The 109,875-nt window shown below is 44.6% G+C and overlaps 2 protein-coding genes across 4 annotated transcripts; both read left to right on the forward strand.

The window, feature by feature from the left end:
* The first annotated feature begins 637 nt into the window (after positions 1-637).
* MORC3 (MORC family CW-type zinc finger 3) lies at positions 638-57,166 on the forward strand. Of its 3 annotated transcripts, none has more exons than XM_055105278.2 (17): positions 638-783; positions 14,100-14,172; positions 17,317-17,449; positions 18,167-18,380; positions 19,208-19,356; positions 21,850-21,997; positions 25,035-25,163; positions 25,369-25,488; positions 29,815-29,912; positions 37,128-37,232; positions 40,529-40,651; positions 40,758-40,832; positions 42,739-42,784; positions 44,649-44,815; positions 49,532-50,420; positions 52,898-53,055; positions 55,660-57,166. In XM_055105278.2, exons 1-17 carry the CDS (start codon positions 745-747, stop codon positions 55,811-55,813), a joined length of 2,820 nt encoding a protein of 939 aa, XP_054961253.2. In that variant the 5' UTR covers positions 638-744; the 3' UTR covers positions 55,814-57,166. The 3 variants fall into 3 exon arrangements, with proteins under 3 accessions (XP_054961253.2, XP_054961255.2, XP_054961254.2); XM_055105279.2 differs by lacking the exon at positions 638-783 and adding an exon at positions 897-7,005; XM_055105280.2 differs by lacking the exon at positions 14,100-14,172 and having other exon boundaries at positions 657-783.
* Positions 57,167-65,807: 8,641 nt separating this feature from the next.
* On the forward strand, positions 65,808-97,046 carry CHAF1B (chromatin assembly factor 1 subunit B). The gene is made up of 14 exons (XM_003823957.5): positions 65,808-65,940; positions 66,549-66,751; positions 68,112-68,244; positions 72,034-72,151; positions 75,012-75,115; positions 77,886-77,982; positions 79,991-80,075; positions 82,940-83,033; positions 88,942-89,011; positions 89,553-89,644; positions 91,663-91,804; positions 93,082-93,513; positions 95,495-95,589; positions 96,476-97,046. Exons 2-14 carry the CDS (start codon positions 66,626-66,628, stop codon positions 96,565-96,567), a joined length of 1,680 nt encoding a protein of 559 aa, XP_003824005.3. The 5' UTR covers positions 65,808-65,940; positions 66,549-66,625; the 3' UTR covers positions 96,568-97,046.
* The last annotated feature ends 12,829 nt before the right edge of the window (positions 97,047-109,875 follow it).

Below are 109,875 nucleotides of genomic sequence, written 5' to 3' on the forward strand. Positions count from 1 at the left end.
TGGGTTCAAGCATTCTCCTGCTTCAGCCTTCCGAGTAGCTGGGATTACAGGCATGCACCACCACGCCCGGCTAATTTTGTATTTTTAGTAGAGATGGGGTTTCTCCATGTTGGTCAGGCTGGTCTCGAACTCCCGAAGTCAGGTGATCCGCCCGCCCGCCTCGGCCTCCCAAAGTGCTGGGATTACAAGCGTGAGCTACCGCACCCGGCCCTAGAACTCTTTTTTTTTTTTTTAATCATGAGTTAGATTGATAGTTTTCAGGGCAAATCCAAACAGTCTACATTAATTTCCGTCTTTATTTCGTTAAGGTTTCACATGGACACTGGTGGATATGGAATGGCTTTTTTCTGCGCAATTCACATCCGACCAGGTCAAGTGACTGGAGTTCACCGGTCTCGGGTATACCGCATCTCGCGCCAGGCTTCAAACTCTAGATCCCCGAGTCTCGAGGTCCAGCTGGGTGTCGAGACGGGTACGGGCCCGCCGCGCCTCGCGCATGCGCCCTAGGCCCGCAGGGCCCCGCGCTGGAAGCTCAGCTCCCACTGTACCCTGCTTTAACCAGTCAGGCAATTCATCTTCCCCAAGCTCCCAATTCGGCATTGCCTGGAGGCGGAAGTGGGTGGGAGGGGCCAGACGCGCGCCCCTCCCCGGAAGTGGGCGGTACCCACAGGGCTCCACAGTCGTTCCGCCACCTCCCAGTCGGGTTGCGGCGGAGGCCGTTCCTGGCTTTGTAGCTCGCTCAAGATGGCGGCGCAGCCACCCCGCGGGATACGCCTCAGCGCGGTGAGCAGCCGCGAGGGGTGGAGCGGGCCGTGTCCCAGGAGGGCGGGCGGGCAAGCGAAGGGGGGCCGGCAGTGGGCGGTGGCGGCTTGTGGGGCCGACGCGGCGGCGGGGGCTGCGGCGGGGCCCGGGGAGGGGGCGGCCATCTCGCTCCCGTCGGCGGAACAGCTCGGCTGCGGGCCGGGCTGCGTTCCGTCGCCTCTGCATTGTGTTTCTGTTTTGCTTCTGGGCGGGCCAGGGTCGCGGCTCCTCCTCCCAGCTCCCTCCTAGTCTCCCAGCAGCTGTCGTCCGTGGGCGAGGCCTCGGCGGGAGATCGGTCTGCTCTCGGGGCCGCGGGGCCCCTGACCCTCTTCTGTCCGCTGGGCGTCGTGGTGGGAGGGAGCGGGTTCCGCGTCCAGAAACGCCGGCGGCCTCGACGTCCCGGGGGCGGGGGGACGGGGCTGCGGGCCTGCCTGCGGGCGAGTGGAGTCGGGATGAGTGTGCCTAATGCCTGTCAGTGCCTGCAGCTTCCTTGGCAGTGGAAGCCTTGGGGCCCAGACCCTACATCGCTGAGCTCGAGCTCTCCTCTTTATCCCGCGTTGCGTCTGTTTTGGGGCGTTTCGAGTTCTTGGAAACCCTGTGAACATTTCTTGTATCATAAATCGTAGGGAGCGGTCACACCAGATAACTTGAAATCTCACGTCCAGGAAATGTGGGCGTGGCTTCCCCACCTGATTATCCTAAAAAACTTTTCTACCTTGTGAGCGCAGTTGATGTTATGCTGAAATGTTCCTCTTTTCTGGAGGTTGTTGACTTTTGCCAAAGAATGACTGCCCTAGTGCCACTAATTTTAACATTCGAATAGGTAGTGACTCCTTGGGGTACAAACACGTAGTGAATAATTGGTGCATTGCTCTGGGACTTCTTTCATTCGTTTAGGCAGATTCTAACACCTGGTTTTGACGGACTTTAAATTTTTTCTAGTCCGATATTTGTGAAATGATATTTGCTTTTACTTGCGTTTCCTTGACTATTTGTGTTGTTGAGCTCTTCGCATGTATTAGTCTTTGTGGTTTTTTGTTTTGTTTTTTTGAATTGCCTATTCATATCCTTTGACCATTTTCTGTTTTTCTTTTGGGAGGATCTTTATTGATTTGTAAGAGTTCTTTACGTATTCTGGATAAAGGTCCATCCTTTCGTTATGTAACTGGCTTATTGAGTGAACTAGGCTTTGGTAGTTTGAAAATAGAGGACAATTTTATTCTTTTATTCTTTTTTTTTTAACCACTGACTGTAAACATTAATTATTCCCCACTTGTGTGAATCTGGGTTGACTAACGCTTTCCCATTAGCTTAAGGTATTGTAAAGTCTGGCCTTACCTAGTTTAAAATCTCTATTCTCTCTCCCTCCCTTTTCCCCCTCTCTTTCCCCTATCTCCTTTCCCCGCTTCTCTCTCCTTCCCCTCTCGAGGTTGAGTCTTGTTCAGGCCCAGAAACCTGTAGTGGAGAAACGGAGTGAGTTGATTTCCTGTTTCTGTCCTTTGATTCTCTTCTCCCTTCCCGCCCCCAGGCCCTTGTAGACTCTGGCTCTTCAGGATTGAGGGGAGAAAGGAAGCAGAGATAATGGTCAGTGTTTAGAGGCCAGCGTTGTTAGCAGGCACTCTGGGTGTAGCTGCTGTCCATGTGCTGGGCCTTTGTTTTGTGGGTAATATGGGCTGTTGGGAACCTGACTGACAGAAATCTCCCATCTGCAGCCTCTTTGCTTTTGCTTTAGGTCAGGAGTTGGCAAACTACATACAGCTCATGGGCCAAATCCAGCCCAGCACCTGTTTTTGTGTGGCCTGAAGGCTAAGAGTGATTTATACATTTGTAAATGGTTGAGAAAAAAAGAATGTTTAGTGACATAAAAATTATGCGAAATACAAATTTCAGTTTCCATAAAATTTTATTGGAATATAGCCAGAAACATTATTTGCTTATAGTTTTCAAATGCATGCGTTAATAGAGATAAAAATTAATGAGCTTATGTATTTGTCAAAAGTCCTACATTTTAAGGCACAAAGGGTGAGCCCTTAGTGTATACACTTTTTTATTTTATTTTATTTTTTTGAAGTAGAGTTTCACTCAGTCTCCAGGCTGGAGTGCAGTGGCACGATCTCGGCTCACTGCAGCCTCCACCTCCCGGATTCAAGCACTTCTTCTGCCTCAGCCTCCTGAGTAGCTGGGTTTACACGCGTGGGCCACCACACCCGGCTAATTTTGGTATTTTTAGTATATATAGAGTTTCACCATGTTGGCCAGGCTGGTCTCAAATTCCTGACCTCAGGTGATCCTCCCGCCTTGGCCTCCTAAAGCACTGCGATTACAGGCCTGAGCCACTGTGCCCGGCCCAATGTATACACATTTTAAACAGTCATTTAGGAGGTCGGAGATCCCAGGATGAAATGCAGAGTGACAAAAAGTTTTTAAATTTTTTGCTTTTTACCCCTGTAATTCTAGTGAAATGAAATGCATATGCTTTGGTTTTTGTTGTTGATTTTTTTTTCAGAAATCCTGCTGTGGATTTAGCTGATGCACACTCTTCACCACCTCCCATACTTCAATGCTTTTTTCACTTTTTTTGGTTGAATTACTATATGGTTTGTTATTACTCTTACAAATGAGCTAGCCAGGGTGGTATGATGGCATTTTCTTTCCTATACAAACCTTTTGTTTTCCCTGAAGTTAATTGATTTATATTTTGTTTTCTTAGTTTTTCTCTGTACTGATCATCCAGACATCCAGAGAACTGGGAGCTCTTTTCCAGATGGAGTCAGACACACCCAGTGTTTTGTCATTTGGAAGTCAGTTGGGAGTCATCGGCTCAGTCGTAATTTGGGGACTTCCCTTTAACATCTGTCTGGAAATTTCCTTCCTCTTTTCATGTGTCTCCATCTCACATATCCTTCTGTCTGATATGTAGCTTAGTGACTGACATTCTGAAGCCTACTCTCTCGGGTTCAAATCCTGACTCATAACCAGATGTATGTCCTTGGCCAAGTCATTTAACCTCTTTGTGCCAGAGTTTCCAATCTGAATGATGGCAATAATAATCTTACACACCTCAAAGTGTTGTTTTAAAAATTACATGAGCAGATAGATAAATAAAAGGGCTGTGCGTGCCGTAGATGCACAATAATGTTTGTTTTTGTTATTGTTAGTGGTGGAGAATATCCATCACTAGCAATAACACCACTTCCAGCAACAGGTGTAGCTTCCTGAAAAAAGGGTTCATGGGAAGAAAAAAAATCTGTCATTTCTTGAAAATACATTCATGCTACCCTTGCTCTTTCTTTAATTATAATTTGGCTGGATTTGCATTCTGGATTGGAAATTCTTTCCGAATTTTAAAGACGTGCTTGATTGTTTAATAGAGCCTCTGCATTTTATTGGGCACTTAGCCTGGAAGCTCAAGTCCTTAACATCTGGAAAATGTTCTTACTTATTTTGACAATTTTCTTCGCACCATTTTTCTCTTTTTTTATTTACTGTCTTATTGTTTTTCCTCTTGGGAGATTTCCTCTACTTATCTCCTACCTTGCTCTTACCATAGTGTTTTTTTTTTTTTTTGGAGACGGAGTTTCGCTCTTGTTGCCCAGACTGGAGTGCAAGGGCGTGATCTCGGCTCACCGCAACCCCTGCCTCCTGGGTTCAAGCGATTCTCCTGCCTCAGCCCCCCGAGTAGCTGGGATTGCAGGCATGCGCCACCACGTCTGGCTGATTTTGTATTTTTAGTAGAGATGGGGTTTCTCCATGTTGGTCAGGCTGGTCTTGAACTTCCGACCTCAGGTAATCTGCCCGCCCCGGCCTCCCAAAGTGCTGGGATGACAGGCATGAGGCACCGAGCCCGGCCACCATGGTTTTAATTGTTACAAGCAATGTCTTAGCTTTTGAATGTCTTTTTGAATTCTCCCTGGACAAAATGTTCATTCTTATTGCTAGATACATTAACCGTAGTTTTTGTTTTTGTTTTTTTTTGAGATGGAGTCTTCTCGCTCTGTCGTCCAGGCTGGAGTGCAGTGGCGCGATCTCGGCTCACTGCAAGCTCCGCCTTCCAGGTTCACGCCATTCTCCTGCCTCAGCCTCCCGAGTAGCTGGGACTACAAGCACCTGCCACATCGCCTGGCTAATTTTTTGTATTTTTAGTAGAGACGGGGTTTCACTGTGTTAGCCAGGATGGTCTCGATCTCCTGACCTCGTGATCTGCCTGCCTCGGCCTCCCAAAGTGCTGGGATTACAGGCGTGAGCCACCATGCCCGGCCTAACCGTAGTATTTTTGAAGTTTTGTTTTGCTCACTGCATTATCTCTATTTTCTTCATGTTTCTTTTACTGTGTATTGTTTTTGGTTTCTAATTTTAAACACTCTCAAATGTCTGGAAACAGCCTTCTCATTTTTTTTTTTTTTTTTTGAGCCGGGAGTTTCACTCTTGTTGCCCAGGCTGGAGTGCAGTGGCGTGATCTCAGCTCACTGCAATCTCCACTTCCCAGGTTCAAGCAGTTCTCCTGCCTCAGCCTCCCAAGTAGCTGGGATTACAGGCAAGCGCCACCATGCCTGGCTAATTTTTTGTGTTTTTAATAGAGATGGTGTTTTACCATGTTGGCCTGGCTGATCTTGAACTCCTGACCTCAACTGATCCACCCGCCTCGGCCTCCCAAAGTGCTGGGATTACAGGCGTGAGCCACCGCGCCTGGCAGCCTTCTCACGTTTTTAAGTGAGACACTAAAAGCTGACTGCAAGATTTTCATACATGAATAGAGCTAGTCCTTTGGTGGGCTTCACTGTTGGGTGATCACATAGGAAGGAGTCATTTTGTTGGGGGTGCTCTATGTTGGTATTTGTAGACCATAAAAAATGGGAACTGTTGGACCATAAGTATATTTTTAAAAACTGAAAATTTTAAAAAGTAATTTTAAAAAACGAGAACAACAAAAACAAGATGCTATCCAGAAAAGCCAGGCGGAATTGTTAAAGAACCAAATAGAACTTTGAGAAATCAGCTTCCCAAGGAGGAATTCTACATCTGGTCTCCTGCCATGGCATAATTCTGGCTGCTGGCTCTTGGAAATTGGCATGAAAGGAAGAAAGGCGTATCACATGGTTCAGTTTGCTGACTTGCTGTTTGTTTGATTATTTGTTTATTATTGTAATAAAACACATGTAGCAAACAATTTATGCTAACCATTTTAAAGTTTCAATTCAGTAGTGCTAAGTACATTCACATTGTTGTGTAATAACCAGTCTCCAGAACTCTTCTTGTTGGGAAACTAAAACCCTGTACCCGTTAAATAGTAACTTCTCCAGCACCTGACAAACACTATTCTACTTTCTGTCTAGGAATTTGACTACAGTAGTCCCCCCTTATCTGCAGTTTTGCTTTCTTCGGTTTTAATTACCCAAAGTCAACCATGGTCTGAAAGTATTAAATGGAAAATTGTAGAAATAGTTCAAAACTGTGCCCCCATCTGAGTAGCACCTGGAATGTGAATCATCCCTTTGTCCAGCGTATCCACACTGTGGATATATGCTGCCAACCTATTAGTCACTTAGTAGCTGTGGGTTATCAGATTTGCTGTTGTTGTATCATTCTATTATTAAATTATTGTTAATTTGGGCGCAGTGGCTCACGTCTCAGCACTTTGGGAGGCCGAGGCAGGGGGATCACTTGAGGTCAGGAGTTCGAGACCAGCCTGGCCAACATGGTGAAACCCAGTCTCTACTAAAAATACAAAAATTATTTGGGCATGGTGGTGGGTGCCTGTAATCCCAGCTACTTGGGAGGCTGAGGCGGGAGAATTGCTTGAATCCGGGAGGTGGAGGTTGCAGTGAGCTGAGATCGCGCCATTGCACTCTAGCCTGGGCAACAAGAGTGAAACTTATTCTCAAACAAAAAAAAAATAGAATAAATTATTGTTAATTTGGCCAGGCTCGGTGGCTCATGCCTGTAATCCCAGCACTTTGGGAGGCTAAGGCGGGCAGATCACTTGAGATCAGGAGTTTGAGACCAGCCTGGCCAACATGGTGAAACCCCATCTTTACCAAAAATCAAAAAAAATTAGCCGGGCATGGTGACACACAACCGTGGTCCCAGCTACTCCAGAGGCTGAGGCAGGAGAATCGCTTGAACCTGAAGGTGAAGGTTGCAGTGAGCCACACCACCGCACTCCAGCCTGGACAACAGAGCAAGACTCCATCTCTATATAAATAAGTAATAAAATGTTTATTTCTTACTGTGCCTTATTTATAAGTTGAACTTTATCATACATATGTATACTGCAGTTTTAGGAATCCACTGAGGGTCTTGAGATGCATTCTCTGAGAATAAAGGGAGACTGCTGTACTCATATCAGTGGAATTATACAATATTTGACTTGTGACTGCCTTATTTCATTAATGTCTTCACGGTTCATCCATGTTGTAGTGTGCGTTAGGATTTCCTTGTTTGCTTAAGGTGAATATTTTATTGTATGTCAGAAGACAACATTATAAATTTAAAGATTTTTTTTTTTTTGAGACCGAGTCTCGCTCTGTCACCTAGGCTGGAGTGCATTGGTGCGATCTCGGCTCACTGCAACCTCTGCTTCCCGGGTTTAAGCGATTCTTGTGCCTCAGCCTCCCTAGTAGCTGGGTTTACAGGCACCTGCCACCACGCCCGGCTAATTTTTGTATTTTTAGTAGAGACGGGTTTTGCCATGTTGCCCAGGCTGGTCTTGAACTCTTGACCTCAGGTGATCTGCCCACCTCAGCCTCCCAAAGTGCGGGGGTTACAGCAGGCGTGAGCCAGTGCGCCTGGCCTCAAATTTAAATTTAAAGATCTTAATTGGCTTTATTTCTTTTTTTTTTTTTTTTTTTGAGACAGACACTCCCAGGCTGGAGTGTAGTGGTGAGATCTCTCAGCTCACTGCAACCTCTTCCTCCCATGTTCAAGCAATTCTCCTGCCACAGCCTCCTGAGTAGCTGGGATTACAGGCGCTCACCACCACACCTGGCTAATTTTTTTGGCTTTTGGTAGAGACGGGGTTTTGCCATGTTGGCCAGGCTCGTCTCCTAACCTCAAGTGTTCTGCCCGCCTCAGCCTCCCAAAGTGCTGGGATTACAGGAGTGAACCACCGTGCTCGGCCTTTATTTCCTATTCTGGAATTGGGCAACACTTCCATAAAATACAGTAAGTGTTCTAGTGAACTGAACAGAGGAGGCTGGCTTTGTAGACAGAAAAAGGCCGAAAGAAAGCAGAAACAAAGAACAAAAAGCAGATACGTCATTTCAAAGTTAAAAACAATAGATAAATAACTGACTGACATCAGGTTACTTTTTGTTGTAAAACAACAAAATGGAGGGAACTTACTATCTATCATACCAGTTGATGACTGAAACTGACCTGTTCGGTAAATTGGCTGTTATCTCCCTTGATTTCTCTGAAGGTCAGATAACAACTTAGTTTCAGTTTGGTGACTGAAATTTTAGCATGGGTGACTCCATTTTGATTTTTAGTCTGTTTTTGGAGGCCTAGAGCAGGAGCTTAGTCCAAAACAGTGGCCTTTTTTTTTTTTTTTTTTTTTTTCTGAGACAGAGTCTTGTTCTGTTGCCCAGTCTGGAGTGCAGTGGCATGATCTTGGCTCACTGCAACCTCTGCCTCCTGGGTTCAAGTGATTGCCATGCCTCAGCCACCCAAGTAGCTGGGATTACAGGTGTGTGCCACCAGGTCTAGCTAATTTTTGTATTTTTAGTAGAGACGGGGTTTCACCATGTTGGCCAGGCTGGTCTCAAACACCTGACGTCAAATGATCCACCTGCCTCGGCCTCCCAAAGTCCTGGGATTATAGGTGTGAGCCACCATGCCCAGCTGTCCTATATTTTTTATTTCACATTTACATACATTTGATATGATCAAAAATGTATATTTGTTCTTTGTCCTGGTTCTTGGCACTGGAGTTCCTGAAATCTTTCGTATTTCCTGATAACTATGAGTGGAACATCTTTTGTTATTTATAATAATAAGCTCCCCCCCGCCTTTTTTTTTTTTTTTTTTTAACCACACCTTAGTTTATGCTCCCTCTGTCGCCCAGGCTGGAGTGCAGTGGCGCCATCGCAGTCTCCACCTACTGGGTTCAAGTGATTCTCCCGCTTCAGCCTCCCCAGTAGCTGGGACACAGGCGCGCACCACCACGCCTGGATATTTTTTGTATTTTTAGTAGAGACAAAGTTTTGCCATGTTGGCCAGGCTGGTCTTGAACTCCTAACCTCAGTTGACCTACTCACCTCGGCCTCCCAAAGTAGTGGGATTACAGGCATGAGCCACCGCGCCTGGCCAATTTTTTGTATTTTTAATAGAGACAGGGTTTCACCATGTCAACGAGGCTGGTCTTGTACACCTGACCTCTGGTGATCCACTTGCCTCAGCCTCCCAAAGTGCTGGGATTACAGGTGTGAGCCACTGGGCCCAGTCTGTAATATCCTTTACATTGTATCTTTTAGCTTCCCTGGGCCACATTGGAAGAAGAATTGTCTTGGGCCACACACACATAAAATATACTAACGATAGCTGATGAGGTAAAAAAAAAAAAAAAAAAGAAAAAAAAATCGTAACGATAGCTGATGAACTACAACAACAACAAAAAAATCACGAAAGAAACTTCATAACGTTTTAAGAAAGTTTACAGGCCGGGCAGGGTGGCTCATGCCTGTAATCCCAGCACTTTGGGAGGCCGAGGTGGGCGGATCGCCTGAGGTCGGCAGTTCGAGACCAGCCTGGCCAGCATGGTGAAATCATGTCTCTACCAAAAATACAAAAAAATTAGCTTGGCGTGGTGGCAGTTGCCTGTAATCTCAGCTACTTGGGAAGCTGTGGCAGGAGAATCGCTTGAACCTGGGAGGCAGAGGTTGCAGTGAACCGAGATCATGCCATTGCACTCCAGCCTGGGCAACAGAGCGAGACTCCATCTCAAAAAAAAAAAAAAAAAAGAAAAGAAAAGAAAGTTTACAAATTTGTGTTGGGCTGCATTCAAAGCTGTCCTGGGCCACATGCATCCCATGGGGGCTGAGGGTTGGACAGGCTTGCTTTACAATGAATCAGTGTTTTTTTGGGTTTTGTGAGCATTATAGCACATTATCAAACATGAGGGGAATCATGTGAATGCCCAATTTATGGTTGGTCTGTCAGAAGTACAGGAGGCTCTAAGGGTTTATAGTAGTTGACTAATAATTTTCTCCTTGTTTGGTAGTATAAACCAAAAAAATTCTAAGGCTCTTCCAACCATCTTAATGGACTTCCTTCTCAGCCAGGGCACTCTTAACATTTAATCTGAAAGACTAGTTCAGGCCATGACAGGAAGTTGGGGTCAGATCTGCTTCATTATACCGCTCTGGCGTAACATCACATAACAAGGAAAGAAATAAAAATAATTCTAAATAGATTTCCTTGTCATATCTTGAAATTGCCTTGCAAAGTTTGTCTCTTGTGGAAAAAAATGTACATTGTGTAGAGAATCCTCTTTTCTCTTTTTTCTTTTCTTTTTTTGTTTTTTGTTTTTGTTTTTGTTTTTGAGACGGAGTTTCGCTCTTGTTGCCCAGACTGGAGTGCAATGACCCGATCTCAGCTCACTTTAACCTCCGCCTCCTGGGTTCAAGCAACTCTCCTGCCTCAACCTCCCAAGTAGGTGAGATTACAGGCATGAGCCACCAGGCCCAGCTAATTTTGCATTTTTAGTAAAGATGGGGTTTCATCATGTTGGTCAGGCTGGTCTCAAACTGCTGACCTTGGGTGATCCATCAGCCTTGGCCTCCCAAAGCGCTGGGATTACAGGTGTGAGCCACCAGACCTGTCCTGAGCCACCGCACCTGGCCATTCCCTTTTTTTTTTCTTTCTAGATCCAGGAGATAATCAATTAAGAGTCAGGCACCCTTTTCAGTCTCATAAGAAAACATTTTACAGCCTCTTCTGTCTTATGCCTGCTAGCTAAGAGCTTCCTCTGCGTAGTAAAACTTTGGTCTCCACAATCCTTGTCTTAACCCAAACATTTCCTGTCTGTTGATCCCAGGTCCTTAGACAAACTCAACCAATCTTAACCAGAAAATGTATAAATTTACCTATAGCCTGGAAGTCCCCACTTTGACTTGTCTCGCCTTTCTGAAACAAACCAATGTACATCTTAAATGTATTTCATTGATATCTCATACCACCCTAAAATATATAAAACCAGGCTGCACCCCGACCACCTCAGGCACATGTTCTCAGGACCACCTGAGGGCTGTGTCATGGGCCATGCTCACTCATATTTGGCTCAGAATAAACGTCTTCAAATATTTTACAAACTTTGACTCTTTTTAGTCGACAGTAGCCAGAGGTTTTACACCCCAAGGCCATGTCCCATGGTTAAGATGTAGAGAGGGGGAGGAGTGTATCATTCTTTTATCAGTGATAGAATGATATTTGTACAGGGGAGAAGGTGGGACAGGAAGGTTTTCCTGATGGCTCACTTTTGAGAAAAGACTTCTTGTGCAAGATGAAGAGCTGGAAATTTAGTTTCATTAAGAACTGTTTGTGATGTGTGCTTTAGAAAGTCTGAGTTACCTATACTCCATATTTCATGGATGTATGCTGTATTATATGATGTCTGCCAGAGAGAGTCTAAATTGCATATATACCAGTTTGAACAGTCTTCTTCAGGATACTGTTTCTCACTTGTGTGCTTCAACTTCATGGTAAATGAAGGTTTTGGAATTGTCCAGAAGCAAGTGTGGACAGAGGAGAAGTAGACCTTTCTGACACCTTGTGGCAGCACGTGAGCACTACAGATGTGGTTGGCTTGATCTACAGTCTAATCATATTTTTAGGGCTCTTCACACTGCAAAGTGCTTTCCACCTTTTTTTCCCCTTATTAGGAGAGAATCTGTTCAGAATGAACAAAAAAATTGCATGAAAATTCTCTGCATACTGAAATTTTTAAGGCTCTGCCTTTTAAAACTACTTGTGTGTTTTTGGCCAGGCACGGTGGCTCATGCCTGTAATCCCAGCACTTTGGGAGGCTGAGGCGGGCAGATCACGAGGTCAGGAGATTGAGACCATCCTGCCTAACACGGTGAAACCCCGTCTCTACTAAAAATACAAAAAATTAGCCGGGCATGGTGGTGGGCACCTGTAGTCCCAGCTACTCGGGAGGCTGAGGCAGGAGAATGGTGTAAGTAAACCCGGCAGGCGGAGCTTGCAGTGAGCTGAGATGGCGCCACTGCACTCCAGCCTGGGCAGCAGAGCGAGACTCCATCTCAAAAAAACAAAAAACAAACAAACAAAAAAACTACTTGTGTGTTTTTATACATTTGGTACGTACCACTACTCAGGAACTTAGAGAGTTCCCAATAGCATGAGGTTGACTGGCATATTCTTCCATAATGAATTGTGAGTAAAATCAGGCATAAAAGCCTTGGGAATTAAGATGCAATGCAAATTTGTTGCATTGCATTCAAACGAAAAACCTTAGACAAGTTAAAGTTTTATTGAGCAAAGAATGATTCAAGAATTGGGCACATTGGGCATAGTGGCCCACTCCTGCAATCCCAGCACTTTGGGAGGCCGATGTGGGAGGATCACTTGAGGCTGGGAGTTGGAGACCAGCCTGGGCAACATAGTGAGACTCCTGTCTCTACAAAAAAGTATAAGGTTAGCCAGGCATAGTGGTCCATGCCTGTGGTCCCAGCTACTCGGGAGGCTGAGGGAGGAGAATCACTTGAACTCAGGAGTTCAAGGCTGCAGTGAGCTATGATTGCACTACTGCACTGCAGCCTGGGCAGCAGAGAGAGACTATCTCTGAAAAAAATAAGAGGCTGGGTGTGGTGGCTTACACCTGTAATCCCAGCACTTTGGGAGGCTGAAGTGGGTGAATCACTTGAGGCCAGGAGTTTGAGACCAGCCTGGTCAACATGGCGAAACCCCTTATCTACTAAAAATACAAAAAATTAGCCATGTGTGGTGGTGCGCACCTGTAATCCCAGCTACTCGGGAGTCTGAGACAGGAGAATCGCTTGAACCCAGGAGGCGGAGGTTGCAGTCAGCCGAAATTGTGCCACTGCATTACAGCCTGGGTGACAGAGCATGATTCTGTCTCAGAAAAAAAATAGGACAGGCTTCAGAACCGGAACAGGTTCTGAGCACTCTGGCCTGCAACATGATCAGGCAATATTTATGGACAAAACAAAAGTGAGGTACAGAAATAGTTTAATTGGTTGCAGCTTGGCATTTTGCCTTATTAAATCAGCTGGTGACCTGTGATTGACTGAAGATGGGATTCTGTAATTGACTGAGACTCAGCTGTTTGTTACTGGAGTACAAATTGCCCTAAGGTAGAAGAATTTGTACAGTTAGTTTTCATACTATTAGGTTGTAGTTCCTTATGTACTGACTCGAGTATGGAGGCATCCTCAGGCCAAGTTTAGTTTAGTTTAACAATTGGAACTCTTTTTTTTTTTTGAGATGGAGTCTCGCTCTGTCGCCCAGGCTGGAGTGCAGTGGCACGATCTCGGCTCACTGCAAGCTCCATCTCCTGGGTTCACGCCATTCTCCTGCCTCAGCCTCCCAAGTAGCTGCGACTACAGGCGCCCACCACCACGCCCAGCTACTTTTTTTGTATTTTTAGTAGAGACGGGTTTCACCATGTTAGCCAGGATGGTCTCGATCTCCTGACCTCGTGATCTGCCCGCCTCGGCCTCCCAAAGTGGTGGGATTACAGGCGTGAGCCACCGCGCCCGGCCAACAATTGGAACTCTTATTTGAATTCTTTGAAGAGTTTGTAGATGTATACTACTCCACTGCTACAAGTTCAGCTATAATGAACTTGGAGTAAATAATGAAGTCACAGTGCCAGAAAAACTTAGTGACCAAGCACAGTTAAGTTTATTAGGCCTGATACACGTAGGAGAAAGTGCCTCCTTGACAAAGTCTTAGTTGTGTCTCAGAATAGAGAAATTAGGAAATGGTGTTTATAGGATTTTAGGGCCTTGGCTGGATCATTTTAAGGTAGGTCTTGGCAAGGTATGTCCCTATTTGGGATTGGACAGTTATGACATTGTAGAGATAAAGAGGGCAAGGGTTTTGAACCAAGTCTTGGTGAGTAAGCTGTTTAGTTGGTTCCCAGTGTTATCTTCCAAGAATCGTATATTCTAGATTGTATCTTCCAGATGTATCCTGGAGCAAGCAGCCAAGTCACTTTTGTTTGGTCTCAATGTTGTTTAACACAGGGATAAAAATACTGGTTTTTATTTTCAAAAGTAAGACCTGAATTAATTTACATGAACATTTGTTTGTTTCAGCTTTGCCCGAAGTTTTTACATACAAATTCTACTAGTCACACCTGGCCATTCAGTGCAGTTGCTGAATTAATAGGTATGTAGTTTGACATTTCATATACCATTTGTTGCTTACAATTGTAGTGTTTTTTTTTTTTTTTTTTTTTTTTTTTTTTTTATTAAACAGAGTCTCTCTCTGTCGCCCAGGCTGGAGTGCAGTGGCGCAGTCTTGGCTCACTGCAAGCTCTGCCTCCTGGGTTCACGCTATTCTCCTGCCTCAGCCTCCTGAGTAGCTGGGACTACAGGCACCTGCCACCACGACAAGCTAATTTTTTTGTATTTTTTTTAGTAGAGACGGGGTTTCACCGTGTTAGCCAGGATGGTCTCGATCTCCTGACCTTGTGATCCGCCCGCCTCAGCCTCCCAAAGTGCTGGGATTACAGGTGTGAGCCACCGCACCCGGCCTACAAAAATATTTTAAAAATCAGCTGGGTATGGTGGTGCAGGCCTGTGGTCCCAGCTACTCAGGAGGCTGAGGTGGGAGGATCACGTGAGACCGGGAAGTCGAGGCTGCAATGAGCCGTGATTGTGCCATTGCATTCCAGCCTGGGCAGGCGACAAAGCAAGAAAAAAAACAAATACCTTGAATGATAACATTAATGATAAAAATTGCATAGCATAACAGCTATTCACATGGATGTCAGATTAGTCACTGTTCAGCTTTCTCTTTAATACTACCCAAGTATTTCATAGTGTTTAGGATTTACTTTGCTAAGTTCCTGAAGTGTTTATATTGAAAATATTTTTATTTTTATTATAAAAGTAAACAGTGAGAATTATGGGGAGTTTGTTTGTTTATTTTGAGATGAGGTCTCACCATGTTGTCCAGGCTGGTCTCAAACTCCTGGGCTCAGGCGATCCTCCCACCTCAGCCTCAGGAGTATCTGGGATTACAAGTGTGCACCACAGTGACTGGCAGAATTATGTTTATTAGTAGTACAAAAGTATGTGTAACATACAGCATGGATTCATTTTTCTGGTATCAATAGGAGGATTGGTATTGTGTTAGATATGTAATAAGTTCTTGCTTCTTTCAATAAATGGGAAGTTTAAGGTTTAGGATTGTATTTTAACAGCATTTCAATGAACGTGAGAAAGCGGCAAGGTTGCGGTCTGATTTGCATTTATGGGTCATGATTTTTTTCTTGGGAAAAATTCATGCATAGGCTGGGCACAGTTGTTCACACCTGTAATCCCAATACTTTGGGAGGCTGAGGCAGGAGGATCACATGAGCCCAGGAGTTGGGGCCCACCCTGAGAAACATAGTGGGACCCCATCTCTACAAAAAATACAAAAATTCGCCAGGGTGGTGGTGCACACCTGTAGTCCTAGTTACTCGGGAGTCTGAGGTGGGAGGATCACTTGAGCCAGGGAAGTCAAGGCTGCAGCAGAGTGAGTCTTCCTCCAGCCTGGGCTACAGTGAGACCCTGTCTCCAGAAAAAAGGAAAAGAAAAAGAAAAGAAAAATTCATGCACACAAACATAAGCCTAATTGAAAAATTTAGGCATATGTTTAAGAAACAGATAATAAAGGGAAATTGTATTCTTAGGAATTCTTAGATATATTTTAGAATCTTTATCAAGGAAGGGTTCTATCATAGATGGAAGATAAAAGAAAAAGAAGGAATTTTTTTTTTTTTTTTTTGAGGCAGAGTCTCGCTTTGTCACCCAGGCTGGAGTGCAGTGGCACAGTCTCGGCTCACTGCAACCTCCTCTACCTCCTGGGTTCAAGCACTTGTCCCTCAGCCTCCCGAGTAGCTGGGACTACAGGCACATGCCACCGCTCCTGGCTAATTTTTGTATTTTTAGTAGAGACAGGGTTTCACCATATTGGTCAGACTTGTCTCGAACTCCTGATCTCAGGTGATCCACCCACCTCTGCCTCCCAAAGTGCTGGGATTACAGGCATGAGCCACTGCGCCCAGCCCTATTTTTCATTTTTAAACGTATTTCTTCATACACCTATTCTGAGAGAAATGAGTATGCTAAAGAAGGATGTTAAATGGAGAAGTATACAGAAATAAAAATGTAAAAGCCACCAGAAACTTGGTTTAACTTGGTTAAACTGAAAAGGGTCACAGTTTAAAGAAATAGTAGAAAGTAAATCTTCCATCCTTGTATATAACTTAGCAGAAAATGTTGCTGCCTTTCCATTTATTTATTGATTATTGTGTACCTTCCATTGACACTCAGATCTCTTTCCTCTACAACAGCCAGGTTAGTCTCTCTCTTTTTTTCTTTTTTTTCCTTTTTTGAGACGGAGTCTCGCTCTTGTTGCCCAGGCTTGAGTGCAATGGCGCTATCTCAGCTCATTGCAACCTCCGCCTCCTGGGTTCAAGCAATTCTCCTGCCTCAGCCTCCTGAGTAGCTGGGATTATAGGCGCCTGCCACCATGCCTGGCTAATTTTTTTTTTTTTTTTTTTTTAATACAGATGGGATTTCACCCTGTCGGCCAGGCTGGTCTCAAACTCCTGACCTCAGGTGATCCGCCCACCTCAGCCTCCCAGAGTGCTGGGATTACAGGCCTAAGTCACCATGGTCAGCTTTTTTGTTTTTGTTTTTGTTTTGGAGACAGAGTCTTGCTGTGTTGCCCAGGCTAGAGTGCAGTGGCACGATCTCCACTCACTGCAACCTCTGCCTCCCAGGCTCGAGCGATTCTCCTGTCTTAGCCTCTGGATTAGCTGGGACTATAGGCATGTGCCACCATGCCTGGCGGATTTTTGTATTTTTTAGTAGAGATGGGGTTTTACCATGTTGGCCAGGCTGATTTCAAACTCCTGACCTCAGGTGATCTGCCCGCCTCAGCCTCCCAAAGTGCTGGGATTACAGGCGTGAGCCACCACACGCAGACTTAGTCCATCTTTTAATCATCTCTGCAGTGTAGTGATTTTTCTTCCTTTGTACTTCTTTGGTGTGCTGGGTACCAGTCTTTGCTGTCTCTTTAACATGGAGGGTGTTAATTCTATAATAGTCAATTAATATATACCAGGATGCAGTTTATTTTCATGTTTTTAAATCTTATTTTCATGTTTAAAATCTTTAAATTTTAAAGCTGCTAAAAATTGCAGCTTTTAAAGTTGTCTTAAAACATAGTCTTCTATTGCTTCTTATAGGATTGTTCTGAACTAATTGCTCTTTTTAAAGTGTAAAATCAGAATTTCTTCAAACTTGTGTTTCCCAGATAATGCTTATGATCCTGATGTGAACGCTAAACAAATATGGATTGACAAAACAGTGATAAATGACCATATATGCTTGACATTCACCGACAATGGGAATGGTATGACTTCTGATAAATTACATAAAATGCTAAGGTAGGTAAAAATGTGCCGCACTTCTTAAAATTGTTGCTTTTAACTAAAGGGTTTTCCATGCCATACTTACTATTCTTGGTTTTTGTTTTTTGAAATGAAATGCTGTATGTACAGTGTGAGCTGTTCTCTAAGCATGATTTTCTACTACTGGTAGATGATGAGTCAGTCCTCACCACTCTCATCACCTACCCCACCCTACTTCCAACTCCCTAAAAGTCCACCATTCCTTTAGAGTTGTAGTATATTTATATCAATTACTGATAACTTTAGTTTAAATTAGGTTTAACCATTGTTTGTAATAAAACCTACCACTTTGTTGGGAGTAACTTTTAGAGGAAGAGATTCATGGGGTGAAATCTCACAGTCCCGGAAGCATGGGTTATACTCAGCTATTTAGTCAGGGTGTGCCAGCGATGAGTTTGCATGTTAGTACTTGCGATCCTTTTTCTCCCCTGTGATGTAGATTTAGTTTCCTTATTTCAGAGCTGGGAAAACACGTCAAGATAGATTAAAAGTAACCTGCCCGATACATAAAAAATCAACAACAACAAAAAAGTAATCTGCCTAAGATTATACAGCTAGGAAGGGTGAGGCCAGTATTTGAACCCAGGCTTTTTACTTGGTATTACAATTAATGAATTAAAAAAAAAGATTATAGGTATTTATTTATTTTTGATTATAGGTATTTATTTTTAAAAATCTTTATTTTCTTCTTAGCTTTGGCTTCAGTGACAAAGTCACCATGAATGGTCATGTCCCAGTTGGATTATATGGGAATGGCTTCAAGTCGGGTTCTATGCGTCTGGGTAAAGACGCAATCGTTTTTACCAAAAATGGAGAAAGCATGAGCGTGGGCCTTTTGTCTCAGACCTACTTGGAAGTCATAAAAGCGGAGCATGTTGTTGTTCCAATAGTGGCATTCAACAAGCACCATATCCTTTTGGTTGTGAAATAAAAGCTGTGGAGAAACTGAAGAAATAATTCAGAAACATTCTATGTTTTTGCCTTCTTCCAAATTATTCCTGTTGAATAACACCTATTCCATTTCTTACCTCTGTCCTCTGCATTTACCCTACACCTGAGGCTAAGGGTTTGTCCCTTTCTCTTCTCTGTTGGAATCCTGCTATGGAAATACTCAACATTTTATGTTAAACTTCCCATAGCTCTTCTGTTTACTTCAGGGTTATTGTAGACTAGTAAGACTTTATGTTTGGCTTGAAAATTTGACTAGTGACTGCAAAAGGCAGGATAACTTTAGGAAAATGCCTTTTGTATGAACACATTGGAATATTAGAAAGTATTAAGTTAGTTAGGAATAATAACCTGCTTATTTTTTCTTCTTCTTCTTGTTCGTTTGAAATCAAACTGCCACGTTAAGACTTAGAAAATAGGCTGAGCTCGGTGGCTGATGCCTGAAATTCCACCACTTTGGGAGGCCAAGACAGAAGGATTGCTTGAGCCCGGAATTTTGAGACCAGCCCAAGCAACGTAGGGAGACCCTATCTCTACAAAAAAAATTTAAAAATTAGCCGGTCGTGGTGGTGGGTGCCTGTGGTCGGTCCCAGCTAGGCTGCAGTTAGCCCTGATCATGTTACTGCACTCTAGCCTGAGCAATAGTGAGACCCTATCTCACACAAAAAAAAAACCTTAGAAAATTATTTATAAATAGTTTTTCTGTTATTTAAGTTTATAGAGTTGGTTTTCATATTGTAATTATGAAAACTATGCTGTCAATCTGAGTCTTTAACTTATGATATACGACAGATGATTAATTTAGCAGAATCAAAAGCCAGCCTTGCTGCAATTCTGGAACATTCTCTGTTTTCCACGGAACAGAAGTTACTGGCAGAACTTGATGCTATTATAGGCAAGAAGGGGACGAGGATCATCATTTGGAATCTTAGAAGGTAAATGTGGACGTAGATGTTGACCGTTTGGGAAGTAAAGTGCATGTGCAGGGTGGTGGTGTTATATTCATCTCTCGTTACACACGGTAGAAATACATGGAAAGGTACTCATTTTTTGGTGTAGTTACTGATTTGTCTTTGCCCAGGATATGTTATAGAGGCCATTTCAGCTTCAATTTGAGATATTTTCATCTTGTTAAAAAAAATTTTCCTTTTTTTTTTTTTTTTTGAGACAAAGTCTCACTCTTGTTCCCCAGGCTGGAGTGCGATGGCGCAATCTCAGCTGACTACAACCTCCGCCTCCTAGGTTTAAGCGATTCTCCTGCTTCAGTCCCCCGAGTAGCTGGGATTACAGGCACCTGCCACCACGCCCGGCTAATTTTTGTATTTTAGTTGAGACAGGGTTTCACCATGTTGGCCAGGCTGGTCTAGAACTCCTGACCTCAGGTGATCCACCCGCCATGGCCTCCCAAAGTGCTGGGATTACAGGCGTGAGCCACTACACCCGGCCAAAAAAAAACAATTTTTCTATCCCTGCCATTCAGTCTCCATTAGCACTCTATTCTCTCTCATTTATTCCACCCCCCTTCTCAAAAAAAAAAAAAAAAGAAAAAGAAAAAAAGCAATGAGAAGACAAATTTAGGAGGATAAATCTTTCTTCATTGTGTCCATTACTTAAAACTAAAAGTGATGTAGCACCTGATGAGAAAAGCAATATAGGTGAGATTTTTGTGTTGCTAAAATTTATAATCCTTTATCTTTGTGAGGATAAAATCCTTCGCAAATTTTAAAATGTAAGACTAATGTCTGATACTGAAAGATCTAAGACATACTGAATCACAGGAATAAAGCACAGGTAGTGATGAGCCTAAAGAACTGAAAAAACTTGTGCTATTCTGATACCTGAATTCGTTTTTCTTGCTTTCACTTCCCTACCCCTCCTTCTCCTGGAGGATTTTTTCAATTATACTTTCTGAGGTAATTGTAGATTCATGTGTAGTTGTAAGAAGTAATACAGAGATGTTAGGTACACTTCATTCAGTTTCCCCTGGTGGTAACATCTAACAAAACTATAGTACAGCCAGGCGCACTGGCTCACACCTGTAATCCCAGCACTTTGGGAGGCTGAGGTGGGTGGATCATGAGGTCAGAAGATCGAGACCATCCTGGCTAACATGGCGAAACCCTGTCTCTACTAAAAATACAAAAAATTAGCTGGGTGCGGTGGCGGGCGCCTGTAGTCCCGGCTACTAAGGAGGCTGAGGCAGGAGAATGGCGTGAACCAGGGAGGCGGAGCTTGCAGTGAGCCGAGATAGCACCACTGCACTCCAGCCTGGGCGAAAGAGCGAGACTCTGTCTCGAAAAATTAAAAAAAAAAACTATAGTACAGTAGTACTATTGATATTGACAGGATTTTGACGTTGATACAGTCAAGATGCAGGACACTTTAGTCATCACAGGAATCCCTCATGTTGCCCTTTTGTAGCCATACCCACTTCCCTCATAACCCCACTCCCTCCTTAATCCCTGGCAACCTCTAATCTGTTCTCTATTTCTATAATTTTGCCATTTTAAGAATATTACATAAACAACATGGAAAACTTTTGGATTTGACTTTTTTCACTTAGCATAACTCCTGGCGTTTTCCAGGTTCTTGTATGTATAGTTTGCACCTTTTCCTTTTTCTTTTTTTTTTCTTTCTTTTCTTCTCTTTCTTTCTTTCTTTCTTTTTTTTTTTTTTTTTTTTTTGAGATAGAGTTTTGCTCTTTCCCCCAGGGTGGAGTGAAGTAGCGCCATCTCGGCTCACTGCAACCTCTGCCCACCGGGTTCAAGCGATTCTGCTGCCTCATCCTCCCGTGTAGCTGGGATTATAGGCACCTGCCACCATGCCCGGCTGATTTTTGTGTTTTTAGTAGAGACAGGGTTTTGCCATATTGACCAGGCTGGTCTTGAACTTCTGACCTCAGGTGATCCACACGCCTCAGCCTCCCAAAGTGGTAGGATTACAGGCGTGAGCCACCGCACCCAGCCAGTTTGCACTTTTTTCTTGCTGAGTAGTATTTCATTGTATGTATGGAACCCAGTGTGTTTACCTATTCAAGACATCTAGGTTTGTAGTTTTGGGATATTACAAATAAAGCTGTAAACATTTGTGTACACGGTTTTGTGGGAGTATAGTCTTCATTTTTCTGAAACAAATACCTAGAAGTGTAATTGCTGTATCATATAGTACTTGCGTTTTGTTTTCTAAGAAATGCCAGACTGTTTTCCTGAGTGTTTTCCTACCAGCAGTGTATGAGTGTTACAGTTTCTCCACATCATCCAGGATCCATTTTCTTTCTTTTTCTCTTGCCTTTGCACCCCCAACCCCCCACTGACGTGCACCATGTGTAGGTTTATTAATTTGCTTACCTTTTTAATGACTTACAGTGTTTGCTTGCTTATCTTGCTGTGAAGTTAAATTTTGGTTCTTTCTAAAAATTATTTTTACAGCTACAAAAATGCAACAGAGTTCGATTTTGAAAAGGATAAATATGATATCAGAATTCCCGAGGATTTAGATGAGATAACAGGGAAGAAGGGGTACAAGAAGCAGGAAAGGATGGACCAGATTGCCCCTGAGAGTGACTATTCCCTGAGGGTATGTATTCAGCTCTCTTTGTGGAAGTGAGAAAATCATTGAATGTTGGTAGTATTAGGAGAGGTCATGTTACCTGCTTGTGATAGAAAGGCTGCCAGTGCTCTCTAAATGAAAGTATCTCAGACGTGATTTTCCCTGGCCCACTCAGCCTGGGCAACAGAGTGAGGCTGTATCACACACACACACAAATTTAGTTAAACTTTTCATTAGCACACTGGTTGATTTATTTGTTTGGAAACCCTTTTTAAATTATGAAGTCATCAGGCCTAACAATGCTTGTAGTTTTTACTATATGCTGACATTATTATCTTATTAGAATCAATATATTATATTAGTCAGTATATGGTGGCCAGACTAATTCAAAAAACAACAAATTCAAAGTCTTATTAAATGTTAATGTATTTGCCCGTGCACGGTGGTTCACACCTGTAATCCCAGCACTTTGGGAGGCCAAGGTGGGTGGATCACAAGGTCAGGAGTTCCAGACCAGCCTGGCCAAGATGGTCTTGACTCCGTCTCTACTAAAAATACAAAAATTGGGCATGGTGGCAGGCACCTGTAATCCCAGCTACTCGGGAGGCTGAGGCAGGAGAGTCGCTTGAACCTGGAGGTGGGGCAGTGGGGGGCACGGAGGTTGCAGTGAGCGGAGATTGTACCACTGCACTCCAGCCTAGGTGACAGAGTGAGACGCCATCACACACACACACAAATTTAACGTATTCTAGAATACATACCTTAATTGTCCTCCTAAAGCAATAAATTATAGACTATAGTTAGATAAGGTACATTAATATAATTTTGTGATAAATGCCTCTAGGATTTTCCCTTTAGAAATGAGGTTTTTGTTTTTTGTTTTTCTTTTTGGAGATTAGGTCTTTTTGGGTGTCACTGTCTCACCCAGGCTGGAGTGCAGTGGTGAGATCTCAGCTCACTGCAGCGTATGCCTCCTGGCCCCAAGCAATCCTTCCACCTCAGCCTCCTGAGTGGCTGGGACTGCAGGCGTGTGCCACCACACCCGGCTATTTTTTTGTATTTTTGGTAGAGACAACGTTTCACCATGTTGTCCAGGCTGATCTCAAACTCTTGGTCTCAAGTGATCCACCTGCCTCAGCCTCCCAAAGTGCTGGGATTACAGGTGTGAACCTCCGCACCTGGTCAAAATGAGTATCTGTTTAAGATTAAAGAAATGGGCTAGGCACAGTGGCTCACACATGTAATCCCAGCACTTTGTGAGGCAGAGACGGGTGGATCACCTGAGGTCAGGAGTTGGAGACCAGCTTGGCCAACATGGTGAAACCCTGTCTCTACTAAAAACAGAAAAATTAGCTGGGCACGGTTGCAGGAGCCTGTGATCCCAGCGGCTTGGGAGGCCGAGGCAGGAGAATCCCTTGAACCCGGGAGGCGGAGGTTGTGGTGAGCCAAGACCGCACCATTACACTCCAGCCTGGGCAACAAGAGCGAAACTCCGTCTCAAAAAATAAAAATTAAAAAAAAGATTGGAGAAATTAATATCTTGATATAATAATGTTGATAAATTAATATCAAGGTTTTTTGTTTGTTTGTTTGAGACGGAGTTTTGTTCTTGTTGCCCAGGCTGGAGTGCAATGGCATGATCTTGGCTCACCACAGCCTCCACCTCCTGGGTTCAAGGGATTCTTCTGCCACAGCCTCCCAACTAGCTGGGATTACAGGCATGCGCCACCATGCCTGGCTAATTTTGCATTTTTAGTAGAGACAAGGTTTCACCATGTTGGCCAGACTGGTCTCGAACTCCCGACCTCAGGTGATCTGCCTGCCTTGGCCTCACAAAGTGTTGGGATTACAGGTGTGAACCACCGTGCCCGGCCAATATCAAGTTTTTTAGTTGTTTTGATAAGACATGTGGTCCTAACTTTTTGCTTTCTTTTTTTTTTTTTTTTTTTTTTTTTTGAGACAGAGTCTCACTCTGTTGCCCAGGCTGGAGTGCAGTGGCGTGATCTCGGCTCACCGCAACCTCCGGCTCCTGGGTTCAAGCAATTCTTCTGGCACAGCCTCCTGAGTAGCCAGGACTACAAGCATGCACCACCCTGCCTGGCTAATTTTTGTATTTTTAGTAGAGACAGGGTTTCACTATGTTAGCCAGGCTTCTCTTGAACTCCTGACCTCGTGATCCGCCTGCCTCGGCCTCCCAAAGTGCTGGGATTACAGGAATGAGCCACCTTGCCTAGCCACTTTTTGCTTTATTTCTTGTGTTGATATTATTCTTTAATCCCAAGCTGTGGATGTATTTGTCATTTACAGATTTTTCATGTAATTTTTGCTAAGGTCTTAGCAATTACATTATTAGTAATAGTAATAGTAAATAGTAGCATTACTATTTACTAAAATAGTGAATAGCAGATATTTACTGTTCCTTGATGTATCCTAATGTGTTCCTAGTGTTGAAAAAGTCTTGATATTCAAGTATGAAACAGGTTCAGAGGCAGCCAGAGAAGATGGTATGGTTTTAGTACACTACAAAATACAGTGTTTTTTAAATGACGCAAAGCACCACTTCTTTTGAAATCAAGAGTCAGGAAAAGTAGGAGAAATGTTTTAAGTTTTAGTTTTGTGTTGAGTCTTTTTTTTTTGAGGTGGGGGGGTCTCCCTCTGTCCCCCACACTGGAGTGCAGTGGTGTGATCTCTGCTCACTGCAGCCTCCGCCTCCATACTTGACAGAAAAATCAGAAAATGTACCTTTTTGTACATATATACATTTTTAAAAATTAAAATGTGATGATACCATACGTGCTGTTTTGTAATCTTTTTCACTTAGTAATAAATATATCAGCGTCTATATAGATCAGTTGATTGTATTCTGCAAGTCATTTTTACTGGCTGCGGTATATTGAGCTTATTTTTAATGAAAAATAACCAAATCAGAATAACATACAGCTTTATAGCCTATTTTATTGAAGAGTTAATTGATCTTTTATCAAGTTAATAGGAGAGCTTCTGTGTGTCTAAGTAATGGTGAGCAAACCTGTAGATACTAACTTCTTGTTATGTTATTTTCCAGGCTTATTGCAGTATATTATATCTAAAGCCAAGAATGCAGATCATTCTACGTGGACAGAAAGTGAAGACACAGCTGGTTTCGAAGAGTCTTGCCTACATCGAACGTGATGTTTATCGACCAAAATTTTTAGTATCCTTTTTCTGATTCCTTATAGAGATATGTTAGTCAGGTGTATTCTCTTTTGCCCCTTTTCCCCTTATATGCTGATAGGGATTCTAGTCTGCTCTAGCTTTGCCCTCCTTTGTGTGCTTTTGGACTTACCAAATAATGAAATAGAAAGGATGATTTGAACTGAGTGAGGTGTTGTGTTCAAAATTTACCTTAATATTTTAAGTCTAAAACAGTGAGAATTACCTTTGGATTCAACTGCAGAAATAAAGATCATTATGGGATAATGATGTATCACAGAAATAGACTCATCAAAGCTTATGAAAAAGTTGGATGTCAGTTAAGGGTAAGCTTTATTTTTTATTTGAAAAGAAAATGTCTATTTTCCACAAAAGTTAGGATAATATATGCTCTTGAGTCAAATGTTAAATAATTTTATTGTACCTTTTGCCTATAGCTTTTTAATGTAAATTTGTAAAAAATAACACTGTGGTATTTGAACTTTTATTAACTCCCCTCCCCTGCCCTGCCCTGCCCTGCCCTCTCCTGCCCTCTCCTTTCCTTTCCCTTCCTTTTTTTTGAGACAGAGTCTGACTCTTGCCCAGGCTTCAGTGCAGTGGCACAATCTTGGCTAAACTCACTGCCATATTCACCTTCTGGGTTCAAGTGATTCTGCTGCCTCAGCCTCCCAAGTAGCTGGGACTACAGGCGCATGCCACCACGCCTGGTTTTTTTTGTTTTTTGTTTTTATTTTGAGACAGAGCCTTGCTCTGTCGCCCAGGCTGGAGTGCAGTGGCCATATCTCGGCTCACTGCAGCCTCCGCCTTCTGGGTTCAAGCAATTCTCCTGCCTCAGCCTTCCAAGTAGCTGGGACTACAGGCACGTGCCGCCACGCCCGGCTAATTTTTGTATTTTTAGTAGAGATGAGGTTTCAGTGTGTCAGCCAGCATGGTCTTGATCTCCTGACCTGGTGATCCGCCTGCCTCAGCCTCCCAAAGTTCTGGGATTACAAGCGTGTGGCATTGCACTCGGCCAATTGTTTTGTATTTTTAGTAGAGATGAGGTTTCACCATGTTGTCCAGGCTTGTCCCAAACTCCTGACCTCAGGTGATCCACCCGCCTCGGTCTCCCAAAGTGCTGGGATTACAGGTGTGAGCCACCGCGCCCGGCTTTATTTTTATTTTTTGAGAGACTCTACCTGGCTGGAGTGCAGTGGCGCAATTTTGGCTCACTGCAACCCCTGACTCCCAGGTTCAAGAGATCCTTGCACCTTAGCCTCCTGAGTAGCTGTGACTACAGGTGCATGCCAGCACCTTAATTTCTTTTATTTATTTGTTTGTTTGTTTATTTTTTGAGATGGAGTCTCACTCTGTCACCCAGGCTGGAGTGCAGTGGTGTGATCTCAGCTCACTGCAACCTCCACCTCCCTGGTTCAAGCGATTCTCGGGCCTTAGCCTCCCAAGTAGCTGGGACTACTGGTGTGTGCCGCTATGCCAGGCCAAATTTTGTATTTTTAGTAGAGACGGCCTTACCATGTCGACAAGGCTGGCCTCAAACTCCTGAACTCAAGTGATCCACCCATGTCGGCTTCTCAGCGTGCTCAGATTACAGGCCTGAGGCAATGCGCTTGGCCTAGTATATTAATTTTGTATTTGATCCTGAACAGCCCTGAGGTGGGGACAGAATATTTCTTTTATCCCTATTTTATGCATAAGGAAGTTGGGGATCAGACACAGTGGCTCATTCCTGTAATCCTAGTGCTTCGTGTGGCTGAGGTAGGAGGATTGCTTGAGGCCAGTGCTTCAAGACCAGCTTGGGCAACATACCAAGTCTCTACCTCAGCTGAGTACGGTGCCTCACACCTGTAATCCCAGCATATTTGAGAGGTCTAGGCCGGGGGATTGCTTGAGCCCAGGAGTTCAAGACCAGCCTGGGCAATGGGGCAAAACCCTGTCAGTACAAAAAAATACAAAAATTAGCTGGGCCTGGTGGTGCATGCCTGTGGTCCCAGCTACCAGGAGGCTGCGGTAGGAGGATTGCTTGAGCCCAAGAAGTTGAGGCTGTAGTGAGCCAAAATTGTGCCTCTGCTTTTCAGTCTAGGCAACAGGGTGAGGTCCTATCTCAAACAAACAAACAAACAAACAAAAAATCGTCTCTACAGAACAACAAAAACAAATTAGCCAGATGTGGTTGTACGTCCTTGTAGTCTTAGTTATTTGGGAGGCTGAGGTGGGAGAGTGCTTGAGCCCTGGAGTTTGAGGCTGCACTGAGCTATGATTTTTGCCCCTGTACTCCAGCCTGGGCAACAGAGTGAGACCCTGTGTCTTAAAAAAAAAAAAACAAATTGGGGCTAATAACAAATAGATGAAGCAAGTTGCTTAAGACATAACAGCGTGGATCTCAGACACAAACACATCATTTGACTGCATTTGGATATGGATCCATTGCATATTTTTAAGATTTTGGTGATAATTCTTTGTCTTACTTTATTCTGAGTTTTTTGTAGAATGATGTGAGATCTACACAGTATACCAATGCGGATTCACCTTGAATACCACTTAACAGGGGTTCTGACTCTGCTTCACCTACTTTACATGGCATGAGCCCAAATATAGCATATTTGCAGAAGTAAATGAACTTTATGTCTACCACAGAATGTAATTTTTTTTCTTTTTATCACCTATGAATCTGACTTAACCAAGATATATAGCCCATTTTCCCAACTGAGTTAAATTTGCACTGTACATATTTCCTAGTTAAGCTCGATCTTGTAAAGATAGGCTGTTACAGCTAAATTACAATGTTTGTCTTTACCAGATGATGGACTGGGCCTAGTATTTGCATTCTGTGGATTCGGTAAACATTAAATAAGTATCAGATACCCATTGTGATTTGCTATGCTGGGTGCTCAGTATAAAAAGTTGGTAAAATACAGAGCATGCCCTCCAAGCTCAGTTTTGTGAGGGGACTGTGGAACATCCTTGGAAGCATCAGAAAAGGCATCTTAGAGAAAGTGTCGATTGAGATGAGTCTCAGTTGATTTCACTGTGCTGCAAAGTCTGGAAGGGCTTTCCAGGCAGAGACAACATGTGCAAAGGCAGAGAAAGAGGCTTCTGAGAGTATGACATCATAAAGGGAGTAATTTGATGTGGCTGGACCATATTTTAAGTGGAGAACAGAGGAATGAGAGAGACAGGATAAGGCTGGAAGGAAGATGGATAAGAACCACAAATTGAAGGATATTGTTATTCCTGTAGTTTAAAAATAGTCTGAAATGGTGAACCTGATGGTTTTTAATAGAGCAGAATTAGGATTAGTTGTATGGTTTGGTCTATAGTTGGGTTTATAAAAATTTTCATTTTATGAGTTACACATTTTACTTTTTTCTTCATAGGCTAAGAAGTATAGCTACAATCATGAACAAAATATATGAGTTAGTCACACGTAGATAATCAGAAGATGACTTATATACTTTGAGTTCAACATTTTAGCTAGCAGATTTAAAAAATAACTAATTTAACCAACCTAGATTTTTACTTCATTTTAGCTAGCAGATTTTAAAAATAACTAATTTAACCAACCTAGATTTTTACTTCATTGTTAGCAACTGGATACCTAACTTTGGGTAAATGACTTTAACTTTCATCTCACAAACATATGGAATATTGCCTTTCAGAGCCTTTGCTAGTCACTACAAGATCAGGATGAATTATTTGTGGTTTCTGTTCTCTAAGAAATTGTATCCTAGTAGAGGTAGTCCTCTTTTCTTTTTTTTTTGTCTTTTTGAAAGATGGAGTTTCACTCTTGTTACCCAGGCTGGAGTGCAATGGCAGGATCTCGGCTCACTGCAACCTCCGCCTCCCAGGTTGAAGCAATTCTCCTGCCTCAGCCTCCTGAGTAGCTGGGATTACAGGTGCATGCCACCACACCCGGCTAATTTTTTGTATTTTTAGTAGAGATGGGATCTCACCATGTTGGCCAGGCTGTTCTTGAACTCCTGACCTCAGGTGATCTGCCCACCTCGGCTTCCCAAAGTGTTGGGATTACAGGCGTGAGCCATCGCCCCTGGCAGGTAGTCCTTCTTCTCTTGTATAACATTGGGGATGTTAATACTTGTCTAAATGGATACTTGTCAACAATCAAAGGGTTTTTGAGGAAGGCTCTAGTGTATTTAGAAATTAACTCCCAGGAAAATAAATCACCTACCAGTGTTTTTTTCAGTCTAAATTTGATGAGAATTGGCCGGACACGGTGGCTCATGCCTGTAATGCCAGCACTTTGGGAGGCCGAGGCTGGTGAATTGCTTGAGGTCAGGAGTTGGAGACTAGCCATGGTGAAACCCCGTCTCTGCTAAAAATAGAAAAATTAGCTGGGTTTGGTGGTGCGCGCCTGTGCTTCCAGCTACTCGGGAGGCTGAGGCAACGAGAGTCACTTGAGCTTGGGAGGTCTCTTGGTTCTTGCAGTGAGCCAAGATCATGCCACTGCACTCCAGCCTGGGTGACCAAATGAGACTCTGTCTCAAAAAATAAAAACAAATAAAAATAAAAATAAATGTGATGAGAATCATACAAGATAAAATATAGAAAAATATACAAACTATAATTCTTTAAGGGTAATTATTTTGAGCATCATGTCTTATGCTTAAAATGCTGATTTCATTTTATTTTTTCAGGCAAACAACATGGGTGTTGGAGTGGTTGGAATTATAGAGTGTAATTTCCTTAAGCCAACTCATAATAAACAAGATTTCGACTATACTAATGAGTACAGGTATGTTACCTATTTAAATTATTGACTGAGGTTCCTAGGAAATGGATTACCAAGAAAGCAGGAACTACTCTATTTTCTGTGAATCTCAGAAATACCTTATTAGTAAAGAAAGGTTTGAATATACTACTTGTGATGGTGTAGGTTACAATTCCTAGAATGGAAGATGGTTATATTAGTTTTCTATGTAAGTCCCTTACCTACCCATTTTCTTAAAGTTCGATAATGTAATTATAATTTTGTAATTAAAATAAAAATCCACAAGGTGGCAAAACATTTAGCTTAAGAGAAGTTATGCAAGTATTTTGAAAATAAACTTTAAAAAGAAGTCAATAATTTAAATAGGTAAATAGAGGGCCTGGCCAATGCTGGCCTATAGACGTGGTCTCTGGTTGACATAGGGTGTGTGGATAGGTTGGAGCTGGTCTGTAGAGGGAGCCTTATGTTGTTGGAGCTAGCAGAAGACTGCTGGTGGGCAAAGCATGGCCTGATGGGCACAGCCGAAGCTCCTCTGGGAGGTCACTGGGCCCTAGCAAAATAGTAACAGAGTACCAGAACTTGGGCTGGATTTGGAGCCTAGAGATAATAAATTGGTAACTGACTGAATCAAAAAAGTCAGCCAGGTGCGGTGGCTCTTTCCTGTAATCTTAGCACTAAGGGGGCCCAAAGGTGGACAAATTGCTTGAGCTCAGAAGGTTGAGACCAGCGTGGGCAACATGGCAAAATCCTGTCTCTACCAAAAATACAAAAAATTAGCAAGGTGTGGTGGCATGTGTCTGTGGTCCCAGCTACTAAGGGCTGAGGCGGGAGGATCATTTGAGCCTGGGAAGGTGGAGTGTGCAGTGAGCCAAGATGGCGCCACTGTACTCCAGCCTGATGACAGAGTGAGATCCCGTGGAAAAAAAAAGACCACGTACAGTGGCTTACACCTGTAATCCCAGCACTTTAGTAGGCCAATGCAGGAGGATCGCTTGAGCCGAGGAGTTTGAGACCAGCCTGGGCAACACAGTGGGAGCTTATCTCTACAGAAAATAAAAAAATGAGGTGGGAGGATCACTTGAGCTCAGGAGATTGAGGCTGCAATGAGCCGTGATTGTGTCACTGCATTCCTGCGCTGGTGACAGAAGACACCGTGCCTCAAAAAAAAAAAAAAAAAAAAAATTTCGGTTCTTTGGTAGGACTAATAAAGTCTATAAGCATTTGTCAAGACTGATTAAGGAAAAGGAGTAGAAAATACAAATCATCAATATTAGAAATGAAAAAGAAGAAATTACTACAGAGCCTCCAGACATGAAACATTAAGCAGATAGCACAAATAAATTTTCTCCATTTTAGATGACCTGGACACATTCCTTTGAAATTGAATCACTTTTTAGAAAACTTCCCACATACTAAATTCAGACATTTAAGGAAAAAGTGGCATCAGTCTTTTTATTTAAAAAAACTATTTAAAACAATACATAATAGTTCATTTGTATGGAATACATGTGATATTTTGATACAAGCATACAACATGTAATGATCAAGTCAGGGTTATTGGGATATTCATCACCTCAAGCAGTTGCCTTATTTTGTGTTAGGAACATTCCAATTTTACTCTTCTAGTTACTTTGAAATAAATATATAAGATGTTATTGTGAACTACGGTTGTCCTCTTTTTTTTTTTTTTTTTTTTGAGACTGAGTCTCACTCTGTCACCAGGCTAGAGTGCAGTGGCCCCCAGGTCTTAGCTTATTGCAACCTCTGCCTCTCGGATTCAAGTGATTCTCCTGCCTCAGCCTCCCGAGTAGCTGGGACTACAGGCATGCACCACCATGCCCAGCTAATTTTCTGTATTTTTGGTAGAGATGGGGTTTACTATTTTGATCAGGATGGTCTTGATCTCTTGACCTTGTGATCCACCCGCCTTGGCCTCCCAAAATGGTGGGATTATGGGTGTGAGCCACCACGCCTGGCCCAGTTGTCCTATTGTGGTACCAAATACTGTATCTTATTCCTTCTAATTAACTGTATTTTTATACTCATTAGCCAGCCCCTCTTTATTTCCCTCTCCCCACTACCTGTCCCATGTCCTGAGGTCAGTATTTTTTAGCGCTCAGATATGAATGAGAACATGAGATATTTGTCTTTCTATACCTGACTTACTTCACTTAATGTAATGTCCTCCAGGTGTATCCATTTACATCCATGTCATTACAAATGACAGCATTTTTGTGGTTGGATAATATTCCATTGTGTGTATGTACCATAGTTTTTTTATTCATTTATTCGTTAATGGATGCTGACAAGGATGTGGAGAAAGGGGAACTCTCGTACACTATTAGTGGGAAAGTAAGTTAGTATAGTTGCTATGGAGAATAGGATGGAGTTTCCTCAAGTAAACTAATAATAGAATTACCATATGATTGAACAATCACATGGCTGGATAAATATCTAAAAGAAAGAAAATCAGTATATTTGAAGAGATACCTGCACTCTCATGTTTATTGCAGCACTGTTCACAGTAGTCAAAGGTTTTATGAAGCCACATAACCTTGTTAGTAAGCTCAAGAGTACAGGAAAGGAAATTTATGTCAGTCTCTTATCATAGAATTAAAAGTCTTAATTTAAATATTGTTAAATACCATCCAGTACATGCTAAAAGAATAATAACATTAAAACCAAGTGGGTTGTGTTCTAAGACAATATGGGTGGTTTTAATGTAAGAAATGAGTATAGTTCATCATATTGATGTTTAATAAGAGAAAGCCCTTATGGTCATATACATAGATAGAGAAAAAGCACTTGCGATTATTTTTAAAAGGAACACCTACAAAAACTGTGAATCAAAGGGCATAATAACAGAGTATTTACACACACATGGCAAGCTACATTACTAATGGGGAACAATTGATAGCTTTCCTTAGAAGGGTGGGAGAGTTAAGGATACCAGCCATTCACTAAATATTCTTGAGGAAATAACTAATGTAATAAGGCCAAAAAAAAAGGGGGGGGGGCGGGTTGAAAAGGAAGACATAAAGCTCTATTACAGGTTGAGTATCCTTATCTGAAATCTTTGAGACTGGAAGTGTTTTGGTTTGGATTTTTTTGTATTTTGGAATGTTTGCATTATACCTACTGGTTGAGCATCGCAAATCTGAAAATCTGAAATCCAGGGTGCTTTCATGAGCATTTCCTTTGGGTATCATGTTGGCACTCAAAAAGTTTCAGATTTGGAGCAATTTGGATTTTTGGATTTGGGATGTTCAGCTTGTACCAGTAGTTGACAATGTTAAGTACCATTGACCCTTGAACAGCGCAGGGATTAGGGGGACTGACTACCCCTCAGTCAAAGATCCACGTATAACTCCCCAGAACCTTAAGAGCCTGCTGTTGAATGGAAGCCTTACTGATAACATAAATAGTTGATTAAGCTGGGAATGGTGGCACACATCTGTAGTCCCAGCTACTCAGGATGCTTGAGGCAGAATGATCATGTGAGCCTAGGAGTTTGAAGCTGCAGTGAGCTGTGATAGTGCCACTGCTTTCCAGCCAGGGTGACAGAGCAAGATCTTTTCTCTAAAAAAAAAAAAAGAAAACCATCTATTAACATGTATTTCATATGTTAAATACATACTGTATTCTTAAAATAAGCTAATGAAAAAATGTTATTAGAAAATCATAGGCCGGGCATGGTGGCTCACGCCTGTAATCCCAGCACTTTAGGAGGCCGAGGTGGGCGGATCACGAGGTCAGGAGATTGAGACCATCCTGGCTAACATGGTGAAACCCTGTCTCTACTAAAAATACAAAAATTAGCTGGGCTTGGTGGCGTGTGGCTGTAATCCCAGCTACTCAGGAGGCAGAGGCAGGAGAATTGCTTGAACCAGGGAGTCGGAGGTTGCAGTGAGCTGAGATTGAGCCACTACATTCCAGTTTGGTGACAGAGAGAGACTCTGTCTAAAAAAAAAAAAAAAAAATCATGGCCGGGTGCCATGGCTCAGGCCGGTGCGGTGGCTCACACCTGTAATCCCAGCCCTTTGGAAAGCACTGAATCCTAGCCACTAGACCACCAGGGAACCACAATCCCAGCACTTTGGGAGGCTGATGTGGGTAGATCACTTGAGATTAGGAGTTCGAGACCAGCCTGGCTAACATGGTGAAACCCCATCTCTACTATTTTATTTATTTTTTTCTGAGATGGAGTCTTGCTCTGTCATCCAGTCTGGAGTGCAGTGGTGCAATCTCCGCTCATTGCAACCTCCGCCTCCTGGGTTCAAGCAATTCTCCCTATCTCAGCCTCCCAAGTAGCTGGGATTACAGGCGCCTGCCACCAAGCCCGGCTAATTTTTGTATTTTTTTTTTTTTTTTTTAGTAAAGACAGAGTTTTGCCACGTTGGCCAGGGTGGTCTCTAACTCCTAACCTCAGGTGATCCGTCCACCTCGGCCTCCCAAAGTGCTGGGATTATAGGTGTGAGCCACCACTCCTGGTCCCATCTCTACTAAAAATAAAAAAATTAGCCGGGCATGGTGGTGGGCACTTGTAATCCCAGCTACTTTGGAGACTGAGGCAGGAGAAGCACTTGAACCCAGGAGGTGGAGGTTGCAGTGAGCCTAAGTCACGCCATTGCACCCTAGACTGGGTGACAGAGTGAGACCCTGTCTCAAAAAAAAAGAAAAAAGAAAACCAAAAATAAAATCATAAGGAAGAGAAAATATATTTACTGTTCATTAAGTGGAAGTGGTTCATATGTCTTCATCCTCGTAGTCTTCGTGTTGAGTAGGCTGAGGAAGAAGGGGGATTGGTTTTGCCATGGCACGAGAAGAGGTGGAAGGAGAGGCAGGCACACTCAGTTTAATTTTTATACACTGTAATTTCTGTCTGACTTATACTTATTTCCATTTTTGTTTTCTTTCTTTCTTTCTTTTTTTTTTTTTTTTTTGAGATGGAGTCTCGCTCTGTTGCCCACATCTTGGCTCACTGCAACCTCCGCCTCCCAGGTTCAAGCAATTCTTCTGCCTCAGCCTCCTGAGTAGTTGGGACTACAGGCACACGCCATCACACCCGGCTAATTTTTGTATGTTTAGTAAAGATGGGGTTTCCCCATATTGGCCAGGCTGGTCTTGAACTCCTGACCTTGTGATCCGCCCACCTCTGTCTTCCAAAGTGCTGGGATTACAGGCGTGAGCCACCGTGCCCAGTGCATTTTTATTTTCATAAAAATATCTCTGTACAGTACCAATCCTTCTTCCACTGTCTGCTTCAGTTTCAGTGCCTGTATCATAGAAGTGTCCATGTTGTAAAAGAAATCAAAAGCAGTCTTGAATAATTGAAACCCAACTGCTGGATTGTCTAATGTCAGTTTGTTGTCTGGGCACTGCTTCTTCTGTCTTCTTCCTCACTGTCTAACACTGGTTCAGAAACACTCATCTCCATCAAGTAGGCTTCAGTTGATTTCCTCAGGTGTGGTGTCTGTTCGCTCTTGAATTCCTGCAACATCCATATCTTGAAACTTTTTGCCCTCTACCTTTTTTTTCCTGTATATCCACAATCTCTCTGGTGATTTCCTCAACTGGCTATCTTGTAAATACTGTGAAGTCATGCACAACATGTGGACATAGCAGGAATTTATTGTTTTGAGCTTGATTTCTTTCACAGCTTTTTCTGTACTAATAATGGCATCTTCAGTGGTATTGTTATTCTAGACTTTCATGATGTTTTCTCTGTCGGAATTGTCTTCCACAGCGTTAACAATCTTTTCCGTAGACTTGCTGTGTGTAATGAGCCTTAAAGGTCTTATGACCCTCCTTGTTATCTAGAGGCTGAATTAGAGACATTGTGTTTCGGGACAAGTAGACCACTTGGATGCCTTTGGTGTTGAAGTCATGGGGTTATGGGTGGCCAGGGTACCTTGTCCAATATCAAAAGAACTGTAAAAGGCAGTCCTTTACTGGCAAGTTAATTCCTGACTTCAGGAACAAAGCATCAATAGACCCAGTCAGAAAAAGAATTTCTCATCCAGGCCTTCTATTTGTGCAACCAAAAGACTGGCAGCTGGTGTTTGTCTTTTCTCTTCAAGGCTTAAGGGTTAGCATCTTTATAGATAATGGCAGTCCTGATCATAAACCTGACTATATTTGCACAAAGCAGTAGGGTTAGCCTGTCCCTTCTTGGACTTAAATTCTGATTTATGCTCCTCTTTTTTGCTAATAAGTGTTCTTCGTGGCATTTTTTTCCCAGAATAGAGTACTTTTGTTTGCATTAAAAACCTGTTCAAACAGGCTGGGCATGGTGGCTCATCCCTGTAATCCCAGCACTTTGGGAGGCTGAGACAAGAATAGCTTGAGGCCAGGAGTTCGAGAGCAGTCTGGGCAAAAAAGCAATACCCTGTCTCTATAAAAAATGAAAAAAAAAAATTAGCCAGGTGTGGTGGCGAGTGCCTGTGGCCCCAGCTACTCAGGCGCCTCAACCTACATATCAAGCAATTTATACTTTTTCTTATATTATGACTTTGCTTCTTGGGAAAACAACTGGCATCACTAGTGGCAGTTCGTGTGGGTCCTGTGGTGTTTTTCAAGGTTTACAGTATTGCACTAAACGATTTTTACTGCAATATAAAATTTCTTGGAGATGCTTACATGGAGATAAGCATGTCATAAGGCACTTGAAGCAAATAAAAAACTTGAGCCCATCAAAATAGCAACAGGAGGTGGCTATGAAATTACTATAATAATATTGTATGTGTATAATTAATCTTATGCAGTTATAATTTAAGACTGCATCTTTGTTTACATTTCTCTTGACTGCAAATGAAACCACCTACAGTCTGTATATGCTTAAGTCTTGATAAATTTTAACTTTTTAAATAGCTTTGTGTATATTTTATGGTAGTAAATTATAAAATAGACTAGTATTTGCATGTTTTATGCATTCATGACATATCTAACTTATTCTTAATTTTTTGGATATTTCTGGGCAATGCAGTTCTTGGAAGTTTTTTTCAAATTGTTATAACTCTAAAAAATTTTCTAATTTATTGAAAGAAAATTGTGTATAAGTGCAGTTCAAACCTGTGTTGTTCAAGGGTCACCTATACCTTGAATGTTCTTTATTAACTATATGTTTTGGAGTTTTTTCTCTTCACAGTGTCTATGTACTCATTACTAGATTATTTATGATTTATCTTATGTTTGAAAAGAATATTTTTCTTGAATTGATTTTATGATTTACTTTTTAAGACTTACAATAACAGCACTAGGAGAAAAGCTGAATGATTACTGGAATGAAATGAAAGTGAAGAAAAATACAGAATATCCTCTAAATTTGCCAGTTGAAGATATACAGTAAGTACATTTTTAAAACATATCATTTCACTTAGATATCAAGATGTGGTATTAGAGAGTAACGGGATTGTACAATGTTTCACAAACTTAGGACTGTAACTCATAGGAATAAATTCTGCAACCTGAATTAGCACACTGCAAAATCAGTGAATAGAATGTAAACCTGTATACATGCACACAAAACATCCATAAAACAATGTTTACCCATATGTGATGCATGTTAATGTTATTTCATTTTAAGATGCTATGGATGGATTATATAATAGTTTGAAAAACACTGGTATAGTGTATCATTAGGATGATGGGGCTGAAACCCAACTTGAGTTCATATTCTCATTCTGCTTAAGTAGCCATGTGACATTGAACATATTACTTGGCCTCTTGTAAGCCTCCATTTTCTTGTGTATAAAATGGGAACATTAAGAGCATTTGCCTCCTCGAATTATATGAATTAAATAATATGCCTGACAGTCACTTAATAACACATCACAGGATAACAGTCCTATAAATGAATGAATGAACAATATCTGTGTGTTCTTTATCTGTGTGTTCTTTATACATTATTATACATAATTTATACATTATACATATTCATAATTTATACGTTATTACAAAGATAACCAAGATATATAATGAAAAACAAGAAAGATGCAGCTCAGTGTATAGACTTCCCATCGTACTTTTCAATTTTTTTATATTTAAAAAAAGTTTTATACAGGTGGGGTCTCCCTGTGTTGCCCAGGCTGGTCTCAATGTCCTGGGTTCAGGTGATCCTCCCACTCAAAGTGCTGGGATTATAGGCATGAGCCACCGTGCCCAGCTTGTATTTTTTTAACGTGTCAGTATACACATGCATACTTTATAAGCATAGAAAATTTCTACTAGTATTTTAAAAATTAACAGTGGTAATTTCCTGAGACAAGGAGTTTATAAAGTATAAAGTTATGCTTTATAAACCTCTAGATTGTTTTGAAGTTTTGGATTTGTTTGGTTGGTTGGTTGGGTTTTTTTTTTTTGGTTTTTTTTTTTTTTTTTGAAATGGAGTCTCACTCTGTCATCCAGGCTGAAGTGCAGTGGCGCAATCTCAGCTCACTGCAACCTCCACCTCCCGGGTTCAAGCAATTCTCCTGCCTCAGCCCTCCGAGGAGCTGGGACTACAGGCGTGTGCCACCACGCCTGGCTAATGTTTGTATTTTTAGTAGAGACAGAGTTTCACCATGTTGGCCAGGCTGGTCTTGAACTCCTGACCTCAGGTGATCTGCCTGCCTTGGCCTCCCAAAGTGCTGGGATTACAGGCATGAGCCACCGCGCTCATCCTGTTTTGAAGTTGTTTATAAATATCTAAATGCTTTTTCAAAGCTAGATTTAAAAAGCAGGCCAGGTACGTTGGCTCACATCTGTAATCCCAGCACTTTAGGAGGCCACCCGAGGTGGGCGGATCACTTGAGGTCTGGAGTTTGAGACCCACCTGATCAACATGGTGAAACCCCGTCTCTACTGAAAATACAAAAAGTAGCCAGGCATAGTGGCGCACACCTGTAGTCCCAGCTACTTGGGAGGCTGAGGCAGGAGAATAGCTTGAACCCGGGAGGCAGAGGTTGCAATGAGCCGAGATTGCACCATTGCATTCCAGCCTGGGCGAAAAGAGTGAAACTCTGTCTCAAAAAAAATAAATAAAATGAAATAAAACTAGACTTAAAAAGCTATTGACATTAAGGTGAAGTTTTCATATGTAAAATAAGTCTACATAGGCTGTATCCAGTGGGTCACGCCTGTAATCCCAGCACTTTGGGAGGCCAAGGCAGAAGGATTGCTTGAACTCAGGAGTTGGAGACCAGCCTGGGCAACGTGGTAAGACCTATCTCTTAAAAAAATAAATAAAGTAGAAGCAAAAAATAATTAAAAAAATAAAAGAATATATACAAGTTCTTTACAGGAATTACTGTGATTTTTCTTTTTTTTTTTTGAGGTGGAGGCTCGCTCTGTCGCCCAGGCTGGAGTGCAGTGGCGCAATCTCGGCTCACTGCAAGCTCTGCCTCCTGGGTTCATACAGTTCTCCTGCCTCAGCCTCCTGAATAGCTGGGACTACAGGAACCCGCCACCACGCACGGCTAATTTTTTGTATTTTTAGTAGAGATGGGGTTTCACCGTGTTAGCCAGGGTAGTCTCGATCTCCTGACCTGTTGATCCACCTGCGTCAGCCTCCCAAAGTGCTGGGATTACAGGCATGAGCCACCGCGCCCAGCCTTGATTTTTAAATGAGAAAAATATGAAAGCATTTTGTAAACTAAAAGTATACTAATTTTAGTTATTCAGAAATAAGAGGGCAAAAGTGTCTTATTTAAAGTTACTTAAATTATAACAACAGAATTCTGTTTTCTGGACTTAAGTGATTTATTATGCTAATAAATACAATATATTGTAGATTTAACATTGTAGACACTAAACATAAAGTTCAGGGCAAGGCATTTGAAATATTAAGTTATTATAGAAAAAATTTAATGCTATTAAGACATAAGTCACATTGTTCAAATTGGCTTGTGACTTTTAATCTTTTGAAGGTAACCAAAATGGTTGTGTTTTATTTTTTGAGAGATGGGGTCTCACTATGTTGCCCAGGCTGGCCTCATACTCCTGTGCTCAAGCAATTCTCCAACCTCAGCCTCCTGAATATCTGAGACTAAGGTGTATGCCACCACACCCAGCTCAAAATAGTTGTTTTTAAAATGTATTTCTAAAAAATATCTTGTAGAGACAGGGTCTCACTGTGTTGCCCAGGCTGGTCCCAAACTCTTGGGCCCAAGCAGCCCTCCTGCTTTAGCCTCCCAAATTATAGGCATGAGCTACCGTGCCTTGCCTTGCCTTTTCTCTTTTCTTTTCCTTTCCTTTCCTCTCCCTTTTTTTTTTTTTTTTTTTTCCTTTTGACAGGGTCTTACTCTGTAGCCTAGGCTGGAGGTCAGTAGCATGATTTTGCAACCTCTGCCTCCTGGGCTCAAGCAATCCTCCCACCTCAGCCTCCCAAGTAGCAGGGACCACAGGTGTGCATTACCACGCCCAGTTAATCTTTGTGTTTTTTTGTAGAGACAGGGTTTCACCATGTTGTCCAGGCTGGTCTCTAACTCCTGGGATTATAGGCATGAGCCATCGCACCCAGCCTAATTTTGAAAGGGTTATGTCATAATTTTTAGGAAAGGAATTAAATAACGGCATCTTGTGGTAGAAATGATGTGGAACATCTGATGAAGTATTTAGGGTCCATATTTCTGTGTTAATATTTTGTTCTTGTTTTGGGACAGGAAGCGTCCTGATCAGACATGGGTTCAGTGTGATGCCTGTCTAAAGTGGCGGAAATTACCTGATGGGATGGATCAACTTCCTGAAAAATGGTATTGCTCCAATAACCCTGACCCACAGTTCAGGTACCATAGAGTTGGTAGTACCCTTTTTGGAAAGACGGAAAGTACTGTTCACAGTGTATGAATAGGCGCTGGTGACATGTTATTCCTATGTGATTTTTCTGAATAGAAATTGTGAGGTTCCAGAAGAACCTGAAGATGAGGATTTGGTACATCCCACTTATGAAAAAACCTACAAAAAGACGTGAGTGTTGTATTGATGTATAGTGGGTAATAATGCCCAGATCATGAACAGTGATGCCTTGGCAACATTATTTGATGCTTCTCCAAGGTAAAGCACCTGTAACTGAAAAAGTTTATAATCTGGAGTGCGTAATATCAAGGGCTTTAAAAACAAAAACTTATGCTGTGGATACCTGCTGTTTCTTTCATGCTTATTGCTGCCATATGTGCGGATGTTTTGTGTAAGAGCAGTCTGCTGTTTTGAGCTGTATGCAGAGGAATCATTAGTGAATACTCCCCCATTCAAGCTTATAGAGAAGGTGTAACAGAAGAGGTGATGCATGAATTTTACCAGTTACGTGTTGGTGAGTGCCATAGAAGCTCTGGTCCAGTGCTTTAAGGAAGCTCATAGGGAGAGTAGTTCTGTCTGGTGGGTGGGAGAGCAGAAATAGATCAGGGAACTTCATGAAGGAGGTCATTTTTGTAATAGGCCTTGAAGGATGGATACGATGAGAATGTGCAGGGAACAAACATTTGCTCAGTTTAGCTAGAGTATGTGAATGGGAATAATGGAAAATGGATGTGGCACTTTGGGAGGTTGAGGTGGCTGAGGTCAGGAGTTCGAGACCAGCTTGGCAAACGTGGTGAAACCCCATCTCCACTAAAAATACAAAAAATTAGCCGGGTGTGGTGGCAGGTGCCTGTAATCCCAGCTACTCGGGAGGCTGAGGCAGGAGAATCGTTTGAACCTGGAGGGCAGAGGTTGCAGTGAGCCAAGATCGCATCACTGCACTCCAGCTTGGGCAACAAGAGCGAGACTCTATCTTAAAAAAAAAAAAAAAAAGAAAGTGGAAGTGGGACAGATGCTGAATAAGGATAGTCAGCCAGTGGAGACTTCAGGCTAATCTACCACACACAGAAGGCCAGGTTACTAAGAGCCTTTCAGGTGGCTTTGATTTGTAGTGTACTAGTCTTTAGTGAAATCCAGCAATAGTATTGGAAGTATAGAAACCTATGTGGGCCGGTGTGGTGGCTCACACCTGTAACCCCAGCACTTTGGGAGACTGAGGTGGGTGGATCACTTGAGGTCAGGAGTTTGATACCAGCCTGGCCAACATAGTGACACCCCCTCTCTACTAAAAATACAAAAATTAGCTGGGTGTGGTGGTGCATGCTGTAATCCCAGCTACTCAGGAGGCTGAGGCAGGAGAATCACTTGAACCCAGGAGGCAGAGGTTGTAGTGAGCCGAGCACACCACTGCATTCCAGCCTGGGCGACAGAGTGAGACTCTGTCTCAAAAAAAAAAAAAAAAGGCCAGGTGTGGTGGCTCACATCTGTAATCCCAGACAGGCCAGGCGTGGTGGCTCACACCTATAATTCTAGCACTTTGGGAGGCTGAGTTGGGCGGATCACCTGAGGTCAGGAGTTCGAGACCAGCCTGGCCAACATGGTGAAACCCTGTCTCTACAAAAAACACAAAAATTAGCCGAGCATGGTGGTGGACGCCTGTAATCCCAGCTACTCGGGAGGCTGAGGCAGGAGAATTGCTTGAACCCGGGAGGCAGAGGTTGCAGTGAGCCGAGATTGCATCACTGCACTCCATCCTGGGCAAGACTCCCTCTCAAAAGAAAAAACCTATGTGATGTTCTAGTTCAAAAGCCTGTGATTCTGGACTGAGTTATCTGGTCTTAGTGGAGAAAAAAACACCAAAGATCTGCAGTTTATACCGGTGAGGATGGAAAAATTCAGGCTGAAATTAGGGTGCTACTGAGATAAAAGGTAGAAAGTATTTCCTGAAGGGCTTACTGCTGATTATATTGAAATAGAAGCAGAGTTCAGAGTACCTTAGTAACTGCATAAATGGCAGGTATGTCATTGGGAAATGGGATTGAGAAATAACAACATGTTTTTCATCTTTATTTTAAAGCAACAAGGAAAAATTCAGGATCAGACAACCGGAAATGATCCCTCGGGTAATTAAGCCTTCTTTTTTTTTTTTTTTTTAAATAGAAATGGGGGCTGACACCCGTAATCCCAGCATTTTGGGAGGCCGAGGCGGGTGGATCACCTGAGGTCAGGAGTTCAAGACCAGCCTGGCCAACATGGTGAAACCCTGTCTCTACTAAAAACACAAAAATTAGCTGGATGTGGTGGCACATACCTGGAATCCCAGCTACTCGGGAGGCTGAAACAGGAGAATTGCTTGAACCTGGGAGGCAGCTGTTGCAGTGAGAAAGATTGGTGCCATTGCACTGCGGTCTGGGCCACAGAGCGAGACTTCCATCTCAAAAAATAAATAAAATAGAGATGGGGTCTCACTGTGTTGACCAGGCTGGTCTTGAACTCCTGGCCTCAAGTAATCCTCCCATCTCAGCCTCCCAAAGTGCTAGGATTACAGGTATGAGCCACCACACCTGTCCAAGCTTTCCATTTTATAGCTGTGTCTTATATTGTGTAGTGCTTAGTTTAATCAATAGTGAATGTTAAAGTTTAATACATATCAAAGGGATTTGGTTTATTTAGTTCATTTTCTTCTCTTGTACTTCTGCTTGCCCACCTTTCCAACTCTTCCTAATCCAACATCATTCAAACTGTTAGTTTGATTGTTTACTTGGGTATCTTCTGAGGAAAGGCAAACAAACTTTAAAAATTGTACTGTTAGATAAGCAGTTAAGGAAGACATCCCAGGAACACCCAGGAAGCCATATTTTAGTGCTAACCTGGACAAAAGCCATAGTTTTTTTCCCAGTGTTGACTACTCTGCCTGGCCTCTCTCTTCTGTCTTAATACTTACTGTGTTAAAAGAGCTTTGGTTGAGTATAGATGCTCCTAGGCTTACCATAGAGTTACATCCTGATAAGCCCATTATAAGTTGAAAATGTTTTTAGCCGTGGTGGCTCATGCCTGTGTTCCCAGAACTTTGGGAAGGTGAGGTGGGCGATCACTTGAGGCCAGGAGTTCGAGACCAGCCTGGGTAATATGGCAAAACCCTGTCTCTACTAAAAATATAAAAAATAATGTGGTGGCAGGCACTTGTAATTCCAGCTACTCAGGAGGCTGAGGCACAAGAATTGCTTAAACCTGGGAGATGGAGGTTGCAGTGAGCCAAGATCACACCACTGCACTCCATCCTGGGGAACAGACTGAGACTCTGTCTCAAAAAAACAAAAAACAAACAAAATAGTGTTATCAAAAATGCATTTAATACACTTAACCTATTGAATATCATAGCTTCGCCTAGCCTACCTTAATTGTGCTCAGAACTCTTATATTAGCCTACATTGGGCAGTCATCTAACAGTCTGTTTTATCATAAAGTGTTGAGTATCTCATGAACTTTATTGAATACTGAAAGTGAAAAACAAAACAAAAATGATTACTTGAGTACTCGAAGTACAGTTTCTGCTGAATGGGTATTGCTTTTGCACCATCATAAAGTTGATGCCATTGTAAATCAGGGGCCATCTGAACGCAAGTAGGCAGTTGTACTTCTTGCTTGAGAAGTTTGGGTCTTGATAAGTCTAGTAGCAAAGAGGTCACCACATGGTAAATCTTTTTGGCTTTGTGGGCCACATAAAGTCTCTGTTGCATATTCTTTGTTTTGTTGCTTTGTTTCTTCACACCTTTTAAAAATACAAAGCCATTCTTAGCCTACTTGCAGGCTGGATTTAGTTCATTGGTTTACTTGCTGATTCCTGGTATAGCACAAGGAATTTACATGTTTGGAATTGTTTTTGTGTCTTCTGGGATAAGGGGGAAGAGGAAGATTATATCTTGTGTTTTGGGCATGTCACACTAGAAATAGTTCCTTTAAGGTGATGATTTTTCCCTCCAACAGATTAATGCTGAACTGTTGTTTCGGCCAACTGCTCTTTCAACTCCAAGCTTTTCTTCTCCTAAGGAAAGTGTTCCAAGAAGACATCTTTCAGAAGGAACAAATTCTTATGCGACAAGACTTCTAAATAATCATCAAGTTTCACCCCAATCTGAACCTGAGAGCAACAGGTCAGTGGCTAAGATTGGTTTTCCATTTGGGGAATATTAAACAGAGCCTTTACTTGACACTTCTATGACAGTGATGCAATTCGGGATCATTGTAGGTTCCATTGTGAATTGTAGGTTCCATGAATGTGAAAATCTTCAGGACAAATTGTCTTGCTTTTATTGTCTAAACTTAGGCTAAACCCTACTTCTGCCACCTGTTAAATTCGTTAAAAAGTATTAATTGACCAGCCTGGCCAACATGGCAAAACCCCATCTCTACTAAAAATACAAAAAAATTAACCAGGCGTGGTGGCGGGCACCTGTAATCCCAGCTACTCCAGAGGCTGAGGCGGAGGCTGAGGCTGCACCCCAGCCTGGGCAACAAGAGCAAAACTCCGTCTCAAAAAAAAAAAAGCATTAATTGTATTCATTGTAGAGTTTGATCGCATTCTCACCTGTTTGAATTTCTGTATAGTATGACAATTCCTGCTTTTAAGATGATCAGGACTTAAAAAAATGTGAAGCAGCCCGGGCGCGGTGGTTCACGCCTGTAATGCCAGCACTTTGGGAGGCCAAGGTGGGTGGATCATTTGAGGTCAGGAGTTCGAGACCAGCCTGGCCAACATGGTGAAACCCCGTCTCTACTAAAAATATAAAAATTAGGTGGGTGTGGCGTTACATGCCTGTAATCCCAGCTACTTGGGAGGCTGAGGCAAGAGAATCGCTTGAACCTGGGAGGCGGAGGTTGCAGTGAGCCGAGATCGCGCCACTGCACTCCAGCCTGGGTGACAGAGTGAGACTCCATCTCAAAAAAAAAAAAAATAAAATAAAATGAAGCAATTAACAGTACGACACTATAGTGATCCGGAAGTTCTTTGCAAAGCCTATGGCACACTGTAGGCACTTAATTTATTGGAGGAGTGGATGGAGAAGGAAGGGACAAAGAGAAAGTGATGCATGAATTGAATAGTTAGCCATCTTGACTGGATTGATCAGCGAAGGCTTTGTGATGAGGTGGTACTTACGTTGGTTCCTGAAGTTCTGAAAACAGTAGTCTTGTAGATGGCCTCTTCCAATTTAATAGAATGAAGAAAAGTGAAGAAGAATGAACGTGATGTCTACAGACTAGTGGATCAGACTGACTATACTGATGTTCGTTATTCAAAGAGGAACATTGAAACAAGCTTCTCTAAGATAGTGGGGCCAGATTTTTTTTTGAGACGTTTTGTAACTTTTATCAAATTCTCAAAGGAATTTTTGACCCCAAGGAAGATTATAAATAACTAACTGCCTTTATGCATATATAAATCAAAGAGGGCATATTCTAGAATAGTTTGCTCTTCCTTTCTTTATTTTTTTGAGTCAGAGTTTTGCTTTTGTTGCCCAAGCTGGAGTACAATGGTGCAATCTCAACTCAATGCAACCTCTGACTCCTGGTTCATGTGATTCCCCCACCTCAGCGTCCCGAGTAGCTGGGGTTACAGGCACGCACCACCATGCCTGGCTAATTTTTTGTATTTTTAGTAGAGACAGGGTTTCACCGTGTTAGCCAGGATAGTCTCGAACTCCTGACCTCAGGTGATCCGCCTGCCTCGGCCTCCCAAAGTAATGGGATTACAGGTGTGAGCCACAGCACCCGGCCAATTTGCTCTTTATAACCTGTGTATTGGACACTCATTTTGGAGCTGGATTGCTACTTTATTAAGAACTCATATTTTACAGTTCTCCTTAATATTTTTGGCTTTTCTTTGTAAGGATGGTTTTGTAGTTTACAGATAAGAGATTAAAGGTATTTTTAATGATTTTAACTTTTAGATTCAGGGTACATGCAGGTTTGTTACATGGGTATATGGCGTGATCCTGAGGTTTGGGGTATGAATGATACCATCACCCAGCTATTGAGCATAGTACCCAATATGTAGTTTTTCAGCCCTGCCCACCTCCCTTCCTCTCTCCCCACTCTAGTAGTCCCCAGTGTCTATAGTTCCCATCTTTATGTCCATGTGTACCTAGCACTTACTCCCACTTATAAGTGAGAACATGAAGTATTTGGTTTTCTGTTCCTGCCTTAATTTGCTTAGGATAAAGGCCTCCAGCTGCATTCATGTTGTTGCAAAGGACATTATTTCTTTCTTTTTTATGGCTGCAAAGAAAATTTTTTAAAAGTTGGCCGTCATCAAAATGGAAGACAAGAATAAAGAGGGAAATTTTTGATTAAACAACTTTTTTTTTTTTTGAAACAGAGTCTTTTTCTGTCACCCAGCCTGGAGTGCAGTGGTATAATCTGTTTACTGCAACCTCTGCCTCCTGGTTCAAACAACTCCCCTGCCTCAGCCTCCTGAGTAGCTGAGATTACAAATGTACACCGCCATGCCCTGCTAATTTATTGTGTTGTAGTGTAGATGGGGATTCACCATATTGCCCAGGCTGGTCTCAAACTCCTAAGCTCAGGCAATCTGCCTGCCTCGGCCTCCCAAAGTGCTGGGATTACAGGCGTGAGCCACTTTGCCCGGCGTATTAAACAGTTTTTAAAGCCATATTCTCAAATTTATAAACCAAAGTTTGTGGAAAGGGTGTATCTAAGTCTTAGGAAATATAAATAGGAATGAGCTTGGTAAGAAAAAGAATAGAGTAACTCCACATTAAACAGGGCAGAGTAAGCAAGAAGTACTTGATACAGCAAACCAAGGGAAGCTGAAACCTAAGCCTGCTGGAGGATGGTAGAAACCAGTTTACGCCACAGGTCCCTAGAAAGTCTCCTAACTTGGAAGCATTGGGGACTGCTGAAGGTGGAAGATAGATAGGGGTGAGAACCAGAGGCTTGGTTGGAAACTTAAAGTCGAGACCTCTTTCCAACCTGCAAAGTCTGGTGAGTGCCCTTTCTCTGCCTCTGTCAGAAGATAGGGAATTTACTTTATGGAGCAGTTTTTACTGCTGAAGATGTACATGAGCCATTGTTTTGAAACAGAATGAGTAAGGGGAAGTTTGGATACTGAAATCCACCCTTCCCTCCTCATTGGGCTCCAAGAGAGAAGCCCTAAATGATGATGGCAGTTTGAGCACCCTTTGAATCACAAGCTCAGCCCTAACTACTGCTAGTCAGTTTCACTCTTACGCAGATCGCCCTGGATAGCCACATGTGTCATCTCCCACATGGGACAGCAGACTGAAACAAAGGGAATAGAAGAAAACATTGTGAAATTTATTGGGGGAAAGTGATGTAGACTTGAATAAATAAATCATTTAGAATGAAAAGCTTAACAGTCGGAAGATAGAGAAAGAAGAAAAGATACAGTATCTGTACTGGAAAGCCACCATCTGAATAAGGGAGTTTCAGAATGGGACGTAGGCACTGGTATGGTGTAGCAAACATAGCTGCCTTCCAGAATGGGAAATCATACCAGAAAAACTGCATTTCCACTAACTACAGAGCATAATGTCTGGAAGGAGAGCCACTCAAAGACATAGGATCATGACATTTTTTAACGCAGGGAATAAAAGATTTTTTCAGAAAGAAACTGATTATGTATGTGCAAGAGATGAGGAATTAGAATGGCAGAAACACTTGAACGGCAGATGAAAATGGAATGATGCTTTTAAATTTCTGAGAAAATAATTTTTCAACCTGGAGGCCTATATAACAGTTAAGCTAGCAATAGACTTGAGAGAGAAATAAAGATGTTTTCATCATGCAAAACTTTGCATTTGTTATGTTCTGTGTACCCTTCATTAAGATGCTGTTGCAGGCTGTGTTCGCCCAGTATGAGACAGTCCAAAAAAGAGGAAAATCCTTCCTGAGATCTAGGAGGTCTAACACAAGGCCCAAATAGCAAACCAGTACAAATATTCCTCCAAGTGTGGAAAAAGGCAATCAAATGGTGATAAATAAATGTGAACTATGCACATATTAACATGAATGAACAGGGAATGATGCAAATGAAGAAATTGGGGCAATTGTAATTCAGATAAAATTATTTCATATGAAAGGATAAGAAATACTGGTTTGCTTTATGGCTTATCTTTGATCACTGATTACTGATAAAAATTATTATGGGCAAATGAAAATGGTGGTGCCATTCCCCGAGCTGAAGAATACAAAGAAGGGGCCGGGGTGGGTAGCATTCTGTTCTGGAAATGTGTACATTGAAATGCCTGGAGGTGATCAAATGCAGAGATGTTTGGCAGTAAATAGATCTGGTACTTCAAAGAGATCTCAATAGTCCATTGTCTTCATCTGTAAAAAGAGAAAATAATCTCTACTTCATTAAATCAGTGATTGGTACTATACAATGCATCACTTTAAAAAATGAGTCTGGGTATTTCTTAGTATTGCAAAACTTACAGGCTGGGCACAGTGGCTCATGTGTCTAATCCCAGCACTTTGGGAGGCTGTGGCGGGCAGATTGCTTGAGCTCAAGGAGTTTGAGACCAGCCTGGCCAACATGGGGATACCCCATCTGTACTAAAAATATAAAAATTAGCTGGACGTGGTGGCGGGTGCCTGTAATCCCAGCTCCTCAGGAGGCTGAGGCAGGAGAATCACTTGAACCTGGGAGGCAGAGGTTGCAGTGAGCCAAGACTGTGCCATTGCACTCTAGCCTGGGCGACAGAGTGACACTCCATCTCAAAAAACAAAAAAACTGTTACAATACTGCATTTGTTAGAATGATTACTTCAAGGTCATCTATTTTGTCCATATTTTATAATCTTATGTTTTATATATAAAATTTTTTTCAGCTTGAAACGGAGACTTTCTACTCGTTCCTCAATTTTGAATGCAAAGAATCGGAGATTGAGTAGTCAGTTTGAAAATTCAGTTTATAAAGGTGATGACGATGATGAAGATGTCATCATCTTAGAAGAAAACAGTACCCCCAAACCTGCAGTAGATCATGATATTGACATGAAATCAGAACAGAGTCACGTTGAGCAAGGTGGTGTTCAGGTTGAGCTTGTGGGTGACAGTGAACCTTGTGGCCAGACTGGTTCAACAAGCACCTCATCATCCCGATGCGACCAGGGAAATACTGCAGCTACCCAGACTGAAGTACCAAGTTTAGTTGTTAAAAAAGAAGAAACTGTTGAAGACGAGATAGATGTAAGAAATGATGCAGTGATTCTGCCCTCCTGTGTAGAAGCTGAAGGAAAGATACATGAAACCCAGGAAACCACCGATAAATCTGCAGATGATGCAGGCTGCCAATTACAAGAACTGAGAAACCAGCTACTCCTTGTCACTGAGGAAAAAGAGAATTATAAAAGACAGTGTCATATGTTTACTGATCAAATCAAAGTGTTACAACAGAGGATACTAGAAATGAATGACAAGTATGTTAAGAAAGAAACTTGCCATCAGTCCACTGAAACCGATGCTGTATTTTTACTTGAAAGTATTAATGGCAAATCTGAAAGTCCAGACCATATGGTATCTCAGTATCAGCAAGCTTTGGAAGAAATAGAAAGGCTGAAAAAACAATGTAGTGCTTTGCAACATGTAAAGGCTGAATGCAGCCAGTGTTCCAATAATGAGAGTAAAAGTGAAATGGATGAGATGGCTGTGCAGCTTGACGATGTGTTTAGACAACTGGACAAATGCAGTATTGAGAGGGACCAGTATAAAAGTGAGGTGAGTTATATCATCCAACATGTAGTCGTGGAGTCCAGGGCCATTTAAACCTTAAGAAGCTGCCAGTTGGCTGGGCGTGGTGACTCATACCTGTAATCCCACCACTTGGGGAGGCCAAGGCGGGTGGGTCAGTCACTTGAGGTCAAGGAGTTCGAGACCAGCCTGGACAAAATGGTGAAACCCCGTTTCTACTAAAAATACAAAAATCAGCCTGGCGTGGTGGTGGGAGGCTGAGGCAGGAGAATCACTTGAACCCAGGAGGCGGAGGCTGCCGTGAGCCAAGATTGCACCACCACATTCCAGCCTGGGCAACAGAGCGAGACTCTGTCTCAAAAAAAAGCTGCCAATTGCTAGATTGGAATGCTTTCACTTAAAAATAATTCTGTTCTTATTGAGTGTCTGTTATTCTACTGGTTCTCAACTGAGGAGAGGGCCTCCTGGAGGCATATGGATTTGTGTAGGGGCATTTTTGGTTCTTCCAATGTCTTGAGATGTGCATTCCTGAAAAATATTAGGGGTAGCCAGGTATGGTAAATGTCCTGTTCAGAATACCAATATTAACTTAATACCTCATTAATACAGTTAATTATGTTCTTTTTTGGGCATCAATTCTGCTTTTAAGTATAGTTAATCCTTTAGTTATGGAGTCATTCATTTTTCTAGATTATGTCTTTCAAGATTCGTGAGAGAAATTGACTTATCCCTTTTAAAATCTTTGATTAATATACATATACATACATATATATATATATATATATATTTTTTTTTTTTTTTTTTTTTCTTCTTCTTCTTCTTGAGACAGAATTTCACTCTGTTGCCCAGGCTGGAGTGAGTGCAGTGGCCCAATCTTGACTCACTGCAACCTCCACCTCCCGAGTTCAAGTGATTCTCCTGCCTCAGCGTCCTGAGTAGCTGAGATTACAGCACATGCCACTATGTCCAGCTAATTTTTGTCTTTTTAGTAGAGACAGGGTTTCACCACATTGGCCAGGCTGATCTCAAACTCCTGACATCAAGTGATCCACCCATCTTGGCCTCCCAAAGTGTTGGAATTACAGGCGTGAGCCCCCATGCCTGGCCTGAGTTGCTTATGTTCTGACTATCAGAACTGAGTCGTCTGGCTAAAGGGTGCCTGGGAAATGCAGTCTTTATGCATGGGTTCTTTTACTGAGAAAGAAGGAGAAAAACGATAAATACCAAGAGACAAATGATAAATATCAGTAGCCTCTTCATATGCCCCTACTTCAAATTCAGGTAGCTCCTTTTAATCTATTTTATACATTTTTGTGTGTGAGGCCTTTGAAAGGATTTTCCTGCTAAAAAGAGTTTGGGAACCACGGTGTGGTGCTGTGCTGTCTCTTCCTTGGGAATATTTGCTACTCATGCAAACACTAATCTTGATGTCTTGGCTCAGGAGTTGAATGACAAAATACAGATGCTCCTCAACTTATGATGGTGTCAGTCCTGAAAAACCCATCATAGGTTGGAAACAGCATTAACTCCAACATTCATTTAATTACAGCCAACCTCCCAAAATCTTAGCCTAGCCTAACCTGCATTTAAAGTGCTCAGAACACTTGTATTAGCCTACATTTGGGCAAAATCATCTAACACAAAGTCTGGTTTATTACAACATACTGAGTATTTCATGTAATGTATTGAATCTGTGCTGAAAATGAAAAACAGAATGATTGTATTGGTATGCAAAGTGTGGTTTTTCTATAGAATGCATATAACTTTCGCACCATCATAAAACTGGAAAATCATAAAGTGAAACCGTTGTAAGTCAGGGACCATCTGTTTATAAAAAGCATAAACTCATTATTGTAACTTAATTATAAGCTGATGAGTATGCAAGAAATAAAAACCACTCTGACATTAACATAATTTAGGCATTAGTATCTTGGTTTTTCTGTTTTTTTTTGTTTTTTTTTGAGATGGAACTTCGCTCTTGTTGCCCAGGCTGGAGTGCAATGGCGCGATCTCAGCTCACCACAACCTCCACCTCCTGGGTTCAAGCAGTTCTCCTGCCTCAGCCTCCCGAGTAGCTGAGATTACAGGTGGCCGCCATCACACTCAGCTAATTTTGTATTTTTTGTAGAGATGGGGTTTCTCCATTTTGGTCAGGCTGGTCTTAAACTCCTGATCTCAGGTGATCTGCCCACCTCGGCCTCCCAAAGTGCTGGGATTATAGGCGTGAGCCACCATGCCCGGCTGGTTTTTTATTTTCTAGGTACCACTTTTTTTTTTAAATCAAGTGGTAATATGTTGTATTCTCTCAGTGTAAAAAGATGTAGAAGTGAAGCTGTAAACGAATGAAGCCTTGTTTATAGAAAACTACTGGTTTTTCTTTGTGTATTTGTTTTTCGATAGTTGATAATGTTATCAAGCAGGTTCTCTATATTAGCTTGAAATTTCACTTTGCCATTAGTATTTTTAAGTTTTACAGTTATAAAGCTCATTTATATTTTTGTTAGGTTGAATTGCTGGAAATGGAAAAGTCACAAATCCGTTCACAGTGTGAAGAACTCAAAACTGAAGTTGAACAGTTAAAATCTACAAATCAACAGACGGCAACAGATGTTTCAACATCAAGTAACATTGAGGAGTCTGTAAATCATATGGATGGAGAAAGGTAATATTAAATGAGGCGTTTTTGTGGGGCTGCAATTATGGTTAGGATACTATTTATTTTTATCTGCTAGCACCCATCAAATAGATACTGTTCTGTCAAAAGAAGTTATTGTCTGCTGTGACCCTGGTGTTATGATAGATACAAAAGAAGTGACACTTCATTATCCTTCCTTTCCAGTTTCTGACCGTTTAGGTTCTATTTAAGTGGAATAGGAATTTAGAAGGAATAAAGCATTTGATTGGTCAGAGTGGTTTTAGAATGCTTTTTGAAGGAAAATAAAAATGGACAAGATATTGAAGAATAGGGGGAATTTGGCCATGAGTAGAAGACAGGAGACTTTTACTGAAACTCACTCCTTCAACCTGTTTTTCTTTTACTGTCGTACTTGGTACCATGTCTTTATGGCTTGCTGTCCTTATTTCACTGTATGCTCACTCTAATCTTTTAGGAAATCGCAAAATTATTAAAAATTGCCATAGTACAGATGATATTAGGAAGAAGTCCTATTAAAGCAAGTAGACAGGCCAGGCGCGGTGGCTCACACCTATAATTCTAGCACTTTGGGAGGCTGAGTTGGGCGGATCACCTGAGGTCAGGAGTTCAAGACCAGCCTGGCCAACATGGTGAAACCCTGTCTCTACTAAAAGTACAAAAATTAGCCGGGTGTGGTGGCAGGCGCCTGTAGTCCCAGCTACTCGGGATGCTCAGGCAGGAGAATCGCTTGAACCTAGGAGGTGGAGGTTGCAGTGAGCCGAGATTGCGCCACTGCACTCCAGCCTGGGTGACAGAGCAAGACTCTGTCTTAAAACCAGGCGTGGTGCCTCATGCCTGTAATCCCAGCACTTTGGGAGACCAAAATGGGTGGATCACTTGAGGTCAGGAGTTCGAGACCAGCCTGACCAACATGGTGAAACCCCGTCTCTACTAAAAATACAAAATTAGCTTGGCATGGTGGTGCACACCTGTAACCCCAGCTACTTGGGAGGCTGAGGCAGGAGAATCGCTTGAACCTGGGAGAAGGAGGTTGCAGTGAGCCGAGATCGCACCACCACGCTGTGGCCTTGGCAACAAGAGCAAAACTCCGTCTCAAAAAAAAAAAAAAGCTGGTATGGGAACGATTAAAGTATTATCAAAGGTCTAGTGGACTCTTACCATAAAAGCTCACAAAAAATCATGCTCAAAATCACATTCTCTGCATTATCAGACTAAGGAAGAACATCTTGATCCCTTCATAGATTTCCACTCGAGGAAAATCAGTATCTAAATTAAATATGGACTTATTATATTGTAGTGGGGTAGGGAACAAGAACAACTGTAACACTCATTGTATGTGTTTGCCATAATATTTGAAGCAAAAGCTGCCTTACAGTTTAGGTGTTTATTGCTTAAATACTTTTGGGCATTTTTAAAAAAGTCTAGAATGTTGATATTCATAAACTTGGAAGGCATAATTATCTTAATCTATGGTTTCCCAGTGTTTTCAGCAAACCATTGTTCTCTGTAAATGCACGGTAACTTAAGCATGTAATAGGATCAGAGCAGTCCTACAATTATTATTATTATTTTTTTGGAGACAGAGTCTTGATCTGATGCCCAGACTGGAGTACAGTTGCATAATCTCGGCTCACTGCAACCTCTGCCTCCCAGGTTCAAGCAATTCTCCTGCCTCAGCCTCACCAGTAGCTGGGACTATAGGTGTGCGCCACCACGCCCAGCTACATTTTGTATTTTTAGGGGGAGACGGGGTTTCACCATGTTGATCAGGCTGGTCTTGAACTCCTGACCTCAGGCGATCTGCCCGCCTCAGCCTCCCAAAGTGCTGGGATTACAGGCGTGAGCCTCTGTGCCCGGCGTAAAAAAAAGCTGCTTTAACATTGTTTAACACAATGTTTTGCAAGCTTATTTGACCACAGAACCTTTTATTACCTCTTACACAACTATGGATATCTTATAGAACATGTTTTAGATAATTCTGGCTAAGCATGGTGGTTCATGCCTGTAATCCCAGCACTCTGAGGTGGGCAGAATGCTTGATTGAGCCCAGGAGTTTGAGACCAGCCTGGGCAATATAGTGAAACCCCATTGCTACAAATAATAATAATAAAAATTAACTGGGCATGGTGGTGTGGGCCTGTGCTTCCAGCTACTCAGGAGGCTGAGGTGGGAGAATTGCGTGAACCCTGGAGAGCAGTGGTGCCATCGCAGCTCACTGCAGCCTTGACCTCCTGGGCTCAGGTGATCCCCCACCTCACCCTCTTGAGAAGCTGAGACTACAGGTGTCGTCACCAAGCCCGGCTAATATTTTGTGTTTTTAGTAGAGTCAGGGTTTCACCATGTTGGCTAGGCTGGTCTCGAACTCCTGGGCTCCAGTGATCTCCCTCCTCGGCTTCACAAATGCTGGGAATACAGGCATGAGCAAGTGCACCTGACTCATAAAAGTGAATTATTAAAGTAAATTGAGTTCTCTAGGGGAGGTTTTGCTTTTCCTTTTGTTTAATTGTATATTATTCTACAGAGATTTGATTTTGATATTTTACTTTTTAAGGTCTACATGAATCTTAACTTGTAATGCTAATCTAATAAGTTACATATTTGTATTTGCAGCCTCAAACTCCGATCTCTTCGAGTTAACGTAGGACAACTGCTGGCTATGATTGTGCCTGATCTTGATCTTCAGCAAGTGAATTACGATGTTGATGTAGTTGATGAGATTTTAGGACAAGTTGTTGAACAAATGAGTGAAATCAGTAGTACTTAAAGTATATGTTATGTAAGATAAGAAAATATTTGCTCAATTCTTTTGGTTGTACAGCTTTCAAAATATAATTAATTTTGTTTTATAGATATGATACGCAACAGACTGAAAACCATAATCTTTACTGTATTCTATGCATTCAAATGTGGTCACAAATATTGTGGACACATTATCTTATGTTTTGAAATACCTGTGAATTGTTGGCATTGAGCAGCTGAAGCTAACTCATGACTCTGTTTTGAATGTAAATATTTGTAATTAAGCCTGCACATATTTTTTTATTGCCCTAGAGTACTCAAGTGTTTTTCACCAAGAGCTTTTCAGGTTGCCCCTAAGCTTCGTGCAATTTTTTCTGGTTCCCCAAAGTGTATTTTTCTCTAAGTCGAGGGCTATGCCATAATACAAATGGAAATGTTACCTTTGATTTTCTTATAAAGGAGTTTAAATAGGATTTTTAAATAATGTAGTAACACTCCTGATACAACTCTGGTTATAAGTGAATTGAGCATTAATGTTTCTTTTGTATAAATTCCTATCCTGAAATATTTTATTCATGAAAATAAGGTAAGCAAAAATCAACTCCATTTTGCCAGGATTTTCTTGTGCTGAGATTGCCAATCACGGTTAAACACAAAGTGTTTTTATAGAACGAAGAAACAGTCTTTAACAGAAAAAAGGTATTGAAATATTAAATGGCCACCAAGTTTACTTTGAAGCCCATTTTTGGCTGTTTAGTCAGCATGAAGTGGGCATGATAATTTTTTAATATTTCTTTTTGTGAAATTTCCTGTACAGCCTTTTGTAGGATTACTACAGGTTAATGTGAGTTGAGGAAGACAGTCTTTCTCAAACAATACTACATACCTTTTATTATATTACAAACCTAAGTGTTTTATATCCTAGAGTCAAGGAACAAATTTCCTTAGGATTATAGTATTACATGCCATAAAATACTATGCTTTATTGGTCCCATGTTTTGTGCAATTTTAAAGAGATGGCTTTCTATTAAGTATAAACTATGTATATATAAGAACCATATTTTCCACAACTAAAATGTGCATTATTTTTTCCAAAGTTTTATCATTGCTATTTATTTTTACCTTTGTTTTTGAACATTCAATCCGTTCATTTTGTATGTATGCTTAATACGTGTCGGTCATATACAGTATTGAATTTTTACTGTATAGTAATTCTGGAAAGAGCAAATAAATGAAGATTGTTTTTATTTGCCTGATAAAGTAATTGAAAGTGTATTTTTGGTATGAAGCTGGTTTTCTGTCACAATTGTAATTTCCCAAATTTTAAAATATCTTATAATAAAATAAAAATATATGATGGCTAACTGTTCAAATGCTACTTTTAAAGACTTAATATTAACCTCAAATTATTTTAAAACTAAAAATGTATTCATTAGACCCTCAACTTGAGCTCATTTTAACTACTTTAATTGCAGGTTATTTTTTGAAGACTGTTTCCATTAAGACTGAGGCTGAGCTCCTCTTTCCTCAGAGTATGTGTATTCTGTTTTCAAAAGCTTTTTCTCAGCCTGGCGCGGTGGCTCACGCCTGTAATCCCAGCACTTTGGGAGGCCGAGGCGGGCGGATCACTTGAGGTCGGGAGTTCAAGACCAGCCTGACTAACATGGAGAAATGCCGTCTCTGCTAAAAATACAAAATTAGCCGGGTGTGGTGATGCATGCCTGTAATCCCAGCTACTCCGGAGGCTGAGGGAGGAGAATCACTTGAACCTGGGAGGTGGAGGTTGCAGTGAGCCGAGATCACACCATTGCACTCCAGCCTGGGCAACAAGAGCGAAACTCTGTCTCAAAAAAAAGACTTTTCTTTGTATAAATCATTTACTCTAGAGAAACCTTGCCTAAATAATAGCAGCTATGTAAATCATGTGTAAGTTTTGTGAATATCTAACTCATGCAGTGGTTCTTTTTGGAATTTGCTATTTTTCCCTTCCTTTTGGCCAGCTTCTCTATGTATTCTTGCAAAAATATTTCTTGTAGCTGTCTGGCTTGATGGGAAAATTAATCTTGGGATTAGTAAGAGAAACTTGCTTGCTAAATTGATTCTTTGGAAGCACTTAGATATTTTTTGCTCTTTATGAAGATATTGAAGTATTGCCAAGATATGAGACTTCGAAAATGCAGTAACAGTTGCAGACAGAACAACTGTTGTTTAACAGAACAATGTGGGCTTTCATGACGTGTGTACCTTTCTCTTTTGTTGCGTGTGGGGGACAGTATTGCTTCAACTAATGTTTATTACTTTAAAACACGAAAGGTATGAGGAAGTATACCAAAACAGTCCACAGTCTTCAAACAGGACCTAGGGTGGCAAAATCAGTGAAAGCTGAGTGAGCACACAGAGCAGGAGGGCATGGCACATCCCTGTGTGCTTCCTTTGGGCCTCAAATTCTTCATGTGGCAGGTCCAGTTGGTGACGCTGCCTGTGATCTCAGACGCTTGATTCTTGCTGTCACATGAGACATCTTAAACTTGGGCCATACATCATTGAGGAATCATTTAAGTTCTCACCTCTGGCTGCGTAGTAGAATTACTTGGGGAGTTTTTTAAACTCCCAAAGTCAGGCTGCACCTCACGCTAATTAAGTCAGCGTCCTTGGGGTTAGACCCAGATAACAGTATTTTTCAAGGCCTCCCGGGTTAATTCCAGTGCACCATCAGAGCCAAGCACTGTTGAGCTGTGTCTTCTGTTGAGTATTTATAAATGTTGAACTTGAGTGGTTCACGAAACAAACGGGATCAGCATATCCACTTTCTCACTGGGGCAAGCAGGGGGAGGGAGGGGAAGCAGAGCGGTGCCCCTGGTAGAGATGTAAATGAACAGTGAAAAGACTTTGTCCACGGCCTCTAAAGGTAACCACTATTGGCTTTTGTGTGCATACATGCACACATTCATGTGTATGTATTTTATTTACATTAAATTGCGTATATTTGTATCGATATTTACACAATGGGATTATACCATATAATTGATAACTAAACATTTCCATATCATTCTTTCAAAAAGCTTAAGTAACATTTCATCATAGGAATATGCTCCTAATGGTTACTTACTTACTTTTTGTTAGAATATACTGGCTGGGCGCAGTGGCTCATGCCTGTAATCCCAGCACTTTGGGAGGCCAAGGTGGGTGGATCATGAGGTCAGGAGATCGAGACCATCCTGGCCAACATGGTAAAACCCCATCTCTACTAAAAATACAAAAATTAGCTGGGCGTGGTGGTGGGCTCCTGTAATCCCAGCTACTTGGGAGGCTGAGGCAGGAGAATCACTTAACCCCAGGAGGCAGAGGTTGCAGTGAGCCGAGATCACACCACTGCACTCCAGACTGGTGACAGAGCGAGACTCCGTCTCAAAGTATACTGTGAAGATTAATACATACCACACATGATTTTCCGATTACATCCAGAGTGTAAATTGTTAACAGTGAATATTGGTAGGTCAAAGAATGTATGCCATGTACATTTAAATAAATATTGCCATCCAAAAAAAGGTTGCAGGAATTTATACTTAGGATGAGTAATAAATATGAGTGTTTTCCTCAAAGTCTCTCAAACTTACTTTTGCTAATTTGATATGTGAAAATATGACAGCTGACATTTGTCTCAGTCCTTATGTTGGCCATTTTAATTTTCTGTGTTCTATACATGTTCTTTGCCTATTCTTTTCTACTGGGTTCTTGTCTTCTTGCTGTAAAGAAGCTGAAAGCTTGTGTTAATTTGGCCACACACCACCCAAAAACTACCCAGACACACTACCCATTTCTTCCTATTTCAGAAAATCCACAGTAGGTTGTCTTTTTTTTTTTTTTTTTTTTTTTTTTTGAGACAGGGTTTCATTCTGTTGCCCAGGCTAGAGTGCAGTGGTGTGATCATGGCTTATTGCAGCCTCAATCTCCGAGGCCCAAATGCTCCACCTGCCTCAGCCTCCCGAGTAGCTGGCACTAGAGGCATGCACCACCATGCCCAGCTAATTTTTCTGTTTTTTGTAGAGATAGGGTTTCGCCATGTCCAGGCTGGTCTCAAGCTCCTGGACTCAAGCAGTCCACCCTTCTGGGCCTCCCAAATTGTTGGGATTACAGGCATTTGAGCCACCGCGCCTGACTGGTTAAGTCCTATTTTGTGCAGTGTCTCATAAACGGGGACTCACTGAAGTGGCTTGAAAATCTAAATAGAATCCTGTCTGCATATTTGTCTGTTGAATGTTGGTCACAGCTCACAAGATGAATCCTATTAATATCTGATTGGCGTAGAGGAAAAAATAAATCTGTTGCTTTTTAGAATTGTCTATTGATCACAGAGTTAACTTTCACATACTAGCCTGTAGGAAGAAAGTCTGGTTAAGAGTTAACAAGAAACCTTTTAGAGACACTATTTCTTACGGAGTCATCAGGACTCAATGTCTTGGTAACAAACAGAATAAATTTAAATTTGAATATAAAGGACTTTTATCCCAACCTGGCTAACAATATTTAGGTTATGTATGTGCTTGATATGTGAATATCTAGAATTTGGCTGTAGTTTGTTTTTTTTGTTGTTGTTTTTTTTTTTGTTTTTGAGACAAAGTATCATTCTGTTGCCCAGGCTGGAGTGCAGTGGCATGATCACAGTTCACTGCAGCCTCAACCTCTCAGGCTCAAGTGATCCTCCCACCTCAGCCCCCACGAGTAGTAGGAACTACAGGCACATGCCACTGCGCCCAGCTAATTTTTGAATATTTTGTAGAGACTGGGTTTGCCATGTTGCCCAGGCTGCTCCAACTTCTGGCCTAAAGCCATCTGCCTGCCTCGGCCTCCCAAAATGCTGGGATTACAGGCGTGAGCCATCACGCCCAGCTGGCTGTATCTTCATAACAAAATGTAATGGTATTTTATATTCACAAAGGAGTCAAGTCTTCCTAATCTCCCATGGGGTTCCTGTTGGAAGTGAGGCTCTTGGTTTGTACTGTGATCTGAACCATGACTGAATTAAGGTAATTTGAGTATAGAATTTTTTCTGTTCTAGGCAATTGTCTCTTGTTTTGTGACTCCCTTGGTGGGAATCTCTCTCAAAATGTGATATTCATGGAGGCAACTGAAGTACCAGCAAGCTTGTCCAACCCGCCTTGCTTGGTTGTTTTTTTTTAGTTTTTTTTTCCCCAGGCTGGTCTCAAGAACTTCTGGGCTCAAGGGATCTGCTCACATTGGCCTCCCAAAGTGTTGGGATTACAGGCATGAACCACTGCTTCTGGCTTTAAATATATATATATTTTTTGAGACAGGCTCTTGCTTTGTCACCCAGGCTCGAGTAGCAGTGGCGCGATCACAGCTCACTACAGCCGCAATCTCCCGGGCTCAGGTAATCCTCCCACCTCAGCCTCCTGAGTAGCCAGGACCACAGGCACACGCCACTATGCCCAGCTAATTTTCGTATTTTTTGTGGAGACAGATTTTTGACTTGTTGCCCAGGCTGGTCTCAAATTCCTGGGCTCAAGCAATGCACTCCCCCACCTCTTAACCTCCTAAAGTGTGGGGATTACAGGAATGAGCCCTAACTTAGGGTTTTGTTTTTTTTGTTTGTTTGTTTTTCTGTACTCTGTATACTCCAGGGTATTTCAGATGTAAGGTATTTCAATACATCTAATAAATTTCCTGGTCTAGACTTGGTGACAGCCATTTCTCCAAAAGTTCTGCTTCATTTTGTGGGAAATGCTATTTGAAGATAATAATCTAGGCACAGATATAGTCATTGTTTCTAGTTAGGCCATTTCTTTTTCTTCTTCTTCTTTTTTTTTTCTTTTGCGACAGGTCTTGCTCTGTTGCCCAGGCTGGAGTACAGTGGCATAATCATAGCTCACTACATCCTCAAACTCCTGGGCTCAAGTGCTTCGCCTTCCTCAGCCTCCCAAGTACCTGGGACTATAGGTGCATGCCACCATGCCTGGCTGATTTTTTTTTTTCTAGATACAGAGTCTTGCTACGTTGCCCACGCTGGTCTTGAACTCCTGGGCTCAAGTGATCCTCCTGCTTCAGCCTCCCAAAATGTTGATATTACCGGCATAAGCCACTGTGCCTGGCCTAGTTTGGGCATTTCTAGGCCTTTTTAGTAGACTGAACTAAAAGAGACTATAATATAGTCTATAATATAGTCTCTTTTGCTGAAAATCTGGGTTCCTAACCACATAAGTATTTGCTCTTCCTAATGTATACATAAATACATAGGTATGCATATATGTAACAATACTAATATTTTCTAGCCATAGTATGACTGAAGGTAAGCTTTCTTTGGGGTAGTATAAAATTTCTGTGTTTGCCAATCACTTGAAATAATAACTCCTTGTGTGCATCACACACATCCATGTTGCTGCCTGTGTCAGTCAGTGTAGAGTTCTCCAGAAAATCAGAGCCCAATATGATAGATGCAAGAGATTGATCAGGAGGAGTGGCTTAAGTGGTTATGGAGGCTGAGAAGTCCCGTGATCTGCTGCCTGCAAGATGGAGACCCAAGAAAGCCTGTGGTATAACTTAGTCCCACTCCAAAGCCCTGAGAACCAGGGACACCAGTGGCATAAGTCCTGGAGTCGAAAGACCTGAGAACCAGGAGCTCTGATGTCTGAGGGTGGAAGAGGATGTCCCAACTCAAGAAGAGACAGAATTTGCCCTTCCTCTACTTTTTGTTCTTTTCAGACTCAACAGGTTGGATGATGCCCCAGATACTGCCCAGGTTGGTGAGGGCGGATCTTCTGTACTCAGTCTACTGATTCAAATGCTAAAGTCTTCCAGAAACACCCTCATAGTCAGAAGTAATGTTGACCACCTATCGGGTATGTCTTAGCCCGGGCAAACTGAGGCATAAAATTAACTATCACAGTCAGTATTTCTTTTGGATTACCGAGTAGAATACCGTGGTATGAATATGGCACAGTCTGATTACCTTTTCTCCTGTGGGTGGACATTTGGTGTCTTTCTAGTTTGGGGCTATTATGGATAATGATTCTTGTATGAGTTTGCTTTTGTTTTCCTGATATATATGCCAAGGAGTGGAATTGCTGAGTCATAGGGTAGGCGTATCATTAACTTTATTAGACACTGCTGAACAGTTTTCTAAAGTATTTACATCAGTTTACACTTCCACCAGTAGTGTGCCAGAGGTCCCGTTGTTCTCAATCTCCTGTATTGATTTCTGTCATTTCTACTTTTCTTTTTCTTTCTTTTTTTTTTTTTTTTTCAGACTGAGTCTGTTTCTATCGCCCAGACTGGAGTGCAGTGGCATGATCTTGGCTCACTGCAACCTCCGCCTTCTGGGTTCAAGTGATCCTCAGCCTCCGAGTAGCTGGGATTACAGGCGCCACCACCATGCCTGGCTATTATTATTATTATTATTATTATTTTTGAGATGGAGTTCTGCTCTTGTCGCCCAGACTGGAGTGCAATGGCACAGTCTCGGCTCACTGCAATCTCCGCCTCCCAGGTTGAAACGATTCTCTGGCCTCAGCCTCCTGGGTAGCTGGGATTACAGGTGCCTGCCACCGCGCCTGACCTATTTTTTCTATTTTTAGTAGAGATGGGGTTTCACCATGTTGGCCAGGCTGGTCTCAAATTCCTGACCTCAAGTGATCCACCCGCTTCAGCCTCCCAGATGCTGCAATTACAGGCGTGAGCCACTACGCCTGGCTTCTCCTAGTTTTCTTATTCTGATATTTGCTCAACATTCTTTTCCAACCCTGTACTGAATTTTGTATGTCTGTTATCAAAGCTTTTTTTTTTTTTTTTTTTTTTGAGACAGAATCTCACTCTGCCACCCAGGCTGGAGTGCAGTGGTGCCATCTCAGCTCATTGCAACCTCCAAGTCCCGGGTTCAAGAGATTCTCTTGCCTCAGCCTCCCTAGTATCCCGAGTAGCTGGGATTACCGGCACACACTACCACTCTGTATAGTTTTTGTATTTTTATAGAGAAGGGGTTTTGCCATGTTGGCCAGGCTGGTCTGGAACTCCTAGCCTCAAGCAATCTGCCTGCTTTGGCCTCCCAAAGCATTGGGATTATAGATGTGAGCCACCATGCCCGGCTCAGATTTTGATTTTAGAATGTTCACACTTACAAATGGAAATTAAAATGCCTTGAGAAGTTTTTTTTCGAAGCTGAGTTAAGAGTTAGTCCCTTTATATCAATTTTCATTATTAAAAAGTTCTCAGGAACCAAATAACATTGGTCCCCTTAAATTGAGGTAGTTCTGCTCAAAATGGATGCTTGGGGCCCAAGCTGAACAACAGTGGTTGTTGAGGAATCTAGTTAGAATTGCATTATAGGAATTCCCTTTTTTTTTTTTTTTTTTTGAGACAGACTCTCGCTCTCTCGCCCAGGCTGGAGTGCAGTGGCACGATCTCGGCTCACTGCAAGCCCTGCCTCCCGGGTTCACGCCATTGTCCTGCCTCAGCCTCCCGAGTAGCTGGGGCTACAGGCGCCCACTACCACGCCCGGCTAATTTTTTGTAATTTTTGTAGAGATGGGGTTTCACCATGTGTGCCAGGATGGCCTCGATCTCCTGACCTCATGATCCGCCCGCCTCGGCCTCCTAAAGTGCTGGGATTACAGGCGTGAGCTACCGCGACCGGCAGGAATTCTTTAGTCCAACATTTGTGGTGCAAACTTTGAGGTTTTGAGCAAATACTTTTTTTTTTTTTTTGAGAAAATATTTGACAGCCCAGGGCCTCTCTCTAGAGCCGCATCCCCTGCCCGTGTTGGCTCATCAAGTTGGCACTGAAGTCGGATCTCTAAAATGTTCGCCAAGAAAGCCAACTCCTTCATGTACTTTTAATACTTAAAGCATGTGTTTTTATCTTTTAAATCCACAGTTCAGAGTCGTGACACTTCAAGAGGTGGGCAGATTATTCATTTGTGAATGAACAGCATTTATGAGAAATTTGGAGAAATTTTGTGTTTGAGAGACACGAAGAATCCCGAGCTTTCCAAAACAGACTGATGATCACACCCACCGGGGAGTTTATGAAAATGCAAGCCCCTGGAGCACGGGCCTCTGCTGGATATTCGGAATCATGGGGCTGAGTAGGGCCAGGAATCTGTACTTTTAGAACAGCCATATTATCTAAAGTATATAGTCATTCCCAGTCCAAGCTCTGTAAATCCTGAAGAGAAAAATCTAAAAACTGCATATCCGGATTATGTTATTCTAGCTTCCTGTAGAAATCAGGCTTCAAGGAGCATACAGCCATTCTTATCAACATGAGACACGGATTTGTAGGCAATTTCTGTACCTTTCATAAAGCTGGCTAAAAGCATCAGCCGGTATTTATATAAGAATCCATGTCTGTTCTTTTTTTCCAAAAATCCTAGAGCAGTTGGCTCCTCAGATAAACCTGTGTGTTTCTTTTATCCAGTAAAAGCAGCGCATCCAGAGGTACTTGTTTCCTGGCCTTCTGCAAAGCCCACAGATAAATTAGGTCTCATTTAGAAACGTCCCATTTCGAAAAGCCTGAGGTATCTATCTCTGCCTACCGACTGATTTACAGCCTCACTTTAAAATGTTAGTCTGTTCTTAAAAAGGGTTTATAACTGCATCTACTATAATAATAAAATGTAAGCAACCTTGCGCTAGGTACTGAACAATTTCATAGCTTTGAACTCTCCAAAATGTTCTAGAAGCCAATACAGAAAACCCAAAAATCTCAGTTTTTGTTTGCAGAAGGGGCAAGAGAACCGGTTGTGTTCGCCCTCCAAGTGCCCAGCGCCAGCATAGGGTCTGTCTAACACACAGCCCAGGCTCTGTAAACCTTTGCTAAAAGAACGAATCAACAAGGAATAAGTAATGGATAATAATAATAAATAATAATGAATCCATTCTTCCTACGGTCGTGGGTCTGGCAGGCATAAATTCCGGCCGGGATTCCGACCCCAGGGCCAGAGCAGGACTCGCCTTGGCGCCTATGAGTGGGCGGGGCTTCCCTGGGGTACCGCCCACGTCGGGCGGGACTTGAGGGCCGCTGGAGGGGCGGGGCGTCTATGAGGTCCCGCCCATTCGGGGGGCGGGGCCTGCGGCGCGCGGGAAGCGGTGCGCGCTGCGCGGGAGGTGACGGTGCCTCTGACTGTCCGGGTCCCTCCAGGTACGGCTTCCCTGGCCCGGGCAGCTCCGCGGCTCTTTTGCTCGCGTCGGTCCGGGCCAGAGGCCCTCGCCGAGGGCGGGCCCCTGGGCCCCGGGATAGCTCCGGAGCGGCGCGCGTTGGGGCGGCGGGGCCCCGTCCACCCCCGGCCCCGCGCGGCCTCCTCCCGGCGGCCTCAGTCCCAGCTTCCCGGGCCCAGCGCCCGGTCCCTGGGAAAGGCGGGGTTCTCCTCTCGCCCCGCCGTCCCGGTCCCCTACCCCGTTTGGCCCCCTCTTCCGGGAGGCTCCTCCCGGGGCGGGCCCCTCCCCGGGCTCTCAGGGCGCGCCCCTAGCCCCTACTAAGCGGGGACAGGCCGTGCAGACGGCCGGGGCCCCTAGGTAGCCTTTACCTGGGTGTTTCGTTTTGCTTTTCTGGAGGTAGCGGCGTATCATAAACTTGTGGATGTCAGGACCCAGCGAAGCATTTTAGGTGGAGCTAGCAAGGTGTTATTGTCAGATGGCAACGTTAACATCCTTTCCCAATGCCGTGTGCATTTTAAATGGCTCCTGGCCCCTATTCAGCGCTCAATAACCCTTTGCTGCTGTTAACACTGTTGTTTAATCCATCACCAGCATTTTGCAGCTTTCTCCTGTCTTGAAGAAGTAGAACGGTGCCCGAGAAACGTTTTGCCCCTTCGAGACTCAGGAGGATGAAAGTCATCACTTGTGAAATAGCCTGGCACAACAAGGAGCCCGTGTACAGCCTGGACTTCCAGCATGGGATGGCTGGGAGGATCCACAGACTGGCGTCTGCCGGCGTGGACACCAATGTCAGGGTAAACTGGGGCAGAGATAGACATCCGGGAACACTGCTTGAAGCAATAGTTTTCATTCTTTTATTTAAAACCAATGTCGGCTGGGCGCGGTGGCTTACGCCTGTAATCCCAGTGCTTTGGGAGGCTGAGGTGAGAGGATCGCTTGAGTCCAGGAGTTCGACACCAGCCTGGGCAACAGCCAGACATGAAAAAGTAGCGGGACGTGGCAATGTGCAGCTGTAGGCCCAGCTACTTGGGAAGTTGAAGTGAGAGGATCTCTTGAGCCTAGGAGTTTGAAGCAAGCAACGATCACTCCACTGCACTCCAGCCTGGGTGACAGAGCCAGACCCTTCTCTTAAGTAAATGAATGAATGAATTAACGTATGTCAACAAACTAAACTACTTTGTCATCTAGCCCAGAATGCTAAATTTCCAGGGCCTGCGGTGAACAATGAAAGCAAAAGAGAGCTGCTTTCTTTTTTTTTTTTTTTTTTGAGACGGAGTCTTGCTCTGTTGCCCAGGTGGGAGTGCAGTGGTGCAATCTCGACTTACTGCAACCTCTGCCTCCCAGGTTCAAGCTATTCTCCTGCCTCAGCCTCCCAAATAACTGGGACTACAGCCGCTCATCACCACACCTGGCTAATTTTTGTATTTTTAGTAGAGATGGGGTTTTACCATGTTGGCCAGGCTGGTCTCAAACTCCTGACCTCAGGTGATCCACCCACCTTGGCCTCCCAAAGTGCTGGGATTACAGGCCTGAGCCACCATGCCCGGCTCTGCTTTCTTATTTGATTCATTTTCCCTAGATTATTGTAACTGGACGTTCATTGTTTTGGGATCCTGATCCTGGTTCCTACTGGGTAACAAATTGCTCTAGAAAGAAGGCGGAGGGGGACAGTAGACATTTATGTTTTAGATAGGGAGTTCTTTGATTTTATGTTTCAAAAGAAAAACTAAATTTTCTTTCTGAAAATAAGCATAGTTTTTTTTGTTTGTTTGTTTGTTTGTTTGTTTGTTTGTTTGAGACAGGGTCTTACTCTGTCGCCCAGGCTGGAGTGCAGTGGCCTGATCTTGGCTCAGTGCAGCCCCGACCTCCGGGGCTCAAGTGATCCTCCCTCTTAAGCCTCCCGGGTAACTGGAACTATAGGCATGTGCCATCACACTTGGCTAATTTTTTAAATTTTCTGTAGAGACTAGGTCTCACTGTGTTTCCAGGCTGGTCTTGAACTCCTGGCCTCAAGTGATTTACCCACCTTGGCCTCCTAAACTGCTGGGATTACAGTTGTGAGCCACCACACCCAGCCCATAGTATTGTTTTAATACAGACAGTATAATATGTGCCCATTCTGTGTTTTTCAAATGAATGTGTTGGTATTGACAGATCTGGAAGGTAGAAAAGGGACCAGATGGAAAAGCCATCGTGGAATTTTTGTCCAATCTTGCTCGTCATACCAAAGCCGTCAATGTTGTGCGTTTTTCTCCAACTGGGGAAATTTTAGCATCGGGAGGAGATGGTGAGTATTGCTGTCCTTCAGAGATTCTTCGGGAACCAGATAGATACCTGTGTGTCTTGTGTCAGATAGTGAGATTTGAGCTGGATATGCTTTTTTTTTTTTTTTTGAGATAGAGTTTCGCTCTTGTTCCCCAGGCTGGAGTGCAGTGGTGCAAACTCGACTCACTGCAACCTCCGCCTCCTGGGTTCAAGCGATTCTCCTGCCTCAGCCTCCTGAGTAGCTGGGATTACAGGCGCCTGCCACCATGCCCGGCTAATTTTTTTGTGTGTTTTTAGTAGAGACGGGGTTTCATCATGTTGGTCAGGCTGATCTCGAACTCCTGACCTCAGGTGATCCACCTGCCTCGGCCTCCCAAAGTGTTGGGATTACAGGCGTGAGCCACTGCGCCCGGCCTGGATATGCTTTTTAGTTCAGGTGTGGCTGACCCTCTCAATCTGTCATTTAGGTAGTTCAGTAAAATACTGTTCTAGGGAATGTGGTAGAGTCGGGGAGGGAGGACAGCAAGATGAAACCAGGAACACCTGTTTGAAAACAGCTGCTTTCCCGCTAGCTCCCACCAGGCTGTTCCAAGACAAGATGGAAAGGCACTTACCATTCTGTCACATCCCAAGCAAGGCGACTGTTCTGGTTTTGTTTGATTGTTAGTTTAACATCTGTGGTGATCAGAGTCAGTTCTGTGTCTCTGTGTAATTAATTAAATGACTTTAGGACTGTGTTATTAATTAATTGGCTTTGGGAGTTTTTTTTTTTTTTTTTTTTTTGAGACAGTCTCACTGTTATCTAGGCTGGAGTGCAGTGGCACAATCTTGGCTCACTGCAACCTCTGCCTCCCAGGTTCAAGCGATTCTCCTGGGATTACAGGCGCCTGCCACCACCCCCGGCTAATTTTTGTATTTTTAGTAGAGATGGGGTTTCGCCGTGTCAGCCAGGCTGGTCTCAAACTCCTGAGCTCAGGCAATCTGCCTGCCTCGGCCTCCCAAAGTGCTAGGATTACAGGCGTGAGCCACCACGCCCGGGCTATTTGGGCATGAATTCTAAACTGGGATATGAAAGAATTCAGCAATGGCAAAGTTCCTCATGGAGGGGTGCCATGCTCAGAAGTGCAGTGTGCCCTCCCACTGGCCCCTCTTCAGTGGGCCCTGAGTAGCTGCTCGTGTTTGATCTCCCTGTAAGAAAGGCAGTAGCTGAAAAGCACCTAAGCTGCCAACACTGCGGAAACCCCCGCAATGCTCCCTTTCTTCACAGTGACATACTTGTTGTAATACCCATAGTAGCCTCTGAAACGCTCCAGCAGTGCCGGTCCGGGTAAGATCCCGCATTGGTACCCAGCTTGGCAGCTCCTCTGGTTTGACATCCGTGTGTTTTCTCCCATTCCCTGCTGTGACTGATGCTGCTTTGGAGTCCTGGTGTCTGCAGTGCCGGGCTGCTGGAGGGTGCTGGGGAGGGAGCATACCGGGAGTGTCATTAATGAATGGCCTTGTGATTTGTGCTTGCTTGTTTGGTGGGAATAGATTGATTCTTGTTTTCTGCCTGTGCTTAAATGGGATAAAACTATATGGAAAAAGTAAACCAGGCTGGGCGTGGTCGCTCACACATGTTGTAATCTCAGCACTTTGGGAGACCGAGGCAGGTGGATCATTTGGGGTCAGGAGTTCGAGACCAGCCTGGCCAATATAGTGAGACCTCATCTCTACTAAAAATACAAAAATTAGCTGGGCATGGTGGCGCGCTCCTATAATCCTAGCTACTCAGGAGGCTGAGGTGGAGAATCGCTGTAACCTGGGAGGTGGAGGTTGCACTGAGCCAAGATTGGGCCATTGCACTCCAGCCTGGGCAACAGAGTGAGAGTCTGCCTCAAAAAGAAAAAAAAAAAAAAAGTAAACCTTTTTACCATACTTTAAAACAATCTAGAAACTATTACAAAATAAAACAGAAATCTAAAGTTTTTTTTTGCAGGAGGAGGAAAAGAGACCTGGTTGAGTTCAGTGCCATGATACCCAGAGTGCATGAAGGGGTGTGTGTGTGTGTGTGTGTGTGTGCACGCACGCTGATTTGTAGAGGGAAAGGTGGGGAGCAGGAGCGCCACCTGGGGGTGGCTACCTGCTGTCTGCCCTGAGGTTGCACTTGGCAGCCCCCATTTTCCAAAGTCCCTTGGTCTTGGAGGCCCAGAAACCTGCTGTTGTCAGCACGTGGAGAGTGTTCATCCATCAGGGCCAATGGCATCTTAACCAAGCTCCCAGACTAATGTGTGCGAATAGGATTCCGGTTAACTTAGCATGGGAATGCAGGCTGGGTGTGGTGGCTCACGCCTGTAATCCCAGCACTTTGGGAGGCTGAGGTGGGCAGATCACCTGAGGTCAGGGGTTCGAGACCAGCCTGACCAACATGGAGAAACCTCGTCTCTACTAAAAATACAAAATTAGCTGGGTGTGGTGGTGCATACCTGTAGTCCCAGCTATTCGGGAGGCTGAGGCAGGAGAATCGCCTGAACCCGGGAGGCGAAGGTTGTGGTGAGCCAAGATTGCACCATTGCACTCCAGCCTGGGCAATAAGAGTGAAACACCGTCTCAAAAAAAAAAAAAAAAAAAAAAAAAGAAAAACAAAGAATGGGAATGCGTATGTCCTCACAACCTCATTCATTCACTGTCCTGCTGTGCACATTCCTAAAAGGGAAGCTAAGGGATGGTCAGAAGGTTACGTGGTAATCGTAGAGTCAGAATCTGGGGAGTTATTGGACTTAGACAATGGGTGACCTCAGGCTAAAGTACCTGATATCTATAATGATATTAATAGCTGACACTTAAATGGGGCTTACTATCTGCCAGCCATTGTGTTGTAAGTGTGTTATATACATTGGCCAATTTAATCCTCACAACAGCCTGTGAGGTAGATATATTGTTATCCTCATTTTTGAGACAGGGTCTTGCTCTGTCACTGAGGCTAGAGTGCAGTGGCAAGATCAGGACTCACTGCAGCCTCCACCTCCCGGGCTCAAGTGATCCTCCCACCTCAGCCTCCTGCGTAGTGGGACCAGAGGTGTGTGCCGCCACACCTGGCTAATTTTTTTGATTTTTAGTAGAGACAAGGTCTTGCTGTCTTGCCCAGGCTGGTCTTGAGCTCCTGGGCTAAAACAACCCTTCCATCTCAGCCTCCCAAAGTGCTGGCATTACAGGCGTGAGCCACCCCACCCTGCCTATTATCCCCATTTACAGGTGAGGAAACTGAGACATCAAGATGCTAAGTGACTTGCTGAAGGTTTCTGAGCTAGGAACATTTGCCAACCCTTGCACTGGGGGTTCTTTGCTGTTTTGTTTTTCTATTCAACTATTTATAGGTTATGCCTTCAGATTTGTTAATGTAGCCAGTCATTTTGCAGTGGCATTTGCTGGCCTAGGGACCCTTCTGTTTAAGGTGATTTTGTATAGCTCTGATCTGTTATGAATTTGATTTTGGAGTTTTAGCTCAGAAGGCAATTTGCCTACTTTCCCTGTTGAAATGCTTGGCAGTAAATCATCCTGGCCATAGTGTCCACTGAACAACATAAATGTTGTTTTAATACCCTAAAAATCCTGACGTGCGGCTAATTTTTTTGTATTTTTAGTAGAGACAGTTAGCCAGGATGGTCCTGGGAGGCAGAGGTTGCAGTGAGCCAAGATTGCGCCACTGCACTCCAGCCTGGGCCAAAGGATGAGACTCCGTCTCCAAAAAAAAAAAAAAAAAGAAAATAAAAATCCTAATATGAAGGAGTGTGGGTGAAGCGTGGATCACTGTGACTGAATCACCCTGCAGATGCTGTCATCCTGTTGTGGAAGGTGAATGATAACAAGGAGCCGGAGCAGATCGCTTTTCAGGATGAGGACGAGGCCCAGCTGAACAAGGAGAACTGGACGGTTGTGAAGACTCTGCGGTAACTTGGGAGGGACCATGGCAGTGATCTCTGTTTACGATGAGTGCATTAAATGGAATATACCTTTTGACTTTTTTTTTCTTTTCTTTTGAGATAGGGTCTCATTGTCGCCCAGGCTGGAGTGCTGTACTGTGATCACAGTACCCTGCAGCCTTGACTTCCCGGGCTCAACTGATCCTCTCACCTCCCAAATAGCTGGGACTACAGGCGCATGCTACCATGCCCTGCTGATTTTTAAATTTTCTTTTTTTTGAATTCTTTTTTTTTTTTTTTTTTTTTTTTTTTAGTATTTATTGATCATTCTTTTGTGTTTCTCGGAGAGGGGGATTTGGCAGGGTCATAGGACTATAGTGGAGGGAAGGTCAGCAGATAAACAAGTGAACAAGGGTCTCTGGTTTTCCTAGGCAGAGGACCCAGTGGCCTTCCGCAGTGTTTGTGTCCCTGGGTACTTGAGATTAGGGAGTGGTGATGACTCTGAAGGAGCATGCTGCCTTCAAGCATCTGTTTAACAAAGCACATCTTATACCGTCCTTAATCCATTTAACCCTGAGTTGACACAGCACATGTTTCAGAGAGCAGGGGGTTGGGGGTAAGGTTATAGATTAGCAGCATCCCAAGGCAGAAGAATTTTTCTTAGTACAGAACAAAATGGAGTTTCCTATGTCTACCTCTTTCTACACAGACACAGCAACAATCTGATTTCTCTATCTTTTCCCCACATTTCCCCCTTTTCTATTCGACAAAACCGCCATCGTCATCATGGCCCGTTCTCAAATGAGCTGTTGGGTACACCTCCCAGACGGGGTGGTGGCCAGGTAGAGGGGCTCCTCACTTCCCAGACGGGGCGGCCAGGCAGAGGTGCCCCCCACCTCCTGGACGGGGCAGCTGGCTGGGCGGGGGCTGCCCCCCACCTCCTGGACGGGGCGGCTGCCGGGCGGAGACGCTCCTCTCTTCCCAGACGGGGCGGCTGCCGGGCAGAGGGGCTCCTCTCTTCCCAGACGGGGCGGCCGGGCAGAGACACTCCTCACCTCCCAGACAGGGCGGCAGGGCAGAGGTGCTCTCCACATCTCAGACGATGGGCGGCCGGGCAGAGACGCTACTCACTTCCTAGACGGGGTGGCGGCCGGGTAGAGGCTGCAATCTCGGCACTTTGGGAGGCCAAGGCAGGCGGCTGGGAGGTGGAGGTTGTAGCGAGCCGAGACCACGCCAGTGCCCTCCAGCCTGGGCAACATTGAGCACTGAGTGAGTGAGACTCTGTCTGCAATCCCGGCACCTCGGGAGGCTGAGGCTGGCAGATCACTCGCGGTTAGGAGCTGGAGACCAGCCTGGCCAACACAGCGAAACCCCGTCTCCACCAAAAAAATACGAAAACCAGACAGGTGTGGCGGCGTGCGCCTGCAATCCCAGGCACTCGGCAGGCTGAGGCAGGAGAATCAGGCAAGGAGGTTGCAGTGAGCCGAGATGGCGGTAGTACCGTCCAGCCTCGGCTCAGCATCAGAGGGAGACTGTGGAGAGAGCGGGAGAGGGAGAGGGAGACCGTGGAGGGAGAGGGAGAGAGAGAGGATTTTTAAATTTTTTGTGGAGACAGGGTCTCACTATGTTGCCCAGGCTGGTCTAATTTAGAAGTTTTATTTATGTGAAACAGTCCTAAGACAATAGTTTTAAAGGATGAAAGCATAATTAAAGTGGATTTTCTTAGTTTCTGCTATAAATTTTTCTTAGTAAAAAGTATTCAATTTTAAAGATACAGCTATCCTTTTTTTTTTTTTTTTTTTTTTTGAGATGGAGTTTTGCTCTTGTTGCCCAGGCTGGAGTGCAATGGCATGATCTCGGCTCACCGCAACCTCTGCCTCCTGGGTTCAAGCGATTCTCCTACCTCAGCCTCCCGAGTAGCTGGGATTTCAGGCCTGCACCACTATGCCCAGCTAATTTTTTTGTATTTTTAGTAGAGACGAGGTTTCTCCATGTTGGTCAGGCTAGTCTCAAACTCCCGACCTCAGGTAATCTGCCCACCTCGGCCTCCCAAAGTGCTGGGATTACAGGCGTGAGCCACTGCGACCGGTCAGATATAGCTATCCTTGAAAGTAGTTTTTTATAGCTATAGCTAATATAGTGCCAGTGGAAATTTTGGAATCTCATTTTAATGCGTAGTTCTGGAGATTGCCCTTATATTTTTGATAACTTGTCCGTTTTTGAGTTAATAATTGCTTTTTGTTTTGTTTTGTTTAGAGTCAGAGTCTCACTCTGTTGCGCAGGCTGGAGTGCAGTGGCATGATCTCGGCTCACTGCAATCTCTGCCTCCTGGGTTCAGGGGATTCTCCTGCCTCAGCCCCCAAGTAGCAGGGACTACAGGTGTGCACCACCACACCTGGCTATTTTTTTTTTTGGCTAATTTTTTTTTTTTTTTTTGAGACGGAGTCTCACTCTGTCGCCAGGCTGGAGTGTAGTGGCGCGATCTTGGCTCACTGCAATCTCTGCCTCCCAGGTTCAAGTGATTCCCCTCCCTCAGCCTCCTGAGTAGCTGGGTCTGCAGGTGTGCACCACCATGCCTGGCTAATTTTTTGTATTTTAGTAGAGACGTGGTTTCACCATGTTGGCCAGGATGGTCTCGATCTCCCGACCTTGTGATCTGCCTGCCTCGGCCTCCCAAAGTGCTGGGATTACAGGCGTGAGCCACCGCACCTGGCTGATTTTTGTATTTTGAGTAGAGATGGGATTTTACTGTGTTAGCCAGGCTGGCCTTGAACTCCTGACCACAGGCAGTCTGTCTACCTTGGCCTCCCAAAGTGCTGGGATTACAGGGGTAAGCTGCTATACCTGGGGAGTAATTGCTTTTTTCCTCTTTGTTTTTGGATTCTAGGGGCCACTTAGAAGATGTGTATGATATTTGCTGGGCAACTGATGGGAATTTAATGGCTTCTGCCTCTGTGGATAACACAGCCATCATATGGGATGTCAGCAAAGGTAAATGATATATTTTTGTTATTAGCAGGAAGAAATATTCTAAGCTTCTATAAAAGCCTAAAAGTCTAACTTGCTTTAACTTTTTTTTTTTTTTTGAGACAGGATCTCACTCTGCCGCCCAGGCTGGAGTGCAGTGGTGCGATCTTGGTTCACTGCAACCTCTGCCTCCTAGATTCAAGCGATCCTCCTGCCTCAGTCTCCCAAGTAGCTGGGACTACAGGCATGCACCACCACACCCAGTTAATTTTTGTATTTTTAGTAGAGACGGGTTTCATCATGTTGGCCAGGCTGGTCTCAAACTCCTAACCTCAGGTGATCCGCCCGCCTCAGCCTCCCAAAGTGCTGGGATTACAGGCATGAACCACTGCCCCTGGCCCTAACTTGCCTTAACTTTATTTTTTATTTTTATTTTTTTGGAGACGGAGTTTCGCTCTTGTCCAGGTTGGAGTGCAATGTCACAATCTTAGCTCACTGAAATCTCCACCTCCCGGGTTCAAGCGATTCTCCTGCCTCAGCATCCTGAGTAGCTGGACTACAGGTGTCTGCCACCACACCTGGCTAATTTTTGTATCATTAACAGAGACGGGGTTTCACCGTTGGCCAGTCTGGTCTCGATCTCCTGACCTCAGGTGATCCACCTGCCTCGGCCTCCCAAAGTGCTGGGATTACAGGCATGAGCCACCACACCCAGCCTACTTGCTTTAACTTTAAAAGCAACACAAAAAATTGTTTTAGTGAACTAAAGTAGGTGGTTGGCTCAACAGGATAGGGGTTAGTCCCATATGCTATGGGTTGTCAGAGGGTAAGAGGCTTAGCAGTGGTGCTGCAAGTTACTGATGCTGAAGCCAGGCAAATCCCACATGGTGGGGCCAGCAGATAAGATGACAGGCCCGGGCCCTGCCTTTATGGAGGTTAGGATCTCGGGAAGATTAACAAGTCACTTATAATTTATAGGGCATTGCATGCTAGTTGATGGGGTAGGTGGGATCAGGTTTCCATTTTAGAAGATCAAGGAAAGCCAGGGACATTCTGTTCTCTAGTTGGGGAGACAGTGGACATGTGAAAAGTTATAGTGGTGTGAAAATAGCTGTGAAATGCCAAAAGCAAGTAGTGGCTAACTCCTAATCATTTTTATCCCCTGCCATCCTTTACTCAAACTTTGTTTTCTCCCAAACCTCTTCCTGCCAATTCTACAACTCAAGTACCTGGGTAGGGCAGTTGTTGTTGGCTGCCCCCGCAGCACTGTATCAGCCCAGTTCTCATCCAGTCTATAAAAATTTTTGCTCTTTTTAGTACCATGCTGTCCAGCCAAGCCATCCTCCATCCTCTGTTGTGTCTTGTTTTGTGGTTTTTTTTTGTTTTTTTTTTAAGATGGAGTCTCCCTCAGCTGCCCAGGCTGGAGTGCAGTGGTGCGATCACGGCTCACTGCAACCTCTGCCTCCTGGGTTCAACAATTCTCCTGCCTCAACCCTCAAGGTAGCTGGGATTACAGGCGCCTGCCACCACTCCCAGCTAATTTTTGTATTTTTAGTAGAGACGGGGTTTACCCATGTTGGCCAGGCTGGTCCCAAACTCCTGACTTGAAGTGATCTGCCTGCGTTGGCCTCCCAAAGTGCTGGGATTACAGGCATGAGCCATTGCGACTGGCCAGGATTTTAGGTTTTATCATAAGTGTGATGGGTTGTTACTGAACCTCACCAAAAACCTCAAAAAAAAAAAAAAAAAAAAAGGAAAGAATGACTTGTCAGGCACAGTGGCTCAGGCCTGTAATCCCAGCACTTTCGGAGGATTGCTCAAGCCTAGGAGTTCAAGACCAGCATGGGCAACATGGCAAAACCCTCTCTCTACCAAAAAAATACAAAAATTATCTGGGTGTGGTAGTACATGCCTATAGTCCCAGCTACTAGGGCTGCTGAGTCTCTTGAGCCTGGGAAGTTGAGGCTGCAGTGAGCTCTGACGGCGCCACTGCACTCCAGCCTGGGCAACAGAACCACACCCTGTCTCAAAAAAAAAAAGAAAAAAAAAAGGAATGGCCAAGGCTTCATAATTCTCTTGTCTTTTTATGCAGACGATCTCTGTGTGCTAAATATTTTCCCTGAAGTCCCTTTTCCATCCCTGTTCGCATTGTCTGCTGTGGGGCCTCCTCATCTCTCTCCTGGTCTACTCAGTCACCTCCTAACTAGCGACCCTCTTTGTCATCTTCTAAACCTGTTTCACCTTTAAAATGCAGACAGCTTCTCAGCTTGAATACTCACAGCCTTTTCCTTACACACAAGGTCTCTGTAATACTTCTCCTTTCCTCCTTATCTTCTGTTCTTGGCCCTCCTCTGTACCCATTAGCAGTTCTCAGCTACCTCTCCCTGCTCCATATTCACTTTGCTAAGCTGTCTTAACCCGGGGATTCCCTGACAATACCTTCTTCCACCCTTCATCCCCTCTTCATCCTGCCTGACCTGGGGAACTGAACTTAGATCTTCTCAGACCCTCTGCCCCATGCTGTCAGCTCCCCTCCCACGGTCCACATGTGTGATCCTTGCCTGTTGATGCGTCTGTCTGATCTGTGGGCTCCCTGAGGGTGGTGGGGACTGCATGAAGTCATCTTTGTGACCCCAGAGCCTGACACAGGGTTTAGTACAGAGTCTCTCACTTACTGCCTGCTGAGTGATGCATGGTAAAAGGAATAATATTTAAGTCATAGTTTATACTATTTGGGCTCAAACAGGTTTTGGTAATGCTGTTTTGGTGCGTGTGTGTGTGTTTTTTTTTGTAGGACAAAAGATATCAATTTTTAATGAACATAAAAGTTATGTCCAAGGAGTAACCTGGGACCCTTTGGGTCAATATGTTGCTACTCTGAGCTGTGACAGGTAAATTCAGCTTTGGCATTTACTTGGAATTTCTTTGTATTTACTTGGAATTTTCTGAAGAGAGGTATTTATCGTAACTTAGCCAAGATTTATCATAGTCTAACTTTGATTCTTTTGTTCTTGTTTTCATACTCATTCTTACAACATAATCAGAAATTGGAAATTAATTAGGACAAGTGCCTTACACGAAGTTCGTACTTAGTAAATCTTTTTTTTTTTAGACACAGTCTCACTCTGTCACCCAGGCAGGTGTTGTGGCGCAATCTCACAATCTCAGCTCACTGCAACCTCTGCCTCCTGGTTTCAAGCGATTCTCCTGTCTCAGCTTCCCTATTAGCTGGGATTACAGGCACATGCCACCATGCCCGGTTAATTTTTGTATTTTTAGTAGAGACAGGGTTTCACCACGTTGGTCAAGCTGTTCTCAAACTCCTAACCTCAAATGATCTGCCTGCCTTGGCCAATGTGCTGGGATTACAGGCATGAGCCACCATGCCCGGCCCTGAACTTAGTAAATCTTTATTATTATTACTATTTTTTTTTTTTGAGAGAGGGGCTCACTCTGTCACCCAGGCTGGAGTGCAGTGGCGCAATCACAGCTCACTGCAGCTTTGACCTCCTGGGCTCGAGCAATCCTCATGCTTCAGCCCCCCAAGTAATTGGGACTACGGGTGTGCACCACCACACCCGGCTAATTTTTATATTTTTTTGTAAAGATGGGATTTTGCCATGTTGCCCAGGCTGGTCACGAACTGTTGAGCTCAAGCCATCTGTCTGCCTTGGCCACCCAAAGTGCTAAGATTACAGGTGTGCTACGGTGATTTTTATTTTTATTTTTATTTTTTTTAAATTGTTTTTTGAGACAGAGTCTCACTCTATCACTCTGGCTGGAATGCAGTGGTGCGATCTCGGCTTACTGTAACCTCCACCTCCTAGGTTCAAGCGATTCTCCTGCCTCATCCTCCTGAGTAGCTGGGATTACAAGTGTGTACCACCATGCCTGGCTAATTTTTGTATTTTTAGTAGAGACAGAGTTTCACCATATTGACGATGCTGGTCTCAAACTCCTGACCTCAGGTGACCTGCCTGTGTCGGCCTCCCAAAGTGCTGGGATTACAGGCGTGAGCCACCTCGCCCAGCCCAGTTATTTTAATGACTCCATTTAAATGGATATAAAAATAAACTATTTTTGTCCTTTCTGAAAAGAAGTCTTGTTGTCGTGTTTACTGGCATAATTGCATTTAATTGTATTGTTGGAACAAAGAGTTAAAAAAAAATGAGGAGTGCCTCCTATATTACTTAATAGTCCTTTTGAATATTTATCTAACTAATTTTTAAATAAAACAAATTGAATATAAGATGGCCTTGGAATAAAAGTGGTAGGGAGGAGTTAGTGTTTATTTTTCATAGAATCTCTTGTTGTATTCTAAATGCCATTTATTTTCTGACAAGTGTGTTTTATTCAGACAGTCATCAGTAAAACAATCTGATTAGCTAGTGGGAGTAATGTGACTTACCAATTTTTTTTTTTTTTTTTTTTTTGAGACAGAATCTCGCTCTGTTGCCCAGGCTGGAGTGCAGTGCCACAATCTCAGCACTGCAACCTCTGCCTCCCGGGTTCAGGTGATTCTTCTGCCTCAGCCTCCCGAGTAGCAGGGATTACCGGCGCCCACCACCACGCCCAGCTAATTTTTTGTATTTTTGGTAGAGACGGGGTTTCACCATGTTGGCCAGGCTGGTCTCGAACTCCTGACCTCAAGTGATTCACCCGCCTCCGCCTCCCAAAGTGTCGGGATTACAGGCGTGAGCTACCTCGCCCGGCCTGTAATATCCTTTAGGTTGTTAATACTTGCTTCCTTCTTAATTACCCAGTTGTGAATATCATTGGTAAAAGCTTTTGCAGGCTGAAAATTGTTGCGGTGGTAATAGGCTGTTGGTAATAAGTTGTTTCTGTGTGAAGCATAATTCATTTACTAGAAGTGGTAAATCAGACGTGTTCTTTCTTCAGGGTGCTGCGAGTATACAGTATACAGAAGAAGCGTGTGGCTTTCAATGTTTCGAAGATGCTGTCTGGAATAGGGGCTGAAGGAGAGGTATAAAATATTTTGCCATTCTTTTTCAGCAGCGCTTTAACTGAGACTTAGGAAGTCATGAGCTCCTCCCATACCCTTGCAGCTAAATCACTGGCCACAAGGAGCCGATTCCAGAACTACAATAAGGCTTCCTTTTGGACAGTCAAGGCTCAGTTACTGTGGTGGGCTAGTCTGTATGGAAATGGGGACATCTGGAGACCAGGGTAGAGCCACTGATGGAGGACAGGACAGTGGTTTTCAACCCTGGTTGCACCGTGGAATCACCTGGGAAGAATTACAAATATGGGTGCTGGCCGGGCGCGGTGGCTCATGACTGGAATCCCAGCACTTTGGGAGACTGAGGTGGGCGGATCACTTGAGGTCAGGAGTTTGAGACCAGCCTGGCCAACATGGCCAAACCCCATCTCAATGAATTGCAAAAATTAGCCAGCTGTGGTGGTGCATGCCTGTAATCCCAGCTACTCGGGAGGCTGAGGCATGAGAATCACCTGAACCTGGGAGGCGGAGGTCTCAGCCGTGAGCGGAGATCATGCCACTGCACTCTAGCCTGGGCGACAGAGCGAGACTCAATTTCAAAAATAAAATGAAATAAGGCTGGGCATGATGGCTCATGCCTGTAATCCCAGCACTTTGGGAGGCTGAGGCAGGTGGATCACCTGAGGTCAGGGGTTTGGGACCGGCCTGGCCAACATGGTGAAACCCTGTCTCTACAAAAAATATAAAATTAGCCGGGTACATGCCTGTAATCCCAGCTATTCAGGAGGCTGAGGCAGGAGAATTGCTTGAACCTGGGAGGTGGAGGTTGCAGTGAGCTGAAATCGCACCATTGCACTCCAGCCTGGGTGACAAGAGCGAAACTCAGTCTCAAAATAAATAAGTAAATAAAAATAAAATAAAAATAAAAATATGGATGCCTTGGCCCCAACCTGAGTGGCGTGATTCACTTGGCTGGAGGTAAGCAGGGCCTCCATGATTCTCAGGTATAGCAAGGGCTGGTCACTACTGATCTGGGAAGATCCCTACACGAGGCAACAGAAGACAGGCAGGTCGAGCGTTGGATCTGTCTGGCAGCAGGCAGTTTACTATCTTGGCAGGTAGGTAAAGAGTTTTGCTAGCAGACAGCAGAGACCCAGCCAAAACACTGGTATTTAGGAATAGGAAGGATTTTGACTTTCAAATAATTGGCAAATGAAAATAGGACCCTATTTGTAAAGGAATCAAGGCTACTGAGGCAGGCAGCGAGGTGCGGGGAGCAAGCTGGTTACTGGCTTCACACGGGGACATGGTGCAAATGCATCCAAGGAACCAGGGTAAGGCAGTGTGGGCTGGGCGCTGACAGGCACTGAGAGGTCACACCTGTGAAGTAAGAATAGTAATGCTTCCCGGGCGCGGTGGCTCACGCCTGTAATCCCAGCACTTTGGGAGGCAGAGGTGGGCAGATCACCTGAGGTCAGGAGTTCCAGACTAGCCTGGCTAACATGGTGAAACCGTGTCTCTACTAAAAATACAGAAATTTGCTGGGCATAGTGGCGCATGCCTGTAGTCCCAGCTACTCCGGTGGCTGAGGCAGGAGGATCACTGGAACCTGGGAGGTGGAGTTTGCGGTGAGCCGAGATTGCGCCATTGCACTCCAGCCTGGGCAACAAGAGCGAAACTCTGTCTCAAAAAAAAAATGTGTATATATATATTTTTGTATATATTATATATAATATATACTTTAATATGTTATATATAATATATATTTTTATATTATATATTTTATATTATATATATAAAAATATATCTATTACATATATATATATATGAATAGTAATGCCTGCTTCCTTGTGTTCTGAAGAATTAAATGCTTGTTTGTTGAGACAGTGTCTGGCTCTGTCACCCAGGCTGGAGTGCAGTGGCACGATCTTGGCTCACTGCAACCTTTGCTTCCTGGGTTCAAGCGGTTCTCCTGCCTCAGCCTCCCGAGAGGCTGGGATTACAGGCGTGTGCCACCACACTCAGATAATTTTTGTATTTTTAGTAGAGATGGGGTTTTGCTATGTTGGCCAGGCTGGTCTCGTACTCCTGGACTCAAGTGATCCGCCCACCTTGGCCTCCCAAAGTGCTGGGATTACAGGTGTGAGCCACCATGTCTGGCAAATGCTTGATGTTTATAAATAGTAGTAAAAACTGTCCCAGACAAGTGTTAAAGAAATGTTTTAAAAGATTAATGATTACCAGTTTAATAATCCACTATTTTCTTTTTTTAAAGGGTGCATTTATTAATAGCTGGATGTGGTGGCATGTGCCTATAGTCCCAGCTACTCAGGAGGCTGAGACGGGAGGATTGCTTTGAGCCCAGAAGTTCTAGGTTACAGCGACCTATGATTGCGCCACTGCACTCTAGCCTGGGTGACAGAGCGAGACTCTGTATCTAAAGAGTGCATTCAGTTGGAAATTCTAATGAATCCACACAGATAGAAAGCAGAGGTCTCCTGGTCATCTTCCCACTGTCTGCCAGTCTCAGGCCCCAGACATGCCACTATTGACCCTGTGGTTTGTGTTCTTAAGAGTTTTTAAAAATAATTTTAGAACCACATAAAACACACATATATACATATAGCTTTACCTAACAAAAATGTGTGGTCAGTTTTCATGAATGTTTACCCTTGTGGTGGTGTACAATTATTTGATTTGTAATGTGTTTCAGTTTCATTTATGATTATGTCAACAATAAATGACACTATGTAAAGAAAACCATAGGCACATACAGCAGTTGGGAAGCGTTTATTTGTGAGTGTAAAGATTTGGAAAAATGTTTAAGCTTTGTGTGTAGAAAACAAACAAACAAAAAAAATAATAAAAATAAATTTTGTGTGCGACAGGCAAGAAGCTACCGGATGTTTCACGACGACAGCATGAAGTCTTTCTTCCGTAGACTGAGTTTCACTCCCGACGGATCTTTGCTCCTCACGCCAGGTGTGTTTCGTAGCTTTGGACTTAAAGGAATGATGGCCGAGTGGGGATGTCTGCTCCCGTTTTACGCTGCAGCTTATCAGCTCAGTGAATGCTGATTAGAGTGGGGGTCCCCGACTTACCTGCCCATTGGAACCTCCAGGAGAGCTTCAAAAAACACGTTGGTGCCTATGTCCCATCCCTACAGATTGTAGTGTATGTAATTGGTCTGGGTGGCCTGGCTTTTGGAATTTTAAGAAGATTTCCAAGTGATTCTAATGTGCAGAAAAGTTTGGGAGTTATGAGATTAAAATTATAGGCATTTTCTCTTAGATAAATTTAACTTTTGGCTGGGCACAGTGGATCACACCTGTAATCCCAGCACTTTGGGAGGCTGAGGCGGGCAGATCACTTGAGGTCAAGAGTTCATGACCAGCCTGGCCAACATGGTGAAATGCCCTCTCTGTTAAAAATACAAAAATTAATGATGTGGTGGCACATACCCTGTAATCCCAGCCACTTGGGAGACTGAGGCAGGAGAATCGCTTGAACCCAGGAGGCAGAGGGTGCAGTGAGCCGAGATCACACCACTGTACTCCAGCCTGGGCGACAGAGTGATATCTTATCTAAAAAAAAAAAAAAAAACTTTACTATTTAAACCCTTTCAATGAATGCTTTTTCATTCATTAACATGTGTATGGAAGCCATAGCGCTAAAGCCAAAGATAAAGCTCCTTTATTGTTTTTATTCTCCTCAATAAAGCGCATTTGTGACAGGATTAGACTCATGGACAAACTTGTGGAAGCAGCAGTGGTCAAAATCAAAAGGTCAGCCAAGTAGCAAGGACTAGATAGGTTTATTGTCCCTATGTCCCTAGGAAGGCAAGGGGCTCAGCCCGGCAAGATAAGGCTAGGCATTATTGTGGCCACAGTTTCTCAGAGGAGAATGTCTGCTCATTGCCGTGGCTCCAGGACCATCCTGTGCATAGAGATGACAACATAGCCCAGGGTTGGGCCAAACAGGAGGGCACTGGCCTGGTTTGTCACTGAGTCCCATCCCAGCTGAGCCAGGGAGGGCCTGAGAAGGGCGTGAATCACACATGCAGCTGTGTGGGTGGGGCTTTAAAGAACACTGCGGAACATGTGCGAATGACACTTTGGCCCAAGAAGTCTCAGGCCTAAGAATAAGTAGTTGTTTAGGTTATATTTACTAAAGTTAGTTATTGAAAGTTATTCACTAAACCCAGTAATAAATCCTTTTTTTTTTTTTGAGACTGAGTTTCGCCCTGTTGCCCAGCTGGAGTGCAGTGGCACGATCTTGGCTCACCACTGCAGCCTCGCCTCCCAGTTTCAAGCGATTCTCCTGCCTCAGCCTCCTGAGTAGCTGGGATTACAGGTGTGCGCCACCACTCCCAGCTAATTTTTGTATTTTTAGTAGAGATGGGGTTTCACCATGTTGGTCAGGCTGGTCTCGAACTCCTGACCTTGTGATCCGCCTGCCTTGGCCTCCCAAAGTGCTGGGATTACAGGCGTGAGCCACCACGCCTGGCCCTTTTTTTTTTTAAATTATTTATTTTATTTATTTATTTATTTATTTATTTTGAGATGGAGTTTCGCTCTTGTTGCCCAGGCTGGAGTGCAATGGCACAATCTCGGCTCACAGCAACCTCCGCCTCCCGGGTTCAAGCCATTCTCCTGCCTCAGCCTCCAGAGTAGCTGGGATTACAGGCATGCGCCACCATGCCCAGCTAATTTTGTATTTTTAGTAGAGACGGGGTTTCTCCGTGTTGGTCAGTCTGGTCTCGAACTCCGGACCTCAGGTGATCTGCCCACCTTGGCCTCCCAAAGTGCTGGGATTATAGGTGTGAGCCATTGCGCTGGCCTTTTTTTTTTTTTTTTTTTTTTAAAAACAGAGTCTCGCTCTGTCACCCAGGCTGGAGTGCAGTGGCACCATCTTGGCTCACTGTAGCCTCCACCTCCTGGGTTCAAGCGATTCTCCTGCCTCAGCCTCCTGAGTAGCTGAGATTACAGGCGCCTGCCACCACAACCAGATAATTTTTGTATTTTTAGTAGAGACGGGGTTTCACCATGTTGGCCAGGCTGGTCCCAAACTCCTGACCTCAGGTGATCTGCCCACCTTGGCCTCCCAAAGTGTTGGGATTACAGGTTACAGGTGTGAGCCACTGCGCCCAGCCCCAGTAGCAAATCCTTTACTATGTGGCCACTCTAAAAATATTTTCAATTAAAATCAAGTAGCAAATGGATGTCTGTTATCAACGTTATTGTTCTTTGTGGTGTTAGTAAGTGTGGGAAAAACAGGAAAATGAAATTACAAAGATTGGAAAAGAACAGATAAAAAACTGCAATAGGATTGTATTTCTAGAAAATCCAAGAGATTTTAAAAATAGTATTAGAATTTTAAAAATAATTTGATAAGATGGCTGGATATTGTAAAATATATAAAAATTCATACCTTTCGTCTATATTGGCAGTGAGTACTTAGAAATGAAAGGAGGAGAAATATTTCATTCAGAGTAGTGTAAAACCTGCAAAATACATAGAGTAAATTTATTTATTTATTTATTTATTTTTTGAGACAGGGTCTCACTCTGTCACCCAGGCTGGAGTACAGTGGTGTGATCATGGCCCACTGCATCAGCCTTGATCTCCTGAGTTCAGGGAATCCTCCCACCTCAGCCTCCCTACTAGCTGGGACCACAGGCGTGTAGCACCATGCCTGGCTAATTTTCTTATTTTTTTGTAGAGACATGGTCTTGCTGTGTTGCCCAGGCTGGTCTTAAACTCTTGGGCTCAAGCACCCCTTCCGCCTCGGCCTCCCAAAGAGCTGGGATTACAGGTGTGAGCCACCACACCCAGGCAGAAGTAAATTTAATAAGAAAGGGGCAGGACCTTTATGGAGAAGTCTAGAAGGTCTTACTGAAGGTTGTAAAGCAAGTTCTGAACAAATGGAAAGATATGTTGTGTTCTAACAATTAACATACTAATTTCATTTCCAATTAGAATTACATTAAAGTTTTTTTTTTAATTGGATGAAATCTCAGCTTTGTTTAGTAGAATAAATGCTGAAGAATAGCCAAAGAAGTATTAAAAAAAAAACAGTGATACTTGGGAGGGCATTTGCCTCACCACATATCAGAAGATCCTATAACACTACTTTTATCCAATCAATATGGTGTTGCTATAGGAGCAAACAAATAGATTAGTGGACCAGAACACAGAATCCAGAAAAAGATCTCAGGATATAAGGCGATTTAATATATGACCTCAGGTGCTGTTCCAGTGGAAAAAAATCTATTATTTATTTGTAATTAATTGTATGTTACTTAAATAATTCTCAAGAGAATTAGACACTGAAGGCAGATAGGACAAGAGTATGTCATTAAGAAGGTTGGGAAGTGTTGAGATTGGACAAAGACCTATTCCTCTTTTTTTTGAGAGGGTTTCACCCTTGTCGCCCAGGCTTGAGAGCATTGGCATGATCTTGACTCACTGCAACCTCCATCTCCTGAGTTCAAGCGATTCTTCTGCCTCAGCCTCCCAAGTAGCTGGGATTACAGGTGCCCGCCACCATGCCCAGCTACTTTTTGTATTTTTAGTAGAGATGAGGTTTTACCATGTTGGCCAGGGTGGTCTCAAACTTCTGATCTCAGGTGATCCACCCGCCTCAGCCTCCCAAAGTGCTGGGATTACAGGCATGAGCCACTGCACCTGGCCTCCTTTTTTTTTTAATTGACAGATGAAATTGTATGTAGTTGTGTACGACATGATGTTTTGAAGTATATATATGTTGTGGAATGACTAAATCTAGCTAATTAGCATAGCATGGTCTCACATAATTAGGGTTTCTGTGGTTTGAACACTTTATATCTCTTAGCATTTTTCAGGAATATAATACATTGTTATGAACCATAATCACCATGTTGTACAAGAGATGGATCTTGCAAAGGGAGGACTCTGTTATTGAATGAGTAGTGCTGGGGTAGCCAGCTATGTGGAAGAAGGTAAAATTGGACCCCTTGCCTAGATGTAAAAAATAAATTCCAGGTGAATTCAGTACTTAAACACAAAAGGTAAAAATAGAAAACTCTTGTAAGGAAATATAGGAGGACATTCTAGGAATGGAGAAGACCCAATTAAGACTGGAAACTAGCTGGGCATGGTGGCTCAAGCCTGTAATCCCAGCACTCTGGGAGGCCAAGGTGGGTGGATCACCTGAGGTCTGGAGTTCAAGACCAGCCTGGCCAACATGGCAAAACCCTGTCTCTACTAAAAATACAAAAATGAGCCGGGCATGGTGATGCACACCTGTAATCCCAGCTACTCAAGAGCCTGAGGCAGGAGAATCGCTCCAACCCAGGAGGCAGAGGTTGCAGTGAGCCAAGATCGCACCACTGCACTCTAGCCTGGGCAACAGAGTGAGACTCTGTCTCAAAAAAAAAAAAAAAAAAAAAAAAAGTATATGTTCAAGGAGGCTTATTGCAAGCATTGTTTATAGTGGTAAAAAACCAAAAGCCAAAAAAATACTCATTAACAGAGGCTGGGTGAATGAATCTTGCAGTAAATATTATGCAGCTACAAAAAAATAATGCATCAGTGCTATGCAAGTTAACTTTCATGAGTAGCTGATTGAAACAAGCAAAATAAGGAGAAGTGTCAGTAATACCCTGTTTTGTAAAACAAATGGACTCAATAAAAAATATCATAGAGGTATACATGTGATTGAGTTATAACTGATTGTAATGATTATGTGAGCATGGAGGAAATATACAGATGACATAGTGGTTTGTTGAATGTTAAAATGGATTTCTTGGGGATGGAAGAATGGAGTGGGATGAAAAGAGGGGCCTGGGTGCAGTGACTCACACCTGTAATCCCAGCACTTTGGGAGGCGGAGGAGGGCAGATCACTTGAGGTCAGGAGTTCGAGACCACCCTGGCCAACATGGTGAAACCCCCTCTCTACTAAAAAATACAAAAATTAGCCGGGCATCGTGGCAGGCGCCTGTAATCCCAGCTACTCAGGAGGCTGAGGCAGGGGAATTGCTTGAACCTGGGAGGTGGAGGTTGCAGTGAGCCAAGATCATGCCATCGCACTCCAGCCTGGGTGACAGAGCAAGACTCCATCTCAAAAGAAAAAAAAAAAGAGGGCAGCTATGTAGAATGTATTAATAATAATAATAATAAAAGACTATTGATACTGTCTACTGCCCTCCCTGGTGGATATGAAACAGTCATATGTAAAGTTACGTGTGTGTATATGTATCAAGAAATAGCATAAAACAGGGAGATGTTTCCAAGAGCAGCAGTGTATGATGGTCACTCTGACAGGGCTGAACTGTTTTAAGTACAGCAGGGGGTGAGTGGAGAAGAGCTCTCAGATGGGGACTGTTCCCCAGAGTGAAGTCAGGTTCTGAAGGAGGCCGGAGGTTTCAGCAGAGGGCAAGGTCTCCTGGCAGCCTCATGGCTGGATAGGGAAGTTGGGGAAAGGCGAGTCTCAGCCTTTGGATGGCATCCAAGGCTGGAATCCAGGAAATAGAGATGAGGGTCCTAGGGAGAAAGGAGCCTGGGCAGCTGAATCTAGTCACGGTGCTTCAATCGAGGAATTGCCTGGAGGCTCAAAGGTGCCCTATGGCAAAGGCTCACTATGTTCTCCCGGCCCAAGATCAGAACCAGGTCCCCGGGGATTGCCCACAGGTAGGTGGAGATGACAGGTAGGTAGAACTGGAGTAAGGGCTGAGAACAGACAGTGCCGGAATATTTGTTTTTGTGCTCTGTCACAACATTGTCCAGAGAATATAACTGCAGGGGGAAGTATTTTGCAAACCGGAACTGAAGGCTCTTGAGTTTCTGTTGGTGAACAGTTTGCTGAAACAGTGACTTTTCTTTCCTCTCCCTCCCTTCCCTGTTCCCCAGCTGGATGTGTGGAATCTGGTGAAAATGTAATGAATACCACTTATGTTTTCTCCAGGAAGAATCTTAAAAGGTATGCAGTCAAGGAAATGTTTGAAATGTTTACGTTTTTTTTAGATGGAGTTTTGCTCTTGTTGCCCAGGCTGGAGTGCAGTGGTGTGATCTCTGCTCACTGCAACCTCTGCCTCCCGGGTTCAAGTGATTCTCCTGCTGCAGCCTCTCGAGTAGCTGGGATTACAGGTGCCCGCCACCACTCCTAGTTAATTTTTGTATTTTTAGTAGAGATGGGGTTGCACCATGTTGGCCAGGTTGGTTTCAAACTGCTGACCTCAAGTGGTCCGCTTGCCTCGGCCTCCCAAAGTGCTGGGAATACAGGCATGAGTCATTGCACCCGGCTTGTATTTTTTTTTTTTTTTTTTTTAGTAGAGATGGGGTTTCGTCATGTTGGCCAGGCTGGTCTTGAACTCCTGACCTCAGGTGATCCGCCTGCCTCCTCCTCCCAAAGTGCTGGGTTTATAGGTGTGAGCCACCGTGCCCTGCCAAAATGTTTACTTTTTATTTTTGCTTTTGCTTAGTCACAGTGCCTTTTCCTAACACTGCAATTAATCCATTAGGCCCATCGCTCATCTTCCATGTCCTGGAAAAGCCACTCTTGCTGTTCGCTGCTGTCCGGTCTACTTTGAACTGAGGCCAGTGGTGGAAACAGGTATCCTTAGAGCCTCAGGGGTGTGTTATGTTTTCTCTCCCAAACAGGTCACCAGAGTGGGGTGGAGATTTGGATTCTGTCTTATGGGGAAAGGTGGGTATCTGGGTTTGGTTCAGTTCAGTTATTTAAAAAATATTTTATTTTTACATTTAAATCTATTTATTTATTTATTTTGAGACCAGGTTATGAGCCTGGTTAATTTTTGTATTTTTGGTAGCGACAGCGTTTCACCATGTTGCCAAGGCTGGTCTTGAACTCCTGGACTCAAGTGAACCACCTGCCTCGGCCTCCCAGAGTGCTGGGATTACAGGTGTGAGCCCCTGTGCCCGGCCTGGTTTAGTTATTTTTAAAAGCTGGAGCAAAGACTGGGGTTATCAAAATACATGTCAGTTTTTTTTTTCTTTCTTCAGGATGTATTTTCTTGCTTAAGGCACTTTAAAAGGAATGGACGTACTCCTTTTGTTTGTCTATGTCTCTCATTATCAATTTTCTTTTTCTTTTTCTTTTTTTTGAGATGGGGTCTTGCTCTGTCGCCCAGGCTGGAGTGCAGTGGTGCAATCTTGGCTCACAGCAACCTCTGCCTCCCAGGTTCAAGGGATTCTCCCTCCTATCCTCCAGAGTAGCTGGGATTACAGGCGCATGCCACCACACCCAGCTAATTTTTGTATTTTTAGTAGAGATGGGATTTTGCCATGTTGGCCAGGCTGGTCTCGAACTCCTGACCTCAGGTGATCCACCCACCTTGGCCTCCCAAAGTACTGGGATTATAGGCGTGAGCCATCACGCCCAGTCATTTTCTTTGTTTTCTTGTGCTTGGGGTTCATTGAACTTCGTAGATCTATCCGTTTATAGTTTTTATTACATTTATTACATTTGGGAAGTTTCAGCCATTTTTCCTTCAAATGTTATTTCTGTTATTCCCTTCTCTTATTCAAATACTCCCATTACACATGTATTATATTAGGTCCTTTGAAATTAGTTCCTGGCCTTTGATACTGCTTACTTTTTTTGTTTTTTTCTTCTTCCAGTGTTTGATTTTGGAAGTCTCTATAGCTGTGTTTTGAGTTTTCTAACCCTTTCTTCTGCATGCTCTGCCCTTGGTCCCGTCCAGTGTGTTTTTCTTCGTTGTGGTTCTCATCTCTAGAGGTTCACTTTGGGTTTTCCTTATATATTCTGTGCCTCTCCATGCACCATTTTTCCTCTTGCTGCTTTCTTTTTTTTTTTTTTTCTTGCTCTGTTGTCCAGGCTGGGGTGCAGTGGTATAATCTCGGCTCGTTGCAGCCTTCGTCTCCCAGGTTCAAGTGAATCTCCCACCTCAGCCTCCCAAGTAGCCAGGATTACAGGTGTGTGCCACCACACCCAGCTACTTTTTTTTATTTTTAGTAGAGGCAGGGTTTTGCCATGTTGGCCAGTCTGGTTTCGAACTCCTGACCTCAGGTGATCTGCCCGCCTCAGTTTCCTCTTGCTTCTTAAGCATATAGAATGCAGTTATAATAGTTCTTTTAATGTCCTTGTATATAGGTTGGTTTTGATTTTTTTCTCCTCATTGTGGGTCATATCTTCCTGTTTTTGTTTGCCTGGTACTTTTTGATTAGATACCAGACACTGACTTTTACTTTAGTGGATGCTGGATGTATTTTTATTCTTATAAATATTCTTTTTTTTTTTTTTTTTTTTTTTTTTTTGTGCGACAGAGTCTTCCTCTGCCGCTAAGGCTGGAGTACGGTGGTGCAATCTGAGCTCACTGCAACCTCCGCCTCCTGGGTTCAAGTGATTCTCCTGTCTCAGCCTCCTGAGTAGTTGGTACTACAGGCACACATCCCCACGCCTGGCTAATTTTTGTATTTTTGATAGAGACGGGGTTTTGCCATGTTGCTTAGGCAGGTCTCAAACTCCTGAGCTCAAGTGATCCACCCGGCTCGGCCTCCCAAAGTGCTGGGATTCTAGGCGTGAGCCATTGCACCCGGTCAGAAGCCTTGTTTCTGTGGTTTTACGTTGTCTCTGTCCCCGACCCCCAGGTGTGGAGCTGATGAGTCTGCCCTACCGCCTGGTGTTTGCTGTGGCCTCGGAGGACTCCGTGCTTCTGTATGACACCCAGCAGTCCTTCCCTTTTGGTTACGTGTCTAATATACATTACCACACCCTCAGTGACATTTCATGGTGAGTGGCTGCTAATGAGGGAGAGTGAATGAAGGAGACCGTGCCTGTATCCTGGAAGACACCCCGGGGTTAGGGAGCATTTCATTACTAAAGATGGCTTTGGGGGACATATTCACCAATTTTGTTTCTTATTTATTTTTTTGAGACCAAGTATCACTCTGTCACCCAGGCTGGAGTGCAGTGATGTGATCTCATTTCACTGCAACCTCCACCTCCCAGGTTCAAGTGATTTTCATGCCTCAGCTTCCCAAGTAGCTGGGATTACAGGTGTGCACCACTACGCCTGGCTAATTCTTGTGGTTTTAGTAGAGATGGGGTTTCGCCCTGTTGGCCAGGCTGGTCTCAAACTCCTGGGCTCAACGATCCTCCTGCCCCAGCCTCCCAGAGTGCTGGGATTACAGGCGTGAGCCACCACGCCCGGCCCCAATTTTGTTTTTTAAAGGAATCAACATTAAAAGGAAAGCCGTTTCTAGTTTGCCACAATACTTGCTTCTTATTTTCACACTGGTGGGTTTTGATGGCATTCAGATTGCCTTGTGGGGTTAACTGGACTTTGATAAACTGAGGGGAGGCCTTGTAGACTCCCTGGCCATTTGGGGACTTCTGAGGCCCTATGGGAGGAAGCCCTTCCCTGCATGCCCCTGCTGCCCAGGACAGGGAAGTGCCCCAAGCTGGGCCTGTGTAGAGGATGTCACTCAGCACTGCCCTTCTGCCACCTTTTGGTCCCAATTCAGCCCCCGTGGCCTGCTTGGCGCAGTGTGAGGTTTTTTTTTGAAATGGAGTCTCACTGTCATCCAGGCTGGAGTGCAGTGGAACGATCGTGGCTCACTACAACCTCCGCCTCCTGGGTTCAAGCAATTCTCCTGCCTCAGCCTCCCGAATAGCTGGGATTACAGGCGCCCACCACCATGCCTGGCTAATTTTTTTGTATTTGTAGTAGAGACAGGGTTTCACCATGTTGGCCAGGCTGGTCTCGAACTCCTGACCTCAAATGATACACCTGCCTTGGCCTCCCAAAGTGCTGGGATTACAGGCGTGAGCCACCGCACCCGGCCTATTCAAGTGAAAATTGCTAGTAGCACAGATAGGTTGCAGCGACTTAGCAAATCGCGATGAAACTGCATGAGTGAGTCGCTATCACACACTCTTTTCCAGTTGTATCTTTTCCCTGGTTTTTGCCTTCAAACAAGCTTGTGATTTTGCTCGAACTTCCCTCTTCTAAGTAGATGTGAGAGTGTTGGTAAGGTCTGTAACTTTTCCCTGTTTTGGGGACGAAGGTCCAGCGATGGTGCCTTCCTGGCCATTTCTTCCACGGACGGTTACTGCTCATTTGTGACATTTGAGAAAGATGAACTTGGAATTCCTTTGAAAGAGAAGCCAGTTTTGAACATGAGAACTCCTGATACAGCAAAGAAAACCAAGAGTCAGACACATCGAGGGTCTTCGCCAGGACCCAGACCGGTAGAGGGAACCCCTGCCAGCAGAACCCAAGACCCCAGCAGCCCCGGCACGACCCCCCCTCAGGCCAGACAGGCCCCAGCCCCAACAGCCATCAGGGACCCTCCCTCCATCACTCCTGCTGTCAAAAGCCCCTTGCCGGGGCCTTCGGAGGAGAAGACCCTGCAGCCCAGTAGTCAAAACACAAAAGCCCACCCATCCCGGAGGGTCACTCTGAACACACTGCAAGCCTGGAGCAAGACAACACCACGGTAAGAACTTGTTGGAACAAGATGTCATTGCAAAATGAAACACAAAATGCAGACAGAATGCTCCCACCCTGCTGCAGGTGAAATTTCAGGCGGCGAATGCTTCATGCCATTAGGTTGCCAGAGAGATTCTTAACTTCAAATCCGAGAGTGTCATTTCTTGCATATAGGCCTCTGTTTGTTCTTCCAGTTCCTGCCTGTCAGATAAAGCCCAGGCTGCTATGCACACACACAGACTGTGATTTGGCTGCAGCCTGTCATCCAGGACTGTGGCCACTCTCTCTCATGAGTCCGTGGCCTTCATCTCCAGCCTAGTCCTGAATGTCATCTTCCCAGAGCACTCTCTGCCCTTTGAGGCCTCTGTCCTTCCCTTCTCTGGGGAAGCCCTGGACATCTCTTCCTCTTGGTGATGCCAGGAGTCTCCTGAAAGACCCATTTGAATGTACCCTCTCTGTTTGCAGTCTTTGTGGCCCTTCAGCCTTTCCCTTGTCACCACACATCAGATTCCATAGCAGGTGCTTTGATGCTCCAGTTTCCCCTGCTGGTTGTGAGCCCCCAAGGACAGGAAGCAGGTCCCATTTTTTATTTATGCTGTTCTGCCCAGGATGTAGGCAATTCCAGGAGTGTCTTCCTGAGACCGCGTTTGATGTCTCCAGCAGCCTGGTCGGTGAGAAACGGAGGTCCTGATGTGATAACAAATAATCCCCAGGAGGTGCAGAGTCATTTCTTCCCTGCTTACATCAGTGTGACTGGCACGCACGCCTGTGTCTCCCACTTCTACTGGATACAGAGCCACTTAGCACATCCTTCTGCCGTCAGGCAGCACAGCCTCCTGTTTCCATCCTTCCCCTGCAGCTGATGTCCAGTTACCCCTCTGATCCTGTATAGTTCCTTCTCCACCAAGCCCTCTGCCTCCCAACTTTCCCATAAACTGAGTCACAAGGAGAGCTGGGAAGGGGGATGCAGAGGGGAGTGGTGGGGATGGTGAGCTGGACAGAAGCGCCCTGTGCCTCTCAGCTTCTCCTGCGCCAATAGGTCTTCTTTGGCAAGTTCATAATATGTGTATGGGTTGCTGGCTTTAACGCCCTCTTAAAATCTCTCATTTCTTTCTGCAGATTAGCAATGTATTTTACAATTTTCTGTTTGTTTTTATGTGACGGAAGGTATTCCTTGAACTATTTTTGGTATTAAATTATTTTCCCCTCTTGATTTCTTCTGAATTATTTACCAAGCTTCTTGAAGGTGTAATCTTTTGCAAACAAGAATAGTTGTTGAAAATTAAGACTCTGGGTTTTTATTTATTTACTTATTCATTTGAGACAGGGTCTTGCTCTGTTGCCCAGGCTGGAGTGCGATGGCATGCTCTCTGCTCACTGCAACCTCCGCCTTCTGGGTTCAAGTGATTCTCCTACCTCAGCCTCTCAGGTAGCTGGGATTACAGGCAGGCGCCACCATGCCTGGCTGACTTTTTGCATTTTTAGTAGAGACAGGGTTTCGCCATGTTGGTCAAGCTGGTCGAAAACTCCTGACCTCAAGTGATCTGCCCGCCTCAGCCCCCCAAAGTGCTGGGATTACAGGCGCGAACCATCTTGCCCGGCCCAACGCTCTGGATTTTAAAAAAGTATTACCTGTGTTTCGGCGCTTTCTATATATGGAAACCATATCTGACTGCGTTTTACAGCAGCCAGCAGAGTGTTCACAAGACCATGGGTAATGAACAGAACACAGGTTTTGAAACTTTTCGATGACTGGTTATGGTTTAAGTTGACTGTTATAAATGTGATGGTTTAACTTAATATATGAATGTAATCCTCAGTTATTAAACAAGTGGGCACATCTTACTATTTAATGCCTTGAACCATAAGTTCAGCTGAAAATTTAAGTATTTCCTTTGGTAGTTTTGAAGGTTGGTATCATACATAAACAATTCCTATGATACTAATGAGCCATCACCCCTCTACTTTTTTTTTTTTTTTAAATCAAGGAGAATAAACTTAACACCCTTAAAGACAGACACTCCACCAAGTTCTGTACCAACCAGTGTGATTTCCACCCCTTCTACAGAAGAAATTCAGTCAGGTAAGTAATATTGTTACTGGTTTAATATAATTAAAGGTAGAGTATCTTTTCTTTTGTTCTTTTGGAAATTAATGCTGTCTAATTTTAAGTCAGTTCTGAGACAGCAGGGATGCATCTTATTGGAACCATTGTTTAAACCCACTGGCTGCCTGTTTACGCCTCAGCAGGGAGGCACCTGGCCAGTGAGAGCATCCTGGTGAGCCAGGGAGTGGGTTCAGTAGGAGATCGCCTAGATCAGGTTTCTCCATCTGATGACTATTGACCTTTTGGGCCAGGTAATTCTTTGTTGTGGAGGACTGTCCTGTGTATTATAGGATGTTTAGCAGCATCCCTGGGTGCTACTTCTTGCCCATGACATTCTTTTTTTTTTTTTTCCTTTTTTTGAGATGCAGTCTTGCTCTGTCGCCCAGGCTGGAATGCAGTGGCACGATTTCGGCTCACTGCAGCCTCCACCTCCCAAGTTCAAGCAATTCTCTTGCCTCGGCCTCCCGAGTAGCTGGGACTACAGGCGTGCGCCATCACACCCGGGTAATTTTTGTATTTTTAGTAGAGTTGGGGTTTCACCATGTTGGCCAGGCTGGTCTTGAACTCCTGGCCTCAAGTGATCCACCCGCCTCAGCCTCCCAAAGTGCTGCGATTACAGGCGTGAGCCACCGCGCCCAGCTTGCCCATGACATTCTAAAATGCCACTAGACATTGCCCACTGTCCCTTGAGAGGCAAAATCGCCCCTGGTTGAGAGCCACTCTATAGAACTTCCATTATATCAGTATAGGATCTTGCCAGGCAGCTCAGTTCCGTGTCTTGGCTCTGTATTCTGTAAATGTCAGCCCTTGACTTCCAGAATTCTTCATTTACTTGCCAACATTATGTTTGTTAATGTTGCAGAGACGCCTGGAGACGCTCAGGGCAGTCCCCCAGAGCTAAAGCGGCCCAGACTCCATGAAAACAAAGGAGGCACGGAAAGTCTGGACCCTTGATGGGACCTCGGCTTCTGCTCGAAGCCTACCAGGCCCCCGGTGTGTGCAGGGAGACGGTAAAGCTGGAGGCGCCTGAGACCAGGGCTTCCATGGAGCGGGACACACTGTAAATGGATTTCTATAACAGAAGTGACATGTGTACTGATTTTTCTCCAGAAATATGGATGCTGTTGTATTCAGTATCCATTTTTAACTTGGGACATGAACGTTTTAACATAGTAAATCCTCTTTTTGATGAGTTTCTGAAACTGGAGCGGTTCAACGTTATCCAGTGTGAAAATCAGTGAGTCCTCCCTGGCATCCTCGTGAAAGTGCACACACTTCATGGAGGGACTCCTTTTCAATAAGAATTAGGAAGATGAGAAAGTAATTTGAGATTTTACTCTGTCGAATTTTAGAGTATTTGAAGTGATTGTTAGATTTCACTTCTAAGGAGTTGATTGATTAAACTTTGGAAGGTAGTTGTGTTTGTTTTCTGATTTTAAAGGTGACGATGCTTATTCTTTTAGTAACTAAGTGAAGTGAAAAAGATGGGTATCACCCATCATCTTCCCACCAGAAGTAACCCTCGTTAATGTTGTAGTATATTTCCTTAGCATTTTTGTGGATCTATTTATTCTAAAAAGAGAATTGAGATTTTATTTCATATGCAATTTGGTATCTAAATAGGTTAGTTTTTTAGATTGATTTTTCAAAGCAAAAAAAGTATCTTTTTTGTTTTTTGAGACAGGGTCTTGCTCTGTTGCCCAGGCTGGAGTGCAGTGGCGCTATCTCAGCTCACTGCAGCCTCGACCTCCTGGGCTCGAGCGATCCTTCCACCTCAGCTTCCCGAGTAGCTGGGACTACAGGCATGTGCCACCATGCCATGCTAATTTCACACACACATGCACCCACACACACACATATATATGATACATACATATATATATACACACACACACGTATGTGTTATATATATATTTTTTTTTTCTTTTTTTTTTGAGATGGAGTCTCACTCTGTCGCCCAGGCTGGAGTACAGTGGCACAATCTCGGCTCACTATAACCTCCGCCTCCTGGGTTCAAACGATTCTCCTGCCTCTGCCTCTTGAGTAGCTAGGATTACAGGTGTGTGCCACCACATCCGGCTAATTTTTGTATTTTTAGTAGAGATGGGGTTTTGCCATGTTGGCCAAGCTGGTCTCTAACTCCTGACCTCAGGTGATCTGCCTGCCTCGGCCTCCCAAAGTGTTGGGATTACAGGTGTGAGCTACTGCACCTGGCCTAATTATTATATTTTTAGGGGAGATGGGGTTTTTCCATGTTGCCCAGGCTGGTCTCGAACTCCTGGGGCTCAAGTAATCCTCCCTCCCCAGCCTCCCAAAGTGTTGGAATTACAGGTGTGAGACACCATGCCTGGTCAAATGGTATCTGTTTTGACGGGTGGTTCTCAACTGTAGCTGCATACTGAAATCACCTAAGAGCTGACATACCAGTGCCTGGGTTCCTGCTTCAGAGGATTTGGCCTAATCGGTCTGGGGTATGTTCTGAATATTAGGATTTCTTAAAGCTCCTGGAGTAATTCCGATGCGCAGCCAAGATTGAGAAATCTAAGGGAAAAAACTTTCCCTGGATACGGTCTGTTCTGGTTAAATGCATTTCCACTGAAAGCATTTTTTTTTTTTTTCGAGACAGAGTCTCGCTCTGTCACCCAGGCTGGAGTGCAGTGGCGCAATCTCCACTCACTGCAACCTCACCTCCTAGGTTCAAGGGATTCTCCTGCCTCAGCCTCTCCAGTAGCTGGGATTACAGGCACCCGCCACCACGCCCGGCTAATTTTTGTATTTTTAGTACAGATGGTGTTTCACCATGTTGGTCAGGCTGGTCTCCAACGCCTGACCTCGTGATCTGCCCACCTCAGCCTCCCAAAGTGCTGGGATTACAGGCGTGAGCCACCGCGCCCAGCCGAAAGCATTTTCTTGATTATCTCTGCCCCGTCACTGATTGACATCCTCCTTTGCTGGGGCCGCGGACTGAAGGACAGTATGCAGGAGGTGCCATCAGCTCTTCTGAAAAGAGACAGCTTTCAGTGTCATGTGGCTGGCGTGAGGTGCGGTTTGCAGTTGTTGATCCTGTGCAGACAGATGAATGACCATGGGTCCCCTGTCCTTATTGAGCAGCCTGCTTCCTGGCCATACCTGGGGAGGAACAGTATTAGGTTTTGCTGGGTGTGGTGGCTCACACCTGTAATCCCAGCACTTTGGGAGGCCAAGGTGGGTGGATCACTTGAGGTTGGGAGTTTGAGACCAGCCTGGCCAACAGGGTGGAACCCCATCTCTACTAAAAATACAAAAATTAGCCAGGTGCAGTGGCACACACTTGTAATCCCAGCTACTCGGGAGGCTGAGGCACAAGAATCGCTTGAACCCGGGAGGCGGAGTTTGTAGTGAGCTGAGATGGTGCCACTGTACTCCAGCCTGGGCGACAGAGCGAGACTCTGTCTCAAAAAAAAAAAAAAAAGAAAGAAAAAGAAGAACAATATTAGGTTTTACAAATCTGTTTCTTGTGCATTGATAGTGGGAGTTGGGGTGGGGGACCCCTGATGGCCTGCCTGTTCTCAGCCATCATCCTTAAATATAAATCAAAATTGGCAATAAAAGACCAAGTGAAGTCACCTCAGTGTCATAGTCTAAAACTGCCTGCAACCATCTGGGCAGTGTATTGGGAAAGCTTTTGCAAAGGGAGCCCAGCCTGAAGGTTGGGCAGGCTTCCACTTTACAGTGGCTGCTGGGTTGAAGATCCTTCTCATGGTTCTGGATCTGTACTTGGAGGGGTCTTTGTTTCTGTTTTGAGCAGTATTTCCAGATGTCTCTAGCAACTCTACTGTTGAATATTAGTTCCTGCTGCTGGGGGTGCCTAGAAGAAAATCAGGCTCAGGCTTGGGGAGACTGCTTGGGAGAACTTGACCTGACTTCCTTGGAATCTGGGATTGTGAGGATAGGTCGGCGTTTGAAGGAAGAAAGCTGGAGGCTCAGCGTGGGCAGCAGAGGGTGAAGCCTTCATTTTATGCAGTGGCCCGTACGGTGGACAGGGGTATGCGGTGCCTCCTCGGGTTATCGTGGATAACGGGCCCAGCCATCCTCAGCAAGTGCCCACAGGGCCAGGGCCCTCCAGCAGAGAGGGGCAGGAGGATGTGCCACGGGGCAGGGGAGAAAGTCTCCTGGGGTCCTCGTTTACTCCAGTTTCCTCCCTTATATCCACTTCCGTCGTCTTTGCTGAAAGCACATCTGTGTAACGATGCCCTTGGCCCTCCTTACCTAAACAGTTGTCAGCGTTCACTTAAACAACATAGGTTCCGAGTCCTTGGCTCTGGAAACATCAAATGGGGAGAGGGAGGAGGTGGAGGATGAGCTGCTCCAGCCCCTTCTTCCCTGGTCTGGGGTTTCCCAGGACTTCTGCAGCCTCCCTGGTTATTAAGCTACAGTTCAACCTTGGGTGTGTGTGTAGGACAGACAGACTTGGACAAATTACTTCATGGGTCTGTGCCTGTTTCTTCACCAGAAAAAGTCTCTACAGCTAGAAAACCTTGGACTTTGCTTGCTTTGGTAGGGGAGAGGGGTAAGAGAAAATGTAGAGGGGGTCACCCACAGAGAAACGAGAGACTGAGTTAATGCAGCTGGAAGCTGAGCCAGATCGCACTTCCCTTGCCTGGCATATTGAAGTAACACACTTGTTTTCATGCACAAATTCTCAGTGGCCACTGGGGGTCACTGTCCCCACTGAATCCACTCAGCAGTCCTGCTTCCTTAGGCCTGAAGGTCCCGTGTCTCCGCCCCACCTCCTCTAAGTGATCCGCGTCCCTGTCCGGTCTTGGGAACAGAGTGGCCTTAGATGCCGGCTTCCGCCCCGATGGCCAGACCCAGAGTGGAACACTGTTGAGCAGACAGGGGTGGGAGAGGATGATGAAAGCAGTATGTGCATGGCCATGCCTTTGTTCATTCATTCATTCATTCATTCATTCAAGAAATGTCTATCAAATATCCTCTGGGTACCAGAGGACACCTCAGGAACAAACCAGACAAAAGCCACCACCCTCTTGGGGCCTACATCCTGGCTTGGGGAGACCAACATAAGTAAATACAGGGAAAACAGAGTGGTGAGGCGCCCTGGGAGAGCTGGGCTGGAGACTGGGTTGTAGCCTGGAGTGAGAAGGGCCGAGCCGAGAAGGTCGAGAGGCAACGCAAGAGAGAAGGGAAAGTGATCGGATGGGGCATTCTAGATTTTTCTAGGAGCAGGATATCCTTGTCATCTAGGGTACCCGGTGTGTTCTCTGGGCAGGCTGGGTGTTTTGGGGTCCCCCACTGCTTCCCCACTTGGCACGAATCCCCATTTTGGCTGGAGTTGCCCTGTTCGTCACCCGACCTCCCTGTCACCCTCCCCTTGGGAGTCGACCCCACGCCTGCCTGTGCGCAGCCTCTGGGGATGCGGTTGGGTGGCCCTCCGTCTCTGGCCTGGCCCTTTTGCCCCAGATCGAAGGCAGAACCACGTGTCATCTAGCTGTTACCTTCCATGTCCTGCTTTTAGCAAATTCTGTGGTGGTTTTAAGCACTCAGTTGTGAGAGGTGGTGGTTGTGGAGGGCACTTTCTTCTGCTGGCCCCTGTACCTTATGTCCTGCCTTAGCGTAGACAAGGTCAGCATGGAGGGGAAAATATTTCCACTGATGTGGGTCCCCTGCAGAGAGGGCTGTTTTTCCCTCAAGTTTCAGTTCTGAGTGATGGCGTGAAGCAACAGGTGTTGCCCCTTTCAAAGAGTCTGTAACAAATTTGTAGCAATGATTATACAGAGGGGGTAATAGACTGGCCCTTTTTTCTTTTTTTCTTCTTTTGAGATAGGGGTTCATTGTTGCCCAGGCTGGAGTGCAGTGGTACCATCTTGGCTCACTGCAGCCTCCAGGGTCAAACAATCCTCCTGCCTCAGTCTCCCAAGTATCTGGGACTATAGGCATGCACCACCATGCTCATTTTTAAATTTTTTCTTTTGTAGATCTCATTCCTGGGGTCTCACTATGTTACCCAGGCTGGTTTTGAACTCCTGGCTTCAAGCGATCCTCCCACCTTAGCCTCCCAAGTGCTGGTATTTTTTTTTTTTTTTTTTTTTTTGAGATGGAGTCTCGCTCTGTTGCCCAGGCTGGAGTGCAGTGGCGTGATCTCGGCTCACTGCAACCTCCGCCCTCCGAGTTCAGGCGGTTCTCCTGCCTCAGCCTCCCGAGTACCTGGCGCCTGCCACCGTGCCTGGCTAATTTTTGTATTTTTAGTAGAGATGGGGTTTCACCATGTTGGTCAGGCTGGTCTCGAACTCCTTACCTTGTGATCCACCCGCCTTGGCCTCCCAAAGTGCTGGGATTACAGGCGTGAACCACCGCACCCGGCCAGCCTCTGTTTTCTTAATACCCAGAACAACCTGATGTCTCCTTCCGTCATCAAATATTATCTATAAAAGCCATTTCAAGTGTCATCACAGATTCTTTCTTTGAAATCACTCTGGTCTCTGTTCCTGGTCAGAGCCCTTGGTGAGTCTGTATAGTCTGGGATGAAGTGAGGGCTGGTGTCAGCCCCTCCTGCTCCAGGTCTTCTCTTCCCGCGAGTTCCTCCTTGTCTCCTCCGGCCCTCTGAGTCTGTGGAGCTGGCTGTGCTCAAAAGCAAAACAAAAGAACATCACCTCAAGCCTGGGCTTTGTCCAGATCCGGAGTCAGCCTCTGCAAGTGAGCCGGACACATGCAATTTCCAAAGCTCAGGAGACTCCAGGCCCTCAGCGTAGGGAACCCCCGATGGGGGAGATTGGGAAGTCTGGAAAATTTGAAGGGGAATGGAATACTTTGAGCTCAGCCATTTCATGACAAGCATCCATATTCCATGACCCAAGAGGCTGAGGGTTGGAGAAAAGTCACCCCCCACGCCGGTGTCATTCTGCTTTCACGTGACAGTTACAGGAAGGAGTAAATGCCCTGTGACTGCCGCCACCCCCAAAGCAAGGAACTCGGGTTCCTAACAGGCCGGGCACTTGCGGAAGCCACTAGGGGGCGGTATTGCTAATCCTTCTTTCCTACTTGCCCCAAAGAGTCCTGTCCCTGTCTCCTTCCCGGGCCCAGGTCTCTTGTCCCTGCTCTCTGTGGGGCTCTGCTGTTGGAAACTGCTGTGAATTCCCTGGTGGCCCCTTATCAGATAGGCAGCTGTTCCCGTGACTGTCCCATCCAGAGTCCGACCATGCCTCCAGGACTGACATGTCTGCTGGTTGTCGTTGACACCAGAGGCATTTGAGTTGTTTGTCCTTTTGATTTCTTCAGAATCCTCGATATTCAAGGTCGCCTTAGACGTGGCCTGTCTCCTAATCCTTGATGTCGCTGGGCCACTGCCCTGCCACATTGCCTGGCTGGCCAGGTGGCCTGCCCACCCCCCAGCAGCAGCCCTCTCCCCACGGCCCCTGCACCAGAGGTGCGTTTTGATCGCCTCCTTTCCACCCTGTTGGTGAGGGAGGGATTCCCACACTGGGGTTTCGGGATGGTCAAACACAGCACCCAACACGGGACACCTGAGGTGCACAGCTGTTTGCTAGTCGCATCACTCACAGCTTGGGAGGGGGAGCACTGCAGGCCAGGCAGGGCCACACGGGGCAGCACTCGAGGGCAGAGTGAACCGCAGGGGTGGTGGGCAGCCGGCTTTGCAGTAACAAGAGGACGGGGTCCCCCTGGTTCCCACAGGAGGATGTGATGGGCTCATGTGACTAATTCCTGGGGTGGTTGGGAAGTGAAGCCTGCTGCTCAGGGATAAACAGGAGATGCGCCTGGGGCCATGATAAGGCCCAGCTGGGGGGACCTTATCTGTGGGAGGAGAGTGGGGAGGGGAGCTTGCAGTTAAGCCATTCAAGGCCCTTCCAGTTTTAGAGGCCAGGCAGCACCTAATATTAGCGTTAGACCTTAAACCAAGTGGGTGGGTGGAAGGCTGGCAAGGGAGTTGTCCTTGTTGGTGGCAGGGGACCTTAGGCCAGTGAGCCAAGTGACTGTCAGCTTCTCCCCCAAGTTGGGGCTGCCGGAGTGTGTGGGATGGTGAGAAAGGGGGTGTGGGAGGTGAGCGTGGAAAACCATGGACTTTGGAGCTAGAAGAGGGGCTTAATTCTGTCTTAAGCAATAAATTGCCGTGGGTCTTTGCACATTTCACTTCACTGACCTCAGCCTCCATTTTCCTCTGTGTAAAATGGGGATGCAGCATATGCCTGACGGTGTTTGAAAGGATTACCTGAGACAGGTAGCTTCCTCTTTTTTTTTTTTTTTATTTTGAGACGGAGTCTTGCTCTGTTGCCCAGGCTGGAGTGCGGTGGCTTGATCTCAGCTCACTGTAACCTCCACCTGCTGGGTTCAAGCAATTCTCCTGCCTCAGCCTCCCGAGTAGCTGGGATTACAGACGCATGCCACCATGCCTGGCTAATTTTTGTGTTTTTAGTAGAGACAGCCTTTCATCACATTGGCCAGGCTGGTCTCCAACTCCTGACCTCATGATCTGCCCACCTCGGCCTCCCAAAGTGCCAGGATTACAGGCGTGAGCCACCGCACCCAGCCTAGCTTCCTCTTAAGTTGAGAGTTCTGTTTTCTCACAAGAGAAATGTAGATTTCTGGAGAGATACTTAACCACTATCAGTCACAGTTCTACAGGATGTGTGTAGAGAGATTTACTATAAGGAACGGGCCCATGCGATTGTTGGGGCTGACAAATCCAAATCAACAGCGTGGACTGGCAGCCTGGAGACCCCTGAGAGCCAGCAGTGCAGAGGAAGGCCAAGGCCATCTGCTGGAGAGTCCCCTCTTGCTCAGGGAAGGTCAACTTTTGTTCTAGTCAGTGCTTCAACAGATTGAGTGAGGCCCACCCACATTATAAAGGGCAATCTGCTTCCTCAGAGTTCATGAATCTAAGTGTTAATTTCTCCAAAACACCCTCCAAGTTGACACACAAAATCAACCTGCACCCAGGCCAGCACTAGGAATTGGGAATTGAGAACGTGTGTGGCCTGGTGGGCTGACCAACAGTCTAGACTCCAAACAGCCGTGGGTCTGGATCCTTAATCCGTGGCTAACCTGGCCTCCCAGACATTTAGTACAATACCCTCTCTCCCTCCAAATTTTCTCATCTACAAAATGAGAATACTCTGAGGATATCAATCAAATACCATACTCTGATAACCTCTCATAACAATTCAGGAACTATTCAAACAGGGTTAAGCTGGTTCCTTCCCTGTGAGCAGGAACAACCCAAAGAATTTGTGAGTTAATACGTAGCTGAATCCAGCACAACACAGGTTCTCAACCATCACATGGTTTAAAGGCTACAGACTCCCAGCCAGTGTGCCCGGGCTTGGATCCTGGCTCTGCCAATTGCTGTGTGACCAAGGGTGTGTTGCTTAACCTCGCTGAGCCTTGCTTTTTTCATCTGTAAAATGACACGACAGAGAGCCCTGGGCTCGAGGCCTTGCAGTGCAGATTAAATGAGAGACGCTGTGTGGAGTGCCTGGTGTTGGTGTCCCTTGTGGTGAGCCTCAGAACCCGTCAGCCAGGGCTACTCCTTTCCAGACCCCATCACCGTCGCCACTGACCCCCTCATGGGCACACATGCTACAGGGGTTTCAGTCCAAACCAATGCTTTTGGGCCCCAGCTCATATTGCTCCTCCTAGCAGACCCTTGCCCTGTCAAAAGCTATCAAATTAACATGTCAGAAGCCCTACATGGACGCAGTGACGAGAGCCTGTGGTCCCAGCTACTCAGGAGGCTGAGCCCAGGAGTTCAAGGCTGCAGTGAGCTATGGTCATGCCACTGCGCTCAAACTTGGGCAACATAGTGAGACTCCATTTCTTAAAAAAAAAAAAAAAAAAAAAAAAAAGCCCTTTGCTGTTGGGTTTCTTGCTATTGAGAAGCAGATGTTGGGAAGAAAGTCCCCTTTGGGGGATGGTGGGATTCATACTGTTCACCAAAAAAGGAGCAGCTGCCCATGGCGGGCTGGTGGCCCTGGACCACCCTGAGGGATGAGTGAGATGCACATTCTCAAGCTGCAGTAATTACACCATCCCCCGACCCGCCACGGCTGGCTTTGACACCCACCAGAGAAGCCCAGGCCAGAGCAGCCTCCAGGGGAGCTGACTCAGGCAGGGTGGGAGCCGTGAACCAGAGGCAGCTGCAGAAACGTCCAGTGATGTAAGGCGGACGAGGCTGCTATGTGTGGCACGGCTTCTACAGCTGACAATGCTGAGTGAGGCTCTCATGCACACGGTTGCAAAAAGGCCTTTAAAACAGCCACTATGTAGAAACAAGCATTTAAAAAACAGAGCAAGCCTGGCTCACGCCTATAATCCCAGCACTTTGGGAGGCCAAGGCGGGTGGGTGGATCATTTGAGGTCAGGAGTTCAAGACCATCCTGGGCAACATGGTGAAACCCCATCTGTACTAAAAATACAAAAAAGTTAGCCAGGTGTGATGGCACCCGCCTGTAATCCCAGCTACTTGGGAGGCTGAGGCAGGAGAATCACTTGAACCCAGGAGGCAGAGGTTGCAGTGAGCTGAGATTGTGCCACTACAATCCAGCCTGGGCAACAGAGTAAGACTCTGTCTCAAAAACAAACAAACAAAAAACAGAGCAAGATTCTATCCACCAAGCCAGTGTGAAATGTAATACTGGAGCTCATGTGTATTAGTTTCTAGGGCTGCCATAATACTTCGTCAGGAGTGGCTTGAAACAACAGAAATGTATTCTGTCAGTTCTGGAGGCCAGAAGTCCTAAGTCAAGGGGTCGGCAGGGCCCCACACCTTCCAAAGGCTGCAGGGGAGAATCCTTCCTTGCCTCCTCCAGCTCCTGCCGGCTTCTGGTCTTCCCTGGCTTGCAGCCACGTCACTCCAACCTCTACCTCCATCTTCACGTGGCCTTCTCCTGTCTTCCCGTCTTCTTCTTTCCCTTCTCTTCTAAGTACACTTGCCATTGGCTTTAGAGTCCACCCTAATTCAGGATGATATCTCAAGATTCTTTTTTCTTTATTTTTTTTGAGATGGAGCCTTGCTCTGTCACCCGGCCTGGAGTGCAGTGGCATGATCTTGGCTCACTGCAACCTCCGCCTCCTGGGTTCAAGTGATTCTCCTGCCTCAGCCTCCTGAGTAGCTGGGATTACAGGCGTTTGCCACCACACCTGGCTAATTTTTTATATTTTTGGTAGAGATGAGTTTACACCATGTTGACCAGGCTGGTCTTGAACTCCTGACCTCAGGTGATCCACCTGCTTTGCCCTCTCAAATTCCTGGGATTACAGTTGTGAGCCTCTGTGCCCAGCCTCAAGATAATTCCCACGTGTCATGGGAGGGACCTGGTGGGAGGTAATTGAATCATGGGGGCAGGTTGTTCCTGTGCTGTTGTGATAGTGAATACGTCTCATGAGATCTGATGGTTTTATAAAGGGCAGTTCTCCTGCACATGCTGTCTTACCTACTGCCATGTAAGACGTGACTTTGCTTCTCCTTTGCCTTCTGCCATGATTGTGAGGCCTCCCCAGCCATGTGGAACTGTGAGTTAATTAAACCTCTTTTTCTTTATAAATTACTCAGTCTTAGGTATTTCTTCATAGCAGTATGAAAATGGATGAATACACGACTTATATTTGCAAAGATGTGATTTCCAAATTAGGTCACATTCTTAGGTTTCGGGTGGACACAAAATTTGGAGGGACAGGATTCAACCCTCTACACTATACCATGAGATAGGCCTGTGAGGAGGGCTGGCTGGAAGATGGACAGCAGTTTCACAACATATAGTGGCTAATCCCAAGCCAGGAAGAAACCACTGTAATTGCAGAAATGCAGCATGTCCTTGGAACTGTCCTCATCTGGCTAGGCATGGCCTCTCTGAAGGTTCCTTTGCCTTGGCTGGTGGTGGCTGGAGGAGAGGAGGCGATGGTGTGTGGGCAGCCAGAGGGGCTGCTGAAGTTAGCCGCACGGCACCAGCATTAGCTCCCAGATCCTCACACAGTTCTTGGAGGTATGAGGAAACCGAGGCACAGGGAGCATAAGAAACTTGCTCATAGTCTTAAACTTGCAGGTAGTAACTGACTGGGAGCTAGCTGGCTCCAAAGTCTGTGGTCCCACCCACTCTGATACCTGGCTGGAATCCCATCTTTACCTGGGGAACGTGGGCACATAGCGAGCCAGAACCTGGGTTTCCCAGGGCATAGGAGAAGCTCCAGGAGCTCAAGTGAAGCTGGACCAAACTCACTCCATCCCTCCTCGAGGATGGATTTTTCTTCCACTAGTAAAAGGGTGAAAAGATGCACTTTGGGAGGGTGAAGTGGGAGGATCACTTGGGCCCAGGAGTTTGAGATCAGCCTGGGCAACATAGCAAGACCCCATCTCAAAAAAAAAAAAAAAGAATGAAAAGACTTGCCACCTGACAGTCCGGTGAAGGTGGCAGGCGTCTGGCTTATCTTTTCTGAGCTCAGCTCTACCATGAGAGGTTGGACTGGGTCACTCCAACCCACAGGGGACCATGGAGACAGCTTGTGAGAGAGCCCTAGAGTAGAAGGGAATATGAGGGATTTTGAGGTGGCGGCTTCAGTGAAAGAGAAAAGGATTTCTGGGCTTGACTGTGGTCCCCACCCCATGCAGCAGGTGGTCCCAGAAGGCCGCAATGGACAATAGGGGTAGGGGAGTCACAGGAGAGTGGACCTATTTTTATTTTATTTATTTTATTTTATTTATTTTTTTGAGACAGAGTCTTGCTCTGTCGCCAGGCTGGAGTGCACAGGTGCGATCTCGGCTCACTGCAACCTCCACCTCCCAGGTTCAAGCAATTCTCCTGCCTCAGCCTCCTGAGTAGCTGGGATTACAGGCATGCACCACCACGCTCAGCTAATTTTTGTATTTTTAGTAGAGACGGGGTTTCACCATGTTGGCCAGGCTGGTCTCTAACTCCTGACCTCAAGTGATCCACCCGCCTCGGCCTCCCAAAGTGCTGAGATTACAGGTGTGAGCCACCACACGTGGCCTATTTTTATTTTTTAATTTTTTTGAGATGGAGTCTTGCTCTGTTGCCCAGGCTGGAGTGCAGTGGCGCAATCTCAGCTCACTGCAACCTCCACCTCCTGGGTTCAAGGGATTCTCATGCCTCACCCCCCCCTCCCCCCCAAATAGCTGGGATTACAGGCACGTCCCACCACACCCAGCTAATTTTTTTATTTTTAGTAGAGATCACCATGTTGGCCAGGCTGGTCTCGAACTCCTGACCTCAGGTGACCTGCCCACCTTGGCCTCCCAAACTGTTCGGATTACAGGTGTGAGCCACCGTGCCCAGCTGGACCTATTTTTAAAAGCATGTTTATATAAGGCTGACTTAAGGGATGACATTTAAGCCAGTAGAGGCTTGAAATACAAAGAGAAGTGGAGGCGGGCATTTCAGGCACAGGAAATAGCCAGAAGGCCTTGAAATGGGAAGACCTGGCCTATTTGAGGAACAGACAGACAGACACTCGTGTGGCTGGAGCTTTGTGCGGCAGCAGGCAGAGAGTGTGTGCTGAGGACAGACGGGAGTCGAGTGTATTCACAGCACACAGGGGACTCCTCATCTGCATTTTAGAAAGAGCTCTCTGGATGCCATGTGGGCAATGAACTGTGGACAGAATCCTAGCCAGGCAGTGACTGCAATAGTCCAGACAGCGGGGACGGACCTGGGCCAGATGCTGGCTTGCGGGGTGGAGGGATAGGCGCATTTGAAGGGTGTTTTGGAGCTCAAGATGGCAGACATGACTTTGCTGATGATGTGAAATTTTAGGACTGTGTTATTGGGGAGGCCTTAGAGATTTGAATTTTACAGCCCGAAGCAGCCAACCCAGTGGGATTGCCCATGTCTGCCCAGTTTCCCTGAACTCCCCTTCTGGGTGAAGAAGGGACTGCGGCCCGGGAAGCGTAGGTGCTTGTGTTGATCTGTCCAAGGAGCAGACACCAAATTCGCTTTCAAGGAAGTGAAGCCCAGGGCCGGGCTATTTTCCTCTTTTCCACAAGGGACACTTTTCACATAACCCACCCTCCTTCCAACACAGGGATACCGTTCACTCCATCGTGCTTCGTCTCACTCAGCCTCAGCTTGAAGCCCTCTGGCAACGGGGAGCTCATCACTTTGTGAGCTCAGCCCTAGACACTTTTCCCAGTCAGCCCTAGGCAGGCACCTCCTCCACATGTGGAATCAAAACCCAGCTCTATGGTCAGGCGCGGTGGCGCACGCCTGTAATCCCAGCACTTTGGGAGGCCAGGGCAGG

This window comes from Pan paniscus, chromosome 22, assembly GCF_029289425.2.
Source record: "Pan paniscus chromosome 22, NHGRI_mPanPan1-v2.0_pri, whole genome shotgun sequence".
NCBI lineage: Eukaryota > Metazoa > Chordata > Mammalia > Primates > Hominidae > Pan > Pan paniscus.

Excerpts from the sequence above, each read along its gene's own strand:
- MORC3 (XM_055105278.2), top strand. The coding sequence starts at position 745 with ATGGCGGCGCAGCCACCCCGCGGGATACGCCTCAGCGCG. Across the intron at positions 17,450-18,166 it reads AAATTACATAAAATGCTAAG|CTTTGGCTTCAGTGACAAAG; the intron begins GTAGGTAAAAAT and ends TTTTCTTCTTAG. Across the intron at positions 29,913-37,127 it reads GACTATACTAATGAGTACAG|ACTTACAATAACAGCACTAG; the intron begins GTATGTTACCTA and ends TTACTTTTTAAG.
- CHAF1B (XM_003823957.5), top strand. The coding sequence starts at position 66,626 with ATGAAAGTCATCACTTGTGAAATAGCCTGGCACAACAAGGAGCCCGTG. Across the intron at positions 77,983-79,990 it reads GCTACTCTGAGCTGTGACAG|GGTGCTGCGAGTATACAGTA; the intron begins GTAAATTCAGCT and ends TTCTTTCTTCAG. Across the intron at positions 95,590-96,475 it reads TACAGAAGAAATTCAGTCAG|AGACGCCTGGAGACGCTCAG; the intron begins GTAAGTAATATT and ends TTAATGTTGCAG.